At 43.9% G+C, this 112,299-nt stretch overlaps 1 protein-coding gene across 1 annotated transcript; it reads left to right on the top strand.

Annotated features, from left to right (window-relative positions):
• Positions 1-21,639: 21,639 nt before the first annotated feature.
• FOXO3 (forkhead box O3) lies at positions 21,640-109,641 on the top strand. The gene is made up of 3 exons (XM_021553805.2): positions 21,640-22,248; positions 92,188-93,622; positions 105,518-109,641. The coding sequence occupies exons 1-2, from the start codon at positions 21,655-21,657 to the stop codon at positions 93,586-93,588; spliced, it is 1,995 nt and encodes a 664-aa protein (XP_021409480.1). The 5' UTR covers positions 21,640-21,654; the 3' UTR covers positions 93,589-93,622; positions 105,518-109,641.
• The last annotated feature ends 2,658 nt before the right edge of the window (positions 109,642-112,299 follow it).

Here is a 112,299-nt window from a genome sequence, read left to right as displayed (position 1 = left end):
CTTTGAACATACCCTGCCAATCCCTTCCCCTCCAAACAGCTGGCAGTGGACAGCTGAAACTCTCCCTTTGGGGCAGAACAGCTGGCAGTACAGCCAAAAGCCTACCACAAACCACGAGACAAGCCTAAGCCTGAGGGAAGTGTTGGTTCTTGGAACTACCCCTTTTCCACCTTTTCAGCAGCATAGACAAGCCGCTGAAATTTCCTTCGCAGCCCATCATCCCCAGCTTTGGTGGGACACCAAGGTGCAGCAGCAAGTCCAGTAATGTTTCTTCTTAAGGAGCTGCTCTGACCTCCTTTCCATATCCTCAGTCCCCAGCCTTTTTATCTGTGCTAGGGGAGGGTTTCATATTTTTTGTGTTCATTGCTGGCCTTAGTAAAGCAGCTCATCCCCCTTCTGGCAGCAGGCTGGCAGCAGTTATTCCAGTGCCTCACTCCCCACAAATCCCCTAAAGGAATGTTGGTATTAGTAGGCTTTATCACCACCATAGTTTCATTTCCTTCTCTTTCCTGTCTCTCCTCAAGCTTCCTTTGGTTTAACTCCAGGCAGTCATCCAGAAGAGTCTCAGGCAGGTAAGTGCAGACACAGGTAACGCTGTGGCGCAGTCACACAGCCATTTCCCTCCTCCTCCACAAGCTGGGTGCAGCCGGTGTGCCAGGCTCAGGCAGCATCAGTGCTATGGCCCTCCTCCATGTCCCTCCACAAAATTACGAAGTTTTGGTACACAAAATTATATGGCCTGAATAAATAAAAGCAATGCAATTTGTCTTGCAGCGTAAAGGTGAACAATGTAAAAAGTCACACTCATCAAATCCATTAAATGTTTGTTGTATGGATTTTTTTTTTCCCCAGGAAAAAAAAAAAACAAAGAAAAAAACCCTTTTGGTAGTGAATATAATGGGTATTTTGGTTTAGTTGTGATTCTGCTTGTTTACAATTCCTCAATGCATAATTCTTTAAAAGTCAGAGTGACTTCATCCTATGCTCTCAGAGCACCTGAGGACAAACATCGAGACATCTGCTCAAGCCGGTGCCTGTCACTGCCTGCCCAGCCTTTTTACATACATTGGTTATGTGTTTTACTAACACCAAGCTGCTGCACTACTGTCTATGTGTATATATTACATGTGCTCAAGGAGTTACGAATGGGTTCTGCAGACCTTGTGGCCTGTAACTGCTCCCATAGCCATGAGTTAAGACTTGGTTAATGGATGCTAATCCGTCAATTCTTGAACAATTCAGCAAATTAGTTATTGACATAATGGAGAAATTATCTGAGTGTACCACAGCAACCAGTACTTGAGGACACCTCTGTCTGCTAGGGTTGACCTTAATAATTAACAGCTTTACCCACTGCCCCAGAGGTGCTTTATAAGGCAAGAGGCTGAAGGTTAAATAGCTTCTGTGCATCAGATGTGCTCATTACACCAGGATGTCTGTAATGGCTTTTCTGAAGCCACAGCAGCTTGATAATTGATTGTTCTCATTTCATGGTCTTTCCAGGGGTCCCCTGTACCATTACAAAACTGCGCCCTTGTCCTTGCCAGGTTCCCTTTTCCTGTTCAGACTAAGTAGTGTTCTCTCTCTGAGCAGGGACTGCATTCCATCCCTTTGCTTGCCCCTGGTGAGCTGTATGGTGCTGCTTGGGCACCCCACATCCCACACCTCCACCTCAGCTCCCTCAGCTCTTCCTTCTTGACAGACACCTGCCTGCTATTTAGCCACCCACCTCCACAGCATAGCATCCAGGCAGCCCTGCAGTTCTCCCTGGTTTGGTCCAGCATTTATTTCAGTTTTCCAAAATGATGCAGCAATGATGAATCAGAAGCAAAGTGTCTTAAGTGACTTGGTGTGGAAGAGGAACAAGGTTTGCAAGGAGAGCACAACCAAGCAGGAAACCACCATTCATCAGTCACAGCCAGCATGGCTTCCTGAGGAGAAGGTCCTTCTTGTCAACTTAATTTTACAACAAGGGCACCCACCTAGCTGATCTTTTTGAATTTCAGTTGATGTGATCTTTTTGAATTTCAGTAAAGCTTTCAATACTCTCTCACAGGATCCTTCTGGACAAAATGTCAGGCACACAGCTGGATAAACATCATGGCATGGGCGAGCAACTGGCTCACTACTCAGGCACGAAGGGTTATAGGGAACGGGGTGACATTGGACTGGTGACCTGTCACTGATGGGGTTCCCCAGAGCTCCATCCACAGCCCTGTGTTCTTCAACACTTTCATAAATGACTTGGATGCAGAATCTGAAGAGATCCTGGGTAAGTGCTGATGATACTAAATTGGGAGGAGCTGCTGAAGCCCTTGAGGGTAGGGAGGCCCAGCAGACAGACCTTGACAAATCAGAGGACTGGGAAATCACCAACCATATGAAGTTCAGTGAGGGAGAGTGGTGGATTCTGCACCTGGGATGGGGCAACCCTGAATGTATGGAAAGACTGGGTAATGAGAGATTGGAAAGCAGTGCTGTGAAAAGGGGAAGAGGAGAGGCAGACACTGCTTCTCTGATCAACTACTACAGCTGGCTGTAGTACACCTTTGAGAACACCTTTGCCAGCTCATCTAGGGCTGAAACCATTGAGCTGTTAATGCCACAAGTTCCTGCCTATGTCCCAAATAAGAAATGAGCTTCAGAAGTCTCAGCCTTTGGGTCAAAATCCACCAATGTATTTAGGTACTTGACTAAGGTGGAAGATGGGTCCCTACAAAAGAGAATCTGGACTCTAGTACCTCCTGTCTTTCAAACAGAAAGATGATTGAATATTTTTTGCATATTAACAGAGTAAGCTGAGGGTAAAAGCAGGGCAAAGTGAGTTTTAGCCGAGCTTCCCATTTCTTGGCTTAAAGCAGACACAAGCTTCCATCTTCCTATTAACTTCACTCCACAGCTCTCCCATGGAAGGGGAGATCCCCCCTTGCATTGGGGGGTGTGTACAAAACCCTGTTGCACTACAAGTTCTGAGGAGATTTTACTGTTCCACTTGGGCTGAGATGCTCCTGTTGAAAGGAGATGTTAGGGAAGCTGTCAGGATTTGTGGGTCCCCCTCCTCTGACTTTGGTGCATCAACCATCAGTGACAACAGCCAAGTTCAATGCTGTATTTTAAGTGAATCAAGGCACCACTGTTCCATTATCTAGGCAAAACAGAGAGTCCAGGCTAAGGCGGTATAAACAGTAAATTATCATGAAAGACTGACTGAGAGAGGAAAGCTAGCCCCTAGTTCTGCAGGAATACTTTTGTACTTGGGCACATCATATGCCATCATCTGGCTCCACTCTGTGTTAGGATCTTTTCTCTTGCCTCAGGGGAGGAAAAATTTTGTTCCTCACCTTTTCCTAGTGCAAGTACATGCACTTGCATCACCTCAGCAGCTGTTGTAGTAGTGCCAAGCAGGCAGTTTCTCATCAGCCACGCTCACTGCTTCTGCGATTCAGTGGCACCTCCAGCCAAAATGCTGTTCTTCGCTTGTCTTCCCCAGGATCTGCACACGCTGACCTCTCTGATGGTAAAAAAATTAGCAGGCTGGGGGTATTTAATCCTAGACTGGCAAGGATTTGTGGTTATACCCGTTTTTAGGATAACAGGAGTCATCCAGATAGCCCAGGTTTCCCCCAGGACTTGCACCTGCTGGGGCTCTGGAAACACATCCACACACATTGCAATCAGCCACTTCGCAGTGATAAAAGGGAATGCCGGCCTTAGGACACTGCTCTCGGCTTTCTCCCACCCTTGTTTGCAAAATCACAGAATCAGAACCGCAGAATAGCTTGGGCTAGACGGGACCTTAAAGCTCCCTCGCCCCTGCCATGGGCAGGGACGCCTTCCATTAGACCAGGTTGTATAGAGCCCCACCCACTGGCCTTGAACACTTGCAGGGACGGGGTATCCTCAGCTTCTCTGAGCAAGCTGCCCCATTCCCCGTTCTGTTCCATATCCCAAAGCTGCTCGGGAGAACTCCATATTCCAAAGCTGCTCGGAACACTCGGCCGCAGCCCCGGGCGCCGCGCCGGGCTGAGGGCGGCCTGCAGGGCGGGCACAGCCCGCAAGATGGCGGGCGCGCTCCGCGGCCGGGCGGCGGCGGGCGGGGAGAGTGGCCTGGCGAGGAGAGGGTAAAAATACACCTCAGACTGTCACCGCCAGGCTGAGCACGAAGTCAGGCAAATACACCGTGCCGGCCTGGGCTGAGATGCCTTTCAGAAAGTTCAGTTTGGAGTAGAGAAGACTGAGAGGGGATGCCATCAATGCATACGTATCTGTCTCAAAGGCAGGAGCCATGGTGCCAGCCTGCTTTCAGTGCTGCCCAGCGGCAGGGTGAAGAGCAATGGACATGAACTAAAACACAGTAATTTTCACCTCAACATGAGGTAGAACTTCTTTATGTTACTGGAATAGTCTGCCCGTGGAGGTTGAGGAGAGTCCTTCTCTGGAGGGACTCCGAATCCACCTGGACAAGTTCCTGTGTCACCTGCTCTAGGTGACCCTGCTTTGGCACAGGGTTCGGACTGGATGGTCTCCAGAGGCCTCCTCCAACCCAAAAATATCCATAAAGTGCTGGAAAAAAAAAAAAAAAAAAAAAGAAAAGAAAAGAAATAATAATAAGAAGGGAGATACCAAACACCCACACACTCCCAGCATGGGATACAGCCCTGTGTCCCATGTCAGGCAGGCAGGCTGGACACACAAATGGGGGGCAGAGGCGCCAGGAGGGGCTGCAGGGTGGCTGCTGGACAGGGAGGTGTGGGGCAGGTGGGCAGCAGAGCCTTCCACAGGACGGGGATGACCTAACCTTCACCATGATTTATGTTTTTAAACAGATGTGTTTTTAATACACAAACAGTCAATTATAACTTGGTTTTGGGAAGCAAGGGCTTCCTTGAAATTGGGCTGCCTTATATCACAGAGAAATATAAGTTGGAAGGGGCCCACAGGGATCATTGAGTCCAGCTCCTGGCCCTGCACAGGACCATTCCCAAGAGTCACACTATGTGTCCAAGAGTACTGTCCAAACTTCTTGAACTCTCTTGATGCCGTGACCCCTTTCATGTTGCTTGATCCTATCCCAGCCTTCTCCCTGTGGCCAGATGCTGTTTTGCAATGGCTTAAGCTGAATCCTTCCAGTCACAGCACCAGCAGGATCCTTTGATGCAGGGTACAGGGCATGTGTGCTTCTCAGCAAAGCGACAGGCAGGCTCTCAAAAAGCCTTTGGAAGGCTTCTGCATGGCTTCTGCAGGTTGTGACACCACCTGGATCCCTGTCTCCAACCCATCATTTTTAGCATATATTTGGCAGCACGTTGTCTGGGTGGTGGAAGGCTGTCTCCACCCTGGGGTGCAGAAGTTTTTGCTGAAGGTCATTGCTGCCCCTGCATGTGAAGACTTTCTGGCAAATGGAGCTGGTAGTGCCACCTATTCCTGAGATTGAAATAATTCTGGGATGCTCGTTGCACATACTGGTGTTCTTATGAGAAACGGTGACTCACATAATTTCAGATGCAGCTGTGAATTCCCCACATTCAAGGGTAGCTGTGCTGATGAGTTGTATCTCTGTATCTTAGTGAAGAAATCTCTCTGTTGTGGTTGTCTTCTGCTGGGAACCTGTTCTCAAAAATCACAGTATCTGGAACAGAGGAGTCTGGCTTTTGAACAAGCCTAAAACCCCAATGCTGTGAAATCCAGAGCACTTGTAGGATTTAGCTTACTTTAGGCTCCTTAAAAATACACCCAGGACTATGTCTTTATGAAAAAAAGATAGCTCTTTCTTGGGCTTACTATGGTTAGGAGCTTCAAGAAGCTTCCTTAGTCCTGTTCTTCCACCCCTTCATCATCAGTGTCTCCACTTCTTCTCCTCCCACAGGGCTCAGCTTACAGAATCCTATCCACTGACAACATCCTAGGAGAATGTATAGACTATATCCTCTCCAAAACATGAGCAAAGAAACTGGAAGGTACTAGAGGGAATGGGTCAACCTCTGTTTAACATTTAATGGGTTGTTGTTTGGTTTGGGTTTTTAAAAATTATTTTGTTGTTTGTTTTTTATCATGAGAGCAGCTCTTATCTGCTTGGTCTTCCCCATGTGATTTCCCCTTCCAGGCTCATACCTCTCTTGATTGGTGCAAGCAGCTCTTTATGCGTTCAGGTTCTGTTCTTCTGAGGCACCAAACTTTCCCCTCATAAAGTGCAAGCACTCCATGTGGCACTCAGGGAGTAAGGCATTTCAATGCCCAGTGTTCTTGCATACTTAAGTACCTTTTAGGCTCTATTTCTTAATCTCAAGCATTAAAGAAATGCTAAATTCAAGTGGAAAATATAGATGAACTTGTTAAACATTGGTCCCTCTGTGACTTGCCCAAAGGAAGAAATTATATCAAGATTTTTTTCAAGTCAAACTATTGCACAAATGCATTGAAGGGAGGTACCTAAGAAGAGACCTTTACTGGAACACTTTGCCCCTATAGAGAATCTGCTGGAACAGAAGTCTGATGATATGCAGAAAAGTGACCTCAATGTTTCAAGATTATTGGTCCATGTAGAGTGAAGAAGAAACAAGGAAAAAAATCAGCTCAAATCAAGCATGCTAGAGCATAACCCTCTCTGCAGATCTCTTCTCATAACAGTCCCAGCCCGTGAAAGAACTGGCATCAATAGATGCTGAAGCCTACTGAAGGCCTTTAATATAGCAAGTCAATGAACTTTGATGAAACTGGCTTTTCTGGAAAGTCAGCTGGATTGCCAGGGTAACCACATCACAAAAGGATGCAGAACGGAAAGATACAGACATTTGCTGAAAAGTTCTACGGGTTTGACAAAATTAAATGAAACTGGATGTCCTAGAAAACAGTTTTCACATTCATCATGTCTATTGGCTGGATTCCACAGCATTACAGAAACATTTCTACAAGAATTGATTAATTTTCACATTCCAGGCCCTGGAGAGCATCCCATGCTGCTCAGAATAGGTAGGTTTTTTTGAGTACAGGCTTAGAGGTGAGATCTAAGCCAGTTGGGCAGGGCCAACATCCTTCAGTTACACATTACCATGCATATGACTGAATCCTGCATCAACAAGCTGAAAGAGAATAAAAGGACTATCTGCTAATTTTATCCACATTTAGCAGCAGGATATGCATATAAAAGCAGATGAACTGTGGGGACAACAGTAAGATAATCTGAGACAGAGAGCAAAGGTAAATCTTCCCTTTGAGACAAAGAATAACCTTCATCAGGCCAATGACCAAACAAATGGATCCAAGCTACAGGGTAAGGTTAAAAGCAACATCCATCCAGTGTTTAAAGACGTTTCAGACTCATGGGTTCAGTTTCAGACTAAAACATGTGTTCTCAAGTTCTAAAATGAAATGTTTCTTAACGTCTGGATGAGCTCCTGCCTGGCTCTGTTTGCAACTGCAGTCTTTGCAGAAAAGCCTACCAGTGGCTGCAGGACTTCACCACTTCCATCTCTCCAGCCAAATCTGTATTCTTCTTACATCCTCTGTACTGTCCTGTGCTGGAGCTCTTTGCTCATGCAGATACTTCTGCTGCTTTCCAGAGGTATGGGGGCTTCAGGAAAACTGGTTGGAAAATTTTTTGCATGCCCTCCAAAAAAAACCCATATCTAAAACAAACATGACCCCACTCACCCCACAACATTTAGTATTCTTCAAAGGGTTTTTTCCCCACATAAAAGTAAGTTTAGGACTCTCGCTATTTGGAGATGTAAGTTCAAAATCCTGCTCTACCTCTAACTTCCATGTTCTAGAGAATCTATGAACAAGGTTAATGGTTTGTTGATATTGGCAACAACTGCATGAAAACTGGATGACAACTCTGCCCCTTCATTCATGGAAGCATAGACTGGTTTGGGTTGGAAGGAACCTTTAAGATCATCTAGTTCCTACCCCCCTGCCAGGGGGAAGGACACCTTCCACTAGATCAGATTGCTTCAAGCTCCATCCAGCCTGACCTTGAACAATTTCAGGCATGGGGCATCCTCTCTGCTCCAGTGTTCATCCTTCTCACCACCTTCACACCCTAACCTCTAATCTACACCTATCCTCTTTAAGCTTAAAACTGTTCCCCCTTATCACTACATGTAAAAAGTCTCTCTCCTTTGTTTTTATAAGCCACTTTAAGTACTGGAAGTCTACAATGAGGTCTTCCTGTAGCCTTCTCTTCTCCATTAAGAGAAGATAAATCCCAGCTCACTCAGCCTGTCTGGGCAGGAGGGGTGCTCCATCCCTCTGATCACCTTCATGGCCTCCTCTGGACTCGCTCTAACAGGTTCACATCTTGTACTGGGAACCCCAGAGCTGGATGCAGCACTCCAGGTGGGGACTCAGAGAGCAGAGTAAAGGGGCAGAATTGCCTCCCTTGACCTGCTGGCCACACCTCTTCATGCAGCCCAGGATGTGTTTGGCTTTCTGGGCTGCAAGTGTACACCGTTGGCTCCTTTTCATCCACGAGAACCCAAAAGTCCTTCCCCACAGAGCTGATCTCCATGAGTTCTTCTGCCAGTCCGTACTGCCTTTGATTTCCCTGACCCAGCTGCAGCACCTTGCACCTGTTGAACCTCAGGAGGTTCTCATGCATCCACTTCTCCTGTTTGTTCAGCTTCCTCTAGATGGCATCCCTTCCCTCTGTTGTGTCAACTGCACCGCTCAGCTTTATGTCATCTGCAAACTTGCTGAGGGTGCACTTGGTTCTACTGTCATTAATAAAGATACTAAAGAGACAGCGCCTCAAGGGACACCACTCGGCACCAGCCTCTACCTAGGCATAGAGTCTTTGACCACAACTCTCTGGCTGCATCCATCCAGTCAATGCCTTACCTACCAAACAGTTTGCCTTTCAAATCCATGTCTCTCCAGTTTGAAGACAGGGATGCTGTGTGGAAATCACTTGCCTTGTTTCAGCTCTTTGTACCTTGCCCTTTGGAACAAGGAAAAGTGAGCAAACTTGTCTTAGGGCTTGAGATTATAAAATACTTGCATCATCCCTGGCAGATGGCAATAAACAGAAAAGCACTGGGACCCAAGAAAAGGCAACATGAGATGAGAAATTCCTGATTTCCACGACCAACTGTCTGGAAAAGGAGCCTTGTTTTTAAAATTAGATTAGGGCACTTCTCAAGATACAGACTGCAGGTATTTTGCAGAGATACCTTAGTGTGTTTCCGTCAATAGCTACAGCAGATACAAACTTGTACTTCTGGATGAAAGGTACTTTATCAAAAAGTTCCTGACAAGCTCTTCTTCTCACAGCACATCACTGACATACCCATCTCGTGTGAAATCTGTGCAAGAAAGACAGGGTTTATTTTGTCAAATTATAGGTAGGAAGCACCCTCCAAGACATCCTTCACCGCAGATTATCAATGCAGGAAAACATGCTGAGCCTGGTGGCAAAGGCAATACAAGGATATGGATACTAGGGAAACTAGGAGGTGTGAAGAACAGGCAAGACCAAAGCTTATGAAGATGGAATTAAAAATAAAAACAAACAAACTGGAAAAGGAAACTACTTATCCTAGCTACCAATGAGCTGCTGAGCAACACAAATTTTTACTCATGCTCTCCTAAAATGAAAGATGCTGATTCCAATCTGTACAGAGAGCTTGTGGACTGGAGAAAGGTTGTTCTTTTGTTGGCAGTAGAGCAAACACTAGTAAAGCCCCAAGCAGGTGAAAGACACAGTCCTTCCAGAAACAGAGGTCACAGCAGTGTGCCAGTGATGAGGCTGTCATTCTGATTCCTCCCTTCCATTTTCTGCTAAGTGCTGTTTTTCTCAGTCTCTCAGAGGTTAAGGACAGATGGGAACCATTAGATCTTCACAGCTCCTTTGGGAGCTGTTAGTCAAGCCTGTCACACATCACAGTCCTTCAAACCTCACCTGTTTACCTTGCTTGAGACTTGACTGCAGTGTCCCTCATGCTTTTAACTGTAGTTAGTGCACACCCTTCAGAAACAGGCCCATCTTGACTTGGGCACATCTGGAAAATGTTCCAACTACCCTGACAGCTTGTTATGGTGATTAACCACCTTCATTCCAATATATTTGTGCCCAGTTTTTCATATGAATGTATCTGATTTCAGCTTGCTGAAACACATTCCCATAATTTACTAGATTAAAGAGCCTTTCAGTACCTGATATCTTTCTTCCAAGGAAGTTCCTTCACCATCATAATCAATTCTCTGCTCAGCCTTTTTGGATAAACTAAAGAGACAAAGTGCTTCATGTCTCCCATTGTGAAGCATTTTTTTCAGGCTCTGAATCATTTTGTGTGGCTCTAATGTTCCACCACCTATTTTTCAACATCAATTTATAACATGCAGGCCATCCCAGTGCTGGTCTCACAAATATGCTACATGCTTATATCCATTTGCTTGTCCCTTAGGACTCTTAAAAAAAAAAAGTCTATTCAGAGTCTGAAGCAGATGCAAGCCTGCTTCCTTCTGTCTGGCATTTGGAGCAACCAAAAAGCCATCAGTCACCTCTGCTGGTGCTGCCATCTCAGCAAGTAAAGAGAAAGCATGACAAGGCTGTCGTCCTTCTCCCCCATGACATAATTTGACACTGGAAAGCAAGGCTGCCCTTCTGCAGGGTTCTGCTCTGAGCACAGATCACCCCAGGTGCACCCAGGCCACATCCATAGGGATAAATGAGCCAATGGGCACAGGCTGGCTGTGTACAGGCTGCTGTTAAACCCTCCAACCCATCGAAGTGTAGTGACTGCAAACTTTTTATGCCCATACCTGGGAATTGTTTGGGAAAATGCTAACATCCTGAGGCCAACAATGTGCCAGGGACCAGTCTTTCCATGGACCCAGCTGAGCTCCATTATCTGGGAGTGCTCCCCACCAGTGCCACCTTCTTTATCAAGAGAGGTAAATGCCATCTTAATACAGAACCAGTCTCCAAGGAGAGAGAAGGATGAAATGGCTCCCTCATTTTCTGCTTCCAATCAGATCAGCAGCTTTTCTAAGACCAGGGAGGCAGCAACAGGCTGGGGCATCTGGCAGTTGCATCAAACCTCTCAATGCAACCTCACGCATCTCAACAAGGGAAAGGACACAAGGCAAAAAGCCAAGAAGGAAAAAAAGGCAGAAAAGGCACTTTTGTTTAAGCTCAGAGAGGAGAGCTTGTGTCTAGGGCTTGCATCACCATGGAGCTGGGATCAAACCCAGGCTGGCAACCTCACCCAAGATGATGCTTTAGCCCTGGTGGATCCCTGACCTGCCTGTCCACCACCAAGCATCCATTGGGCACCAGAACCCTGGAGCTTCCTCATCACAGTCCTCTCCTGCAGTTGCTTGTCAGAGCTGAAACAGCAGTCACCCAGGAATCTAATGCCATCAAAGCTGGAAGTGCTTCACACAGATTATATATAGAAGAGGTGCCCAAGCTGTGCCTAAATAAAACTTTGTCTTCATTTCCAGGGTTCTCAGATCAGGAGACTGAGGGGAGGGTGATTTTGGGAAAATGTAATCTCAACCCCAGCTCATCAGAAGGGAACAAAAATACCTGATGGCTAATATTTTATTAGGTTTTGATTAGAACAATAAAAACTTTCTTTTTTTTTGCTACAGAATTTTCCCCTTTCTTGTATCTCAGTGGCAGAAAATGCTGAATCACAAACCTGGAGCTTTAAAAAAAAGTATTTCATATGCAGAAGAAACATATCTTACATAATTTCATACTTCCTGCTCTTCTCTCTGGTGCCACGTTCCTCATTTTCAGGCTGTTTTAAAAGTCAGCTTCACAGAACAAATCCTGACCTCACACATGGGAAATATGCTGCCTCATCACTCCAGGATCTTTTCTCACATGATTAGTCCCAACATTCCTGCAAGTAGAACAGCCGCTACATAGCCACTGCTGCAGACATTAAAAAAAACAAACAAACAAGAAAAAGGCAGGATATTTTCCCCCCTCTTCATTCTCAAAGTTAATGCTCACCAGAATCACAGCCTTATTTTATAGGCTGGGGGCTACTCTCAGCACTGTAGTGCTATTGCCATCTACAGACAAGTAATAGTCTTAACAAACATGCATACAAGTTAAAGTAAGAATATATGCCTAAACTGACAACTGTTTTTAAAGAAGCTTGAAAAGACTTTAAACAGGATTTTATTTAAGATTTTCCAATGGGTAAGATATAGGATCTGGGCGAAAGTTAATTGAAGACAGCAATTACTCCTCATGGTATTGGTTTTAATACTTATGATGTATTAATTCAACTGGCTCCATTTTTCTGAAGGTTTTTATTTTGATACTATAATTTCAGCAGACAGGAGAGGTCACATTAAGGGGCTGATCTAGAAGACACATACATACTCTGTTTATTTTGAACAAAAGATCTGAACTTATTTGAAATTACTACTATCGATTACCAAAGAATGATGGAAGGCACAGCCATGATAAACAAGCTCCAGTGGTACAGGAAAGCTGAAGATTAATTTACTTGCTTAATAAAGCTGAAAATATAAGATTTCAAAATTAATTAAAAAACAGTCAATTATTCTATTGTTTATAAATAACAAAAATATATTAAAAATATTTTGATTGAAGTATTAAAGTTATGGCAAACTTTTTAGTGTGCTTAGGCCTCTAAGAAGGAATATGGCTCCTATTCAGAAAACCTGGTGGACTAGTTTTTGTTAGTATCTGTAAGAAATAGAAAGGAAAATTGCAGCTCCCACTCACTGGGAGACTCTACAGATGACATTTAAAAGAAAGCATACCACCACAGCGAGATGAAAAATGGGGTTTCTGTTAAATTATAACTAGCCAGACAGTTATACTGCTCTCAGATTTGTGATAAAAGCAGAAAGGTTGCCTCCTATGCCTGCAGAGTTTATTGCCAGGTGGCTCAAGCCATGCATGCAGGTTTACTTGTCAGACCTGGCCTCTTCTTGTTGATCCCTGCTGAACCAGTGAAAGGGAAATGCCCAGGCTCCGAGAGCAAAAGTTGCCCCACAGCTTGTCATTCTGGGGGGGAGGGAAAGAAGACAAAAAGAAAAAAAAAAAAAAAAAAAAAAAAAAAAAAAGCAGTGAAGGCATCGGACCCACGGACCCATCTCAGTCCCTTGCCAGAGGAATGACACTGACTGAAGAAAGACTGAACCCTGAACAAGTCATATGGAAAGAACCAAAGCACAAAGTCCGCTAACGAAGTCAGAACAAAAACGTTTGGATAGGATTTCTGGAAGAAGGAGCCAGAGGTGTTTGTGAATAAGCACAAGAATAGGCACTTCCAGTGATCACAGAACTAAAAACAAAAGCACTTTTGTGCACTCCTGGATTACTTGCTGTTATTTTCTCTTACAGTCACATGCTTATGTGGGCCTGTACTGTTTGAAAACGTGATTTATTAAGACACCTTAAATTGCAACCAAGTATTGTAACATTAATACTGACTTTGTTTTAACTTTCCTGTTCTTAATATAAATTTACATAATTTTAATCTCTTATGCAGCCAAATCCCTACTGAATCCTTTAGAAGTTTTTTTTGATATGTGCACTATATTTCTAAAGTGTTTCAGATTTATGGGCTTCCCCTCCTTCCCCATCATTGTTTCACTGGTTTGGGGACAACCCCTTCTTTTCAACAGATTGAAACATCCAGTAATGTGAAACAGATCTGGTGACCCTCTAGCATTAAATCATGCTTTGTGGTGCTTTATTCCTGTTCCAAAAGACTTTATGCATTAGTGAGTACATAAAATTGCACCAGAGACTGAATACATATTGAAAAGCAATAAGTGATTCCATATGATCTTAATTTTTCAAAGTAGTACACCACTGTTTTAAAGCAATAGTGTTTAATTTTCCAATTAAAGGAAGTTTCTAAAATAACCCTTCTAATCTAATATGGGAATACTCTCACTTTGGATATTCTCTCCAGCTGAAAGATTTGGGTACACTAACAATTTTCACAGTCAAATGGTGTCCTTGGTTAGCAAGCTAGCAAGGGTGCAATTAGCCACGGCAGTTAATTTCTTCCTTTTATTCAAAAAAGCTTGTGTCATCATTACTGCAAAGACACAGGTCACAAAGGCTCCGTGAGCAAACTGAATAGCACATGTTCCTCTTTAAGCTTCACATCTGTCAGACCATAGCTAAGAGTTCCTTCCCTAGTTTTCCCTGTTTACTTCCAAGGAAAAAAAAAGTCTATTTTGGCTAAACAAGGTTTATAATACCTCTGCCTATATTTTAAACTAGACAGGCCTATTATGAAGAGTAGCTACTGTATTTAGGAGCAGCAAGCTCTTTAGCAGACTATGTATTCAATTACACGGGTTCACCAAAACGGTACCTCCAAAAAATAAATTTAAAAAACAACAAAATCAGGTCTCACTCTTGCTGCCATTACCTCTCCATAGGTAAACTGGCAGTGAATGACTTTAGTTGAAGTTTTGGTTTGCCAAACTGAAAGAAATTATTTTGCAAGGCGGGCAAGGGTGTGTGCAAATGGAAGAATTCAACTTTTCAGATTCCAGGAAGAGTTTGCAGGGCAGTTGCTATAACTGCATGCCCTGAGCATGTTTGAGTGACGTTCACATGAGCTGCAAGGAATGTAAAGTCATTAACAGCAGAACAGTACTGGATCAGAACTGAGGCATTAAAGTTCAGAACTGCCCTCCCAAAATCCCCTGCTCCTAATTAGATGCCTAATCCTGGAGGCAGTAAAGTCCTATTTTTAGGTTGTCAGAATCTCAAGATACAGGATATTCTGCCTTTCACATACACGTAACCACCCCATGTTGGGCAGCTCCGTGCCCGTCTTCCCCCGGACCCAGTGCTGGAATTCGTAGCTCGGACACGTTTCCATGTAAGACGAGAACCACGGCCCCGGCTGCGTAGCCTGCTCAGAGCACATCCAACACATACCAATAGGCTCTGGCTTCCTAAGAAGCTGCTGGGATCGCTTTTCCAAGACGGGACAGCAGGTAGGAGGTGCCCGGCGCTATCCCATCGCTCTGCGACGTGTACAGGGACTCGGGAAACGTGATCCTATTCCTCCGACTTGATGCAGCTCCTGAGTCAGCAGTTACCCAGTTCCTCCGAGGTAGGAGAGAGAACCAGCTGCGAATGTTTATAATCAACTTCTCCACCATGTGCTAAGCCACTGACCGCTTTTGCTTAACACTTCACCAGCCTCTTTGAACCCTTCCTGAACTCCCCAGGGGAGATTTCGTTCCCCCTGTGTGCCTTGTAGTGCCCCTCACACCGGGTGACACGAGGTCATTTTCTCCTTCTGCCCGCCGGGGTTCAGATGCCTAGCTCTGACCTTCCCCAAGAGTATTTTACTAGGGAGGCAGGCCAGCCTAGCACGCACTCCATTTCCAACCAGCCTGCTGAACCCGTACTGCTGCTTGGGGGAGAGGGTGGGGCTTCGGGATTCACGGGAGCAACCAAGGAGAGGCCATGACCTAGCAGTAATAACATTGCCATGGGGAAGGGAGGGGAGCAGCCTTGGATTTCAGTCCCCTTTTGAAAGTGTGCTCGGTGTACTTTACATCAAACATCTATCAGAGAAGAAAACGCAAAGTCCTGGGAAAAGGACCAGGAGCCACATCTTCCATCTCCTGAACAAGTACTCTGATCACTGGAAACGATGACAGCATGAGGGAGGTGCTTAGACTTCTTCCAGGGGCCACGTACGAGAGAAAATAATTAATTCTTCGGTGGAAGCGAAATAGGTCGTATTGGGCACCTGCTGTCAAAAGGAGAGGCCAGGCTGCGAGCCTGAGAAAAGGTAAATCCTTTCCTGCAGCCCTCATTCTCGTCACCTGATCCCCGATTAAATCCCCTGCTGTACAAGCACACCTTCTGTTTGCAGGTAGAGGGAAGCAGGGCTGTGAGAGGTAGTTATTTTAGGGCTGTGCTGTGTAAGCACCACCACAACGAAGCAAGGACTGAGGATGCACCTCTGCACAGCACCATGCAGACAGTCACCTCGGGGATGTTTCTTGTCCCGTGAAGACAACCGACACTGACATTGTTTCAGAGGTGTGGCTTCCAGGTCTCCCCGTCGGTGCCCTACCTCTAGGCATTTGGCACACTAGAATGGCACACCTGGCTGCCAGACACGTACCCACCCAGGCCCTTCCCCTCCCACCACACACAGCTCTCCACTGCCTCGAACCCACATCTGGAGGGCACCTGCAGCTTGGCACAACTTAGCTTTGAGACAAGGGGATCGGGGAAAGCCGAGAGATGGCTTTGCTTGGTCCTAACACAATTTTCGTGCGAGCGCCACGGCACGTTCAGGAGAGGCTTTTCTGGCGGCAGGGCTGCAGGCAGCTCCGGCGGAGGGGGCGCGGAGCCCGCCCGGACCCCCGCCCCGCGCCGCATTTTACTCGATTGTTTATTATTTTCCGAGGGGCGGCGGCGGGGCGGGGGCGCCGGCCAATGGGAGGCGCCGCCGGCCTGACGGGCGACGAGCGGCGGCCAATGGGCGGCGAGGGCGGGCCCCGGCGGTCACGCGCGGCCCCGGAGCATGACATCATTGAGTTCGCACGGCGCAGCCTAGCTTGGCGGGGGCGGGGCCGGGCGGGGCGGGGCCGGCGCCGCCGCTCCCCGCCCCGCGCCGTGTGGGCGCAGGAAGGTGTTAAGTTATAATGATGGAGCAATTAAGCGATAAGTGGCTATAATTAACCCCACGTGGGGTAACAGAGACGGGCTTAAGTGGACACGGCCGCGTTGCACAACGAGTTAGTGGCAGGGTAGAACGGTGTTTGGTCACTCGGAGCCGCCCAGGCTGAGGGAGAAAAGGTGTCTATCTTCACAAGTCAAAATTCCTTCAGATAATCCAAGATGAATAATAATATTAATAAAAAAAGTGAAATTTCTTGCTGTATCTCAGTAATTCGACTGCTAATTGCATAAACTCAAGAACTGCATGTACCCCCAAGTATTTAAAATCTTTTAAGCAAGCTTTTGAGCAATCTCAGCCTAAAGAGCAGGTTTTAAAAAAGGATTTAAAATACGCAATTAGTTTTTGCTTTTTCCCCACCCCTTATCTTTCTTCCTGGGCCTCAAAGTATATTTGTATCACATTCATAGCACATCAAGAACTTAGCTATTGGTTTAAGATGGAAGCTGAGATGCTCCTTCAATGGCACATTAAGAAGAGGGATATCAGGGTAATACCAGTATTGCAGGCCTCATAAATAATGCTGAGAGTCCAGTTTGAAGCCAGCTTGAGGTGATCTTTAAGTTATTGTTCATCACTTCAGGGAAAATTTTATAGCTAGAAATCTGTGGCCATCTTTGGCAAACCCATCAAGTTTCCATGGCACAGTTTGGACCCTTGTTCTGTGTCTGCCAGTCAGCCAATCTTTCCATAACAACTGTGAAACCCAGTAGCCAGTTTTAGCCAAATTGGGCAAAAAGTTAAAGTCTCAGGGTATGAATCTGGCTGCTTTATAAATGACATTTCTTTCTAATCACCAGCATCCAGGTTGCTCTGAATCAGCCACAAAGCCTGTTGCCTATTGCCCAGTCTGTGTTTAAAGGACACAGTAGGGAACTCTGGGAAGAACAAAAACACACTAAAGGAGCCACTCTCTCATGGTGTGGATGGGAGGGGTACACAGGGTTATTACAGGGGACAAACTTCTCAGAGACCAGGCTGCAGGTGTCTCACAAAACAGCCCATGATATGCTTGTTCGTGTGAGGTCCATGTAGACAATGCAGCTGTTGTTTAACATAAGTGCAATATAACATTAATTTATTGAGCGGCAGTACACTTCACAGGAGATGTCCTTAATGCTGTACTGACAAGAAATTCCAGGTCTCCCACCCCCCATGTGACTTTATCTCCAGCCCTGCTTTTGCAGTTAGATATTTGTGTGAGAGGTGAAGCCAGAAATGTCACCTGCACGTCTCCAATTGCCATGTGACTGTGACCCTGCCAGATCCATATAATCCAGATACCGTGATAGGCACAGGTTTCCCACATCAGCCTGAACGGCCACAGCAGATAAAAGGAGATGCAGAGGAAGAAGCAGCCCTGCCCTAAAACACTTGCAGTCTAAGTAGGCAAAGTAAGTGAGCTGGCTTTCAAATGGCCTGAGGGCTGGCCTAACTTTATTCCTGTTGAAGTCAGTGATAAAAATCCCATAAATGGAGCCTTTTGGAAAATCCCACCCTTGGGGCATGAAAGTACTTAAAGGAAGAGACTGAAAATTGTGCAAGCTTTAGATTCAATTTTCATCAGTTTTTATGCGTATTTCAGAGGCCCCAGCCATGGAATGACAATACATCCTGTGACTTTCTGTTTTGCTCATGCACTTTTCATAAGCAAAATGTGTAGGAAAAATTATACTGTGGTTTTAATTACGCCCCTAGACTGCATTATCATGGGCACACACGTGGTGCACGGAGCTGTGAAGAACTGGTACCATGACGTGTGATAAAGGTCGTGCGACTGATATACCAGTGAATTCTGAAGAGGACAGATAATCTTGCTCAAGGCTGGCACTCAGGTGATCCAGTGTCATTTCTCAGTTCTGGCATGGGCTTCCTGTATGACCTCAGTACAGTCATGTAATTGTTCAGTGCCTCAGTCCATCATCTTTTTAATAGGGTTACTACTTAGTTACTTCCTTTCTCCCGCCCTCTCCTGCCTCACTTAGACTGCAATTCTGCCAGGGAGTGGAGCATTTCTTACCACGTGCAGGCCCTTCATCCAGTACAATGAGACCTAATAGCAGTGCTGGTAGAGTAATGCAATGCCAATTAAATAAATAAATGAAGATGATAATATCATTTAGGACTAGATTTGCTGCTTGCAACCCAGCCCAAGGTCAAAGTTCTGTGCTTCCCTGGAGCTTTGGGATGCGCTCCATGTGGAGGTTTCTGCAGTGGTGAAAATCAGCCCCAAGCAGTAGCTAGTTTTGGGAAAGGGCTGAGCACCGGTCACAGTTTCACAGGTGGCCTTCTGTGGCTAACTGCTGAACGTCACAAGGAAAGCCTCCTTGGAGATGTAGTTGGCCTAAGCAACTTCTCACCACACCTTTTTGTCTGAACTTGGTTGCTGGCTCTTCAATGCCACTGTGGTTTTCCTCCCTACCAACTGCTAAATCATATACACAAATGCCAGTGTCACAATTGGAGAGTGGCTGGTGTCTTTTTGAGCTGCCTTGCATTTTTGTAGGGGCCATGTTACAACAAAAGCCGTGGCAAGGCACTCAACATTGTGACCCAAAATGGAGTTGCAGTGAAAATTATTTCCATTACTTGAACCTGCATTTATTCTGATTAATTCGGTGTCTTTTGCTATATTTAGACAACCAGGGATTAATTGTATGCATGCTGAAATGCTGTCCCTTGTAATAAAATCACACTAAACTATTCCTAACTTCAGTGGCTCTTGAACTAGACACTTAGGGCCTTAGGCCTTACTTAGTAGCACGCGTGAGGCATGCAGGATCAGGGTCTCGATTGTTTTATAATCAAACTGAATGGTTTACAAATCTCTCTACTTGTCTATAATGCAATACATCAGGAATAGTTTGTCTGCTAATTTTATCCGGCACATCTTCTGAAGCACACTGCTTCTCAGTCCATGCTATTGTATCTTGTCTCGGAGACCATGTTGGACTAAATCTAGTCCACCACAGTCTAGGTCGGTATCAAGCCGGGTAAGAACTGATACATAGAAGTTGCCATATGAAGTATTTATAACTACATCCATATTAATAGCTTTTATGTTCCTTGGTTTTGTGGGTCACCCCTTTATTCAACCCATAATTAACTACATATTCAAGTGAGCTACTTTGGAGGGCTTTCTGCTAGGGCATAGCCTCTAAGAGGGAGGTACAGCGAGATTGTATTTCACGTGTGGACATGTCTGAACACGTTCCTGGAATCACCCACAGGCAGAGTGAAAGTTTTCAAATTACTAAATTAGACTCTGTATTTTAAAGTTTACCAGAACAGCTCGTGTGCACTAATAATTTTTGACCAGTGAAAATGAGTACAGAAAAGAAACAGGCCTAATACAACTCTTGGAAAAATTTACCGGGTACTTGGAGAGGTTTGAACGCTTTCCACTGGGCCGGCCGGACAGGGCTCCGGGGCCGCAGGGACGGCAAGCAGAGAAGCGCTGCCCTCCCCAGGCGCCAGCGGCTTCTCCAGCCCGCCCAGCTCCGGCGCCTTCCCCCATCCCGGCGCTCCCGCCCCGTTGGGGCGGCTCCTGCGCGGCACCGCCCGCCCGTGGGCGGGCCCTGCCGACCCGTGCGGTTTGGTTGAGTCTCCCTGCGTGTGTCTATAACTTTGTGTTGCTGCCGGTGGTTGTTAGGAGGAGGGATGTGGAAGTCGGCGGCGAGCAGGGTGACAGGCTGCTCGGGCGGGCTGCGGCGGCGGACGGGCTGGGCGCGGGCGGATCGCTTGCCTCTCGCCGGCTGCTCGCAGGGGGAGCGGGCGCTCTGCCGTTTTCCCATCCTTCGCCTTTAAAGGGAAGGCTCTCTGGAGCTGAAGGCGCAGGAGCAGCAGGAACCATGCAGCAGCGCTGCTTCTTCCTCCCGTGAATTCGGATTTCGATTGCTGCCGGTTGTGGAGGTGGCTCTCGATCCAGCACCCCCCCGCCGTCTCCCGCCCCTCCCGATGTGGCTTTGCCTGCCTCGTCTGCCTGCGCTTTTTAAATGACTTAAGTGAAGGGGGGAAAAACTGTCAAGATGGCAGCAGCAGGAGCAAGGAGGTTATGAATGTGGTGTTGATGCTGGAACAAAACGTATTCTCTTTGGCAGCCCTAGGGAGGGCTTAAAGCTACTGGACCTGTTGGAAGACTGGCGATTTGATTTGTTCCCGTTGCATTTGCTTTTTCCCTGCAAGAAGGAGGATTTATTACTATTTTTTTTTTTAACCGAGCAGCCCCCGGGGTGGCCTTCTCCTGCCTCCTCGTCCGTCGGCTGTGAGATTTTGGGGGGTTGCTTGCGCTTGGCTTGGGGGCACTGCAAAGTGACAGGTTTACGCTAGTGTGCAGTTGGATGTATGCTAAGACTTCGGCTCCCTTTAGGGCGTTTTGAAGAAGGAAAAAGTCTTCGGTGTAACCCAAAGGACCGCTCTCCCTGCCCTCCCGCCGACGGAGGGCGCGAAGGACCACCCCCCCAAAAGGCAAGATATCTGCGGAAGCGACGAGGAGCGAGCTCGGAGGCACCGGGGGCGTGAGGGGGTCTTCTCCCGGCTGGATACAGCGCGGTTCTCGCTGAAGCTACTTCTGCATCCGCATGGAGTGAAACATAAACAAACGCACACACGCACCGCGGGAGCGGCCGCCGCTCCGCCGGCGCGGAGGTCAGCGCCGCGGGCACCTCCGGCACCGCCCGGCCCGTGCTGCCGCCCTGCGCGGCCGCTCCGGCTCCTAATCTGATTTTTTTTTTTTTTTTTTTTAACTCCCTCCCTCCCCTTCTCCCCCCGCCTCCCAGCTCCGGCGTGCGCATCGCCCGCGGGGAGCGGGGCTCGGGGCGCAGCGGAGAGCCGGCCAGCCCATAGCGGAGCGCGGCATGCCCGCCCGGCAGACCCCCGCCTGCTAGGCTCCCGTCGGCACCGAGGAGGCGGCGGAGGAGGAGCGGGGTCGGCGGCCGCCCGCCCGCCCCGTCGCAGCGCCCCGCAGCCGCCCGCGGGGGAGGCCAAGATGGCAGAGGCGTCGCCCCCAGCCCCGCTCTCGCCCCTGGACGTGGAGCTGGACCCCGAGTTCGAGCCGCAGAGCCGCCCCCGCTCCTGCACCTGGCCCCTGCAGAGGCCCGAGCTGCAGGCCAGCCCAGCCAAGCCCGCCGGCGAGTCGACCGCCGACGCCGCCTCCATGATCCCCGAGGAGGAGGACGACGAGGAGGAGGGGGGCGGCTCGGCCATGACCGTCGGCAGCGCGGCTCCCGCGGGCGGAGAAGCAGCGGCGGCGGCGGCGGCGACCACCGCCGTGCCGGAGGAGGCGGCGCGGCTGCTGGCCCCGCTGCCCGGCGGCGGCCCGGAGGGACCGAGCCTCTCGCCGGGGGGAGCGGCGGCGGCGGCAGGCGGCGGGGGGCTGAGCGGGGGCCCGGCGGCGGCGCCGAGGAAGTGCTCGTCGCGGCGCAACGCGTGGGGCAACCTCTCCTACGCCGACCTCATCACCCGCGCCATCGAGAGCTCCCCGGAGAAGCGCCTCACTCTCTCCCAGATCTACGACTGGATGGTCCGCTGCGTGCCCTACTTCAAGGACAAGGGCGACAGCAACAGCTCGGCCGGGTGGAAGGTGAGGCGGGATCCCGGGGCCGCGGCGCTCCCGCCGCGCCGCCCCGACGGGCGGGCTGCCCCTGGAGATGCAGCCGCGGAGCGGGGTGCTGGCGGCTCGCCCCGACAGCAGCCCGCCGGGCGCTGGTTGTGCTGATGGTGGTCGCCCTGTCGGCTTTGCTTTTTTTTTTTTTTTTAGGAGAGGGATTAAGGAAAGTTTTGTCTCTTTCTTGTCGCTTTGTACAAGCGGTGAGGGCTATTGACTCTGAGGGCAGAGTACGCGCTGGAGCTCAGTTGACTTTTGTGATGCAAAAGCACATAAGCAGAAAGATAGAGGGAGAGAGTAAGAAAAATGAAAAATATTTGTAAGGTGTGTGGGTTTTGCTTTGCCCTTTTTTTTTTTTTAAGTTATGGTAACACCGGAGGTAGTTAATGCTGGAAACGAGCAGAATTGCTTTGATGTATGGTCAGTCTGCATCTCAAAGCTCAAATACAGAAAGACTTTATTATTTTTGTCAAGGAAACCCCCAGTTTTTTGCCCATGTGTTCCTCAAAAGCAGTAGAGGGAAATTCGCGTTTTGACATTTCTTCATAAAGTTAATCAAAGCATGGAGTTATTGGCTGTTCAGCCCCTGGAATGCGTGGTTTGTGATTCCTACGTTTCCAGTGTATGAGAGCACCGTCTACTGATAGTCCCAGCATTTTCTGTCCAGCACTGCGACAGTGAGCAGCTAAGAGTACTACCGTTTTAATAAGTGAGGGGGAAAAAAAAAAAAAAAATATCTGGTTTTGTGGCTTGTTTGCTCAGCGCGTGCAAAAGCACGTTGCAAGCAGGCAGGGTTTTACCCTCAAGAAAGAGTCATATAAGGCCTACCAGGAGCCAGAACTGCATGTAAAGCACATTTGAAGTGATTTTCAGAACTGCTTTTTTTTTTTTCCTTAGTTTTCCTGTTCATCTGTCAGCGTCTGTTGGACGCCAAAATGTCACATACTTGCAGCTGTACAAAAATGCAGGTGCTGCTTGATGCCGATACTGTTTGCAGAAGGAAATCCCAGCAAGGTTCAGTTGCTGCTGAGGGCCGATACTAGCAGCATCTGACACTGAGTTTTTGTATGGATGGCTGAAGGTAAATTTGCCAGCAAGTTCAGTGCTTTTATAGAAAAAATTAAATTTTCTCTTTGAATTTAGCTAGATTTGGATCAGGTGATAACTTTCAGTATACAAATTGGTCACAAATGCTGTATAGATGAAACATTTCTGGCAGTTTCTGTACTAGCAGCCTTATCATGTATTTTGGTGCCCGAGTAGGACTTGCTGCTAGGAATTGAAGTGCGGCTGTATGATTTTTACCTTCCAAATGAAGCACAGGAGAGGAAGTATTTAGTTGACAGACTTGTCTTAGGCTGGAGAAAATACAAACACAAAGTTTACTGCTGGCATGGCTAGCTGAAGACAAGGCTTTTAAAACCACACATATTTTTTTACAGCTTTTTTGTGTGTATTAGATGTTGAATTTTGATCTGACTTTACAAGTGTGACGCAGAATGTGCTAAAGGGTTACATCTTCCAATGACAGCCTGTGCCTTCATAAGTTGTTCGGTTTCACACACAAGCAGTGGCTTTAGATGTCAGCTGTTACGGCAAATCCAGCATTTTTATCTGGTACTTTGAATTTTCAGTGAATTCTCAATATCTTATTCAAACAAAGATTTACCTAACAATGGGGGTAACACTGTTTTGAATTTGGTGACAAAACTCCTTTTCACTTTAGCAGAAGCAGAATCTGGGCCATAATATGAAGTGCTTACATTGATTAGTATCCTTAATACTGTAACAATTTTTTTGACACTTTATACTGTTAATTTGATATTGATTCCTTTGCTGAGCAGCATTAACTGGTACTTGGAGGTAATTAAAATGTTAAAAACTTGGATCCCTTGAGATTCTTCTGTTATAATTTAGTTCAGAAGTTTCTCACAAGCCTTTAGGATGACCTTTCTCAGGACATGCAGTCACACTGGTAGCAGCAAATTCTGCCTCTGATTATGAGATGTCTCTAAAGTTAGGGTAAGACATTCAGTCACATTAACGATGGGTGTAGTTGTGTGTGGGTGGTAGGGGCATACTGGAAGGGGCCAGGGGGAGGTCAGGAGCTAATAATTCGCCAGGCATCTGAAACTGGAAAACGTAAGTCCTTAGCAAGGCTAGGATTTTTTTTTAAGTGCGTATACATTCAGAAGAGGACTACGTCAGTTTCTTGGCTGTAGAGTAGTTTAGTTTGTGCAGAGGCAATATTCTTATATGGGGACTCCATCTTAGTCTCCTGATATTAAAACACATTATATCTTATTATCATCTTTGTTTCCTTCCCAGGTAATGAATACAACTCTTCAGGAACTAATGTCAGCTTTTCACATTAGACTTCTTCAGATTGCTGGTTACACCAAGACTTTAAGTGAACAGAAGATAGTTCTGTGTTAGAAGGCTTTTACCTTAATTTAGAATATTTTTGCACAGCTAAATTAATCGTTGAAGGTAGCAAACTCATTTAACAATAATCTGCTCTGCCACTGAGTGGGAAAACTGTTATTTTCAACAAAGGGAAGACGAGAACTTGGTCTTATTACCTTATGTATTATTATATATGAAATATTACTACTGTTTCCAGTGAGATGTGCTGAACAACATAATCCATAAATATAGCTGGTATTATTCTCCTCAAACAATTATTTTAAGAGCTATAAATTAGAGTTATAACTATCACTTTTTTTTTTTCCTGCCTAGGACATTAAAGCAGAAGTGAATATTTCAGATGTGGTTAGGAAGGCATACATTACGTTTCTGGTAATTCGGGTAAGGTTTGCCCAATACACCCCCCCAACAATCTCCTTTGCTTCCCTCTCCCCCTGGCCCCAGTGGGATGTTGGCTAACCCAACAGTGCCTGAAGCTGACTAGGGCAGTAGTGCACGGTGCAGTGCTGCAGAGGTGCCACACTCCGGACACTTCTGTGTGCCGCGGGCAGCCCCAGCTGGTACAATCCCATACACTTCCAGACCACTGGAGAGGGTTTCCATGCATATTCCAGTATCGGCTTCTGTCTTGAATACTTAGAGAAGGTCGGTATTTATGTTCATCATCGCCGAAAGCGGGAAGAGATCCCAAGGTGAGCTGGTTTCACCCTTGTGAAATTCACTGTGCCAGGTGGCTGTTCCAGGTACTTCTTCAGAACTCCCGATGACTAGATCTTTCCTCATTCAGGTATCTGTTACCCAATCGAAGTCCTTCAGTCACAAAACTAGTGTGCCAACTTAAAAACCAGGTTTTATCTTACTAGTATTTAAGGTGAAGCACTCACTTCCCTCAATAATCTTGAAATAGGAAACTGAAAAACCTTCTTGTATGTGCACGTAGTAGAGATGCCCAGTTTCACTACAGTTTAAGTAATTCCATACCTCTTCCCACGATGTTACTTTGTAATTTCTTGCAGCACTATCTTGTGAAACAGTCTTTTCTACATGGAGAGTACACTAGGGGGACTATTTTCCTCTTTGTTAAGTGATATGGCAAGACTGAATCTCGTCCTTTATAGAGAGATACCAGCAATTCCCAAATTTAAATGTAGCTGATTTGTTTTGAATTGTTTTTCATATCAGAAGCCTATTCTGTTTTCCAGAATTTGTTGTATTCATCTTCCACATAGAAGATAAACACTAGCTGCTGGGGAATTTACTTTGAAGGGGAGATTTTTGTAAACTTTGTACATTTCTTACCATGTTTTATTGGCCAGTATGTACCAAAGGGCTGCAGTCCCTTCGTTGTAGCAAATGCACGAGTTTCTTCTCTAATTACTGAGACTTGAAAAGGCTTGAGAAATTTGCCAGTGATGTAGACAGATGTCTAAATCTGTTAGCCAGATGCTGATAAGCAAGATGTGTCGGACTCTTTTTATCATCTTCTTGCAAAGATGTGAGGAGGAAGTAACACCACTCTCTTCTTCTCCTTCCTTGGATTGATACACAATGTCTTTATCAGAAGTGGCAACATAAAACTGGAGTCTGCGTCAGTTTCTTTTTTTCCTCTATTGACTTTTAAATTTCTTTTTTATTTCTTTAAAGGTTCTGTTTCCCAATTAACTGCTAACAGGAATATTTTTTCAGCTTTATATTATATTTTTAAAAATATATTTAAAATATATTAAATTATAAAATTATATTTTTAATATATATTTTTGTGTTGCCTTATTCTTCTGTACCGAAGAGTTTGAGTTACAAACTGTAGCCTGATTATTTTAAGTTTTGACCCACCACAGAGAGCATGGATTTAAGCACATGAATGGATCCTTGGGACTTCACTGGGATTACTTGTGTGCTTAAACTTTCTGCTTAAGCATCTTACCTGATCAAAGCCTTACTGTGTTGTGCTTTAACAAAATACTCAAACATTTGTAAATGACTTTTGTGCTGAGCAGTGTAAAGACGTGTGGTTCCAGTGGTTGAAACCACTAGATAACAAATGTCTTTCATCAAAGAAGAGTATACTAGAGGAGTATACTGTAGTAGCACAGTAACAAACGACTTTTTAAACTTTCTAGTATAAACTATATGTAGATATTAGCACATATTATTATTTCATATCTGTAATGTATATCAGAGATCTCACTTTTCCCCAGCTCATGCAGGCAGGTGCCAGCTATTAGAGCAGTGAGAGAGAGACCAAGTAAGTAGCTCTCCCAGAATCATTCACATTGTTTGGTCCACAGTGTGACAGTGAGGAGCACCTCTGCTGAAGGACTTGTTAAATGCAGATAAACACATCACCCTGGTGAATGTCTTCATCTGGAAAGAATCACAGGCTATGATAAACTCAACTTTTGATGTCAATGGAAAACTTCCAATCAATGATGATGTGGTACTGCTGGATAGTTATCACAGCCAGGTAGACCTGCATGATAAATGCTGGAATTGATGTCCCTCCATTGTTCAGAGATATAAGGTTACCTAAAACAGTCATGCAGCAATTGAGGTTGTCTGTAATAGATTTATTAGTGTCAATATTTGTACATATTTAAAATTTGAGCATATTTAAAATAGGAAGCTTGAGGGTCAGAGGTTGGCTTCTACTTTTACTTGTGTGTTTCAAAGTACACAGTTAATGCAAGTAAAAATTAAATCACCTTGATGGCAGCTATATCTGATGTATTGTATTGGCTTGAACAAACTGTCTGAGACTATGAGGTTGGGGAGATGAAATGTCCTGGCACGTCTGCCCTGGACTTCCTGCCTCTGCTTGGTGTTGTCCTGGTGAAGCGAGTGGTGTCTTACTCTCGAGGTCATTTTGTATTCGGGTCATTTTGGTGGTGCTACACTATTTTGCTGTAATCCTGGGAGATTAGGGGAGGCTGGGCACGTGCTGGTGCTTTTAGAAAGGCGAGTGATTAGGGTTAGCTGTGTGGTTTTGTCAAAGCTCTTTGTGCTGATGTGGACAAAGTAGCAGCCCGGAGTGGAAGGTAGGCAGCTCTGGGGCAGCCCCCTGCAGCCTCCTGCAGCGGCTGGGTGGGTTTCAGCCAGCTCACCTGGGCTGGATGGGTTGAACAAATGTGAAACCACCCCAGAAAATTACGGTGGGTGTGCTGGCTTCAAAGGGAGGCCGAAGGGATTGCGTTTGAGATAGGGAGAACTGAGGATAAGCAGCCAAAGCATTTCTCTAGGTGGCAGCCTCCTAAAGGTGCCCTGCTAGATTTTGGCAGCCACTTATTTTGCGTGGAAGTATGGAAAGTCTTTTGTGAGGATTGTTTCTTATTTGCAATGCAATTAAAGTGGGTCTTGGTGTAGTGGCAGCTTGCCAAAGGAGAAACTGAAAGTGTTTCTTAATGCAAGTTGCTGCTTAGGCTAAAGTCTGCGTGCTCTTGTTTCTCTCTCACTTGTAGAAAAGCCTTACTACTATGTCTGCCACAGAAAACATGCCCAAGGGCAGCATTACAAAATGGCAATATTAGTTTGCTTTAGAGGCAAAGGGCCCTCTGCGTTTGGAGGTACTCTGTCTGGAGAAGGGCAAGCTCTGACCATCCTCCTGCTGATTCGTTCCCCTTGCCGTGGAAAACTGAGATTCTCAAATTGGCTTTGGAAAGGACCACAGCTTGGCCAGGCCCTGGAACAGAAGGTGCTTCCAGGTCCGGCAGATAGTGACAATCCCGATAAAAGCCTGGTTGATAACAGCACTCAGGGAGGTGCGGGGGTTTTTTTGATGTGGCTTTTCTTGGGACTGACAATTATGTGCATAGTGTGGCAGTTCAGGGACAAAATGAAGTGTTTGAGTAATGTGCATAGTCATGCAGTTTTCTGTACTGCTGTCTCAGCACACCATGAGTTAAGTGAAGATTATGCTTAACCTTTTATTTGCACTTCTTTTTGTGCTTCTACAAACTTAGGCTGTTCTGTTACAATTTCCTGAGCGTTGCCACACACCAAGCTTGGAAAATGAGGTGCATTTAGCCAATTTATGGCCTGACATATGTTAATTAACATTAATTACCTGCTTGAATAGTCCATTTAGCACTTATTATTAAAAAGTGGCTTGTCTACAGAAGGGGATTTCCCTTCAGAGTGAGATGTTTTGTTCTAACTTGCTTCAAATGAAGTCAGGTTGGGGTATCCCGGGCTTCTCTGCATGGCTGCACCAGCTTCCTGATGCTCTAGTTGTGTGTGTCGGATACAGTTGTACCACTGATAGGCACCAACTCCTTACCCATATGTATTTGGCATTTATTTGACAACGGCTTAGCTTCCCAAGCAAACTAGCATGTTTCCAAGCATTTTCTGCTAGTGGTGGGTACAGCTCTTGCTCATCTGCTTGAGGCAAAGAGCCATGCCAGGAACTGCAGGGGCATCTGGAGTCCTGTGGTGATGTGACCCCAGTCCTTTTGGGGTGAAGGAGTAGGAAAAGCTCAGCTGTGTGAGGCTGGAGAGGGGATGTAGGAGTTGCTGGGACACACCGTGGTTCCTTACAGGGAGGTCATCTTCTGCTCTCTGTGGATGAGGATGATGGACCTTAGGGCTCCTGGAGCCTTTGAGAGCACCACTGGAGTGGAGTGTCATCTCCAGCAACAGCAGGAGTCTTGCTGGACTCATCAACTACATTACCTGAATTATCTCCTGGGTAGTGTTTTGGGTAAGGGTTGTCATGGATCATTGGTCTAAAGTCTGTGAGGGGAGTAAGAACCAGAGAGGACTTGTTAGATTTCCAAATACCAATACTTAAAAAAAAAATCCGTGCCTCAATTTTTCATATCCCAGTTTCTCATTCCTGTCTTGGGAGACTCCAGGGACTTTATGTCCTACTTCACCTTCCCAATTGTAACACCAGTGGGAGGGTTGCATGTTGCATTTCCCAGGGAGGTGGAGGGCTGGCTCGTAGCTGTGCAGGGCATGCTGTGCAGTTTTGGTTTGGGATACAGCTTGGAGACTGATGAAAAGCAATGCCAGCACAGTGTGAGGAGTTGGGAACAAATGAATGATTGCATCAGTGCTCTGCCTCATCACTGGTGTGAAGTAGCAAGGGAGATGCCTTCCAGTAGGGCTAGAGAAGATCACTGCTTTTTGCCAGAGTGGTTTCTCCTGGTGCTGTGCTTGGTTGTGAGGTCCAGGAGGAGCCCCTCTTGCCCTGCAAAGCCAGAGTCCTTTCTTTGGGTGACCCACCTTGTAGGTTTACTTGAGGATTGATATGCCTATAATGCTGTTTTGCAGGGAGTTTGAGGGAGGTTGGGAGTTAGCAGCTTAATCACTCTGTGTGTGTCCTACCTGAACTTTGCTTACTGGGGCAATTTTCTTTATCTGTATCCTGGTACCTATTAAAAAATAAAGGCTATTTAAATACTTTTTCAGATTCCTTCTTAAGATTTCACAGACAGAGAAGTGCCCTTCTGTGGATTTGTACTAGTAAAGAAATGCCTTGTGAAAATTAGCTTTTTCAACAGATTTGTGCTAACAAATTGAGTGGATTCCTTGCTCTTTCACAACATGCTACATACTTTAGTGTTGAATTATGGAATTCTGGGTTCTCACATGAACATGTTTATTTGGCAGGGTGTTATTTTGCTTTTCTTTATTATTTTTCCCCTGATGGTGAAGTGTCTACTTGCTGCCTTTAAAGATGAGTGTAAGGACAGTGTCTTCTGGTACAGAAGGGTAGAGGCAGCCTATGGACCATTGTTGGAGGAGCTGGTGAAGCAAGGACAATGCCGTGTGGCACTGACAGCTTGTTGTCAGGGCCCTTGCAGTGTGTGCCTCCAGTTTTGGGTGTCAGAAGGCTGTGGGTGCAGGGCTCTGCCTGTGCAGCCTGGGGCTGCTCTACACCTGAGTGCTGCCTGTGGTCAGGTGCATTTCCATGGGGTGAGTCACTGGATCACGCCACTTCTTCATCCCTTCGCCTACTGCCCGTGCCGAGGTGAAGGGTGGGTCTGTGCTGACGTCTCCACACCAAAACCCAGTTGAGAGCTCTGGAATGAGGGCAGGAGGCAGGAGTGCTGCCAGAGAAGCCATTTTCCTCCTTTGACACCTACCACTCACACTGCTTTCAGACTCTGTGTTGTGCTGTGGGTCTGCCTGAAGGCTCCTCGTAACCCAGCCCTCAGCCTTTCAGTGTCTTCAGGCCAGCCTATCTCCACATCCGTGGCCTTCCAAGATCTTTGCCTCTCTCCAGGGAGCAGCGGAGGCCATGGCATTTCCAGGACCATGATCAGTGGGTGGGACTCAGTGTTAGAAAAGAGTTTTCAGCAGGTTTGCTGGCTCCTGAGTCATGTGAGCAGAAAAGGGCAGGTGTGTGCTGCTTGCCAGGACTTGAACAGGGAGGTAACATCTGCTTATCCCAGCCCTAGAGGAGTGGGAGACGACAGATAAGCTGGAAGACTGATGAGGACAGACGGCGGTCTGCTGTGGGAGGACAGATAGAGGAACACCCAAAAACATCAGGATGTGTCTGCTGGGGCTTTGCTCTGCGTCCTGGCTGCTGGGACTGCTCAGTTGGGAGTGGGAATGAAGAAGAGTTTGCATGGATGTAGGTTTATGACAGTGCAACTTTCATGGGTAGGTGAAGTAAAGAGGGCAGGTCTGAGTCTCATCCCTGCTAAAGGCCATGTCAAGGCAGGAGCATTTGCATTAGTGCTAGACAGAGTCAAGCCAGCAGTGCCAAAAATCCTGGTTGCAGCTGAGCCTGAGCCCCGTGTGAGAACTGAGTATGACTAGGGAGCATTAGTAACAATGTCTTACTTAAGTAAACAAAGCTTTGTTTAAAAATGTATTAATTACCTAGTAATATCTAATACAAGCTGCTCTCCTAGTCTAGACAGTCAGCACCTCTGACTCTGAAGACCATTTGCCCTTATAACTTAGTGCTTTCTCATACTGTATCACGTTGATTTCTATGCTTTTTCCAAAATAGGATGCAGAAGAATAAATATATTATTCTAAAGAAATAATTTTAGGGCATGGGCTGAATTCCAGGGCCATATTTGTTTTGTCTAGAATGTGGACTGAATTGTCTTGATATGTACTCACATAGCAGTGCTTTTAAATCCTGCTGTATCTGGAGTTTTTTCTCTCCACACTATCTCTTCAAACACCTATTGCAGCTCTCCAAAGACACATTGTGACCAAGGTTAACCCCACTTTCTTACATGAAATTTGCAGTGTAAACATACCTTTAAATGTGAGACTTAATCCAGATCAAAAGTTTCCGACTCTGTGTGAACCCCAATCTTGTGTAAATATATTTGCTAAGACTTCATGGAGGATTTATCAGTTTCACATATTAAGTTGTAGATATGCTTTAGTACATAAAATTTGGCATCTGACAAGTGACAACAGTGCTCAAGAAAGAATGTCTTATTGTTAGTGTTTCACAGGCTCCCACATTATCACCACTTTTGCTGATTAGTTTTGTGCAGAGAGCAGTGATGTGGTTTCCTGAAAGCCTGTAGCTTACTGTTTGTTCTGCACAACTGCTCTGGACCTTGACTAATTTTCAGAGAATGTTTTTTTTCAGGAATTTGTACAAGAAGGTGACACCAGTTCAAGCTGTGTCCCGAGATGCTTGTAAGCTGAGACATGTGGAGCTGCTGTCCCTGTGTTTGTGCAACACGATCTATTGTGCCTGAGTTTCACTGTATGGGGGAATTCAAAACCGTTTGTGTGAGATGTCAGGTTTCAGAGTGAATGGTGCTTCTTTAAGTATGCATCAAGACCGACAATGGGAGGCTGATGACCCTTCTATGCCTTTGTAGGACAAGAAAATTGGCACTGATAAAGATGCTGCCACTGTAAAAACTCTTGAAGCATTTTTTGAATTTGTTGCCTCAGCCATGTATGCGTCCCAGATAAGTGGGCTACATCTAAAATCTTTGATTCGCAAATGGAAGTCACGTCAGAGCTGTGCATGAATTGGGACAGAGGTTTCCAGCCTAGTTTGTACAGCAGCCAAAAGCTCCGACCTAATATTATGTTCATGATGTTGACAGTGTGATTTTCACTTCCCATGGCATGTTGAGTTATATTTCTTGCCCCAGTGCTCTTCTATCCTGATTCATGCATGGCAAAAATACTTCTGATTAAAATGTACTAGAAGGCTTGCATGCTTGGGGTAGGAGAGAAATCTTTTATAAGGAACTGTACTATATAAAGCTATGGGGAAGGGAGCTGTGGTGCTTAGGAAGGTATTTGAAAATCAATAGTGAGGCCATTTTCCATACAAAAAAGAGGGGAAGTGTGTAGTCCATAAGGTAGTGGCATACGGGACTGGGAGGAGGAAGGATTCTGTGAGCTAGCAGTAGGGTGTAAATCAACCTGATGTATGTTCATAGACATCTGACGTCTACTGGCCTAGTGGGGTAGCTCAAAGCAGGTGGAAGAAGCATATTGTTTACCTAATTAGAAACATAAATAAATCTTTCCAACATTCTTCTAAATTAAAATGCATTTGAAGCATATGTCAGACTTCTCACATTCAGGAAAGATCTCCTAAAACCCCACCGTTTCTCACGAAGGCTGTTTCTAGCCCACTTTCTGCTGGGCTCTGCCAGGTAACAAGTGTTCTTGGTTGGAAGATGGAGTGGGATGTGCATTAGCTGCTGGAGAATGCTGGGGTTCTTCTTGAGTGCACCTGTACTCCTTTTTAATCAGAGGGAAAAGGTCTATTATTTGAGATGATAGACCAGGAAATTGGAATAACAAAAGAAAATTATCATTGTTGAAATCATTGAAGACAGGATTTCACTTCTGTATTTATTGAGGAGTCAGTGGGAAGCAGGGCCTGGGCCGCAGTACAGTCAGAGCAGCTTCATATCTCCAGTGTATTTTAGACACCAAGGAGACAAAGATGATGCTAATTGCAAGAGAAATTACTTAACTGCTTTGTATTATGTGTGAAATGAAGGGGGAATAATGCTGATTGAATGACCTATTTTGACTTTCTCAGTATAATATGTTTAATGTTTTAGTCTTTTTCTGGACAGCGAATTATAATTTTATCAAATCCTGCTGGAAATTAATATGTGTCTGGGCAAAGTTATTTTATCCTCACAGTTTTAACTCCAAAGTTACATGTTGCTACTTAACTCAGTGGCAGGAGTTTTGTCTTTCAGCTGGAAAGGGCTTTTGCCATACAGCACAGTGACAATAGTACTTTTTGTTTTATACAAAATAGGGACCTGTCAGGAGGAATATAAAATAAGGCACTGAAATAGTCTAATTTAGAAGGAGAAGGGGCATAAATCTCCACCTCTCTCTGATGACAGAAGGCCAAAGTACAGCAGAAATGTTTCCCTGCTTGTAAAATGCCAGATGCCAAATGTAAAATACCAGAGAGGTTGTGCTGTTAAAGGCACAGCTATATCTAGCCTCCCTACAAGTTTTTCAGCCTTATTTTCAGTATGTGAGGGGGTTCTTAGACAACGAAGCAGCTCTGTTAGGGTCTTCTCAGCTTATTGTGCAGTTACAGAAATTGTTTGCTGTTTTGGATCAGTGTAAGGCAGAATAATACTGAATAAGTCCCAGATGAATGTGGGTGGTGAAAGGAGAAAAATAATTTCAAATAAAGAGGGGCATTATCAGCTGAGCAGCCAGTGTTGATCCTATGGTGCTGAAAAATGAAAGCAGGAAAAAGGCACTTTTTTATTAAGAATGGAAATTTTAGCTGTAAATTCTGTTCTGATCAGAGTTTGGTATTCTTCTTAAACTTGCAGCAAATTAACAGTGGTGCAGCAGTGCTGTGAAGCACTGAGAGGAAGAACAGAAGTAGGAACAAGCCTCCAGAACTTGAGAGAATCTTCAGATTCCCTGGCCATTTTGAACAACATGACCTGTAGTGTCACTTGCAGCTGCTGGATCCGAGAGTATAAATAGTGAAAAGAACGCTGATTTGGCCAGGATAAAATGTTCATTTTGGGTTTTTCCAACAGCTGTGTCAAGACTTAACCCTGGCAAAAGCTTCTCATGTGTCATTTCTATTCAGGCTTTTACTAAGCATGTCGAATGACAATGTTCTCTAATTGAAACTAAGAAAGGAGGAAAAAGGTAGTAAATTGAGAAATAGTGTGTATTTGGTATCTTCCCAGCCTGAAGGAAAAACACTGCTTGAATTGTATGATAACAGTTGTTTGAGAAATTAAGTATGGATTTCTTTTGATTGTAGTTGAATCATGACATCTTACTAAATTTATCCAGTTTTGAGTGCCTCCTTTCTGGTTTGACATTTTTGTTGGTGGCTGTTGGTTGTGTTTGGTTAAAAAAAAAAAAAAAGTTTTTCATTGTCACAGAGGTGGTATTTTCCTTATTTTTTGCAGGAAATTGTATCAGATATCAGACAACAAATTCTTCTAGGTGATTACAGACTTGTGGGGGTCAGCAGCTTTCTCCCTAGGAGTGAGTCGGTGGATTTGAGCAATGCCAGTGATGGGTTCACCCTATTTTCTAGGAGCTGCCAGGGAGATTTTGCATGGTTTGACCACAAACTGTAGATCACTGGAGTATCTCAATGGATAGTTTTCACTGTTCAGTGAAGGGCCAGGCAGAAGTACTAAATAAGAGCATTCTTTATTTACCCAAAAACCTACACAGAAAAAAGTATCAATAGTCAAATAGACAGAAGTCAAGTGCTTGGGAAGTACAAAATATCAGAAATAAATTTGCCTCTAACACTTGAACACTTGAAATTACTTCTCATGCCGGCTGTGACGCTGTTATTTAGTAAGGAGCTCACAGGCTCCATCCACCCCCACTCTCCCTGTTGGGCTGGATCCTTCAAGGGGTACTCAGGGTTTCAGCTCGTCCCCGTACTCTGTGTGGGCCCTGTGCCACAGCTGTTGCACTTGGCTCTGAGTACAGAAACACGCCCTTCCTGGTGTGTGTGTCTGTGTCATTTGCCTCAGTGTCCATAGGTTTCCCTGATGAGCACTGTCCAGCGCCAGATCTTTTCCCCTCCCCTCTCATCCCAGTCTCTTTTTCTGTGATTCTCATGCTCCATGCATCCCTCCTTCCTTTTCCTGTGACCTTCCCCACCTCTGCCCATCCCCAGTGGTTTTCATATCTGTTCTGCTAGTCCAGCTTGTCTGTTTTTTTGGTCCAGCTCCCCATTCCACATTTCTCCCCCGCCCCAGGACTGTGTATTTCCTGTGTCTTTCTTGCCTATCCTGGACCACTTATCCTGTGTCTAATCCCTGTTTCAGTTCAGGTTTGCAAAGTTATTAGTGCTGAGGAACAAACAGGGTTCTGGAGTAGGAAGTGTTGGACAATACAAGGTGTAGGTGGGGCTCACAGCACCACCTATAATTTAGAGCACTGTTTATATTTTTAACTGATCCACCCTTAGGTAAGCAATCAATGGTGCTGTCAGTGTGCAAATCCTTAGTCATTGGGATAATCCTGCTCCTTCTGCTGATACTGGGTACTGAGAGGTTGCTCATTTGTGTAGGAGATGGAGGGTCCTGTCTCAGAGAGACTGGGATGTATTACTTCTCTGTGGCCTGACCTAGACACCAAACAGCATCTGAGAATCTACAATTCACAGGGCTACTGAGCTGTCTCTAAAGTGTTTAATGGTATAGGTAGTAATTGCTCTTATTTCCATGGTGAGGGGCTGTTCCTTTTTCCTTCCTTATCTGTGTAGAGAGGAGATGTTCAAGTTCCTCACTGAAAAAATAGAAGCCATGAAAGTGTACAGTCCATAGTCATAGCATATTCTGTGTCCTCCAGTAAGGACTCTCCGACTTGATGGATTTAGACTTGAAAATATAATGATATAGCTGACCTTTTCTGATATCACTTCATGGTTTCTTGTACCTTCTGCCTCTGATACTAACTTCATGTTTGGTCTTTAATGGTTCTGGTAAAATGCCTTCACATCTAGGGAAGCTGATGACAGTGGTTTTGTTATCAGAATTAGATTGAGAAACTCATACTGAATTGTGGTGCTAGCTAGACCAAGTCATTTATTGGTGGGAATAACCTTGTATTGAGCTGTTAAAGAGCTTGGCATAGAGTGTGTCATCTATGAGTCTCTTGTTCCTTCATGATAAAAGTTCAAAACTTTAGTCAGGTTAACAGGGTGTCCTGTCCTCTTTCCATTGCAATAAAGTGTATGCAAGCACACGTTGCAACAAATAGTGCAAAGGCAAGTCTAGCACACCCTGCTTTTTACCCTGCAAGAGAAATCTGCAGTTTGATCTCTGCCACTGCTCTCCAGCCACTTAGGCAAGGTGGTTGGCTGAGGGTAGCTGATGCCTTTCAGGTGCAGCACTTCAGTTTCCCAGGCTATTGATAGCGGCTGTTTAGACACAGCTCTCTGGTCACGATATAGGGGGGTTTTCTGATGGTTGCGGTGACCTTGGGGGGAGAATTAGAGTGGATGTAATGTTTCCAAGAATTGGAGACGCCTGTGCCATTGCACTGGTGCACATTGCTGAATCAATTACTAGCATTGGTAGGATTTTGCTTTAGGGGAACCTCACAGCTATATCACAGTCTTGTTTATTAGTAGCATATTGCTAATTTGTTTTAATACAGAGCCAGATATTTGCAGGGAGAGGGAACCTCAGTAGTTGGTTTCTGTGAAGTATTTTCCCTATACACAGCACTGTTGCAGTGCATACCCCAGCACTATTTCTCACTTTAGTTTTTAGGAAATTTTTATTAGCTCCTGTGTGGAAATAAATTTGGTATAAGGCCATCATCCTTAGACGAGGAATTGCAGCATGGTGCCCCTACCTTTTCCAAAACCATTGATGACAACAAGAACTCTCAGCATGAAGATTTTCTAACTTTTTTGTAATGTGTCATTTTGGTGACTCAGTCTACTGTGGTGTAGGCCCCTGGTGAGCTTTTGCAGAAAGCCTTCCCAACAAACCTGTGCACCCTTGATCAAAATCCATACCACCAGCCTCTCCTGCACCCACTGCTGTCAGTTTACTGTGTTTGTAATTGATCGTCAAAGCGTTACATCTAATTCAAGTGGTGGTAGAGCTTTCCTTGAGATGCCTGTGTAGTGTTAAGCCAGTTAGGAGTTACAAATGTAAATATGTTTACAGAGAAAAGAGGAATGCATGAAAGCTGGTATTGCCTAAACAGCCAAAAGCAGCATGATTTTATGTTAGAGGGACACTGAAAACGTAGGTAGCCAGAGTGTGCTTCCAGAAGTCAATCCCAGCCAGAAGTGCTCGCAGTCCCTGCCTTCAGATGCACTGCCCATCTGCTGTAGCTGCTGAGGCAACATGGGGGAGAGGGCTCAGGAGTCCGTGGGCATCCTTGTGGAGTTTTGTAGGGAAGCTTGAAATGCCAGAGGGAAGCGTTGGCTGTATCTGAAGGGGTCTTTGTTTTAGATTTTCCCAGGCAGGAGCAGTACAGCTGGCAATAAAGTGACTCCTGACGCTGGTGTTTCATAACTGAAAGTTCAGCATTTTTCACAAGCTGTCTTACTTGGGGTTGTGAGCACGGGCACACACACACCCCCTGCACACCCCCCCAGCACATTGTTTACTTCCTCTGTAAGTTCTGGGACATTCAGTACTAAGGAGCATGATACGCTTGCATAAACACCCCAGCCAGATTTATCTCTCAAGCCTATCTTTCCTTTCCAGTCTTGGAAAGTGATTAATCTGCAGCACACATTTTGTTCTTTGATTGCAGGGCATTATTCTGTAATCATTTACAGTTTTGCAGAGCCGTAGCTCTGGCTTGATGGAGCATTTCTGTCATGTAGCCCGTGCTGTTGGCTGAAGCTTTAGCTGCGTAATGCAGAGGGAGCATTACCCTGTATCTCTGTGTCCTGTTAAAACTGTTTTCTATTTACATTGCCTGGTTTCTGCACATTCAAAAACATTCAAATGTGCACTTTAAAGTGCAGATAAGTGTCTGCAGCAACACATGCTGAGGACTGGTTTGTAGGTTTAGGAGCAGTGTCAGTTACTGCAGTGTGCTGGCTGCCAGCTGAGGTTTTCCTTTGCATTTATGGAGAGTGGAAGAGTTTAAGTAACTTTTGATTTCCATGCTGCAGGTCATCTATTGAAGGCTGCATCAGTTAGAAATGGGCAATTTATGTAGGTACAAGAACTGTACATTATTTCTTAGTGTCTGTGGAAAAGAAGAAAGTGAAGAGATTAAAGTTGAATCAAAAAATCTGTCCTGTCTGTACTGCACTGAGGCTTCTCTATGTGCCCTTTTTGTACCTTGTTTGTTAGCTATTGTGCAAGGAAAGGAGATGGAAGAGGTAGCAACCTTGAATTAACATGTTGTGGGTTTGAGATAAGGCTGTTGAGCAGAGTTTTGTTTGATGCAATTCTCCATGCTGCAACCTCTTCTTTCAGTAGAAAGATATGAAAAGTAGGTAGAAAAAATTCAAAGAAAACCTTGTTACTTTGGGTTCTGACATTGTGGTAATTTTCTTTTTTGCAAAAGAAATGTGCACTTTTTTTGGTCTACAAAGGCCCTGAAGTGGATGAGCCTGGTCTAGTCACCCATGAGACTTTTTCCAAAGTCTCTCAGAAATCTGGCCCACAGCATGTCAGATAATGCATTTTTCCATCACCTTATGACAAACCAAAGTCCTATAGTTATAAAACAGAGACCACAACAGCAATGGATTGCATGCAGATACCAGGAAAAACTGAAGGCGCTGCAGGTACAGCACGTCTGTTAAATGAAATATCCAGACGATTCCATTGAGATCCCAAGAAAGTTTTGTGTATTTTGCTGCTGAGAAGTCAAGACAAAAAAAATCTTCCAACAGCCTTCCTTGTCAGTCTGATCTTGAGGGCAGAACAAAGAAGGGGGGCTTTCTGACTGCAAATCCAGCAGTTGTTTAAGTGGGCAGGTGTCAAGAAGAGTACCCTGCTCTGCCTTGGAGATCTGACAGTGCTGGACCAGGGAGAGCAGCAGCTTCACTCCTCCAGCAATGGGCTAGGCCAGTAGTAGTGTGGTATTTTAGTTTAAACTCCTGTCCCCTGATTTCTGATGTAGAGGGGTGTCTTGAACGTCTGGTCACAAATGTCCTTTTCCCATCCTATAAATGTAAATGCCTGAATTCTAAATAAAAAGGAGCTTAAAAGCAAGGAGGAGGAAGGCTAAGGGTCTTTGGAAGCAGCAGCTGTTTAGGGAAACTATCAAATTGTGTAAGGAAAGGACAGGTTCAGAGTATGTGCATGCATGAAGGTATCCTCCTGCCTGGGTTGTGCTAAAACCCAGGATTAATGTTCAGTTGGTGCACCCAACTTTAAGCACTGGCAAGTGAGGGGAGGTGGCTCCAAACAGGAGGCAGAGTGTAGTGCAGTGCTGCTGAAGTGCCTGTGCCCTTCTGGCATGGCTTGTGGGCCAACTTCAGGACCACTGGGAGCTTTCTCTTACTGCACTTGGATGCATGCCACAGGGCCGTGGAGTCAGGGTTCAGCTTTGCTCACCCCAAATCTCTTATCACCTCAGAATGATTTGTAACAGTTGTATTTGTTTGTCTTTATCAGTGAGAGATGAACCCCTTTAATCTCTATTGTTTATGTTACTGTTTATACAGAGTACAGCTGCCCACAGAAAGATTTCTAGGACATACTGGGTTCAGTACAAAGGAGCTTCACACTGGAAACTTGAGGCCCCATTCCATAAGGCAGAAAGGAGCCTTTGCCTCAGTGTGGGTTAATTCTTCTACAGTCGGCTGAGTAGGCAGGATGATCATGGATAAAGAATGAGGCTGGTCAACTTATGTCCAGAGTAATATTTCAGGGAGTAGGAGGGGTTTTGCTTAGCCCTCCAGAAGCATCAGAGCTAATGTCATGCTGAAGTTACGACTCATGCAAAAGCTTTGGGAGGTAAAGAAGCTTTGGGCTTCAACACATTAAATTATGGAAGAATACATGCATTGAAAGCAAGGTCCTCTTGAGTGGAACACATGCCTCTAAGGGAGGCTTTGGATAAGAACCAGGTGCTGAGAACATTTGTTGGAGCATCCCAACCATTCACAGAGCTTCTGCTTGGAGCTCAGTAAAAATTTAGTCTGCTCCTGTGAATAGCCTCCTCTGCACTGTAACTGTGGTGCTAATGCTTTACCTCCACTCTTGCTTGGTGCAAGGGTGGGTGAAAACAAGATCTGTTTGCTTTTGCAGTCTGTATGGGTGAGTTTAGAAGGTGATGCCGTGGGTTTCGATGCAGAGGGACCATCTTCCAGATGCAGAGGAGACACTGACTCTTTTTCTTCCATCACATCAGCAGAGAACACCTGAATGATGGAAGTGTCCCAGAAGGGTGGAAAAGTGTGATAAATTGCATGCCACCATTTTATCCTATTTCAGTGCAACTGAAAAGCGAGTGTGGTGTTCTTTACCCAAGAAATTTGTTTTTAGACAGAGTAAGATCATTGCTAGGTGCTGCAGGTGTTGTGGACCTGCACAATTTTTGACAGTGATGGCTGCAGCTGGGGCAGATCTTTAGAGAGGACTTGAGCTGTGCAGCCCTAATAACAAGTGTAACAAACCCAGCAGAGACTGGAATGGGCAGTGGGGATATCTGAGGGCCTAGCAGATGACAGGCAGCTCCTCTTTACCACCACCCTCTAGCTAATTGCTGACTTTCAGTCCTTTCTCTTCCCTGAACTGTGAGGCATCAGAGATAACTCCTGCCTACAGGTCACCTACAAGGAAAACTGGACATTAAATTCTAAACTTCTAACCAGGCTTACATTTTACTTCTTTATTTAATGCTAGAGACTAGTTCTGGTCTTGAAGGCACCTCCTGTACAATGTAAAACAGGGCCCAGGGAAAGGAAATGAAATCAGAAATGGAGAAAAGTTATTTTAATCATAAATAGCTGTGGTAGGAAGGTAGATGTTTGTATGTGCAATAGTACAGTACCTACTGTGTGTATTTTAGGAGAACCTGAGAATAGCAGCTGTGCCGAAATTCTTGACAGTGAAGTCAAATATAGTTTAGGTTAAAAAAAAAAAAAAAGTGGCTGGGGAGGGTGGATTTGCAGCGTGAAGCCTGTCCGTGTTATCTCTGCCGCATGGCAGAACAGCCTGTGACTCTGGCACTTGCTTGTGAACACACAGTTCCCGTAATGGGATACGTCCCGCTCCTATCGGTGTGGTATTGTGCCTGGCTGAATGCTCCCCACCTCCCAAATTTCCCCAAGAGCTACAGTTGGATGACAGCTTTGTTTCTCCAAAGGCTGCCTGTTCTGAAACGTTGCTGGTTTTGCAGCCAGTGGACCTGTTGAGCTTTAAATCTGTAGAGCTCAGAAGAAGCAAAGCTGCAGGCAGTAAAACTAGAGCTCTTGCTAATGTGCCAAGGTCAAAAGGATCAAAACCTAAATTAAACTTGTCCCTGAAATTTGGCTATGAATCATAAATTCAGGAAGTTGTACATGAAAATCAGTCTGGGCACTATTTCTTTCTTAAGAGTCCTTTAGCTAAAAATAATGTATTGCGCTATAGTTATAAATAATACGGGCTTTTTTTTTCTCTTCCCCTGTCTAATTAAATTGTTACTCTTGCCACAACGAAAGGAAAGGGAAAAGATAATAACATGAATCTGGTTGAACAAGTATGTAGCTTGCAGGTTTCAGCTAGAGTGTTTGCAGCTGCAGACGATGCTGAACCCTATGCTCATGTGTTTAATTGTCAAAATGAAAAGAGGGTGCTCTGGAGGGATCAGCAGTGTTTTCTATGTGTCCGTCGCTTAGGAGCCATTTTGAAAGCTCTCACAAATTGGGTTTTTCCTGCACTGTCAAAACACAGAAAAAAAGAATTTTTATTTTATGGTGGTGTTTGGTTGAACTATATGGTAGGATGTTTTGATGGGCTATGGTGTCTTAAAGTGACAAGTAGTGGCTACAGATAGCTCTGCCATTATACAGTGTGATGCTTTGGCAGGTTTCCTGTGGGCAAGTAGCGGATAAAACTGGATAAATGAACTTTTCTGCATATTGATTATGGCATTGAGATGCTCTTTGAAAGCCATGTGGGCAACCTGGCCATTGCCTCCTGCCTGCTGAACAGTAGTGAAGGCCAGCAGCCTGGTAAGACAGTCTTTACACACCTATTGCTGCTGCTGTGTTTATTCCAGAAAAGTTTTCTGTATTTTGCTGCTGAGATTTGTCAGTGACTTCTGGGGCCTTTTAGCAGTACTCATCTTTGTGGTAGATTGTAGATGTTTTTGGAGACACTATCTAACTCACTTGCTTCAGGGAGGGCAATGATAATGGCCAGTGAAAGCAGTAATCCCAGGAGCCTAAGGGACAACAGACAATAATGTGGCTGCCAAATTTTAAGCTTAATCACGACCTCTTTCAGGTGATGAGAATGTTATTTTCCTCAAATGAGGTCATGCTGAGGGAGAAATGATTCTACAAAGCAGAGAAGCTGGCCTGTGTGAGCAGTAAAGCTGGGCACAGGCTCAGAGATTTATTGCACTGAAATTTGCTGTCACTTAAAAAAAAGGGGAGAAAAGCAGTGAGGCAGCTGCATTATTTCACTGGCAGTGATGCAATGCCGGTGACACACCAGGACGGGAGCGACCAGCATGTTCTGTGACAGCACAGCATGTACATGGTGTCACCCGAGAGTGCCCCACCAGCCAACAGATCCAACCAAGTGCCAGCACGTCATCTAGGGCTTAATTTTCAAGCCAATATTTATACATAACAGCTGGAAGTATGTTTTTGGAAGTAACACATCATGACTGCACATGTACAATTTCCAAAACACCCCCTTTTGCCCCTCCTATATTCTGTGCTTTAGAGGGTTTTAGACTTTTTTCCTAAATTTATTTTATTTCAGTGCGGTCAAGGCATTTACTGATTTTTCATTCACTTGTCAACTGCTCACAGGAAAACACCATGCTCTGATAAGGTTGTAAACAGCAGAAGTCTTGGTATTAATGTTTACTGCATTGTCCTGAAGAGTTCTGCTGCTCTCAAAAGTTAGTGATGGCGCAGTCAAAAAAGAATATCATAATATTTAAAAGAAATATCTAAAAAGAAGAAACTTAAGCATTTTTTGAAGAAAAAAATGCAAAAGGGGTGAGGAAGAAAGCTACTGGTATATTAAGTGTGTGTGTTTGGTTAAGGAATTGAATGGGTAGCAAATACTTTTCCATGTGTGTGGAAAATATGAGTTGGCTTTTGCAATAGCATTTTATGAGAAGAAAGATCAAGGGTTCAGGAGCTGAAATACTTATTCATAAAATGTAGGGAGCAAAGACAAGCTACTTGTTGTGCTTCTGCCCCTTTGCTGTAAGTCCAATCTAGCTGAATCATTTCTAGGAATGGAGTGGGTAACTGGATTTCCAGCCTCCTCTCTGCCCTTGGCTCCTCTCCTGCATGGCTGCTCCTGATTAGTACTTGTTGTACTGAGCTTTATGTGAAGGGTATGTTCCTGTCCACTGCATTGCTAAAGCCTTTACCACCTTGGGATCTACGCACAATCCACTTGAAATTGGATTAGAACAGCCAGCTTGTTTCAGAGAGGTTTTTTAACAGCTGTCAGACAGAAGCTGACCTGGGTAGGGTTTTGGTCTGATGCTGGGGAAACGAAAAGCCCTTCTCCATCACTGGTCCATTGCCACGTTTTGTGGGTAGTTTCTGACAAAATCAATCCCAAACCAAGCATTTCCCCTCGTGTTTGAGGTCTTCCAAAAGGCTGAAGATGGATGATCTGCCACACGAAGCCAAGCTTGCTGCAGGTGCAGCTTTTATTGTTTGCTGAATATGATTTTTAAAATTTATGTATCTGAAGAAATTTGGTGTTAGGCTGCACAGATTGGTTGTCTGAAGATTTTTGCTGTCTGATCCCTGCACCCTGCAATGCCCAGATGATCTGAGCCCCACTCAGCTGCCAGGGTGTGCAGTTAGGTGTGTGCCAGGTCAGCAGAGCAGCCTGGGCTCGGCTCCTGCGCTGTCCCGTGCTCGCCTTTGTTTAATCTGGCACCTTCCCAGCTCACCTTAGACATTACTGTGTGCCTCAGGATGGTGTGGCTCTGCAAGGCTGCACTGCACAGGGTGGTGGTTTTCCCCTCTTTCCAGTAAGTGTAATGGGAGGGGGAATTAAAACAGCTGTTCACAACATTTTTAAGAACTTTTGAGAGCCTCTGTGCTTTCCATGGGTTTTCAGGACAGGTTGATGCTGCATATGAAGGCTAAAGTTTGTCTGCCTGTCAGAAGGCAAAGGAGCTGAGCTGGTGCCACCAGGGTGAATTTGGATTGCTTTGGTTAGGAAAAGCAGCTGTGGTTATCTTGGTAATGAATATAAACCCTCTTGGTTGTTAACTAGTGAGTTTTAGTATTCTGTATTTTTGAACTTTGGTTCTGAAAAAGGTACAATTTAGAGCTTGTGACCTTTTCCTCCTAAAATAAGGAAGTGTTGTTAGTGGTGGTCTTGATTTAAGGTGCAAATTGTTTTTTAGCAGTAAGTGAATTAGCTTCCTAGACAAAAAAGATTCTAGGTAAGATTGTCACCTCTGTGTTCTGCAGTTTCTGTGCATTTAATGAATGTCTTGTGAGGTCTAAAAAAAAATAATTAAAAGCAGTTTGTCTACCTAAAGAGAATCTATGTGAAAATGCCATGTCTGAAGGAATTCAAGGCCCTCTGATGATTTAGTGGAGAGGAAGGAAAGTTTATTAATTTTTGTTGTTAGTTTTAATCTTAAGCATGATTCCCTTTCACCTCTGGCTTTTCTAGCTGTGCACCCATTTGTGTGTGCATTTGTGTGGTTATCAGCCCATGTGTGGTTCCAGGTCCCTCGGGGCAGCAGCCTTTTCCTGCCTAATGGCTCTGAAAGGGCTCTGCAGAGCCAGAAAGATCCTGAGGATTTGCAGGTACCACCCTGTGTTTGATACAAGCCTCTCAGGGCCCACTGCCACGGCAGGGCTATGCCAGGTAGGAGACTGCTCTGCTGCTTTGGAGCAGCTGTGGTACCTCGGGAGTGACCCTGCTGCCTGTGGCTGATGGGGAAGATGCTGCCAGGCCAGGCAGAGCAGCTCTAGTTGGGATGTAGCCAACTTTCCATCTCCTCTGGTGGGGTCTCCCACTACTGCTGGGGAGAACCAAAAGAAAAGGATCTGTACTCCCCAGCATGTTGTTGCAAACACAAATAGGGGCCCAGAGAGGGCTAGCTCACTCCTCTAAGTAGTGCTCCATTGTGGTGGTGTATGAAATATCCACCCCCATTACCAGTTCCATAGGCACTTCCTTCCCTTGCTGGCTGCCTCCTGGCTAACCCTCTCATACAGGTGTTTTGGTAGTCATAGGTTCAGCAAGGTTAGGGGAGCACTCAGTCAGACTGAGCATCTGGATGTCTCTTGCTACAGGGGGGATTGAATTGTAAGGAGGAGATGATGGTCAGCCTTTAGGGTATGAGGAGGGAGGCATCTTGAGCTGGCACACTCTGCAGTTCTTGTGAAGCCAGGTTTCTCCTTCAAAGCCAAGAAAGTACTTCTTACTGCTCACCATGGTGAACTTGAGTCCTTCCCTGTTTAAAACATGCATTAATGTTAAAACTGACCAAATCAGTGGCAGAATGTTTAAGATGGCAAAATGATAATTGATGTCTGCTATCTCTTTTCATGGGCAGAGGTGCCCCACCCTGAGCTGCCTGGAGTGCCTGGCCCCACTGTGCTGCTATCAGTGCTGCTATGCTGGAGTTAGGGTGGTTTCTTAGGAAGTGTTCACCAGGACTTCTGTAGACATTTGAGGGGTCCATTGGTGGGGACTTCCCCATCTTCGTCAGGACTCCCATTATCCTGTGAGGAGATGTCTGAGTCAGGAGCAAGAGAGCCAGAAAGGGAAGAATATAAATGCATTTGATATTTCAATCTGATAGCATGTCTGTATTTAAATACCTTTTGGCTGCAAGAACTTGTCTTTCATACCTCATGCTGTCATTTAAAGAAATAAATAGCAAGAGATGGGACCAAATTGTTTTTTAAGTATCTTAAAGCTAGCCAAGACATAGATGTTTCCAAGACCTCTGGCAAAAAGAAATGAAATTGTTTTAATCTAGTGTATTAAGAGAATCAGAGGCAACCTGTCTTTAGGAACCTTCTGCTTCTTCTTCCTCAACCACCTGGGAAAAGCAAGCCTCTTTCTTTAAGAATAAATAGTTCTTTACAGTGCTGGGACACAGTTGTCCAGCCTTCCTATCTTTGCTGCCTCCAGTCAGTACTTTACTGAGGGAGTTGTGTTTATTCTTTTCAGCCTGAGTGTTCATTTCAAATTAGTGCTGTGTTTCCACATAGAGTCAACTCAGATCCTTTGTTATTATCTCTAATATATGAAGCAATTAAGGTGTTCAGTATTTTGCAACATGAGCAAAATCCAAAGATGTTTCTCCCTCTTTCAGCCTCTTCCACATTGTGCAAGTGGTTTTGCTCAGAAGAGGCTGCGCATTTCGGGAGCTTTTCTGTCTTCCTTCCATGTTGGGCCAGCAAAATTTTAATCCTAAAGGTTGTGAGGCAACTGCCTATGTGTTGCTGGAAGTGTTGCCAGGTATGGAGTGATCCTACCAGGCTGTTTGAAGGTGGAGAATGTTGACATGGTCTCATGAGGTGTGATTTACAGCTGTCCTCCCTCAGGTGGGAGGTACTGGGGACAATCAAAGCCATGTAACCCAAAGCTCTGTTCATTGCAGAGTGCAGGCAGGTAATTCAAAACCCTGAATGTTTCCTTTGCAAGATCTTAAAAATTTTATTCTGTTGTAGGCAGTTAGGTATATTCAGAGCGAACGAATTACAGACTGGGTGTTTACTGCATTGTTTTCCTGTAGCAAATATTAGAGGATTGTAGTTGTCATGGGATCACTCTTTTTGTCTTTCAGCTGCTTCTCTGTACCAAGATGAAGATGTATTGATAATTATATTGGTGCATAATATGCTAGGCCAACTAATTCCTGCTCAACAGAAATAATTTCAAAATTCATATTTAATGGAATGGTTTTGAGAACAGTTTTGTAATCCTTTGCTTATTTTAGGTACTTCTTTGTGGTAAGGTTTATTTACCTTCCAGTAGCCTCTCTCTTTTCTTTCTCTCCAGAGATTATTTTTCTGGGAGGTTGTTTCGTTAGCCAAGTGTGTGTGGTGGTCTTAGTTTGCTACTCAAAAGCAGTTACTTGGATTCTAAGCAGGAAAATGAGAAAATTAATCTGAAATTTCCTACTTGTCATTTTTATTTTATCTGAATACAGCTGCAGGACTATGCCAGAAAAGTCTTATATGAACCTAATATTCCATATATTTTTTTGTATAATGCAAGATGTTCTTCTGTGTCTTCTGACTCAGAAAGGAGGGAATGAAAGTTGATTTAATGTCATAATATGACATCAGTTTTGGACTACAACTCTTGTTTTTTCACAGAAGAGTGAAATTTTTTAAGGAACAGTGTGAACAACTTTCCCAGACAATAGAAGCACATACTGAGATTTTTAATTTACTGCATTTAGGCATCATCTTACTTTAGAGTCAATGTGGCCTAGGCTGTGCTTTAAGGATGTGAAACACAAAATCATCCTTCTCCTGAGACAGGAAGGGGCAAGATGAGGGGACATCACTGGGACATGGGGAAGTTTTGCAGCCAAGCTGGACACATCTGCAAGTGTCCAATGTTTGTGTTAAAGCAGCACAAAAGCTGGTTTGTTTGGTGTGAAAAGGCTCTGCTGCCTGCCACTCTGTGTTGGGAGTCTCTGGGCTTAGAAGGAATGTCACTTGGGAGTCAGTCTTCTATTATAGTTTTCAGCCTGGCTTGACGGGCTGCTGAAAAGTGGCTCAGACCTTCAATGAGTTATGACAAGCCAACTGAAATTAATACCATATTTTACATTATTTTAGAGAGTGACCTTTCCTCACTTGGGAAACATAAAGGAGCTCATCTTATTTCCCCAGCACTTCTTTCTGAGTCTGTGTTAATTTTCCCTTGGTTAGGCTGAATTTATAATGCTGGAAACAAAGACAAATGCAGAAGATTTAAAAGAGCTTGTTCGTGAACTTTAAAAGTTCCCTTGAATAGACTGGGCACTTCTAAATGTCTCATTATTTACAGTTGGTTTCTCTTCCCTTTTTTTTTTTTTTTTTTTTTTTTCTCCTTTCCTTTTTGGAATTCCTGACTCAGATGAAGGAGATTTCCAGTATTACTGTGCTAGAAAATGCTGGAAATTTATCCGTGCTTTCCACAATACATTTAACAGAAAGGATCACAAAAACACACCCTATGTCAAAGCTGTATTTCTTTCCTATAGCATTGTTAATCTAATTATTCAAGCATAATCTTAAACCACCTGATAATCAGATAGAACACACAAACTCACTTCATTGAATTTTTAAAATTGCATTGCATTTCTCAATTACTGGCACCTGAATAAGGACAAAAGGTCAGACGCCAGAGCAGTCACCTTCCGTCTTCCTTTGCATGAAGGAACCTTGTATGCTGAATCTTCTTCTCTAGGGACTTGTTATGATAGATTTGCAAGGTGCTCTTTATTTTCTAGGATTTTTTTTTTAGAAATTGCAAGCAGAGAAGTAGAACTGTGTCTAAGATCTCGTATATTTTATCAGAGTTATTACCTGTAGATTTAAATGTGTTAGTGATGAAGGAGGTTCTTTTTTTCGCCACTCAGTTGTGTCTCTCAGAGCTTTGATCACAAGTTTTAGGGAGCAAGTTAGTAGATTTTCCTTAACAAAAGCACATTGTATCCTTCACGTGTAACCTGATATCTTTTCATCATCAATTTTTCTGTTAGAATTTGTCGTGGATTGGATAATTACATTTTTTTTTCTGTAGCAAGATTGACACAGTGGAGATGACAACTTGGTTTTTTTTCCCAGAGGAGTCCAAGCCTTTGGATGCAAATCACCTTGATATGGATGCACTTCCTGGGAATCAAAGTCAGGGTGCTGTGAGGCTTTCAGGATCCCTGACAGCTGCTGGAGACCTCAGCTGTCTTTGTGATGTGCATGTCCCATGCAGTGTGTTGTACCCATATTTGCAGGTTTCTAAGCACTGTGAGCCCCAACTCTGATGGACAAAAAGGTGAACTCTTGACTGATTTGTATACGCCAGCTTTAGCTGTAGTCTTCAAGGGAAGTGTTCTGTGGAGAGTTGAGATCTCCATGTAGCTGGTCTAGCAACTTTTTGAACACAGTCAACTTTGTGTTTATTAGCAGATTAGTAGTTATCTCCTTAAAGTACCTTTCACGCTGTGTTTTGTAATTCACTTTTGGTAGGAGAGCCTGTTAGGCACGGCCCAGCTCTGTCATTGTCTCTCTGTACCCTTTGCATCTAGCTGGGGAGGACAGCCCCAGCCTGAACCACATGCTCCAAACCACATTCCTCCTAGCTCCAAGCTCTTCTCCAGGCACTTTGAGTGACTGAACTTCTTACTGTTTTACCTTTTTCTGATGTTCTCAAGATTTCCTGGCTTCTAGGGCTTTTATTTTTCCTCCCATCTTTCATTAATCCATATTAGAGGTAAGAGAGCAGTAGTTGTTGTGGACTGTGGACCCAGGCTCTGAGTCTCAAAAGATTCTCATTTGTCAAAGAAAACAAAAGCTGTGCTTCTCTTGCAGGACACTATAATGGCTGAGCAATTCTGCTCATTAGGTCTGTGACTTGCTTCATCTCCCTCCCATACAATTATTTGCAGAGAGAAAAACTCCCATTGCATATTTTTGTTCACATCAGCCAAGCTTGAGGACTTGGTCTAGAAAGATTAAACTTGTGTTCTGTGTTTCCTGCCAAGATGCTGCAATCCACTGGAGATAAAATTAATTCCTTTTTGCTTAGTGAGAATCCAAAGCTATTTATTAATGAGGAAAAGAAAGTGCCAGATCTTTCTCCTTCTCATCTTGTATGTGTGGACATGGGAAGGGTACTCATCCTGTTTTTGACCCTCCATTCCTCCTTTCCAAGGGACATTTTGTACAAATCAGCATTAGAAGCATCAAGTTTCTGAAACCAGGTGTGACAGAAAAGGCTGTAGTTAAAATGCCTTTTAATTTAAAGTCATTCATGCTTTCCAATTTTCAATTTGAAGAGTAATGAGGAGATTTCAGGTATACCAGGAGAGTTAGTCTCTCAACTCCTGTTGGCTTTTACTGGTGGGATATGAAGAGAAAGCTGTGCTGTTGTCCTTGAACGATCTCTTTGTAAATGTCTAGCATTTTGTGATGAGCTGGTGTTTCTCTCCAGGAGTCTTTGAAGCTAGTATTTTCCTGGATCCTTCTTACCAGAATTACCAAGCAAAGCTTTATATTCAAATCTTTAAAAGATTGTAATTGCTTTAATTAAAAAAAAAACATGCACCTACTTGCATTTGATTTATATTACAAATACCTGTATTATCAGGTTGTATTTGCCAAAGTAAATACCTGAAAGGTTTTAAGAACCTCATTACATTGAAGCTCATGGACTGAGCTGTCCTGTTTCGCAGGTTTCACAAGGTTTTGTCCTATCTCCCTATGTGTGTACATGTTTATATGGGTGTATATATGTCCTTGTGTTCACTCTACCAAGAAGCTAGCAACCTGAAGAGCTGTAATCATCTATGGTGGGTAGAAATACCCATTGCCAGGTTTTCTGAAACTCCTGCAAACACTGGTGAACTTGCCTTGAATTGCAGGAAAAGGTTTGGTCTGCTTCTATGGATGCAATCTCAGTCTCTTCCATGCAAACTAAAGTGAAGTGGGAAGCTTCACTACAAATGAGGGCCAGGCTTGGAGTCACCATCCCTTTCTGCCCAGGTGTGTGTGTTCCCCTGGTACCTGAGAATCACTGGCAGGACTAAGTGATGTGCATGTGATCTTCTGCTACCTTGAGATTTAATTTTATTTTTTTCCCCTGTCTAGGCTTATATTGGATTCTCACACTCCCACGTAAAAATGCGCATTGGGACAAAACACTAGGAAGGCCCCACAGCATTTTCAAACCTATTCTGTAAGGGATTTTATGCACAGTATTCTGTAAGAGTTGTAATGCACACTTGCCCAATGTATCGTATCACTTACACACTTTAGCATTTATTTAATGGTTCATCAAAATGCATCATGTTGAGGGGAATTTCTGCTTGTGTCACCAGGTGAGCTGGGGACCAGTGTGAGCCAAACTCATTTCAGGAGCTGAGGTCAAGGCAAGCACTTTTGAACTAAGCCTAACTTCAGAAAACCTCAGGAATCCAGAAGTTAAATTTTACTGAGAGGTTAGTTGAGTACATTTAATAAAGGGCAAATGTTTTTTTCCCCAGAGCAATACAACAGTCCAGCTGTATGTACTTTAAATGTGAAAACAGCAGGGGAGGTTTTAAATAGGAGGGGTGGCAGATAAAGCAGGCAGGAGAGGAAAGGAAGTGGGAAGGTAGGAGCCTCTTTGTCCTCACCTTTGTCCAAGGAATGGCGCAGCAGCGGAGGGTTTCACTGGATGTGTGTTGGGGTTTGGAAGGTACATGTGTAAAATCTGGAAAGAGCCTTCAGCTTCGAGAGCAAAAAAACCACCTTTGTTTGAAAGTGTTCTTGGGAAGAAGCAGAGCAAACAACACTATCATAATGCGTCTTCTCTTCCTTGGCGTGCAGTTGTCACGAGAGATTTGTAACTCTTTTCTTGGTTCATTGTTCCCCAGCTAGTGTGTATTCTCCATTCAGCAGTGCCAGAATTAAGATGAAGCCTGCCCGTTTCAATAAGGCGGCTTTGTTGTCCAAATGGCAGCACTTGTATAGAAATTGGATTGACTCCAGCAGAGCTTGCACGATACACTGCAAAACTGTTGTCATATGATCCTTTTTATTACTAAGAAAAAGCCCGTTCTCAAAAAAAATGGACTAGACCTCTTTTGTTTTGTTGGGGGGGGGGGGGGGAAATCACCATAAAATTTTTTGTTATTAATAAAATGCAAATTTGAAAACTATGTCTAATATTTGAGTGAAATAAAGAGATTGGATTAAGTAAAGTGTCATTCATGTAGAAATATGATAGAGCCCCATCTATTTCATTTAATATATCAGGAGCTGTGATTAATCACAGGTCTAAGTAAGCATGTACTGTTCAACCTTAGCAAGAGGGGATGGGAGGTGATGGCACAGCAGGGAAGAGAGAGATGTTGGAGTGATACAAAGTACAGCTGCAGTTTCCAAAAAGTACGGTTCTCTCACCTACCATCTGCATTTCCTTGAGATGTGGGAAAAAGGCAGCTTGCTCTAAATGAGCTGTTTGAGAGAGCAGACATTTCTTGGTACTCTGTGTTCATGTAGCACCCAGCACTGTGAGTCTCTCATCCAGGCCAGCCACAAGGGAGGATGCATCCTTATGAGAAAGACATTAACTGCTAATGTATTCTAGTGCTAATAATGGAAATTGCTGTTCCAACTCAAAAGTATTTTTATTCTATAAGAATTTTTTTTCTCCATTCTGGAATGAAGCATCTGTAAAGAGAGCACTTCTTATCAACTATGGTCCAGGTGTAGGATTTGAAAAGAGTCTTTTCTTCCCTTTAGTCTTGATTTTTTTTGTCAGTCAAGCAGCAGAAAATAGGTGAACACATTTTGTTATGATTATTGATACTATTGGTTAACCAGGAAATTTTAATTTAAAAATTGTGTTTTAAAAGTAGGGTAATGTGAGGAGGAATTGCCATAGATCTAGATGAGTTTTATAAAGCACCTTTTTAAAAAATTTTTATTTATTAATACACTTTCATCATTATAAGAAGCCTCATTCTGCAGTGCTTTGTGATTTATGAACTGTTTCTTCTTTAGCTTGTCTTTTGCAGAAATGTGATAATATTTGTATAGGTTTTGATGGTTACAAAATGTAATTGAGTTCCTAGCACACATAGAATAGAATTAATACATTTTAAAGCTGGGAGGACTGATTATGCTCATGATCTGATGTCTGTGTGACATACAGGACATTAAATTTAATCAAATAATTCCTGCATAAAGGACGTGAATTCTGGCTGAGCTTGAGGTTACTCTTAAGGCATCCAGTTCTGATTTAAAGACTTAAGATTATAAAGCCTTTGGAATTCTTTTTCCCAGTGGTTAATTACCTTAATTTTTTTCTTTTGTTATAAGAGGTTTGATACTTCTTTTCATCTTTGAACTTGTCAAGCCACTGTTTGGGTTTTTTGATATTCCATTTTTGTGTGCTAACATCAGCTGATGTCTGATATCAGAGAACTTTGCACAGGGAAGGTACAAGTGACCAGGTGTTCTCTTAGATAACCTGAGTCCTTGGGCTCCTCTTGCTCCTCCTGAAAGTTGTATCTTTTAGGGCTTTACTCTGGTACTCTTTTATTTTTCTTAATAAAATTTATGTAAGTATTGCTACTTCGGTGCATCCTGAAGTGTGCTTGCAAACACACTTCATAGTATTTGAGTCTCTTCACTTGCTCCACAGCATCTAGCTGGTCTCTATTAAAGTTCAGTCCTATTAGAAGCTTTCTTCTACCAATAATTTTTTTAGTCAATGTCAGGGTTTGTGGGGGATTTTGATTTTTTTTTTCTTCTTTTAATTGAATTTAGTTTGTGGATTTTTATTTGTTTAGCATTGTAATTGAATATATTTCTGATGCCAGAGTTCCAAAAATCCCTGCTTCCCTCTCTAGACATCTATGTAGGGAAAGATAGCTTTCTTTACCTACCCAAATAAGTTAAGTGTTTTGTTTTAATTAGAAATAATGTGGGTCTTCCATTCTGTATTATTGATCCATTTCCCTATTTTGTTCTGCATGTGATGAAGAATTTGGGCTTTTTAGTAGATGTAGGAGCTGCAGCTCTTCTGAAGCCACTGGAGCTCCAGTCTCCATTTTCTCCTGCTTTTTGTTTGGCTGTTACCTTGCACAGCAATTTGCAAAGAGAAGCAGCACTGAAGCTGCTACTTCTTGAAGGGAAGAAAAGAAACTGTGAGTTCCAGTATCTCAGAGCCACTTGCAGGAGGCTAAATGACCTTTTACCACAGAGGTCAGCAGCCTGCATGAAGGTGTAGAAAAATGTAGTATAATGTGAATTTTTTTTTTTTTCAGATGTTGAAAAGGGAGCTGCTGTTTGTGTTGTACATGACTTCTGTTCCTTGAAGGTTAGCCATGGAGAGGGAGGTGCTTGTACCCACAAATGGTTACAGCACTGTCTCTACACAGGGAAGGGCACAGGCGTCTTCTCTCAGTGGCAGGCCACTGGGAGCTCCATGACAATTTTGGTTTGCTTCTGTGTTAGTCCAAATCCACAGCTTTCCAAGGACGTGGCGCATGGGAGGTTACTACAGGTCATTTAGCAGTTTCCAAGTTTGGTGAAGCTGCTGTATTGCTTATTAAGGGGATGGGAATATAACAGGTAAGCCAAGTAAATGGATTAGCTGTAAGCAGTTGTATTGTTAGCACTGCCTGGAGATAGGCTGTGAACCAGGCAGGCATGTCTTGCAAGCGATATTATTTCATCCCCCGATTACAGAAGAGTAGCATAAATAGAGTGGCCTACATTGAAATGATTCCTGGAGGAAGGAGGCATTTAAAGCCAAGGATGGCTCTGGGTAGTCGGAGCAAACTGTTCAAACAGAGTACCATTTCCAAGAAGGAGGGGAGGGGAGAGGGGAGGGAGCATTAAGACAAGTGTCTCTCTGTCCATCTCTGTCTGAATGCCTGAAATGTTAGGGGACAAATGATTCCTCCAAGGCATGCAGCACTGCTGTCATCTTTAGAACCTTCATGGAGCAGCTTTTACCTTTAGTGGTTGGCTACTGTTGGCTTGAGGGGGAGTTAAAAGAGGAAGGTCGCTAAAGATGATGCCTTTGTGTCTTATAAATAAGAATGGTTGAGGGGGGTAGAAGCATTGTTCACTTCCAGTGGTGCCTGTCAGAATGTTTAGAGAAAGCATTTGCTCCAGCACAGGGATTGCTAATAAAAGTCATGGCTTGTGCTTTTGTGCCTGTAGTCTTTGTCCAAGAAAGGTATTTGACTTTTAAGTCTGCTTAACCCAAGCACAAGAGAACATGGCTTTCCTGTGCCCGCTGGGCAGGCAGGATGCCCATCCACTCTGTGCAGTGGCAGCTGGGGGGTGCATGGAATGGGAATACTGGCTGGTGTTTGCCCCCAGGCAGAGCCCTGGCTGTGGAGGACATGCTGTCCTTTCTCTTGCTCTGTAACTTCCTTTTCAGCAGAGCAGATAGCACTGATCAGTTCTCAGAGGTGTGGTATTTGTGATGGTGTGTTTTTGATGTCTCCCCCAACCATCCTGGCAAGCTTTACAGCATTGCAAGTGCTTGACAGCATGGTTTGTTGAGATCAAAAGAGTTCAGGAGGCTAAGGTTGTATATTCATGTGTTTTCTTATTACCTACTATTATCACTCATATTATCTAAGATTACTCAAACTGAAAAGCTTAGGTGAAATAGTTGTCTTCACAATGTTTCTTACTGTGCCTGCTGCACTCCAGGCTTCTTTCAGTGTGAAGCAGTGTTACCTGGGGCTGCTTCCCCCCATCAGCTCCTGCAGGTGTTACTGCAGTGGCTGTGTGTGTCCAAGGTGCTCTCTGCAGGCAAGGAGAGCTCACAACACAGCTCACACCTGCTGTGTTGAATTGTTCTCTTTAGGAAACTTGCTCTACTCCCCATCTTTCCATTATAGCACTTAGGTACCACAGGTATCTAAATTTGGTCTCTTTAGGTCAGAAAAAGATACTTTCCCAATCCTAGCATCAGTCTAGGCTTTCTACCTAGGTATAAGCAAGCCCTTTCAGATGGGCTGAAGGGGACTTCAGATACAGAAGAGATTCTGGGCAGTTGTGTCCTACCCTTGTTCTTGCCAGCCTCACTCTGTCCTTCCCCCCCCCCCCCCCCCACTTTTTCTCCTTTTATTTTATTTAGTTAATTGGATTTTGAGCTGATAGCAACTACTGATGAAGATAGAAGGACATTTTCTATTGCGTGCATTAGAAGTCACCTGTAAGGTAAATGTCTTACATGCAGATTACATTGTTTAAAGTGTCCTGCTGTTTCTGCTAGGCAGAGTTGCAGGAATTAACAGTTTTATTGCTTAGAAACAATCTTTCATTATCTGCAGGCAAAAAAAATACACTGGGAGATAGAATGAAAAATCAGGCGACTTGTATCTGGAGAATAGACTCTTGATAGAACATTCTTCCTCTGTACTTGGCACTGGTGAGGCCACACCTCGAATCCTTGTTTGGTTCTGGGCCCCTCAGTGCAAGAAGGACATTGAGGGGCTGGAGCGAGTCCAGAGAAGGGCAATGCAGCTGATGAAGGGTCTGGAGCACAAGTCCTGTGAGGAGCAGCTGAGGGAGCTGGGGGTGTTTAGCCTGGAGAAAAGGAGGATCAGGACTGACCTTATTGTTCTCTACATCTCCCTGGAAGGAGGTGGTAGCCAGGTGGGGTTGGTCTCTTCTTTCAGGCAACCAATGACAGGATGAGAGGAAATGGCCTCAGGCTATGCCAGGGGAGGTTTAGTTTGGACATAAGGAGGAATTTCTTCAAAGAAATAATGGTTAGATACTGGAATGGGCTGCCCAAGGAGGTGATGAAGTCACTACCCCTGCAAGTGTTCAGGGAAAGACTGGATGTGGCACTTAGTGCCATGGTCTGGTTGACAAGGGGTGATGTCGGTCATAGGTTGGCCTCAATGATCTCAGAAGTCTAACCTAATAGATTTTGTGATTCTGTGTAACACATTAAGTGTTAAAGGATTGCAGGGACAGCTTTCCTCTGGGACTTGTCATCTACCCACTGTAAACATACTATATCAGATGTGTATGTGTTGGAAATATAGCAGTTTTATAGAAAAAAAAGCTGACTTTAAGCAATTGGTCTAAATAGGAATACTCATTTTCTGATGTGTTTGATTTTAAATCTTTGTGTATCTCCACATGGTTCATTTCCCCCTCAAAAGTAATGTTTTTTTTTTTCCATGTGAAGTAGTCTACAGTTATACCAAACAGCATTAATATTTAGCATAACATGGAAATCATGCAATTTGAGTATGTCCAATTTTCACTTGCGTTGTTTATTTAAAGGATTTCTATTAATGCAGCTCTACAAATATCATTCAACACTGCAAATAGAGGCATGAAATCACTGTAATGCAGAGATTCCTGCAATTCTCCAGTGAGGCTGAAGAGCTTTCTTGGTGCCTTGCAACAGACCAGAGGAAACTACTTCAGCTGCATTCTTCCACTGCCATTTCTGTGATTGCTTCCACTGTAGGAATGATAAAGTGATATTTCACATAACTTTGTTCTTTTGGCAGTTCTTCACAGAGAACTTTGCAATGCAGCAGTGATCCATTTGAACTCCAAGCACTGAGGGTATCAAAGAGTGGGTACATGCCATCACTTTTGGTCTCATTTTATGTGAAGAATCGATGACTTTCATTTCAGGAATGTTAATTGAGCCATTTGAGTTCAGGTATGAACTCTTTGCATAACTGCCTTCCATTGAGGGAGTGAATTCATGTGACTCTTGCCTGTCCCTCCTGCCTTCTGTTTGTTTCATTTTATCACCACAGCCCTGCTTCTACTGTATTCCATAATCTAGATTATGGTCAAGGGCAAGACCTACATAAGCATATGGTGCACATTGCATGTTGCATTATCTGAAGTCATGAGGGTGTGATTAATGGGCTTAGGGGTTTAATTTGGTCTATCTTACTCTCATGTCTCTTTCCAGTGAGGTTGCAAAGCCTGACCAGTGACTGTGGAGTGCGTGCTCAAAGTGGTGAGGTGACACTTATTTCCTTGAAGTGCTGAGCAGTTGCTGGAGGTAAACCTCTGCTGCCAGGAGTGGGGGTGAGCCTGCTTCAAACTGGCTGACCTGGTTTGGATGGCACTGCTTTGCCAGATGCAGGTGTCTCAGGGCAGCTTGGGCTCAGCTGTCCGAGTGCCACTGGGAAGAGTGGGTGATCTCATTCATGGCTCACATCAGTGATGATTCAGGTGTTGCTTGGCCTCGTGCAATGGTGTAGATGCCTCAGGTTTGTAGTGGGCAGCCGCTTCTGGTGTGCTTTCTATGATGGGATTCAACAAATGTGCAATGTGAGAGAAGAGCTCATACAAGCTGAACCAGAACTCTGATCTGCTTTGTGAATTTGTGATCTGGAGCATGAAGGTACCTTCATCCTCAAATTTAGAGCATAAAATAGTTTGTTGGTGCAATACTTGGCTTTCCATGAAAAATACTTTGGATGTCTGTCCTACGCACATGGCAAGAGGCACTGGCTGGCCTGTCAGCTCGCCATGCTAGACAGACAGGGGCTTTACCTGCTGTGTGGCACAGTGGGACAAGATGGCTCGATTAAAGCAGCAGGTACAGAGGCTCCTGTATCTACAGTATATTCAAACTGAACATATTATTCCAGATTAGATTTTGTCTGGTCCTTTGGACTAAATGTCCCCACTCCATGTGTGGGTTGAATCTGCCCAAAGTATTGCTTGTTCCATATACTTCAGTCTTAATTCAAAGACATTAAGGCATTTGGTACATCCCTGGAGCTGAATTTTCTTTTTCGTTTCTTCTGAAAGGAATTTCACTTGGGCCCAGCAGAGTCACCCTGTGAAGAAAGCCAGCTCTTCAGGGGAAACCTGCTTCACCTCAGCTGAACAAACACATCCTGGCTGCTGGGGTTCTCGTAAATGCTGCATGTGCCTTGTGGTGGGAGTTGGGGACCTTGCACTGCATTCGTCTTGCATGTTGTTGCCTTTGCTACTTTTGCAGCAAACCCCACACTTCATTCATAAAATAATCTTGAATGTGTCTTGAATGGGGCATGGTTGTCAGCCCTGATGATAATTCAAAGATTTGTATTTATTTGTAATAAGATATCTTGGAAGAAAAATGAGGTGAAGCTTCAGTTTACAGCCAGCTTGCTTAAAGTAGTGAAATTAACTTAGAGATAACAAAATTTAAGTTACACCTCTTTTATCTATGGTGTTGTGTTCAAACAAACTAAATTAGAAGCTTTGTTTGTGGACTGATAGTCAGAATTCTAAGTTTTTATTTATCTTGGAAAGATCTAATAGTTTGTTTCTAGTAATAACAGTTCTGCTAATTTTTATGTTAGACAGTCAAATGTTGTTGGCTTAGATATCCATGTCCTTCAGAACTGCTGTTTTTAATTTTTGGATTTGGAACAAACCCAGCATCCTAAGTTAAAAGCAAAACTTTTCTCAGCAGGTTGAGACAAAAAATAAAGTGATTGTATCACAGAATATATGCACTTAACAGCCAAGGTTTTTGATTCCATGGTTACAACAACAAAACAAAAAAGCCTCACACATATAACCAGTTGGTGATTTTATTGTTCGAGTCAGATGGCCTTTCTTTAAATTAATTTTAATGGACAAGAAAGAAAGAATGTATTCCTGTACTTGTGCAACTGAAGTTTATGAAATAGGATTGGAAAAATACACAGAATAATTGGGCACATCCTGTACTTAGTGAATCACCAAACTAGTGCAATAAACATTTCTGTGTTTGGGAATTTAGATCTATACCCTGCTCTTGCCAAGAACAATGGGAATTGCTTGAGATCACAGGCTACCTGAACTATTTCTTGTGCAAAGTTGTTCTTTTCTTTGGGTGTTCTGTGTTCTGAGGTAATTTCTGGTTTCATAAAATAGGTGTTAGTCCAATTCTATGACACCTTAGACTGACTCAGTGAAACCTAGGAAACAAACTAGGAGCTGTACATGGCAGGACCTCTGCAGACAGTGGTATTGGTAAAGGAAAAAATTCCTGAGCAGGAAACTCTGCAGTCTAACCAACATCTTCTTTCAGAGAAACAGTCTTTTGTCTTCAAAAGTAAAAACAAAAGCTACAGACATTTGATAATTTCAATCTTGTTTGCCAGATAAGAGGGAAAAACTTGTGAACATATTTAAGAAATTACTAAGTTTCCAGAAAACAGACTGTTACTTAAGGGGCATGAGAACCATTATGAAGCTAGAAACAAACACAACATCCAAATCTGCTCTTGGATACACACGTGGCTCTTGCAAATTGTGAGAGCTGCACATGCACAGGCTTAATGGAATCCTGATGGAAACCATCCAGGGCTGGAGTCTGGCTTCTGGTGAAATTAGGGCTGCTGTCTGGCTAGGACTGAAGTTCGGGTCTCAGACAAACTGATTGAGATGTTTTCTTCCCTCAAGGAAATATGTGTTTAGTTGTCAGCCAGAAAGACAGGATGGCTTGTGTGCAAGGTTTTTGCAGCATTGCTTAGTGTGAGCTCTGGACTTCTTCCATCTTATTTACTTACCCAAAATATGATCATCCCTCTAAGGAGAAACTTTACTGTTTTTCCCAGTAGCAGAGGCAGTGAACCAAGTGCACACTGAACACTGTGCTCCTATTGTTTAACCCTGTGAGGACAACAGCCATCCAGCATTTCTGATACCGCTGAGCTGAATGGCAGAATTTATGTATTCAGCCAAAACAACCAGTAGTTTCTTCAAGTGTCTGCAAATATGCATTGATGAGTCCCTACAGGGTCTTTTACAGCTCTGCTCCATCTGAGGAACAAGAGCCAAGGAAGTAGGAATAGGCTGGAAAAGTCTCATTAGCCCCAGAGTAGTATTTGAAGTAGTGGGACAGCAGAAAGAAATGGTATTACCAAAATTTCTATGTTAGCACAATTTATGGATGTTAAACTTTAAAACATGTTTTTAACAAAACATGGCCTTTTTTAAAAAAGATGTAGCTTCTCTTGGGGGAAGAGAGAAATGGGTTCAACAAGCAGAAAGCATTCTCTGGTCTTCTTGGCCTCCTGGATAACCACCACTAAAGGTTCAGGACATTTCTCAGGAGGGGAAATCAATTCTTGGCACTTCTCAGTTCAGTGCAGATGCAGCTGTGGCCATACAGTAAGTGACTCACTCTGTGGCCATCTTTTTAATGATAAAACTATTATGTGCTACTCTGCCCATTCAGGCATTTTGGTTTCTAATTTTCTACCCCTGGCTCCCAGAAATATGGATAATGACACTTTTACCAGAGAGGTGGACATGCTCCCTGAGACACACCACCAGGGCAGGACGTGCTGTTGGCTGATGCCATGGATAGTATTAGGGATACGGGAGCGTAATTGGCTTGAACTTCTGCTCACCCCTAGACTTAAATCCAAAGCTTTTTTATCAAGTTCAGATAAGGTCCCTACCTCTGTTTGACTCCCTATAGAGCTTTGTCCTTCTGTGTAGTTCCTGGTGGTGTCTCCTCCATTCTGTTTGGGGTTTCAGGTGTGAATGTCAACGTGTTGTGGATGCAATAGTTGAACCCTGGCCTACAAAACCCAGCCAGCTGAGATGATAAGGAAAGGCAGCTTATTACTCCATGAGCTGCCTTTCCCACATCAGGTAGATCTGCATCAGGCAATTGCATGAATCAGATGCTGATCTTTATTACCATAAAATACAGCAAGGAAAATCCCATTTCTGAAAGTCTTTCTACTGTACACAGACCCAGATGTATAGCACTACTCTGAGCATAGCAAACGGGACTCATATGTATTTTAATAATGTAAGTGTAATGTAATTATTCTCTTGTCCATCTGGCAGGTGGTGTTTTCATTAAGAAGTGAATAATCTAAGCTATAGGCTCTGTAGAGGGGGATGAGTATGGAGGAGATTCAGGTCATCCGCCGTGGGACCATAAATAGAAGCTAACAAGGGAGCTGTCCTTGTCCACTAAAACTGAAAATCTGTTGCCTTTATTTTTCCTTTAGCAGACTGCTTGCAGGCTTAGAAGCTGGCCTATTAGTGAAAACTTTTCACCATCAGACAGTTTAATTCCTCACTTATGGCAGTGGCTGGAGGTACAGTCTGAAAAAATAGGTTTTATGTAAGAGAAAAAAACCTAAGTCCTTATATAAAGCGCAATGCATAGGAAGATAAGATTAAATTCACACTTATGGAGGTGCCCACTATGTCTCTGGGCATGACGTACTAATTAAAAAAAAATTTGGATTACTTCGATTACTTTTTATTGATGTAGAAGGTTCTGATTAAAAAATGGCAAACCAAAACACACAGAAGAACAAGCCTGAGCCATCCTCCAAAAAAATAAAAGTTTTATGAGGAGTGTTGTGTGTAGCTTTCTAAAGGAAGTCTGGTTGCTCTCTGACCATCTGTGTGGCATCTTCTGTTTTCCAGACGTTTTCTGATGTCCACATGGAAGCAGGAGCAATTTCCTCTTTCCTTGTCCTAGCAGGACTTTTCTTGGCACAGCACAAGGCCTAGTTTGAGTTTTGCCCTGGAAAGATATAAATATCCTGGCCTTGTCCCAGGAACATTCAAGCAAGGATTAGGTTTTATTTTTTATCTTGTAACATCCAGAGAAACCTATCAGGTTGACGAGGCTGGGGGAGGGTGGGGGGGTTAATTCAGTAAAGCTTGTAGATAAAGAAAACCAAGCTTTTAAAAAATTACTATTTTTAATCTATAATTTTAAAATTAGAAGGGGATCCCGAAATGGTGCTGAGCATCATTTGTTCATGAGTTTTGTAGGCATCACCAGGCAGAAGGTTAGAGATTGTTGTTGCCCCTTTGTGAAGGTGCAGATTTCCATTCCAACAGGCTCGTTCTTTCACGGAGGATCCTGCTTATTTTCCTTCCCAGTAAAACTCAGGTTGCCAGGGTGGAACACGGAAGCTGTCCCACCACCACTTTCAAGGAAACTCCTTCTAGGGTGTTCGTCAGCCTGGCTGCAGATAATGGGAAACTAAAAACAAACCTGAGCAACAGCCCCTTGAAAACAGCTTTAGAGGCTGGGTGCCAAACTGTTTAGCGCTGTCTGGAGGTGCTAGTGTGTCTCTTCTCATTAAGGGTGCTGCTGAGCCTCTTTCTTTTGTGTGGGCGCTGAGAATACTTGAAAGGAGATATTTGACTACTGCACAACTTACTCAGTACAAGGAGCAATGGGAGTAGGGACAGTAAATACAGCATCCCAGGCAAATGGTGAGCTAAAGCTTTGCCAGGCTGTAATATAGCATGCGTGAGCCTTTGTCAGACATGCTTTTTTCTCTCTATTTAAAGATGTTATTTATCCCTCTGACTGCATGAAGTATTATCTGGAAAGGTTCACTGTGCAGATGAATCTTTATCCTAAGTCTCCTTTAATACACTCTGCTTTAGAGGGGGTTCTTTGGGTTCTGTAGCAGTCAGTGATCTCAATGTTTTGTGGTCTCAAGTGAGAATTTGTTTCTCTGAATGCATCAAGCCTCAGTTGTTTGTATATGTGTGTGAAGGTCAGTGGGCTTGTCAGATACCCAATTGTAAATCCTGTCACTAAATCAATTTCTTTTAATTAAAAAAAATGTGCTGCTCTTCAGAAGAAGTGCACTCTTTCATCTGGACAAAATCCATTATATCCCAACACAAATATGATAGCCGTAAGCTCTCTGCTAGTCTCATGTTGGCTGCTTGTCTCATCTGCTACATTGGAGGTTTGGAAATATTGGTGGTCAGAGAGAGGCTGTTTTTTCCCTTCCTCTGAGGGGAATGACTGTTGTTACTATTCTGACATCACCTAACTTTTCAGCCTTTGAAGCAGAAAATGTCAATATCAGAAAACAAGTAGCCACACCAGCAGGTGAGAGATGTTCAAGCCCCGTTCCTGCTCCTTGTGGTGCCTGCACCAGAAGGAGGGAGAAGTCTGTCACATGGGCTAAAAGCAGGACAGGATTTCACATTCATTTGGTAATTCCCTTGGGGCTATACTCTTAGATGACTTAATGACTTGGTGTATAGCCCGTCTGGAAGATAAGCAGGCATAATTCATTGCAGGCAGGTCGTTCATCCTTTGAGATAACCAGCAACTACACGCCATAGGGAGCAGGGAGATAAAGACACTAGGCATCAGCAGCTGTAGTTCAAGGTTTCAACCCTTCCACCTCCTTCTGTGACCCAGAAGTCATTTACAGTTGATAATTCTGTCATTTGCTTTCTTTAGAGAGAAATACAGTGGCAGTGGTTAGCTGAAATGAGTGTCTTTTCCATTCTGCCCATGCCTTTCAACACAGCCACAGCATAGCTCTACCTGGAAGTAGGCATTTTTGTATCACTTAGAGACTTCAGGGCTGTGTTAAATGCTGGTTTTGAGAACTTACTGTAAATTGATTCTAGTTTTTCGGGTGTTATTTAAATAGTGATGGTTGTTCATGTACTGCTTGGCATGCTTACACATTGTTAATTTTAAGTTTCAGTGCAAGTGGAGCTTTTAACGAGTCTAGTTTATGTGTTAGGTCCAAACTGAGGCACAAAGAGAGAGAGTATGTTACATAATATATACATAATAAATAGTATTTGTTGATTTTCATGTAAAAAGACATTTACTTTCAGTATCAGTAGGTACGTTTTAAAACTGAACAAGTCCCACACAACCATGCTGCTCCAAAGCACCAAAATATTAGGATCAAACATATGACATGACTTCTCCGTAGTTAATATTCCCTCCTCCAAAAAATCTGCAGTCTGTAAACAGCAATCTAGATCTTGAGATCCCTTGCATGCAAAGATAAATTATTGTCTCAGTGGGTACTTTATGATGATTAGCTCTCAGTAGAACATTTTTATCTTGTCTGCGAACGCAGCAAAAGAAATAACAAATACAGGCTTTTGATATGGTCATATGATGGCCACAATGTGATTCACAGTCTGTGATGTTGCTTTATTTAAGGAGGAAGGGAGGGACAGAAGGAAAAGTCTATTTTTGTTTGTTTGTTTTCTAATTACTTGGGCTGTTTTTTCTTTGACTCAGCAACTCTGAAGAGTACATACTGTACTACAGTAACCAGCAGTCAGGGCTGGGAAGTGGAGCAGTGGTGATAATAGAAGTAAATATCCTGCATTCTCAGAGGGATTAGGAGGAGATGGAGGATTTAGTCTCATTATGGTTTGTGGTGTCACAATCCCTCTGCATCAGTGCTGTCTTGTATGTAATCTTTCAATCTGTATTTCTCAAGTGAAGTATGGAGAGCAACCAAGCAATCAGAATTGTTTTATTTTCACTTTAGTTTTTTTTTTTTTCTTTTCATTTGTGAAATGCATGTGTTTAGGTGATGAAAGCATTCACCTTGCACAAGAAACCATGCAGCAAGCAAAATGGGTGTCTTCAGTACTTCACCTGACAAATGCTTATGGCCTGTCTGGAAGTGTGTCCTAAGAACAGAGAGGAGAGTGATTTTGACTGTCACGGAATTATTTGATAATTTACATGAAAAAATTTGGGTGACATGGAATGCCCCCTACCTTGTGATGCTTTCCTATCAGTCTGCATACTACACAGCAAGAGTTGTACTCATCATGGCACACTATACCACTCAAAATGGTTTGAATCCTAACTTCCAAGGTAAGCCCTTGCTACTTTTAAAGGTGCTAAATTACATTTGTGATTTCAAATAATGAAAACGCTCAAGGCTGTAATGGATTGCAGGTGATTCTGTCTGCAATGGGAAGAAGTTCAGCCTGTGGACTGCTTTTTGCAGGAAGGGATCCTCACTAAAGCACTTGTCATCTTCATGTCCTGTGTCAACCTGCTCTGTTAATGCAGGATATTCACATGTCAGGGTACATTAAATACAAGACTTTCTGACTCCTTAGGGGAACAGCCTCACTTTAGTGAGAGCTGTTCATTAGAGTTAGTTGGGTGCAAATTTTAAGCAGGATGTGAATTTTAAGCAGGATATCCCGGCAGAAGAGCTGGTGTTGATGGTCACTGGGGAGAAAATTCTGGAGACAGTCTTTCAGAGATGCGTGGCCTCTGAAGAACTGGGAATTGAAAACTACTTCTTACTCTGTCTCATGGGCTAAAAGCCCTGCAAAGTGCATTCTTCCCCTTTGCAACGTGCTCCTCTGAGAAGTCTCAAGTGATGAGGAGGCTTTGTGGAAAGGCTTCTTTCACAGGTAGCAGCTCCTATCTGGTTCCTTTCCAGAGACTGCTGTTACAGATTTTTAATGCTTTATTCCATACTCTTGCTTCTGATGTTCATCACAATACTGAAAAACCTAAACATGCCTCCTTGCAGCCTTTAATTATTCAATAAAAAACTGTGTCCAATTTAAACTGTCTCTGTTCTTTTACAATAGAGGGTGACCTGATGATGGCATTCTCTTGTGAAGAAACAGGACTTCACACTTGCTGTTAATGACCTGCCTTCCTTCTCTGTTCTTTACTGTATTTTTTCATTTCTCTGATGATTGTAATTGCACTAAATGCATTTGATAATGCAGAAGTGACCTGTTTTGTGCACAGTTCAGCTGATTCTGCAGTTGCCTGTAGGGTTTCCGAGCAAAGTTCTTCAGCTGCTCCTTGACTTACAAAAGCCTGTTAAGTTAGGCATGGCCAGCAGAATATACTTGAGGCAAGGAAAATTCCAGGTAATGGAGAAGGATGAGCCATACAGGTGTGAACACATTGGACTGAGTGTTAGTGAGACAAGCTGGAGGAACAGATTGGGATGAGTGGAATAGATGTCATTAAACATATTAAACTGTTGGAGGCCCTTTGTACAAGTTTGTTAATATCCAGTGACATGGCCAAACATTGTGCCCCTGTAGGCTCAGCAGTTAATGTATGGTACCTCTGGCATCCAGTACCTACTGAACTATAAAAAAAATAGATGAGCTGGGACCCATTACCATAAACACTGTCTGCAGCACTAACCCTGGTAACAGATTGTTCTGTGCCTCATTAAAAAGGAGATAGCACTGTCAGAGGAGTCAGGGCTTCATTTTGCCATGTTTGCTACATAATCAGTTAATTTTGCTTAATAGTGCATTGCATTGCAGATGTGCAAAAGGGCAGAGCTGCTTCCTTTTCTGCATAAAACCTCCACTCTGGTGCAGCTGCAATTTTAATGAAGTGTGTTACAGCCAGTGAGCTGACCTTAGTCACTGACCCTGCCTTGATCTGTCCTGGGCTCTCCCAACAATCCTCTGGACAAGTGGTGTGCTTGTATGAGTTCAAGGTACAAGTTCCTGAGAAGTTAGACACAGATGTGTATGAGAATGGTCATTCAGTGTCTGCTGTGCTTGTACCTTTTTTTTTTATAAATCTTACATAGGGACTGTCTGCACATGTCAATGGAAAGTACTTAGTGCCTATTTTTCATCTAAGCATTACTTAGAATGTAAAAGTTAGCATTACTGATTTCTAACAAGATGAATCTAAATACGCCTATCTTAACATGGATCTTTACATTTTACTTTCCTTTGAGTGCTGCTTTTGGGCAGATAATTAACAAGTCAAATACAGTAAGGCAAAACATGGGGAGAAGCCAAGTTTAGACCCCTGTTCAGGAACAGATTATTAAACATTACAATTCAAGGTTTTAGAAAATCAATGTGTTGCACAGTAAAACAGCATATCCAGGAATTAGTGCTAATCATACATTGCCTAAATTTGTAGTGAAACTGGGTATATGTAAATGGTTTTCTTCAGATGAAAATTAATGTATTCCAAGTACGTAAGTATATTCTGTACTCATGTATTCCAGTCTGAGAATATTATAAGGATATAAATATAACTGAGGTTATAAACTCTGTAGTGAGGTGTGAACATCTTGATTAAAAAAAGAAACCCTGCAAAAAGTAATGCTAGATGTCCGAAGGGCCCTTGTTTAGAAGAATAGGTACATATGTAATTAAGTTCATCTGCCTTCAGAAAAGCAAGTGGGCAAGCACCTACTTAAATCTAAATGAGCTTAAGTTGTGTTTACTTCAAGAAATACTTAAGTATTGTAGTTAACCATCCACATGAAAGATTTTCCCCAATAAAGACTTGCACATACACAAAAGGAGAAAGGTATTTCAAAACCTAGGTATGATTATAGGTGTAAGCACTGGATTTGATTTTAGAAGAACCTTGATTTAGAAGAACTAATTGAAATTCTATGAGTCTGTCTTGGGTCCCTCTGAAAGCCGTGGCTTCTTTTAAATGCTAACAACTGAGGGAGGTGCTGGCCCTTACAAACTTATTCCCTAACAAACTGATTTCACAGTAGCACACCCAGCACCTTGCTGGATGTTTCTCCCCAGGTGCTCAGTGTGAGGATGGAACCTTCTGCATATGATTTCTCCAGTACTGCCAAACGTGTGTCACTTTGAATATTTTTGAACTGAAAATCCACATCAAAATGCCAGTGTGTTTACAAACTTCACTGTTTATCACCCAGGGAGATTTGCAGAAGATAAAGAGTAGGGTGGGGAGGATGATGATTCAATTGCTAGTGTTGTGATATGACAAGCAGAAGAACCTTTTGGAAGCTAGCAGGTCCAGGTGAGAACTTGAATTCATAGGTGCCTGACTTGGCTCCCTACCTAAGTCCAGACATCCTACATAGGAAGATTAAATCTACATTTTGAATTGTGCCCTTTCTCTGCTTTTGAAAGATGAACCAAAACTTTAAAAAAAAAAACAAAACAACTTGAATTTTCAGTGCTTGGTTGTTTTCGTCTGAAGCCATGGCTGTGAATTCCCAAAGTGGTCGCATGCTCACTGAGGCACGATGCAGAGCACAGAGAGAAATAAAGAAGAATTAAAAAAAGAGACAAGTGGATTCTGAGAACCCTGTTTGAAGCAGTGCCACCCCAACATGAGCCTGTGTGCAGGCAGGCAGCTGACAAAGGAGCTGCTGAGGGTGGGAAACGATGCACTCATGCAACCACCTAATCATCTCCAGAAAATCCAGGGGGACAGTCCAGGGGCAGGTCTGGGCAGCAGGTCTGTTTCACAGCTGTGGCCATGGAGTTGCTGTGCTGCTCTAAACAGATGCATTGGGCCATGGAGGTAAATGCCTTTAAAGAAAAGGAGGAAGATTTGGGCTTGAGTGGGGTTAGCTCTTAGGACAGTAGGCTGAAAGTCTTGTTGGTGCTCTGTGGCTGTCAAGTCCAGTTCTGATGGTTGAGCTGTGTAACTCATGGGGTCCATGGCCATGGGCAGGCAGTGGCACATGCTACTTCTAAATTGCAGGTTGCTCAAATCAATGGTCTTGCATAATAGGGTGTTACAGAATCTCTGGGATGCTATATTTATAAAATTTTATTTTTTATTAAAAGTTAATGGCAGCAATATGCCCTTCTGAAGCTGGCATAGTTCTCCATTAGCCCTTCCACTTGCACATAGACACATACAGTCAAACTTGTGCAGCAGTACGTCACATGCAATTTGTAGTCTTTGTTTGAGAAGCAGCCTATAGACAAAACTCATTTGCTTCTCCCTTTTGTGGCATTAAGCTGTTACTGAGGGGATTTCAGAGGTGCAGATGGGTTACGCACCTGATCTCTGCTGACTTGAGTAGGAATCAAAGCATATGCTACTGCCTGTGGTGACTGAAAATCTCCCCAAAGGTTTTGGCTCACTGAAAGCTTCTTCATTTTGTTTAGAAAAGGATGAATAAGTCTTAAAATAAGGAATGTGTGCTCTTTTGCTCTTTGGGGGTGAAGGCCTTGTCTTGTTAAAGCTCTTAGGACTGTACCTCTTTTTTTTTTTTTTTTTTTTTTTTTTTTAATATATATTTTGAATTTCTTTTAATAGCTGCTTGTTTTCTGAAGTGCAACTTCAGCTTTCCCAGTGCTGATGAGGAGATTAATGGTCAGGATCCCAGCTGGTGCTGCGTTCTGCACCCGCTGCCTGGGGTGCTGGGCTGAGAACAGTAGGTGCTGCCTGCTTTGCTCCTGCACAACACCTTCAAAGTTAATCTGCTTTTAGGCTTGTTTGCACTCCCTTCTTGAACAATGTATGCTGTGTGCATTGTTTGCTTTTCAGGCTTTTAGTCAAGCAGAAAGGCAACTTTTGTACTTACTTTGTGCCAAAAGCGATGGAAGTATTTTCCTCATGTTCATATTTGGACTCGGTAATGAGCTTAACCATTTAGTAACTGCTATAAAATAAGCTCAGGGAAAGAATTTAAAAATTACTATAGTTTAGGCATGCACTGAAATGCACTTCTGCCTTACTGGGAGGCAGACAGGTATTTTGTGGGGAAGGGCAGCATGAAAGCTCTTTCACTGGTATTGCTAATGACAGGGCACGATAGCCTCACTGCTGCCTTATTAGCTTGGCATTACAAACATGTTTCACAGAGTCCATCAATAGCATTGCCAGCTTTCAATATGTAGCAGGAGAAGCAAGGTCACCCTTAAGGCCTTGACTCATGGAGTTGTGGGGCAAAGCTCACACCTTCTGCAGGCCGGGCAGGCGGCCGTGCCGTGCCAGCGGAGGAGGCTCGCCCTGGAGCAAAGGCACGGGCAGCACTGGTCCCACAGCCCTGAGGGCTGTGTCAGGATAGACAGCTTCGTCTTGTGGATAAGGCAGAAGACACAGTTTGATCCTGTGGGTGGGGATTACAGCCAGAGGCTGACAAAGGTGCATACTTGAATGAGTCTGTATCTTGGCCATGCACCTTGCTGGATGGTGGCATGCTTTTGGGAGGTGCTGGTGAACCTCCCATGCTGGCAGTCCTGGGCTACACTTGTGGAGTGCTGTCTACCCCTTCCAGGCTGGCTTTTCATGCCCTCTGCACACAGATGATGCTGCTGTACCAGGGTCTTCTCTCAACCTGTCCTCTCTTGGAAGTGCTGGTAGAACCTTTCCCTTCCATCCTGTTAGACAGACAAGTTTCAGCATCCCCCTTCTCCTGCTGCAGCAGTCTGGGGAGTGAGCCCTTCAGGGGGCTGGGGTAGCACCAGGGTGGTGGGTGCACAGCCTGAGCCCTGGCCCCTGGGGCAGCCCCCTGACATGGTGTGAGCATAGTCAGGTGACTCTGTTGGGGCTTGAACGCTTGAGCACATCCCATTGGGTCTGGGCTCTAATCCTGGCTTGAAATTTTATATTGACAGAGTTAATTCCTGACTGCTTCAGACTGCAGAAACTGGTCTCTGATAAGGCTGTGTTTAATAAGGATATTTGTGGTAAAGAGCTTTGTTGGCTAGACAGAGCTTTACCTTGCTGAGCTCTGCTCTGTCAGACGAGAAGGAGAAGGTCCCCTCCCAGTGCGCTCCCTTCTTGCAGTCTGGCAGTGTGGCGGAGTAGGAGACACAAGGGAGGTGGGGGTGAGACCTCTTTCTTCCGGACAAAAAACTAGCCACTAAATAGCTTTACACAGTTGGCTGGAAGCAGCATACAGAGCCAGAGTAAATGTACTCTTACAGTAAGTCTAAACTCTAAAGTAAATGCCAAAAATAAAGCAGCCTGCCTTACTTTTTCCACCTTACATAGCAGTTTCCAACCACATCAAGTGAAAAGTCTAGGTGGGTGTATAGTGTTTATCATCACTGAGTAATACACATTGCATTAGCTGGGACATTTGTTTGGTACCTGACTGCTGGGACATTTGTACCTCACTACTAGTTTAAAAATAGTTTTAGTGAGGGCAGGAAAGATTATTTAAGTTAATATTGCCACCTAAGAGATAGCAGTGTTTCTGATTTGGGGAGGAAAGCTGGGAATGTAAGGAATACTTTTTTATGTATTTTTTTTTCCTTTCCCCTTCTCTACAACTGTAAGTGGGCTGAAAATCTGTGGAAGTGCAGTATCCAGAAGTGCAGTCTCACTTTCTGTATGATCCTGTCAGAGGGGTTTCCATGCCTGCATTCATCTGCAACAACTGCATCCTCCAGTATTTGAAAGCTGTTGACATAAGTGGTAGCAAAATTTTATGTCCAGAGCAAGGAAAAATTTTAAACAATTTTCCAGGTAGTAATTGTATCCAGTTCTGGGTACAAATATGTATCCAGAACTATACTATCACTGATACATGGCCAGAGATGGACTGAGGAGGTCCACGAAGTTAGGGTGAGAGGCAAAGTTCAAGTCTACCCTTTCTTTACAGCCTCTGAAAGTCAGAAATATACCAAACACAGACCCAGAGGATATGTGAGAGTTAGCAGAAGGGGAATGCTGGTGCATCTGGAAGTGCTGGACAAAGAGAACCTTGTTACCTTGCGGCGCCTTAGCCTTTGATGCATTCATTTCAGTCACAGGATGTTCAGGTTTAGCCAGGAGTTGGCAGCCAGATGGACCGCGAGGCAGTTCCCAGCGTGACTCAGTCTAGGCGAGCGTGAAGAGTCATTCACATAAAGGTAATATATTACAGTATTTTATTAGATTTTTTTTTTTTTCCCTGGGTTTTCGTGTTTTTGTAGTAGTCCTTGGGTTTTTTTTCATGGTAGTTTTCCAGTTGATCACTGCTTCCTGCCTTCTCTTCTACCTGGTCATGCCTCCACCTCAGTGGAATGGAGATAGAGGGCTTCTGTTGGCCTGGTCCAACGCCTGGCTGTTGTTGGTGGCCAGGTGGCCTTGCCTTTTCCAGGACCTGTCAGGCAAAAGTGTGGTTAGTGTGAAAACTGTGACAGCATCCCTGTATTTCCTCCCCACCTCCCCACTCCTTTGCTGTCCATGCTGGCATCATGGAGGATGGAGAAGCACCTGTGATGTGTGATTTAATGCATTTGTTCTGCTGCTCATTGCTTGGTGTGATCCTGTTTCTGCAGTCAGGCAAGCTGTTTAGGAAGAACTGTTTCGCTTGACCTTTCTTTCTAGAAAGCTGTGGTCTTGAGTCTGTATCACATGCTGGTGATGCTGTTTTGTTCCTAAATGAGGAAGGTAGGAAAAGCACTGTATTTATTTATGCCAGCTTTTCTCAAGAGGGAGCTGAACAGGAAAGTTTCTCCTCTGAGTCAGGGTAGACAGATTCCTCCTTTGGACTGAGATTTATCAGTTTATCTTCTCATTTGATGCTTGCTAAATTGTTGTGGAAGCACCAGAGTGAGGAGCTAGTGATCCTTTTTAGAATTAAAAGAAATTTAAAAAATGAAGGATTAAATAGTTTATTCTTTGAGGCTGAAATTAGATATTAAGTGTTTTGTCTGCTTTACTGTTAGACAAACCTTTATTGTTTGTTACAAGTCATTTATTTGAGAAGGGCAAGAACCTTTTTGTTGATAGAGATGAATTATCATGTTGTTTCTACTACTAATTCCTTTTCTCATACCTTTCTTCCTGCCTGCCTTCTCCATCATTTGGGGCATAAGTGTTTACCTCCAGTCGCCTTGATAAAAATACCATGATCTTGAGATAAATTTCTGCTTTTTCATATGCTATTATTACGATTTGGTTTATTTCTCTGGGTATGCAAGCATATGAGGACAGCTTGCACAGACCTTGTAATCCCAGCAACGAAAAGGGAGAAACTCAAAAAATATCTCCAGGAAGAGAGAAGAGGACAAAATCACTATGGTCCAGCCTCAGATGTCTCTATGCCTCATATGAGCAGCAGGGCAGTTCTGATCTTGGGACCTCTGAAAGAAGCCTCAAGTGTCAGGTCCCTCACTAGCCTCTACTCCCAGCTTGGACATTCAGAATGCCTAAAGGTGTGCCGTGGGGTTTGTCCCTCTCTTCCTTGCTCTCTATCCCCAGCATGACATGCATCTCTAGCTGAGGATGGAGAGGATGTATGCCCTAGTACTGGGATGGTTGCTTCAGGGATGTGTGTATTGTTGGTTTGGTATCAAAGTAGTTTTTAGAACAACCAGGCAGGCAGGACAGCAGCTGCTGGTAAAATAACTTTGAGAAGATGCCTCAGGAGAGATTAAGATACAATGCGGAAGCTGGGAAGATGCTACCTCCTCAGCTTATGTTTTTTTTTTGCCAATGTTAAGGAGGAACAGGTCAAAGGAACTGCCAAGAGTTAAAAAAAACCTCTTCAGGCAGAAAGTAGGCAGTTTGAGAGCCATTTGCTAGGATCAGACACCGTGCCTGTAAGGTTGCAGGAATCTCAGCTTCTCAGCAGCTCCTGGAACATGTATTGGCATGGGACCAAGCTAGGAGAGACAAATACCCTCTTTTGAGTCAGTTTTAGAAAGCATTACACTGCCTACCTTCTGTTACTAGTAAATCATATCTTGATTTGAGAAAGCTGTTTCATGGGGTCACTGTCATCAGTGGCCAACAGGACTCGAGGTCTCTGAGTGCCACTCCTCAGAGCTGTGGTCGCAGAGCCTCAGTGGTCATTTTTGGACAGGGAGAAAGGATGCAGCCACACTGGAGAGTGTCTGTTGCAGCTTGATGCTCTGTTGTACACTGACCCTTCTTGTTCACTGAAAGGTTGGTCAGGCTGCCCTGGAAAGTGGTAGAATCACCACCCCTGGAAGCATTTAAAAAATGTGTGGATGTGGCACTTAGGGACTTTGTTTAGTGCTGAACATACTGGGTTTGGGTTAGTGGTTGGACTTGATGATCTTAGGTCTTTTTCAGCCTTAAGGATTCTGTGATTCTATGACCCCTGCATACCCCAGGGGAAGCAGTAAATCCTTGCTGGCCCTTGAGAAGGAGGGTGCAATGAGACTTGGGCAGATAAGGTCAGGCACTTCCCAGCCCTCCCGCAGCAGTGCTGCATCTTTTGTTTGAGGCAGTTATGGCAACACATACCTGCACAGCCTTCAGCTTAAGGCATGTAGCTCCAGGAGGCCTGAGCTTTTGCAGTCTACTTTGAAGTCCCTCCTGCCTTTTCTGAGGGTTTTTAAGAATATACTTTTCCAGTGAACAAGAGTCTCAGTCTTTGCCCTTGTGCTTCCTCTCCTATTGCACTCCAGAAAAAGGAGATCTTGGCCTCACTAGCCTCAGTGGCAGACAGTCTCTCATAAATCTCTATTGGCCAGATGGATCATCATTTATTGCCCACTTTACCCCACCAAATATTTTCACATTACTCCTGTTACATGCTGATCTGATTTTCCTATTCATTTCCCAATTCTTACCCAAATATTTATCCAAGGCCTTTCAGGCACACAAAAAATCCTCAATTTTGAAGCATCAGTTTTGAAGAAGTCTGTATCTTCTGTTTTGGGTATGGTTTGTCCTCCTTGACTTCTCCCTAATAGAAATTGGTGTTGCAGAGAAATCTGTGGCTATTGGGTTGCCTCTTGCCTCTGCTCTCTTACTTGAAGTATAAAGCCTCTGAATTTAGGAGGCTTAAATCATGTCCTTTCCTGGATCTCTTCTGCCACATGTCATTTCTTGTATGTGAAGTTGTTTATTTGGCTAAATTATGGCAGTCTCTGGCTTTTGCTATCTCTGCAGACACATATGGTCCTGCTGATAGAGCCGTGTGTGTCTGCCTCAGATTTGTGGGTGACAGTGGCATGTGCAGAAAGAAATGGGTGGAGTTGGCCACACTGTACAGCATGCAAGGCTCTGCAAAATGCCTGTCTCTGGGAATTCCTAGTCAGCGTTTATCAGTCACGTCCCGATGCAGTGAGTTGTAGAAATCAAATTAGCAGACAAGTCAATTGCTTACGTCAGTCAGAAGTTTTGCAGTGGGAATGATGTGATAGCCCAGGGCCCTTCACTGGGTAGCCTTCCTGGGTTTGATTACAAGGGCTCTGACAGAGTGAAAACCTGACAGTGCAGTTTCGCTTCTGTTCTGCTTTTTGGTTTTCCTTCTTTCTTGCTCAAAAGACTTTTTCTTACTGTTGCTTGGGGCAAGCAGAGCAGAGTCTGTGTCCTTGCTATAAAAGTGGAGAAACCTCTGCCCTGTTATTTTACAAAACAAGTTTGTTGTGGCATACTACATGTTTCCTCACGTCACTCATTAGTTTGTCTGTCACTGTACAAGCATACTAAATGACAAGCTAAAAACCAGAAGACAGTATAACAGTCCATTAGAGTTCATATAGGATATCAAATATTCAAAGTAAGGGATGTAAAAAGAAGCTGCTTGCTTGTAAATACTAATACCTGTAGTTGTATAAACATAATGAAGAAGTGCTGTGCACCACCAAGCAGTGGACTGCTGCTGACAATTCCACAACTGCCTGGGGATCCCTGTAGTTATTTATTTCCAGAGAGCTGCTACCACTTCAGGGAAAGGTGTCCTTCAGTAGCTCCAGCCTGTCATGTGAGCCTCTTCTCCTAAACAAACACCTTGGCTAACTTGAAATTGGAGGCAAGATCAATTACTTTCAAGCTCTCAGTGTCATGGAGTAACAGGAAATTATGTTGTTAATTTCTTATGTTCAGGGCAAAAGCAATGGACCTCAGGCTTAACATTTTGGAGAGCTTTTATTTTTTTTTTTTTTCTCTGGAGAGTTAACATCATATGCCATTATATCTTCTAGTAATTCTTAACTTTGAAACTGCAAATTCCTATTTCAGCAAACTGGAACTTAACTTCCCAAGCATGGGCAGCAGGCAGGCTTTTAGGTTTTTTTTAAGGGCAGGACTTCTGAGTAAAAGTATCAGCGCTCCCATCAGATCTTTCAACAACAAATCCCAAATTCAGTTTCAGCTTCATCCCGCCTTTTGGAAGAATATCCAGCCTTAAATGCAAAAACTTAAGGCAATGGAGAATCCACCCCATCTTCAAGTGTGTTTTTCAGAAGGTTAATTATCTTTGCTGTTAATATGTACGTGCTATTCCTGATGTAGTTTTGGTTTCCAAATACTTGGGCCTTTTTAAGGCTTTGTCCGCTATTAATATAGTCCCCAGCCTCCTCTACCCAAATCTGTAATAAATTAGTTTTAAAGGCTTTTGTCTGTAGCGATTCTAAAAATAATTTCTTATTGGAATCCAATTGAATCCAAGGGAAGCGAGGTGATAATCAAATGATGTCACCCTCACGTCTTGCACTGCATCTCGCTGCCTGCCAAAACTAGCAACTGTTGCTATGTACCCAGGGGAAGGTGATACTCCCAGCCTTTTCTTGGTGCTGGAAAGCTCTCCTTCCCAGTGCTTGTCAGGCCTCTGGGAGCTGCTGACGTCTGTTCCAGGCTTTTCATTTTACCCTTATGTTTTGGGACAGTCATGGAGAAACGTGGATCATATCCTGTAGGATGCTTGGGATTTTTCCTGTTCCCTGAAGAAGAATCAGCCCTGTTTCTATCAACCACTGCAAATCTGGAGGACTGATGTGATTTAACCCATTAAGTGCCTTTATTGCAGTGCTTGGGCTGTGGGGTGGAAACCTTGCTGCAGTGTGTGTGACAGTGTCCAGATATCCATCTAACAGGACAATGGCATGACACCATTACATTGCCCAGACATTTTTCTTATTAGCTTCCCTGAAAACTTGTCTCATGGGACTCATCCCCCAGCTTTTCTCAAGGTACTTGCTGAAGTTAAAAATACCTCACCAGAAGAGCAGAGCTCATTGTCATTTGACACATGAGCGTCCAGGAGTTCTTTGATAACAAACCCAGCAGTGTCCCCAGATGACTTCCATGCACCTGGGACTCAGGGGGGAAACCTGTGGGTAAAACAAGCCAAATGTTCATAAGGCTCCCTCTGGTTAGTGCCAATGTGTCTTGGCAGTCACTCCCTGCCCTGTCTACATTTAAAAGGGATTGCTTGCAGCTTTAGTCTTCATTTTGCTATAATTGTTATCTAAACATGCAAACACTGTCTTTGTGATTTTGGGCAGCAGAAGGGTGCTGAATCTCAGGCAGCCTGAGGTACAATCCTGGACTTCATGTTTTATTTCAAACATGCATGGCTGCAAATAGCATTGTGCTGAGTTCCAGCAATGTCCTAATTCCGTGGATGGAGTGGGGGACAGAGAGGGGCACGGCAGAAGAAAGCACTCTGTGTTCACTGACTGGTGTACCAGAATGATGGGGTAGGGTTGAAGCACCGAGGTATTTTATGGTGTCACAATTCCCAGGGACGCTTTCCCAAGCATGTACACTGTCCCTGTATATAGCAGCAATCCAGAGCTAATTGACATGTAAGTGCCACGGGGGAGTAAAGTTATTTGAAGTTATTAAAGTTACTTTGTCTTTCACCAAGTGAAAAAATCCAAAGTTATCCAGGTGGAAAAAAGGAGGAGGAAGAACCAGCAGACTACCAAACTGTGACTTGTTCAAACTAGCTTGTGAAAGTATCTTGAGGTCATCTATCCTGAAAACCTTTGAAATTTGAAGACTATGGACTCTTGTCTCCTGGAACTCTGCCAATTGCTTCTCCTCCTCCTAGCAGATTCTGCCTAACAGTTGCCCTTTTTTTCCATTTTTAAATACCCTGAATCACAGAGCTTGCTCATTTTCTTCATTGAGATCTAAGGCCTTAAGGACTGTGTTGAAGTAATGAAGAGGACAGCATGTACTGGATACTGCAGCCAAGGGAGAGGGTGTGTGGGCAGAGGGAAGAGATGACCCTGCTTCCAGGCTTTGGTCCTAATCCTGCAAACTTTCTCATGTGAAGAGTCCTACAGAGGTCAGCCAGACATTTTGCACGAACAGCAACTTATTTGCTATTTGGCATCATGCTCAAATTATGCTTAAAGTAGTCATGAAAACATGGTCAGAGTTTGTGATAAGGCGTGGATGGAGTGCTTTAAGCCGGCTCAACAGGGAGTCTGCTGAAGACATGCATGGAATTAATTAAATTGAAATTTCGTGTGTTTGGCAAGCATGACTGGGTTTGGCCAAACTCTAGGACTCGGAGAAAGTGTTTAAAAGACTATGTAAATGCAGTGCCACCAGTGTCCAACATTGCACTCCCTGGCATTGCCCTCAAGAAGGAAGGCTAGCACATGATCTTGCCAGGAATTATCTGCCCAGGTGGCCCAGTTCCCTGCATGCCAGTATCTTGTGCACTCCCATGTTTGGCTATCAGATCAGGAGGCAGCGTTCTGAACCACCCAGTGATCATATTGCATTTGTGATTACATTGTTGGCTCTTGCAGTGAGAACCATTTGTTGGGGCCTGAAGGTGCAAAAGCAGCTCTGCTGGTGCAACCCTGATCCAGGGCTATTGCTGGCAAACATGATGTTGGATAAGCAAGCAAAAATTTCATCCTGTTGTGCTCTAAAACTTTACGACTGTATATAGGGTCTCCTAATACAGAAGGCCTTGTCAGATGATTTTGTGTAGAATTGGCTTCTGTCCTTACTTTTCTGCTGAACTGGTATTTTCTAGAGTATGCATGTATTTCTTAGCTACATTACTAAAATACAGCTTGTAACAAAGTACCCAACATTTCTGCAGTGTTGGTAAAAAAATGCTCCTCTGTACACAGAGCCTTAAGGTTTCTCACCATCCTGACTTTAATTGCTTTTGACACACTCATTTAAGGGCAGTGGGACACGGAGGGGACACAACTCTTCAGTGTGAGTTAAACAACAGGAACCCAAGTGCTGCCTGCTCCAGCTTGTGCAGGCAGAATGCCACAGGGGCAGCAGCTGATGAAGATGGCAGCTGCTGCAGATGCAGGAAAAGACAAGGACCCAGCTGCTCCCTCCTGTTTGTCCTGCTGAATTCCTGTGTGGCTCTCACAACCTGTCTCCCCAAAGACCAGAGTATGGTGAAAGGCCAGGCTGCTCCCGGCCTCTTCCTCCTTATTTATGTGTCACGGGAGAAAAAAACCTACATGGAGGTAGTGTGTGTGAGGTCATCCTGTTGTAGTTATGATGATGGCAACAATTCACAGCTGAAGCATTTGATTTGTTAACCTTATAAAAATATGCCATTAAATAGTGTATTTGCTCCTCAGGGGAAGTAGCCTAGTTTCTTTTTAATTTTCCTTTTCTTATCTCTGTTTTAGCATTAGTCACTCAGCTGTCACTCTTCTGCAGAAGGGCTGCTGGTGTCATAGCTGTGATTGGATGGCACCAAAAATCCATTTCTGCTGGAATGGATTAATTAATTAATTATTTTAGCTGAAGATAATTACTAATTAATTAATTAATTCTGCTGAAAATAATTAATATGTTGTATTTTCACCTCAAAAAGAACCTGTTACAAAACTACTAGAAGGTTTTCATTAACTTTTGCAAGCTTTGAAGCTTGCCTGTGAACAAAATTGGAAATTTCTGTGTCTCCTCATGTTATCCTTGTCAACAAGGCAGAGTCTAGCAAAGGCTGGTGCACATTGAGGGCATTCCTGTTCAAGCACACAAAGTAGTTAATATGCATTTAGACATGCAGAAAAGCCTTTTCAGGTGAGAATCTCACTTTGCAACAGGCACATGAGCAGATCCTCATAAACAGAATTAATTTCCACTGGCTTTGAAAAATGTCAAACTGGAGATGAGTGTGGACTCTTTCATCTCTTTATTTTTTTCATTCCACTTTTTCTAATCTTAATCAGAAAGTGGCTGGTTCATTTCTTTTTTTCTAGATATCCCATCTTCTCTAAACTTCAATCATTGCAGGGGGGGAGGGGAAGAAGAAGGAAATAAAAAGCACTAAACTAGTAACCCCCTTTTATATTATTCATATTGTCTCATATTGCAAAAGTATTAGCAGACCTGTCATAATGTATGTACATCTCAAGGTTCTTGGGGTAGTGGGTCCTTTCCCCTTCTGAAGGAGGGAAAATAGCCCCATAAGTATTTGCCATTGCTTGCTCTTTTTGCCCTCATCTATTCAACTTCAACTTGAAGGTGCTTGTTTATTGTGTGCTTTGCTTATGAAAATGATACCTGGCATACTTAGGAGGCCTTGAATTCTTGAGCTATGAATGCTGTGCACAGTGTCATAAGAAAAAGATTATGTACAAAGGCATCATCATTCTTTGCATTGTCATTTAAAATTTGCCCTGTGTCTTGAACATGTAGGTGTTGAAAAAAAGCTTACTTCAAGCAGTGTAGTTCCACTAATAAAACTCATCAGTTTTCCCCTAAAAACCAGATGTGGCCTGTGTCCACCCAATCCATGTGAGATCCAGGATAGTTTCTCTAAGAAGCAGAAAGTTATCTGTGAGGGAATACATCTGGAGGAACTGTAGGACCATCTCAGAGTCAGTACAGCTATTGCAATCCCAAAATGTATAAATTTTGATTCAGCAAGTCAGAACTTTGAATTTTCCAGAGTATAAGATGGTGTCTGAAGTTGGCTCAAGGCCTGTCCCAAAGGGCAGGGAGGACAAGGCTGGTTTGTGCAAGCAAATGAAAGCAAAACGAGTCTCTTGATTTTATTTTTTGTAGAATCTTTATGGAGTTAGTGCTTATTTGTCTGCCTGTTGATGCTGTAAACTTTCAGATGCAAGTGCCTTCTACTGGTGCAGTCCTTCCCACACTTGGAGCTCAACCAGACTTCATCCTACAGGGTAAATAATAGTTGTCAATTACCTGGTGAGGGAGGACTTTTTCTATTGACACAGTTAAGGTCCTAGAACTCATAGCCCTGTGGCTCCACAGCTGCCTCTGAAAAAGGCAGGTATGAAGCAATAGAAGGACCCCATTGTGGCCCAACTGTTGGCCTCAGGAGAGATTACTCATGTGTGCAGGTTGAAATGCAGAACATGAAAAGGCTCCTCCACTCATCATTCTGCTATTCAGGCTCTGGTGTTGGGGTGAGGCTTGAACAAAGCATCGAGTGCTGAAGCATTTTGACACAGTCTAGCTTTAGGCTCAACATTCAGCACATGGGATTATGATTGTATTGACGATGGTGGTCTTATTTTCTCAAATTAGGTAAGCAGCTTAAAAAAATACTTTCATACTTGTGCATTTACCTGGATTGTGGGGTTTCTGGGATGGTGCTGCTGCCAGCTACGTGTGAAACAGGAATGTCCTGCTTGCTGTAGCAAAGGGCTGATTCATTGGCATTGTAATAGGTGTCATGTTCCCTTTTGTCAGCTCCTCAGGTATATTTTTCCCCTGCAGTAAACAGAAAATATATTTTAAAAATCCTGTAGAACCAGTAACATGCACGTCATCTGAGTGAGGTGAGGTTCAGTGAAAACTAAAACAGTTCATAAGTGGGGTTAGGTGAGGCTGGGATGAATGCAGAACTGTAGAGTTTGGTTTGAGTGCAGAGGAGCTCTCTGAAGCTGCCATGCCCTGGGAGGCACTGGGAGTCACCATCCCAAAACCTGCTTGCCAGAGGATGAGATCTACCCCCACCAGCAGAGAGGGTCAGGCACTTTCAGACGAGAGCAGGAAGACAGACTGGTGGGCCTGTTCAGTGGAGGTGCCCATTTCTCCCCAGGACTCCCAAAGGTGGCTGGTGTCACTAGCTCAGGTCTGACCTGGATCTGCCCAGATTTTAAGTCTGCAGAAAAACTTATTCCATAGGGAGGGAAAAAAGAATCAAGTGCTATCAACTTGGAGATTACCTCCAAGGGCATCGCAGCATGGAAACTAACGCCACGAGCCTTCCTGGTGAGTTTCTGGGCAGACCTGGTTTTGGGACTGAGTGCCCTGTTGCAATGTATCAGTGGAAGATCAAAGAAGGGCTGTGGAAAGACTTCTGGAGTAAACCCACCTTGCTACTGTTCTTGTAAAAATGGTATGGAGATGGGTATTTTTGTCCACCCATGTCACCTGGCGCAGCATGAGCTGTGTTCATGTATATGGAAAGCAAATCTGTAGGATTCTTCAAATATGCTTCTAAGTGCAGTGTTTAAACTATGTTCCCCAATGCAGAGGGAAAATACAGGAATCTGTGTAACCAAGAGGTTGGGGAGGACCCATGTGTTATTCTCAGGATGAAAGCAGAACTCACATCAGGATGCATCAGAAGGAAAACTGATCACTTTCTACACTCAAAGGGCATTAATATTTTACAGCTGCCATTACGTTTTGAAGAGTGCTTAGGTATTTACTGGTGGCCATCCAGCCCAGAGTCGTGAAGGAGATACCTGTTTTTCAAGTTGTTCTGTTCACTTATCCCTTGTCTCCTAATTCCCACTCTGTCCACAGCAGTGCTGCAGTAACTCGGTGGATATCTGGAGTCACAGCTGCGTGTTCCCACACCAGCTGCCCTTTGTGAGGCTCCCAAGGGTTTTTTTCCTGTAAAAGTCAGTGGGTCAGACCCATTGAGAGCCACGCTTAGGTGCATCCCTAGCTTCCCCCAGAGCTCATTTCTATGGAGCAGCACCATTCCTTTTGCCACCTCAGCTGCCAGCTGAAGCAAATAATATTTTAAAACACTGTTATTTTTTTAAAAAATCAGATAGCATCTTCTGGTTCAATAATAAAGTAATTATGTGCTTAAAATAGCACAGGAGAGGGGTCCTGTTTCAGATTAGTTAACAGAGCAGAAATGCTGGGGGCTGGTTTGGAGGATGCTTGTGGGCTTTCTCATGAGAAGGTCTCAGGTGCCTGTGCTGGCTTCTGAAGGGCTTGCTCAGGCCTGATCAAACTCAGTCAGGCGACAGTGCATCAGATCTATTCCTCTTCATCAGTCGCATGTTTGCTGTAACTGTCACCAGATTCACAATTTAGTGTGTGCAGCTCAACACTTCCAATTAATCCAGGCCGGGTGTTTAACAATCTATCATTTCAGAGCTAGCACTTTGCAGAGCCGCATGCAGGGCAGCCTTGAGCTTGGCTTCCAGGAGCCCTGGAATGCTGTCTCCAGGCACATAGATTTTATTCTTCCCCTGTCACTGTGTGGTGGGAGTTGTTGCTGGTTTAGTTGCATTTCATAGAAAGTGTTAAAAAAATCAACCCGTGACTGCAAAAAATTTCAAAAAATGAAGATTTATAATAGGTGATTCAGCAGTGAGAGGCTTTTGTGATCTTCCATGGGAAGCTACTATTTTTACTGAATTATTATAAGCAGTAGCATCACTCACATTTATTTATAAAGGCATGAAAGAACGCCCATACGTGTTTCTAAATAGTCAATGTATAGTAACAGCCATATGCTGAGAATGAATAAAAATAGAATTGAGCACTCTGGCTTCCACAATGCTGCGTGAGAGTTGTGCTGGAATCTTTGTATCTAAGAAATTAAAAACAGAGGCTTTTTTTTCCCCCTAGATCTTCTTTCTAGCAATACAAACCCAAAGTCTTAATGGTGAAAGTCTGCCTTGCAGTAAAATTGCATTGTTTTCATTAAGGTTGAACTGGATGACCGCTGAGGTTTGGGAGGACTCTTCCAGTAGCTTCAGCTGCTGGTGGATTGGGGCTGTGCTGACAATAGCAGCTGTTTTTGTGGGTGCTACTGTTATGTACATGTTCAGGTTGATTACTTGTGTGTGCCTGCACTTCTCCAGGGGCTCTGTGGCGTGGAGGAGAAATGCAGCGATGCTGTGCTGAAGGAGCTCCACAAATAAAGCATCGTGTTATTTCCAAAGTTCCTACAGTAGCAACACTTGAAATGCTGGGGCTTGCCATTGAGAAACAGTAGGAGAAAATAAAGATGTTATCTGCTGGTCACTCCTGAACAGAAATTACAACTGTTTTACTCTGGCTCTGCAAAGACCCAGCCCTGTGTGTCCATTGCAGCCTTTTTGTATGCAGCTCCTTGTGTTTAAGTTCAATGAGGGGCAACACCTCCCATTTTCTTGCTGACTCTGTTCATGTCCCAGTCGAGCCTGTGATGAATTGCCTTGGGATTTCAGCTTAAAAGAACAATGCCTCACAGTAAATTCTTGCTCTTAATTAACTTAAATCCTTTTATTTAAATCAACAGTGGTTTTGAATTTTGGGCAGCCACAATATAAAGTGGGTGGAAGAGACTGAAAAAGGTGCCTTTTGACAAGGTGCCCTAGCAACCTCAGTGGCAGTGCCTGCCTTCTGATTCCCAAATCCGATTCTAATGTGGAAAAGCATTGCCATAGCATGCAGAAGATAACACTTTACGTTTTAGGGGATTTCCTATAGCAAAGGGTGCTGAGGTACCTGGCTCCTGACACTGGTCAGGGTGGGGGGTTGCTGGAGAGCCTGACCTTCTTGTTCTGCAGCTGCATTAAAGTATCAGCATTTTCCTTGCACTCTGCTTCCCATCTCCCAACACCCAGTGTAAATGACAACCAGCATGCTCTACTCACAGCAAACAAATGTTACTTATTAGAGTCCTCATGTGGTCAGAGCATGTCTGACTGTAAAGTAACTGGAGATTTTTCTGCTAACTGGAAGCATGGTGCTCTGAGGCAATTTCCAGGCAGTGTATATTTTCAGCTAAGTTTTATTTACGTCAGCATAGCAATTTGCAATATCGCTGTTTGCAAAGAGCGAGAGGCAGTGGTTGTTTTAACTAGAATTAATTTTTTAAACTTTTCTTACTTTTATTTTTTTTTTAAGGAAAAACTTTCAAGTCATGACTCAATTCCCATAGGCCCATGCTTTGTGATGCTTTCCTTTTTAAAGAGGAGGGCACAAACCCCGTTGGTGGGCAGGTCTCTCGCTGCCTGCCCTCGTGGCCAGCACGGCTGGAGGAGCGTGGTGTGCGTGTTGGGGAGGGTTTGTTTTCCCTGTGCTAATCACTTGCTCCTGTTGGAATTTGGCACGGCGCGGTGCCCCGTGTGCGGGACGCAGGAGGCAGGTCCGTGTACTGCTCTCCTATCCGAGCCTGCACATTTCAGGGGATAAACCTTTTTTGGACTTAATGTTCTCCCAAGGAGCTTAAGTCCCTCAAGGCTCTTTTCTTCTAGGGTGCAGAATGATGGGCAGAGGTGCAGGCAGAGGTGATCACAGCAGAAGCCTCTTCTGGTGTTCTTCCCCTACCACCAAGCTCAGAAAACTCCTTTGAAGACAGGAGGAGGAGGGGAAACCACAGAGCCACCCTTCAGATGTGGAGCTGACTTTCTTAAATCTGTGGGATATTTTTTTTTCCATTTTCCTGAAGGAGGGTGTGCTTGGTAGGGGTGTATCAGAACATGGCTAGGTAGATATTGTGGGAGACTTCTCTTTATGTTTTAGTTCTTGATTTTTCTGTATCTACAGAGCACCCTCACTATTTTATTAAATTATATACATCCTTCTGGTTTGCAAAAACTCATGGGAAAGAGGAGTAAATTCTGAGACCACATTAGGATTTCAGAGTTCTTTGAGAAGAATGGCACTGTAGCCTTATGCAGCTAAGTAACAAGGGACTGTATGGAACCAATAGATTGGTACTTCCTAAAAATCAGCTTCCCTAGACTTGCAAATCCCTTTCACCAGAAATTCCTATGTACATGCACACAATTGGCAATTTTAGACACTGCATCTGTTTTCTTGTTTACTTGCAACTGAATCTCCTTGGGGACTTTAAAGCAAACAAAATGTAAAATATGTAAAATATAAATGTGGTTGTCCCACTCTGCTCTGCACTGATGCAGCATCCCCTTTAGTCTTGTGTGTAGTTTTCGGCACCACAGTATAAAAAAGACATTGAGCAATTATTAGAGAGTGTCCAAAACCAGGCCACAAGGATGGGGAAGGGCATTGAGGGGAAGCTGTATGAGGAGCAGTTGAGGTCACTTGGTCTGTTCAGCCTGGAGAAAAAAAAGACTGAGGGGAGACCTCATTGCAGTCTGCAACTTCCTCATGAGAGGAGGGGTAGACACTGATCTCTTCCTAGTGGTGACCAGTGGCAGGACCCAAGAGAATGGCATGAAGCTGTGACAGGGGAGGGTTAGGCTGGATATCAGGAAAAGGTTTTTCACCCTGAGGGTGGTTGGGCTCCCCAGATAAGTGGTCACAGCATCACTTGTCTGAGTTTGGAAAATGCTCTCAGACACATGGTGTGACTCTTGGGGTGTCCTGAGCAGGGCTGGGTGTTGGACTTGATGATTCTGATGTGTCCCAACATACTCTGTGATTCTGTGAAAACTGGTAGTTGAAGCAAGTTTTGAGTTACTTCATGAGAAGGCACAGACACTGGTCTGGACAGGTGGGCAAAATGTGTTGAATTATTAACAGACTCCAGTTTCATCAACTACTGAATGCAAAAAAAGTAGGGTTTTCTTAAAGAAAATAATTTTTGGTGGAAGCTGTCTCTAGGGGTGTTCATCCCAAATGAGATCTGTATGACCTTTTGAGCAAGATGACATAAGCTGAAAACTGAAATTCAAGTGAGCAAGCAGAGCCATGGAGAAGCTGGACTCCCTCTGTTCAGCTGGAGGCTGATAAGCTGGAGTTATTTTCATGGCTTCTTTTCAGTGGTGTTAGATCTGATGCCTTTCTCTGCTGCATGGCTACCATACAACTTCATATGGTGGAATAAAAACATTATATATGTTAATACAGGATAAAATAATGTGTAATTCTCCCAAGTGAGCATTAGCAGAATTTATGGGTCTGCAGCTAGTGTTTGTTTTTCTCCCACCATGTCTTAATATCCCACTTGTTAAACTACTGCATTTGATATTTAGCCCTAACTTTAGAATTTAGGAGCCCATATCTGAAATTACAAATTTGCTACTCACTACAAAACACTGAAGAAAAACAGACCAGCCACCAGCTGCTCTTCAGCTTGCTAATATTCAGGCTTTTTTTTTTTTTTTTTTTTTTAAAGCAGGGACTTTTAAGAGTTAAGTTACACAACTCTCATTTTATTTTTAAAGCAAGTGGATTCCTTGTTGCGTTGTCGAGGATGATAAATTGATACCACATGTTGCTTCCAGACAAAAAAGACTCTGTACTGCCATGGAAGCACTTGCAGCTGGTGTCTGAGTTAGTGGACAGGCTCCACAAGGTAAACACTACTTGGAAGAAGCTGAAATGGGCACAGGGAGGGCGAATTTTCTCCATTTTAAAAGCTCAAGCATTTGCTGCTGTTGTCTGACCAGGTCTGAGTGTTGAAATAACATGCAGTCCCAGCTTCCTTGGGAGACTCATTTAGTTGTTTGTATCAGATTAGGAATGGGGCACTTTGGAAATGTTTGAGTGTCCTCTCTGTCAGCTTGCCTGTTTGCAGTATTTTCAAAATATTGAGAGAGACTCGTGTAATTAGGACATGCTAGCTGATCTCAGGGGATTTTCTTGAGCGCAAAATGTAGCTGGATCCCTTGAGGAGTATTAACTGAATAAAATGCTGTGCAGTGGATCAACATTTGTTGAAGTTGAGAGCATGTCCCTGAGTTTGAGGAAAGGGGTATAAGCCCTGGTATTGCTGCCCTGGCTGTTCTGAGCACCCAGCTCACCCTTTCTCCTGGTGCCAAGGGAGGACAGCAGCACTGCTTGCCGTGGCACTGCACCATCGTCTGCTAACACCAGTTTTGCCCAGTCTCATGTGTTCCTCTGCCCTGAGTCTTCCTTGTCTCCAGGGATAGTCCCTCTTCCTGCAGCACCACTTTCAAAGGGGACTTCAACCCAGCTGGTCTGGCCTTAGGGCAGTACATGATGCTCTAGATGTTATCTGCAGGAACCTCAGTCTTCTGGTGTTCAGTAGAGCGCACAACGTTCTTCAAATCCAATATAAATAGTAACACTAATAAAGGGAGGAGCTCATCATATTTCTTTTTTTGCTCTGCTCAAGTACAGTCCATATGTTGTACCCATCGGTGGTATCCGAGCTGTCTGCAGCCTGGCTAGCATCTCTCCCATCTACATATGGTCTCCAGGACAGATGATGGAAGTTCCTTTATGGATCTTTTAAAGTTTCTCATTGCATTTTGGCATGGAAAAATGTGTTAAGTTTCCATCATCATGGCCTAATTCATCTCCCACATAAGTCATAGACAAATCCCCATTAATTTCATCAGCAGTGGGTTCAAATGATAAACTGTATTTTCTTTGCTTCCCCACCTCCTTTGTGGTTTGTTGCATGGTCATATATTAGTAATGCACGTAGCTGTGAGCAGTGATTGTCCCCATATACTTTCCTGTCTTTTAAGCAGATGGGAATATTTTTTGACAGCTCAGAAAACAGGTAGAAAAGACAGTTATTTCCATCCAGATTGCCACCTGGTAGCACAGTGCAACAGGTTTTACTTATGTGAGTTGTCAATCCTGGTGGCTTCCGCAGCAAAACTTGCATGAGAAAGGATAATAGGATCCAGCCTTAATTTGATTTGGCAGGTCACCCAACAGAAGGAGAAACCAAAAAACTCAGATACTGTTGCAGAAGAGGTTAGTGGGGGAGGTTACGTGAAAGAAGTGGGTTTTAAGGCAGTGTTTGAACAGAGGGTGGAGATGGGGTACACAAAAATAAATTAGCCCACAGTTATGCTTAAGAAAATCTTCCTGCAGAAGAAAAGCAAAGAAAAACAGACGCAGGATTGTAAGTGGCATAGTGTTTAATGTAAAGGAAAACAAACTGCTTGGATTTTTTATAACTACCAATTTTCAATGCAGAAGGATTATTACATTCTTTTATTATTTGTGTAAAACCGACACTTAGAAAAAATATATAGTAAGAAGAAAATTACACATGTGCACATACATATCCACACATGCAGGAGTCCTCGTCCTGAAAGGTGCCTCAGTCTCACAGTTTTACTATTTAGGATTTTTCATGGTTTTAGGCCAAATACTTTCATCCTACAGGTACCAGCAGCAGAAATAAGCCCTTTTATGAGAATACATTAGGCTGAAAGCTGTTAGCTGCTGGCACTTTGGCTGAGTGTTTTTATATCTGAAGGTGTGCTTGGCATACTGCATGTGCCACCTCAGGTGTTTCTCCTCTCTAAGATTCATTTTTCATTAGCAAGAGTCATGATGCCATGTGTTCTTATACATGGCATTTTTAGGTGGAGAACAGCATGGTTTGTATGGCTTTTGAAGCCTGGTGTGGACTTTGAATGGAGAAATCCCCATACAGATGTTCTCACAAGTGGCTGTCCATAGAAATTACAGGGACTGAGGGTGAGAGCTACCTGCAGAGATGCAGTACAAGCTGGAATATCAAGAAAGGCTATTTTTAAAAAAACATTGGTTCTCCAGCCAGTTTTACAGGGAGAAACCTGAGAAAGTAAGGAGTGGTAGCTAGTTTTTAGAAGTTAGACTGTTGACACACTCAAAATATTGTTAAAATGCCATCAGTTAAACAATAAAAAGCTTTTTCCCTCCTTAGAATGAAGAATTATTATGGTGCAACTCAATCCACCATATTTTGATGGTATGATAGTCCCTCAGAAATGGACATGTTTATAGCTGAGGCACCGACCCAAACTTCTCTTGAGCATGTCAGCAAAGTCTGATCAGTTGCTTTGTGTAAATTGTTTAAAACATAACAGTTGCTGTTTTGAAGCGTGGTCCATATGATTTCTCTTTTCATTAAGTGATAATTACAACCACGTCTGCTGTCTGCATGCGAGAACTTCAGGCATGTTTTCCATTTCACAATCTGACAAAAACCACAAAGCAGTGGGGAAAGAAGGGCATTTTATACTGAAAAGAATGGTTTAAAAAAAAGCTGGACTGTACTTTATATGTATCTCCAGTTTATTTATGTCAAGCATTCATGTTTCTTAAGGAGGTGCTGGTGAATGATTTGTTGATCGATTCATTCTTGACCTATTTAAATCTGGAGTTTCTTCAGCTTTTTGTAAATGAAGGGCACTTGTTCTGAATTGTGTTATGGTCTTGCTGACTGTGTTTTTAAAAGATGTTGATAGGACAAATGTTATTTTATCCTTTTCATAGATACACCTGGTAGTTGCCAAAATTAAAAAAAAAAAAAAAAAACAAACCTCTGCACTCTTTAAGCCTAGAGGAATAGCCCAAGGGGTTTCTCAAAGGAATATGGGATAGCTCCAAAAATCTTTTGATTTCCACATGGGAAAAAAATGTTGGTTTACCAAACCTGGAAGCATTCGCAATAACAAATACTATTTGCTTTTCCTTTCTTTGATCCATATTTTAAGCACAAGATCAGCAGGATGAGTGGAGCGAGATTTTTCATCTCAGTTATTTTGGTTTAAATCTGGTGCTGATTCTCTGGGGGTACCATGGGCTGGTTTTCTTAGGCTCTTGCTGATTCTGAGGTGGTTATCATCGGTTTGAGCCAACATGGTGTTTGGGCAGTTTGATGCTGCTGACTAGTGCGAGCAGGTAGGGTGCAAGAGCAAGCTGTGCAGGCTCCCCTGAGAGCCCAGTAATCCATAGCATCCCGTACAGCATGGAGTATCCAGCTGTGTACAGCAGCTTCATACAGCTCTGTATCCAGCAGCTTACAGGGACAGGGATATCGTTGCATACTGTGTCACATCACGTTTTGAAGACTGTGAGGATACTATGGCGAGGGGACAGCTGGCCAGCTACTGCCGTATGGGCGTAATTCTGGTGCCTCTAATCAAGAGAGAAAGTACAGCTTAGTCATGCACAGCGTGCCTGTGGGAGAGGAGCAGCAGCACTTGCAGTTTTCTCAGGAACTATTATAACAAATATACAGCACACGTGCCCATGAAGAATTAAAAAGACATTTGCAGAGGCTACGATGAGTGTGACTATCCCTCCAGCCAGATTTTTGCTGTGCCTTTGCAGTTTTTATTTCAAGGAACTGATGGCAAGATTACTGATAGTAATAGTTAGTCTTGAGTAAAAAGTAAGGGAGAAACATCTAGCTCCTTTCTAGCAGGAATGTAATTCTCCTTTTCTTAGGATGAAGCTTTTAGGGATGTGGAGATAGGCATAAGGAATGCACAACTAGTGCAAGCTTGGGGCTTGCTTTACAGCAGGACGCTGCCTTGCCACAGTCACACTCCAGTTCTCCCATATCCAGCACCAGAGAAATTCATGGAGATGTCCAGGAGGGTCCAATGATTTTATTCATGTTGCTGTTATCGTGGGATGTTGGTTTAATGATTGAGATTTGACTTGTAAAAGAAGTGGGGTGCCAGTCTTGATGCTTTATTTTCTTCTTTTTCTGCAGAATTCGATCCGGCACAACTTGTCACTCCATAGCCGATTTGTCAGGGTGCAGAATGAAGGCACTGGGAAAAGCTCTTGGTGGATGATCAATCCAGATGGTGGAAAAGGCGGCAAGGCGCCCCGGCGACGCGCTGTGTCAATGGACAACAGCAACAAGTACACCAAGAGCAGAGGGCGGGCAGCAAAGAAAAAGGCAGCCCTGCAGACAGCCCAGGAGACGAGTGAGGACAGCCCTACCCAGCTCTCCAAGTGGCCAGGGAGTCCCACCTCCCGCAGCAGCGACGAGCTGGATGCGTGGACAGATTTTCGCTCCCGTACAAATTCAAATGCCAGTACGATCAGTGGCCGCTTGTCACCAATTTTGGCAAGCACCGAGCTCGATGATGTTCAAGATGATGATGCTCCACTTTCTCCCATGCTGTACAGTAGTCCATCGAGCTTGTCCCCATCAGTAAACAAACCATGTACTGTGGAGTTGCCTAGGTTGACTGATATGGCTGGGACAATGAACTTGAATGATGGACTGACTGATAACCTCATGGATGATCTCTTGGACAATATAACACTCCCTCCCTCCCAGCAGTCACCCACAGGAGGGATAATGCAGAGAAGCTCCAGTTTTCCTTATGGTTCCAAAGGTTCAGGACTGGGCTCCCCATCAAGTAGTTTCAACAATGCTGTGTTTGGGCCGTCGTCCCTGAATTCCCTCCGCCAGTCACCCATGCAGACAATTCAGGAGAACAAGCAGGCCACCTTCTCTTCCATTTCTCATTACAACAACCAGACGCTGCAGGATCTCCTCACCTCTGATGCGCTTAGTCACAGCGATGTCATGATGACGCAGTCTGACCCACTCATGTCACAAGCCAGCACGGCTGTGTCCGCCCAGAATTCCCGCAGGAATATAATGCTCCGCAACGACCCCATGATGTCATTTGCCGCACAGTCCAGCCAGGGCGGTCTGGTCAATCAGAACCTGTCCCATCACCAGCACCAGTCCCACAACTCCTCTCTTAGTGGCAGCCGTGCCTTGTCCAATTCCATCAGTAACATAGGCTTGAGTGATTCCAGCAGCTTGGGATCCAGCAAACATCAGCAGTCACCTGTCAATCAGTCTATGCAAACACTTTCTGACCCGCTGTCAGGCTCCTCTTTGTACTCCTCTAGCGTGAACCTCCCGGTCATGGGACATGAGAAATTCCCGAGTGACTTGGACCTGGATATTTTCAATGGGAGCCTGGAGTGTGACATGGAGTCCATTATCCGCAGTGAACTCATGGATGCCGATGGGCTGGATTTTAACTTTGATTCCCTCATCTCAGCTCAGAACGTTGTCAGTCTGAATGTGGGGAACTTCACTGGTGCTAAACAGGCTTCATCACAGAGTTGGGTACCAGGCTGAAGGATCTTTGAGAACAGGGAAAACGGGCAAACAGGTCAGTGCCCCATAGATGTGGTAAAATGATTGGTTCCTTAGTTTTATTGGAGTTTCACCAAACCCTTAATAGTTAGTGCACACTAATAATAGTAATTTGGCTTCTGATGGCTTGCTGTGTGTTGGTATGCAACAGGCACAGCCAAGAAACGTGGAGGTGTGGAGGGAAACGAGGCTAAGCTGCTTGACTGCAACACTGTTGATCACGCATCTGGTGTTCAGCACCCTTCTTAATTTAGGCATGAGAAATGTAAATCACAAATCAGGCAAACCAAGGTGGAATATTTGTGGTTTTTAGGAATCACAGAGCTCTAGCTTGTCTTCTTTGAAGTCACAACAGATGGATTCCCTCTTGCAGCTGAAGCCACGTGTAGCCAAGCTGTGTTACACTGGGATGGGGCGAGGGGCTCTGCAGTCAGTGGAGCAGTGTTGCTGTGGGGGAGGAGGAAGTGTGTCTTTGCAGGATCACAGCACTCACTTGGGATCAGGTGTGTGGGACAGATCTGGGCAGAATTGGAGTTGTGCTGATTCTGCTGATCTGCGGTGGCATAGCAACACTAGCAAAGTTGTTAGGGTTGCTTTTTTGTAAAATTGTATTTCTTGGCCAAAAAACAGGTATCAAATGGAGGAATTATATATTGGTGGGATCCTGGTCTCAGGAATGTCCTGGTCTACTTACTGTTTTAAGTATGCAATAACTGTTTTCCTCCTCTCCCTGCCCCTGAATGGGGTAGGTATCTTTTTCTTTTGAACTCCACCAAGGGAATATCTGGAGATTTGGGTTTTGACATAGGTGTTTTTTAAATGTTAACTTCTTCGGATTATTTTTTTCCAGATTGATATGTTTTTTCCCATTTATTTTTTTCCACAGCTGGGGACTTGTAATCATTGTTTCTGTCATTCTTTTGTGATTCTTCAGGATCCTGCCCATACCTCTGTCTGCTCACACATACATATTCCCTGACTCATAGGGCAGGTGCCACACAAAGTGCCCTTTCTCCTTTGTTTATTTATTAGTATAAGGGAGTAAATTTCATAATGTAGTAGGATAAAAGGTTAGCTATAAATTATTGAAAGTGTTCTATTAACTTCAGAATAGTATGTAGAGCATCTCAGTGGTGAGGTTAAATGGGGCATTCATGCAGTTTACAGCTTACTTCAAGCTTTCTTATTTTCCAGGTGACGGACAGAAAGGAGTCAGTGTCCTTTGACTTTACAGTGCATAATTTACCCCTTTCATCTTTAATTAAGTTTTCATTCACTATTGCACATTTAAATGTTCAAGGGGAAGCCTTGTGGTAGGTGAGCAGCAGTGGTGAACGTGGAGAATGTTGTTCTGTTTCCTGTGTGTATGGAGCACCTCAGGAGATGTGCTGTGGTCTGCTGTCTGTGAGGGAGAACAAGACTGCCCAGGCAGTCTCCTTTCAGTCAATCTGCAAAGCTGCCCTGCTCTGATGAAGTTCTTGGTGTGCACAGTCCTTTCTCTGTCAGTGCAAGGATTTCCTCTGGTTCTTGCACATCTTCTGACTCTTAGCAAGAGCACTGCCGTGCACAGCCAGGAAATGAGCTGTGGAGAAGGGCTGTAGAGGATGCTGCGTCCCAAGGACCCCGAGCAAGGCAGCAACTTGGCAATACCAGGGCCAAAGATGAATTTTGGGATTTCTTCAGTTCTGATACTGGAGAATTTAGGAAAAGAAAGGGAGAAAAACCAGAATTGATTCAAGGTTGAGGAAGCAAAAGTTTATAGCAGGTCATGCTTGCTGAACAGTTCTCTTTTCCTTCAGGTGCATGAGCTGCTTGGATTTAAAAACCTTCTTTGCATGATGTGAAAAAACCAGCTGTAGGGACTTTATTGCTGTGCAACATCCAAAAGTACAATCTGTCAAATGGGTCCTGAAAAGTAGGTGTTATTGATGGTCTTGCTTGACACAGGCAAATAGGGCAGCCTCTTGCTTCCATAGCTTCACGTGCTGTGTGTAGGTAGCAGCCATAGCAGCCACCGCGGGGGACTTGCATGGGCAGTGTGGAGGAGACACAACACCCCACCTCCTCACTGATGCTCCCTGCTGCCTCTTCACCCCAGCCTCTGGCATCTATGGAAAGCATAGCTGCCATGATCTTTTTCAGGCTGCTCCCTCTGAATAAAGGAACTGACACATCTGTGTGAGCGGAGTCTCATTGCAGAGGACAGATTTATTAACGAGACAGCTCTCCTCAGTGGATTACTGTCCAGTCATCTGTGGAAGCCTCTCTCCCCCTCCCTGACAAGTGGACCAGCTGCTGTGGGGTGCCTCTGGTATCAGGTGCAAGCACAGATGATTTCTTGCTGAGCTGGTTCATCATGCACCCTTTCTCATCTGTTAAGCAGCGCTGTTTGAGAATTTGCCTCCCTGAGAGCATCTTGTGTTTTGATAGGGGCTTCTCGCATGACATCAGATGCAATCATTCTGAATTGCTTTTCTTGGTTACTCTCCACTGAATGAAAATCTTCTCTCAGCAATGTTCATGACCCCAGTAATGAATCCTTACAAGCCCAAAGACTGGAGAACACTTTCGGCAGAGCAGCCTGGCAATTGCTTATGCTAAATCCATTTCACTAGGGTAGCCAGGTGTGTTTTGCAGGCAGGCAAAAGCAGTTACAGTGGATTATTGGCATACCTAGTGACTGCTGTGTTTTCTATTAAAAATAAGAGAAACATTGGAGTCAGTTTTCAGGAAGAAAAGAAAGAAGGCAAATACACAGATATTTAATTTATACATACTTAGGTATAGAGGGAGGTTTACTTTGGAAAAAAATCAACTACAGTTTCTTCATAGGGAAATCAAAAAACCCTGCAGGAGATGCCACTGTTGCAGGTTTAGTGGCTGTGCACGTTTGCTGCACGCAAGCCTGTGCATGGTCCTTGCAAAGAGCCCTGCTCAATCTCCATCAACCTGTGCCCATGAGGCTGCCCAGGCCCAGCCTTTCAGAGGGCCCTCATTGAGCCATATAGATGAATTTGGGTTTGGTTTGGTTATTTTTCTCTTACAAGAAGGAATAGAGAAAATCAATTTTTTTTTCTTGCTTTATTCACTCAGCCATAATTTTTTCCACTTATACTGCCTGGGGCCTCTGTTCTTCTCCCTCTACCTGCTTTCCAAAAGCACTGGATAATGTCCTCCACCCACTCAGATAATCATCACCTTGGTATTTCAGCAGATTTAGCAATAAATAGACATCACTATTCCCTCACCTTTCTCTAGAATACCTTTTATTTTGAAATTAATGGGTCCTTCTCTTAGTCTGGGATTCCCACAACTCTGCACTTTGCTCCGGGGTCTGTCTCACCTGGCAAGTTCAAAGGGACTTGGCTTTTGCCAAAGAATAATCCCAAAAGAGCATCAGGGAAGACTATTCAGGACATGTGCTGCTGCCTGGAAGGGCAGGAGCTGGTGAGCAGTTGCTGCATGTGCAAACATTTTCTCCAGCACCAAAACTCATCCAAGAAGTTGTTTTTACCTGGATTGTTTCAGTGATCCAGTTTACAATGGCATCATGTAGGCAGCAGTTCTGTCAGGGTTGGGCATGGGCAGCCCAACCCTGACAGCATGGGCAGGGCAAGAACTTCCTGAGTTGGTGTCATTGTCTGAAAAACTCATCTAAGCTGCATCTTCTGAAAGAGATTTCAATGTGTCATTTATCAGGGTGCCTCTGGGCTCTGTAACAGAGCTGTGCTGGACTCACATTGACTTATTCGAAAATTACATGTAAAATACTTGACAGATGAGTTAAAGTCACTCATTTTCCACTAGTATCATCTAGGTCCCACATCTTATTGCAGAATACACAAGCTGCAAATAGCAACGTCACACTTGATGATTAACATCTCTGGTGAAAAAAAAATCTTAGGAAACCTAACAAAATGTCTGTTAGTCTTTCATTAGTCCATATCAGCTTGGAATACTTGCCAGTTTGTTAATTGGTGTTCAGCCTGTTTCTGTGTACAATTCATACCTAAGACAAATTGATCTGAGGGTGACTTCATGTTTACAACACCATCTTAAAAGCAAAAACAGGTAGTTGAAGATCTCTATTTGGATGAAGTTTTGAATCAGAGAGTTCTGCATAGTTTGTCACAAAGCAGATGATTTTTGTTTCCTGCCAGAAAACTTCTGCCCATGAAAACTGAATTGCTGGACCTCTTACCTGATGACAAGTGACTACCTCAGAACCATAGCTGCACTTCCTGCTTTCTTATTTTCAAAAATGAGCTCTTAGGGATAGGGCTGCCAGGTTTCTTACACAGAGCTAAGGTGGGGCTGTCTGCCTTCAAAAAACCTAAAAGAAATTCAAGAGCAGCACATTCTTCTGCTCCATTTCTAGTAGGCTAGTGGTTAAGGTGGTGGCACTTGTAACATTTAAATGTTGTTTCTGCCAGCCCAAGTTTTGAAAGGTGGTTTTGTGACTAGCTGAACTCCACACATGCCAAGTTTAGTCTTTGAACAAAAATATCTATGTAGAAAATGTATTTTGTGGGGAACAGGGATCCCTTCAACTCCAAGGAGGGCCTACCCTGAGCAGGCTCCTCAGTGGCTGGGGAACATATTAGTGGCACAGGAAGAAACTCTGTGCTCATGGCTGCTAGGGAGGAGGAGAGGGGACACTGGGGCAAACCCCATTGTGACTGCCCCCCCTGAGGTCCCACTGAAGCTCATCAAAGCCCCTTGCATACAGAGGCCAGTCCTGGGCTGGCAGAGATGCTGTGATTGCTGTGTGAAGACAGCAGGAGCTGACACACAAACACAATGAATTGCTCACTGCTTCTGGGAGTAGGGCTTTTTTGTTCTGGTATGGTTTTAATCTGGGTTTATTGTTTGGGGTTTTATGAATGCAGGGAAAAGATCTGTAAAAACCAGGATTGGCTCCACAGGCATGTGTTGTGAGTGTAAAGCAGCTGAAGCCAGGACAGCAGTCTTATCCTGTGGTTTGGGTGTTCTTCTGTTGGTGTTTTATATAGATGTATTTTTTAGAACCTCATGATTTGTCATGTGATTCAGCAGCAATAATTAAGCAGAAACTTGCTGTCCCTGTAGATGCTAAGATTACAGGATGACATACTCTCACAGATGACAGCACAAACTGATATTTTTAGAACAGCCCGCATCAACTGGTCTCCCCAGTGCTTTCCTCCTTGGATCAGCAGTGAACAGGTTTTGTTACAGAATGAGTCTTTGCAAATCTTATGTCTCATGTGAATGAGCCTTAATGATTGTTTAGAGCTGCAGATCAGTGTTGGTCCCTCGATATGTGGTTTGCCTGATAACTGGGCTGGTTACAGGTGGCTTTTCTTTGTTCATTCCTTCCTTTGAGCCAGACTTTTAAATAGCCTCCAGGAAAGCATATTTTCTTGAAGAAGTGCGTAATAAGAGCTCCTTTTTAGAAACATAGCGTCATGCAGCTGAGGAAAGGTCAGGATCTTTTTTTCATATCAATTGGGCACTCAGCCCAGGTGATGAACTGACAGCTGGAGAGGTTTAAGTCTTTTGTTGATGCCAGCCAAAAAGCCCAGGTACAGTGTGGGCGGTGGGAGTGCATGTTTGAGTAGTACTGTGTGCCAATACACAGTACGAAAGCCAACCTTTCTGTCCTGGCCTGGGGAAGGGGGATGAAGGAAGGAGCCACCCTGGCCTCCTGGCACCAATGGTGAAGGATCTCCAGCAGGATGCTCCCATCAGCACTGTCCCCTGAACGGTGTGTGGTGATGCTCTCCCCGTTAAATCAGGTACCTGTGGTGGCTGGTGGGAGTGCCCCGCTCTGGTCCCGTCTGCCAGGGCTGTTTAACCAGCTTTTCCACTCAGATTGCTGCACAGGGTGGCAGTTAGGGAGTCTGGCAGAGGGGACATCTGCTGAGCAGGAATCGGACGGGGACGCAGCTCGGCTGGTGGAAGCTGCTGTGCAGCCACGGCTGTCTGCCATGACTCCAGGAAAAAGGCCGTGTTTCCCAGATGATGCTGTGGAGAATGCCTTGTGCTTATGCACTTCTACAGTGGAGCTGAATGTCTTAGCCATTGTTTTTCCCTTGCACTGCCTAGTCTCCTGGCTTTTATCTACATACAAATGTAGATAAAATCTAGGTTTGAGGTAGGATCTTTCCTCTCTTGCCTTTTCTGCTACTTGTAAGTTATAATAGAAGATGTCCTGTCTTTTATCAACATGGTATTTGCCTCATTTTCAATTTACCACAGAGGAAAACAAGAAAATTCCATAGCAGGGAAGATGTTTTTAGAAGAGGGTTGGTACCTAGCAAAGAAAAAGAACCTGTCTGTGAGCACATTCAGAATAACGGGTACATAGCATGTTTCCATAGCACTATAAACCCATAATTCAGGATGTCTCTAGCCATGCAGGCACCTCTCACTCTAAAATGTGACTCTTTTTCTTCCAATTCAAAAATGCAAGCAAAATCCTTCTCTGGTCGTGCACAGGTGTAGTAGGTACACACCTTTTTGTGATCCACTGTAGACATCTCCTTCCCAGTGCTCCCAAGTGCCTAAAGAAAGCACAGTTATTCCAACTGATGGGATTTACCCCTAAAAAAAGATGTATTTTGTAAGTATTTTTGGCCTTCTTCATCTAGTCCATCCTGCTTTTAGAGGGCTGTGTTGAACACCTGGGCTAATGTCTCTCAGTCATTGGCAGTGTCACCCATAACTGGCAGGATTTCCATCCCCCTCCTTGGGCTCCTGAGCAAAATAGAGGGGATAAAATTGACCAAAAGTTGTCAAATAAGAAACCTGATAACTTTATGGAAAGAAGTTGTCCTGGATCTAAGCTCTCCTGTCTTAGCCAGGGCAGAGGATTAAACCTAGCCTGATGTGATGGTTCTCAACAGCAATTGTCTATCAACAGTGCTTGGGCTCAGAGTTTCCTTTTCAACTATAAAATGGGTAGATGGGACTTCACCCTTTGTGGTAAAGTCCTACAATGGGACTTTTACTCTTTGTGGGTAAAATTAACTGCCCAGAGGAGCAGTGGATTCTCCTGTGCTGGAAATACTCCATATATGACAGGATTCTGAACAGTCTTACCTAAGGCCCTGCCTTGAACAGAAAGTTGGACCAGACGATGCTGGTCCCTTCCAGCCTGGACTTTTATATGGTGCTGTAGAGCAGTGGGATATCAGAATAACTTGCTTATAAATAGTTGTGGCACCTCACTACAGTTCTGGCCTTCTTTCCCAGGGCAGGATATGAAAATGATCTGCTGTCTTAAGTTACATTTACTTCCAAAATACTTGGTCATCCTATGGTTTTGCAGTGTTCCTTGGAAGAAGAACAGCAACAGAAGGACAAGAGACGCTTTCGTGCCTTACGTGCTTATGCAGCTACAAGCACTGCAACATTTTATCTCACATAAGTCCTAGTTCAGTGCTGGCATTCTTCTTTCCATCCTTCAACCCTTAGTCTCTGCTCCCACTTCTGAGCTGGGAAAAATCTATTTTTATGAGCAGAATTTAAAGAGAAAAAGCAAAGTTGCAACATGCCTGAAAGTTCAGGAAATAAAGCCACATTAAGTTGCCACCTCTTTTTTTTGTCCTTGGGCTTTGTCCTCATACCTCACAGTTGTCCCTCAGCATGGGGCCATCCTGTGGCATCCTCATGCAGTGTCTGCGAAGCCTGTAGGCTGTCACTGTGGCATACATGCTGTGGCATTGGGATTTCCAATTTTTATTGTGCTTGAAATATAAGCTTCGTGCTGTAATTTTGTCGTTACAGAAAGACTGGCCACAGAAGTTACCTTTCTTACTTGTTTTTAAGCAAATTCTGTGTATTTTTCAGTCTTCAGCTGTGAAACCTCAGGCAGAATATTAACTTGTAACCACACATAATCAAGTCTTGTTTTTTGAGCCTACCCCCACTTTGGAGTAGAAGCTCAGTTGCTGGAAGCAATGACAAATCGAAAGGCAGAGGCACCAGAACAAATGCACATCTGTCACTAAAGGACACAAGTTTCCTTGAAAATGTTTGTGCCCCAAGTGTCTAGACAGTAAAAGTAGTAACTGGGAATTCCTGTCCTTGGAGAGTTGTTGCAAAGTGGTACCCAGGGAGGACGCTTGTTTTACAGACCTCTGAAAGGTGATATTTTCCAATATGAGATCCACCCAGCAAGCCTCCCCGCCAAATCAGGAGATCCATGTTAGGCTGCCATACAGAGGAGCTGTGTGTTGGCAGTGCAGACTCTTGTACCATAATTATAAACAGAAAACTTTAGAGCTGTGTTGGTTCACTGATAAACCAGGGCATGTTATCTATGCCCTGCTCTGGGGAGCATCACTGTGTCACCTTTCTATTCTGAAGAAATGTCCAGTGTCATAATTGGCACCACTGGGAATCAAAGGGAGAAAGTAACAGGTGGCAAATGATTCTTCAGAGCTGCTCTGATGGTGCACAAGCTGGCATGGGGCTTGGGAGTCCAGTTAAGTGGTGGAATGATGTGAGACAGAGGTGAAGAAATGTTGTTGCTGGTGGGAAATTAGAACCAGTCAGCTTGGCCACAGAGTAGAATGAGAGTAACATTTGGAACTGGTCAGTAGCAAGGTAGAGCATGGGAGGGCAGAGAATAGGACAGAAGAAAGGGGCATCTCATTTCCTGCATGACTGTTTGCAAAGCTTTTTAGCAGGGCCTGTTGCAATAGGACAAGGGAAATGGTTTTAAACCAGAAGAGGGTAGGTTTAGATAAAATAAAAGGAAAACGTTTTTTACAATGAGGGTGGTAAAACAACACAACGGGTTGCCTGGTGAGGTGGTGGATGACCCATCCCTGAAACTGCTCCAGGCCAGGTTGGATGGGGCTCTGAACAACGTGATCTAGTTGAAGATGTTCTTGCTCACTTCAGGGGGATTGGACTAGACAATCTATAAGGTTCCTGCCAGCCCAGACCATTCTGTGATTCTGTGATAAATGAAGATATAACTGGACCACTTGTTTCCCTGCCTTGATACAGTTTTCATCACTGTGGGGTATCTGGCTGCTAAGTCAGGGTAAATAGGCTTTTTGTGGTGAGACAGAAAGCAAGACTGTGTGAGTTTGTTACAAACTTTAACAGGGTAATTTGAAGGCAGGCAGGTTAAGACTTTGATATAGCTGTTTTCATTTTTAATCCATTTACAAAGTTCATGTAAGCAGAGCTGTGAAAATGGAACATAGTTTTGTCATGCTATGTGATGCACACCTCAGCTGTGCATCTGTCTCCAAAATGTTGGCACTGTCTGAAGTACAGGTCCCACAAGAAAAAATATTTGGCAGTGCCACTGTCCACAAAAGATGCTCAACTTATCCCATCTCCAATTTTTTTCTCATCACTTGGTTTCACAGTATAATACTTCACAGAGATTTTGATTTAAACATTAAGCAATATTCCGGTTCTTTATTGGGAATTTCTGTACTCTTTTACTTTTAATAAATAGTTTTATTCAAAGTCAGCAAGACGTCTCACATGTTCCACAGTTAAGCTCATGCTCAACATTAACTGGCAGCTGTCTGAGAAGGAGCTGACTTGCTGAGCTGTGGGACACGAGCCTTGCCTTCAGAGAATGTTGTCCTTTGGGGAGGACCTCATTTCCAGCCCCCTCTGGTGCTCAGGCTTTAAGAAGTAGAGAAATGGGCTTGCACTTGTTTGAGCTGCTTACAAGCCACTAGCCAGGTTTAACTGGGGGCTGCCAGGCCCGTCTGGGTATCTTCTGCTGACCTTGTTACGGCCATCGGGGCACACCAAATGGAGTCATTGGCAGATAGTCACATTAACGAACGGCCAGCGTTAATTTGCCCTTTGAAAATGAAGAAATCAATATGTTGATCCAGTCAGAAATCCCTTTATTCACAAAACAGTCTACCCCAAACCCCTCCACATAATTAAGGTTAAAGCCAAATTTTGTTTGGGTGAAAGGCACAATCTGTCTGCTCCCTAAGCTGTGCTGAATGAAGTTCTCCCTTAATGGCACAGAGAGCAGCTGTCATGCTGTTGCTCTAATAACCTTGAGGCAAAATGATTAAATTTCCATCAATCATTTAGCATTATCAGAATAGGTCATTTGAATAAATTGTTATCATAGGATAGGTGCCTGGCACCTTAGACAGGAGACGTCTCCTTACAGGAGATGCTCATCCTGGTTAAAGTTCCACTAAATCCACCATTTTTCGTGAGGGTGCCTGCTAGCAGGGTCTTTTGAAAGTAAAGACATTCCTGTAAATCAACTCAATGGCTTTTTGGTTTCAAGTGTCACCTTGTTCTTGCACTGTTTTCAGAAGGTATTTCAAAGCTGGAGGCTACATGCCCAGCAACACAGATGTCTACCAAGGGAAGTTTCTAAAAGAGTGAGAGGATTTCATGGGAATGTTTAAATGTACATACTTTCTAAAACCCTATGTGGTGCCTGCCTGTATCTCTAAGCCACTGAGTACCTTTAAAACTCTGTCCCCTTGACTCCCTTGGTTGGAATGTTCATCTGCTTTCAGTGCTATACCTACTTATCATGTTTCTTCATACTCATCACCATGCTGTATCCAAGGTTTCTTCCCCATGCTTCTGTTTCCTCAGAGAAGTTTCTTGGCTAGAGAATAAGATAGATAAACCAGTTTTTAAAGCCAGGTGGACCCTGTGTGTTGCTGGTGTGTTGTGTGAGCAGGAAAATGGAAAACCCCAAAGTCCACACTGAAATTCATGACTCCTTACTGTTTGTCTTAAGCATCCTCTTCATCTGTCCTTCAAGGGTCGTGGTGGATGACAAACACTTACAGAAGATTTATTCAGCTTTTTGCAAATGCTGAGAAAAGGTGATCATGAAAAATGGAGAAAAGCTGGAAGATCCTTCATTGCTTCTACCTGTAAATACGCTTAACAAATGGACAGTGCACTGGGTTTCTGTAAATCAGACTTGCCCATCATTTTTCATTGCAGAGAGGGTTTTTTCTGTCCTGTTTGGTAGCAGCTTGTGAGAACCCCGGGCTTGGTCTAGGGTCTCGTGTGGTGGTAAAGTCTCTCCTCCAACCCATGCTTCCAAAGAAAAACTCCGCAGTCTCTTGCTGTTCGGTCTCAAGGCAGTTTATTGTTAATTATCTAAAAGATTGTCTTCTCGGGCTGCGGCTGCTTGGTCAGCGGCCCGGGTAGAGGCACACACACACTGACATCCTCCCTGTTTGCTGCTGTCTTCTTCTCTCTCCCCGCCCAGGGCTGCTGCTATCTTTTATATGATATATTACGTATTACATGTTTATAGTTTTCCCCCCAATACCTACTACCTATATTACAAGGTGCTTTTCTACTCTAAACCAATCCATAAGTGCCAGCATCACCAAGAACATGGAGGCAAGGAAGAAGAACAGGATCAGCCCACTTTCCTCCATCTTAGAACTTCTGACCTCCATGTACAAAGTAAAACCCCCTGTACAGGTGCTAAAACCCCCCTGTACAATACTAAAAAAATTTCCCCTCTGGTTTGTAACTACTTTTACTATACTATCTAACCCTTTGTGACTGTTTGTTCCACCTCCAAAGTTGGTAACTCATTCCATGGCTCAAACTCAAAATAACAGCTGTTTCCAGCTGCCTGGCAGGGTCTAAAATGCTCCTGACCAAGGCCTGGAATCTCTAAAAATGTCTGAGAGACATTTTGAGTTCCAACAGCACATGAACCTTGGCAAGGGAAAAGTATTTTCAGGCAGGGTCATCTTATTCCTTGCTATATGTTTCAAGCTCCTGGGTGCAAACATATCTGAATTGCTCCTCAGTGTAAGCTGTTGTTCTGTTTGGATGTTTGCTTGGTTGCCTTTTTTGTTGTGAGGTTTTTTGTTTTGTTTTTTTTTCCCTACATGCAGTAATCTCACTGTCTTTTCTTCTTTTTCTTTTTCTTCTCCAGGCCCTCAAACTGACACGAGATGTAGAGAGAGAACCCTTTGCCAAATCTGCTGTCAGCAAGTGGACAGTGATACTGTTTACAGCTTACAACCTTTGTGAACCCTGCATTATTTTCCTAATGAAGCGGACTGTTAATAGGCCCCTTACTGGAGTGAAGAACCTATTTTCCCACCCCACTCTTTTCTTTTTTTTTTTTTTCTCTTTTTTTTGTTGAAAATTGAACTCATTCTGAAGTATGCAAAATCTTCCTTTTCTGGGATGGCCAAGCACCTGCTGTGGAGACAATGTTCAGCACCATCCTGTTAAGAACATACTGTGTAGCCTTTACACTAGTTACTTGTCAATGAGTATGTGGTGTTTCAATATATTAATGGTTTATGGGTTGTTTTAAGTTGGCTTTAGAGATTTTCCCTATCTGCCCACCTTCCCCCCTACAGCCTCCAGTTTGATTTCCATAGATTTTTAACCATTTTTGCTTTCTCTCCCTGGGGAATCTGAGGCACTGTGCACGTGCATGGAAATGACTGTAACCCAACACTGCTCAGGTGTCGGGGTTTTCTGAAGGTACAGCGTTTGTTATTCCTATCAGCCGGCTGGATTCCAGAGAGAGGATGTGCGTGGCCTGTTTGTTGGGTTGGTTGCTTTGTTTCTTTCTTATTCTTTCCTTAAGTTTAATGGTACACCCCTGTTTGCCATAAGGGTCAGCCCAGAGTTGGTTGCAAAACAAGGGAAGCTAGTGAGTTTTCTGGCTCACAAGGACGGACTGCCAGCGGGTGCCATTGCCCTCGAGCGCAGCGAGGCAGGAGCCCCTTTCCTGCCGGCTGGAGCAGGCTTCCCTCCTGCCTTACCTTAGCAAAGCTGCCCTTGCTGCCACAGAGAGCTGGTCAGGAGTTCTGGGCTGAGCTGCCACGCAAGGTGGATGCAGTCACCTGTAGAGATGTGTTCGGAAACACAGATTAAAGGAAACCGAGCGGCCGGGCATCGGCAGGTGACTTGCAGTGACAGTGCCAGGAGCTGAGGCACAGATCACTGCAGCGTGTGTTATGGCATTAGAGATCCTGTTTATTTTTGTTGTTGTTGTTGTTTTGGACATATCCTTGATTATTTTTTCCTTCTCTTTATGTATAATCCATTGTGGCAGAAGAAGCAGGAGTAGGAATGGCAAGGTGACAGTATCATACAAATGGCTTTTCATACGAGCGCAGATTGTAGCAGGATAAATGACACTGAAAGACAAGGCAGTTTTATATATTTTGCTTCTAAGATTTTTCTTTTGTAAAATGAATAATAATTAATAATAATAATGAATAAAAGGTATGGTGCTGTATAGATCCTCTCTATAATCTGGAAAGTTTGATTACTTTTTATTAGTATCGGGGGGGAGGGATAAAAAAAAGAGGGGAAGACACCAGTGGTACATAGGAATTTGGTATGAAGAGGTTCTGAATAGGACAGTGTATACATAATTCTCCAAAGCGATATATGAGGGTTTTTTTTCCTTTGCATAAAAGCATTATGCATATAAATATATAAATATATTTTATTATGTACAGAAATGGATCATTATGCATGGATGTTAGGAAAACAAAACTAGCATTTTAACCCAAGGTCTCAGTGCATGAGCTCCCACCGACCCATATCCCATGCAATGTGGAGTGACTCTCTCTTGCCACTGCCACCACACATGCACAGTCATGCACCAACACTCACAAGCATTCGTGGGCCCTTCCACACTCCTTACTTTCCAGGTCCCTGAGGTGATTTTGGTGAAACAACGACTCCTAGTGTGATGGAAGTTTTGGTTTTGTACCGTAGCCCCCATGCTGTTCTCTCATAAAGATGCACCTCTTGGTTTCTCCCTGCAGTTACGACTGTGTAGGCTCTGTGCAGTTGTGGTTAGCATAAACCTGTAGCATATCAACTCTTTCAAGCAGCCAAGGGTTTATCATTTGCCTTTTAAAAAAACTTTTCTTTTTACACTGAGGGGTTCTATTTGCTAGCAAGTGGCCTAGTTTATTGCATTCATTGGGGCTGGCTGGTGCACATTGCCCATGTCTATCAGCAGCCTGCTTCCCAGGATGCATGTGTGGCACAGCTGGGCACCCTGCTGACCTGAGTCCAGTTGTAGGCACCTTTTACTGAAATTGGTCAGGAGTTCATCACTGGCCTACCCTGAGTGTGTGCCATGAGCTCTTAGCTTCCTGGCACACCCCAAAATTTGAGTGTATGCTGAAGGACTTCCCTCTGGTGTTTCTTTTGCTGAGGCTTCTCTGGTTTTGGCTGCCAGCAGAGCTCACTTGGTGGCTTCCCGGGCTGAGGTGCAGCTTTTGATCCCTATACAGATGAGCCTCCAGTGAGACCTGTGGTGCTGCCCAAAGACCCACTGTCACTGACAGATCTGTAAAGCCTGACTTGATGGTATGGCCAAAGTGACCTAACCCCATAATTCTTTTTTTCTTGGTACAGATTCAGATCTTGTCAAAGGCAAGGGAAGGCCTGTTGAAAGCTTAAATGAAATGGCTGCAAATTCTGCTCTGTTCCAGCAACTTAGTCTGCTTGGGTTCAGAGGAGCTGCTTTCCACTGGCAGAAATGAGAAACAAAACTATGGCCTGCTCTGTTTGGAAAATTGAGAAAAAACATTTGATTTAGAGACAGCCCATCAATGGCAGAGAAGTTTATTTTTTTTTTTTAAGAAATAATAAAAGCATTAGTGGCTGAAAGGCTTAACCAGCCTCCCAGCAATGTCAAGGGGAGCATTTCCATTGGTGTGGCTGGGACAGCTTGGGCCCCTGCTTTGAAGAGCATCCCAGCACTCACTGAAGAGGAATGGACTTGGCCAGCCTCTTCAATTTGGTTTGGTTTCTATTGCTCAGTTTTGGGGCCAAAATTTTCAAGCAGAAGTGCCTGGTGTCAGGCACCAAACATCAGGGACTCCAGCGTGGTCACAGGGGATGAGCTGCTCAGCTCTCATGGCTTCTTGAAGGAAGGGGAGGGGACAGGTCCCCCCAGGCCCAGGGCAAGGTCATCACCCTCTTCACCTGCTGAGGTGCCCAGCAAAGGCCCTTTACTCCAGAGGTGCTAAATAAATCTCCCTGAATTCAAAGGTCCAGTTATTTAGGTGTCAAAATTAAGCCTTGAATAGCTAGTTTGGGGAACCTACTTTTTGAAAATTTGGCCTTTGAGTCTTTAAACATGTTTATGCCTAGAAGTTGTCCTTGTGAAACGATGTAAAACAGATGAAGGTCAAGGTCACAATTACATGGTTGTTTTTTGAACACTTGGTCTAAACAAAAGTTCTAAAAAGGTGTTATTTATGCAGTTTCTAGTCACAGGCTGGGGCTTGATTTAATGATTTTGTAAAAGAAATTTTCTCTTAATAATCAGATAGTTAAACACTGCTTAACTCCAGAAATTTTTGTGCCATTGCCTAAAAAAGTTACCTTTTAGGTCATGTATTTCTCCAAAATTATATCATTGCTTGGCAATTGGTGTCCTGTAAGTGTTTCAAGTACACAATATACCTTTGGAATTGCCAACAGATGCGAAGGGGGACCAGATACATTTCGTAACTATGGGTTGGAAAAAATGGATTGTACATTTGGCTTCACATGTTTAACTTTTTTTTACAAAAGTTGCATGATTGGAAAAAATATGTATACAGTATCTGTAAAACTGTTTTATCTGTTTCTGTTTCAAGCCATGTAAATTGGAAGAATATTAAATCCACAGCCTTATCGCGCATGGCCGTCTTTACATACTGAAGAGCTGAACAGTTTATATTTTTCATTTGGGCTATCTTGTACTTTCATTTGAAAGCAGACACTCTCACGTTGCAGTCTTACTGAGGATTTTATATTTAAAAAAAACCAAAAAACAACAAAAAAAAAAGAAAACCAAGAAAAAAGATGCTGCCCTGGAGGAATATATTACCTTACTACTCAGAGGTTGAAAGGAAGTTTGTTTTGGAGCAAAACCTGCCCCTTTCCAAATGAAGTAGAGACGCAGTGCTTACTCCACTTGGTGTTAGTAGATATTGCCTTGTGTATTCCATTTTAAATTGTAATCTAGTTTGTAAAAGAGATGGTGACGCATGTAAATAAAGCATAATGGATCTCTACATTGCACATTTGTCTTTGCTCTGTTTTATTGTGCCACAGACAGACGTGTTTACACAGGACCTGGAGAGGGGGTGACTTTTCAAGCAGTAAGTGAAAATGGCTGGTGGGGTGCTTGGGGCTGGGCAGGGGTCCCAAGCCTGCATCCTCTAATATCTGTCAATGCATATTGACATGGGCCTCGGCCCTTCAATCCTTCAGCCAAGCCAGTGTAGTTTTGGAGGTCAGATAACCCCCAGGGGATTATTTACTGCTGCTAAAAAATCACAAAGTTCACTTGACTCTGGGGACAGAGCGGGGTTGTCCCCAGGGGTGGCAGTTGCACGCTGCAGCTGCAGACCAGCTCGCCTGACCTGGGAGAGAACCAGTCCGGCTGCAGACCTGTCCTGAGAAGGGTTACACCCCCCACCATGGGCTTGGCTGGGTTTCAGACTGTCTTTGAAAAATGCCTGGAGTGCTTGAAACCACCCGTTTGGGATTTGGGATAATAAAACCAGCAGCCTGACTCAGCAGAAAGTTATACTGAGGGCTCTGGCAGAGGCACTGAAGAGCGTGCTCAGAAATGAGAGACATGTCAACAAAATTTCTTCTTCCATCCTGATGGGAAGCCAGAGATGTATAATGGTCTTTTTGAGTTGTTTTTCAGGAGGAAATTATATTTTCAAGAAAAAGGGGGAGGGGGTTTTCATCTTTTAAGGGGGACAAAACGTGATATTGTCCATGCAGAGCCCACAGGAACATTGCCCTGAAGTACTGCACCAGTAAAGAACAGCTTGGGGATATCCCTTGGTAAACATAGCAAGAGCTGTTCAGGTTTTGTTGTAACTAGAGATAGCCTAAAACATGACAAGATCCAGACAGAGAATAAATAGCTTTTGACCAGGAGAAAGTGTGCATTAAACTGGCCAGAGTGAGAGTGCACTTGTCCTGCAGCAACTACAGCTTCCCCTCACAAACAGAGCTGTTTTGCTTGGTTTTTTTCAGAAGGCTTTCCAACAAGGATCTGTCTTCTCCAACAAGGGAAGGACCTGTGCCCGCTGCCTTGGCATCACCCCACTGATGTTTGGGACAAACTATTGTGATTGTTTGGCCTAGTGAGGTGCCAAGTCAAAGGGACTCAGCTTTAACCTGAATTTAGGCAGGGATGGTCACAGCAATGAAGATGAGCTGATCAACTCCTGAGCAAATTTTGTGCCAAACCTACTTGGGTCTATTGTGCAATGCCTTAGCCGAGACCTTCAGTTTGCATGGCCTTGGAATAGATCATTCTTATCTTTCACAGTACTTTCAAAATAAGTCCAAACATTTTAAAACTTCTCCAATTGTCCCAGAAGGCAAAAGACTTTTCAAGTTGCTGCCAAGGCTGGTGAGGCAACAGAGAGCTATTTTAGGAGCTCCCCACCACATATGCTGAGTTGTGAGTTCAGCCAGACCAGGGAAAACAGTATTTTACAGCTTGTGTTTGGTTACTGCTGCCAAGGAAGTTAGGGGTGCTTTCAAGAAGGCTGAGATAAGTAAATCTGGGAGGCTACCTCTTTTACTGGTTGGAGCCATCATGACTGGAATCTCCCGTTCAAAAGGAAGTATTCCTGGATGAAGTGGAGCCCAAGCCAGATGGAGTAGATACTGCTCTTGCTGGTATACACATTCACCCCATCGCCAGTGGGTTCTGTGCTGTCTCATGGTATCTCTGTTTGCCCAACCCAGCCCACAGAGCTTTTTCCCCACTGGGTCTGCATGTGGAATTTTTAAAAATGAAAACGTGTTTATCACATAAGTACAAAGCAGAGAAAATTCCACTAAAGCAACAAACAACCCAAGTTGTTTAAAAAAAAATTTTACAGAGGTTTAAATCTTTGAGAAACTTCGGAGTTGTTTGACAAAATTCAGAACCTCTAGTTTGGAATTTTTATTTTTGCACCTGGATTTTCTTGCATACTCATGATATGAGCAGTTTTGCATATGTCAAAACATTTACTTACTTAAACAAAGCATCTCCTGCTTTTATTTTTTGATGGTTTGATGACATATCAAGGACTTGATTTAATCTAGAAAATGAGACAAAATGTCCCAATTCAGTAGGAACAGCTGGCATAAATGAGGTTAACTGTTGTAACATTCTTTTAATGTTATATTATGCCATGCAGGTTTAAAGATGCCTATGTCCTATGAGTGACGTGGTGAAATGGGGGAAAAACTGTAAAAATACATGAATCTCATAAAACATATTTCCAGCTTCCAAGACAAATACAATGCTAATCAGGAGTATTTTCCCTCAATTTTCACTCTTTTTGAAGCAATACCTTAAAACTTCGTTTTTGCTGAAATTTAAAGCACAGAGCAATTCCCACATGTTGCCTTTCCCTGGGGATTAGCCTTCCGGCAGTGCTGTCTGCAATGGGCATTGAGGCTGCTGCTGGCACCTGTGCACCCTGGCACCACAGGAATGTCAGAATTTGGCTCTACTTCATGCTCTGAGGGCCACTGTAAACCCTGAATTATCCCGTAGCTGGTGCAGTGAGGCCCAGCATGGGAGGATGGGAAGGACATCAGTGTGGGCAAACACAGCAGGTGCCAGCACGTTGCTCTAGTGTGTGAGAACCTCTCTGAAGATTTGCCTGCTGCATGAACAATGGTTCCTTCTGCTGCTCCTAACCACCTTGGAAA

This window comes from Lonchura striata, chromosome 3 (assembly GCF_046129695.1).
Source record: "Lonchura striata isolate bLonStr1 chromosome 3, bLonStr1.mat, whole genome shotgun sequence".
NCBI classification, from domain to species: domain Eukaryota; kingdom Metazoa; phylum Chordata; class Aves; order Passeriformes; family Estrildidae; genus Lonchura; species Lonchura striata.
This window is presented reverse-complemented; position numbering and strand designations above follow the sequence as displayed.

Bases quoted from the DNA above. Each gene is read 5' to 3' on its own strand.
- FOXO3 (XM_021553805.2), top strand. From the start codon at position 21,655: ATGGCAGAGGCGTCGCCCCCAGCCCCGCTCTCGCCCCTGGACGTGGAG. The intron at 22,249-92,187 runs GTGAGGCGGGAT...CTTTTTCTGCAG, and splicing joins ACAGCTCGGCCGGGTGGAAG to AATTCGATCCGGCACAACTT.